This window comes from Bubalus bubalis, chromosome 2, assembly GCF_019923935.1.
Source record: "Bubalus bubalis isolate 160015118507 breed Murrah chromosome 2, NDDB_SH_1, whole genome shotgun sequence".
Lineage (NCBI taxonomy): Eukaryota > Metazoa > Chordata > Mammalia > Artiodactyla > Bovidae > Bubalus > Bubalus bubalis.
In genome coordinates, this window is record NC_059158.1 from 26,629,883 (window position 1) to 26,774,061 (window position 144,179).

General features: G+C 44.5%; 1 protein-coding gene and 1 long non-coding RNA gene across 3 annotated transcripts; both read left to right on the forward strand.

Annotated features, from left to right (window-relative positions):
• The first annotated feature begins 23,627 nt into the window (after positions 1-23,627).
• Positions 23,628-96,983, forward strand: ELOVL5 (ELOVL fatty acid elongase 5). 2 transcript variants are annotated; one of them, XM_006051111.3, is made up of 8 exons: positions 23,628-23,828; positions 65,770-65,835; positions 68,805-68,992; positions 88,459-88,536; positions 89,305-89,476; positions 91,300-91,424; positions 93,645-93,779; positions 95,107-96,983. In XM_006051111.3, exons 2-8 carry the CDS (start codon positions 65,778-65,780, stop codon positions 95,248-95,250), a joined length of 900 nt encoding a protein of 299 aa, XP_006051173.1. In that variant the 5' UTR covers positions 23,628-23,828; positions 65,770-65,777; the 3' UTR covers positions 95,251-96,983. The 2 variants fall into 2 exon arrangements, with proteins under 2 accessions (XP_006051173.1, XP_025124105.1); XM_025268320.2 differs by lacking the exons at positions 23,628-23,828; positions 65,770-65,835 and adding an exon at positions 70,203-70,317 and having other exon boundaries at positions 68,853-68,992.
• Positions 96,984-118,042: 21,059 nt separating this feature from the next.
• On the forward strand, positions 118,043-120,872 carry LOC102389182. Its single transcript, XR_326882.3, has 3 exons — positions 118,043-118,643; positions 119,077-119,235; positions 120,599-120,872. It is a non-coding gene; the product is annotated as an uncharacterized LOC102389182 (long non-coding RNA).
• Positions 120,873-144,179: the final 23,307 nt, after the last annotated feature.

The window sequence follows — 144,179 nt, forward strand, 5'->3', positions numbered from 1 at the left end:
TACCATTGAACCACCTAGGAATTTCATATATAGTCTACAGTATGTCCAAATATCCCAAATAATCTTTGCCAATCTTTTTCTTCACTGTTTTTAGGCATGTATTTTCACCTACACATCTCATGTCATTCCCTAGGAATAAATTCACTAAGATTTTGGTAGTATTTCATTATACTTGGGTGCACATTGAGTTAATACTTACTAGATGTCTCTGAATTTGATGATTTCAATAGATATTTTTGGTATTTAAGAAACAAACATTTTTTAATTAAAAAAAATATTTTCCTAGCCTATCCTATTCTAACCATTAGGTCTCACCCCCAAAGGACTATAGTCTTTTCCTTCTTCAGGTTTGGATGGCTCCTGTACCTCTCTTACAAAATATTGTATTTCACCTTTTATCATTGCTTGTATTTATTCTCTTCATCAGCGTGAAAGCTATTAAAGGCAAGATTTGTATGTATGTATATGTATTTTTATTCATCTTTGTATGATCTCTAACACGTAACAAGTGGTAGGACCTCTGGAAATACATGTTGAGCTGAATTGAATATAATTACTTGGCATAAATGATGAGTTGTGTTGTCCTAGATAACTGGTACAAAATATCCAAAATTGCATTCATTATGTTCTTCATATCTGTCAAAAGCCTGCTTATTGTCCTGAATATTTTTTTTTTCAGCTGTGCCAAGCAGCATGCAGGATCTTAGTCCCCCAACCAGGAATCAAACGTGTGTCCCCTGCATCAGGAGCACAGAGTCTTCACCACTGGACCACCAGGGAAGTCCCCGCCCTGAATTTTAGATAACGAATGCTACCAGACATTTCCCAGATGCGCATCACTTTCATGAGTTCTGTCCTTCTGCAGCCACGTCATTCTGGGAGAATGGACCCACTAGCTATGGGTCCATAATTTCATTACAAATTCTGTGTAAACACCCTCTGATTCATCTTCTTCCCATCTGGTGATTCCTTGTCACCACTGCCAAAGTAACTTCTTAATCCAGGTAGAATCTTATTTTTCCTCCTCAAAAACCTCAAAACACTCTCAGTTACCTAAAACTTAAATGGCCTCTCCCGAAACCCTCTGCTCTGATCTCAAACCAGGCCTAAATGTGCAGCTTTCAGCTCCACGAGCCTCATTCTGGCCACATGACTCCGTGACCTGCTGTCAAAATTTTGCACACTTTTTTTCACTCTCTGTTGCCTATTAGTTCCCTAAAATTCCAAAACTTCTTCTGAAGCTCAGATGTATGCAGATTCAAGTTTAACAGAAAGAGGTAGAAGGGCCATACAAACTTCTTTAGCTATTAGAGGTCACACATTTCTTTCACAGTAAGGGGACAGGACTGAAGCTACAAGCAGAGACACTTAACATCAGGCCTGGGGCATACTCCATAGGGGTGTCAAACTCCTAGAAAGCGAAAAGGTGCGGATGCATTTTGACTCTGGAAGGGCAGGCCTTTGTGTCCATTTCCTTCTCTGATCCCCAAACTCCGTGAGTGCCTTTGGTAAAGCAAAAATGGGTTCTCAACTCCCAAGGCAGTTGGCCCTCAAACAACATAGGTTTAAACTGCTTAAAGGCAGTTCAAACTGGGTCCACTTAAAGGCAGATTTTTTTCAATAGTTAATACCACAGTATTACTAATCTGAGGTTGATTGAATCCAAGGATGCAGAAGAAGCTGGGTTACAGAGGGCCCACTGTAAAGTTAGGTTTGGATTTTGGACTTTGGGGCATCAGTATGCCTGACTCCCTCCCTGTTCAAGGGTCAGCTGTATTTTGAATTCAGTAGGTTTGGTTCAATGCCTGGACATTTGCACTGAGCACCAATGGCTTAGGCAATGGCTGTGGTGCAGTCATTTAACAGACATTTTATAAAAAGATAATGTAGCAATGGAAAAACATTACTGTTAACTAGAAGGTTAAGAAAAAGTAGAGCCAGGGAAATCCCTGGCGGTCTAGTTGTTAGGCCTCAGAGCTTCTACTGCAGGGGGCACAAGTTCACTCCTTAGTCAGGGAACTAGGATCCGACATGCCATGTGGTAAGGCCAAAAAAACAAAAACAAAAGGTGGAACCCAAATTGCACAACTGTGTAAAAGATGCATGTTCAAATTAAAAAGAAAGATTCATTTAGTTCAGTCGCTCAGTTGTGTCTGACTCTCTGCAAGTCCCTGGACTGCAGCATGTCAGGCTTCCCTGTCCATCGCCAACTCCCAGAGCTTACTCAAACTCATATCCATTGAGGTAGTGATGCCATCCAACCATCTCATCCTCTGTCAGCCCCTTCTCCTCCTGCCTTCAATCTTTCCCAGCATCAGGGTCTTTTTCTAGTGACTCAGTTCTTCACATCAGGTGGCCAAAGTATTGGAGTTTCCGCTTTAGCATCAGTCCTTCCAATGAATATTCAGGACTGATTTCCTTTAGGATAGACTGATTGGATCTCCTTGCAGTCCAAGGGACTCTCAAGAGTCTTCTCCAACACCACAGTTCAAAAGCATCAATTCTTCGGCGCTCAGCTTTCTTTATAATCCAACTCTCACATCCATACATGACTACTGGAAAAACCATAGCTTTGTCTAGACAGACTTTTGTTGGCAAAGTAATATCTCTGCTTTTTAATATGCTGTCTAGGTTGGTCATGACTTTTCTTCCAAGGAGAAAGCACCTTTTACTTTCATGACTACAGTCACCATCTTCAGTTATTTTGGACCCCAAGAAAATAAAGTCTGTCACTGTTTCTATTGTTTCCCCATCTATTTGCCATAAAGTGATTGGACTGGAGGCTATGATCTTAGTTTTCTGAATGTTGAATTTTAAGCCAATTTTTTCACTATCCTCTTTCACTTTCATCAAGAGGCTCTTTAGTTCTTCTTTGCTTTCTGCCATAAGGGTGGTGTCATCTGCATATCTGAGGTTATTGATATTTCTCCCAGCAGTCTTGATTCCAGCTTATGCTTCATCCAGCCCAGAATGTCACATGATGTACTCTGCATATAAGTTGAATAAGCAGGGTGACAAAAAAGGTACAATATCAATATAAAAGGACAGTTTGATTTGTTAATCTATAATATTGAGAGCGAATCATTGTCTTCCTTTTATATTGAGGGCTATAATGTTGCTTAGCTGATTTTTTAGATGTTTTTAATAATTTTATTTATTCATTTATCCATTTTTTGGCTGTGTCTTCATTGCTGTGTGGACTACTCTTCATTGTGGTGCCCAGGTTTAATTGCTTCAAAGCTTGTGGGATCTTCCCAGATCAGGGATCAAACCCGTGTCTCCTGCTTTGGCCAGTGGATTCTTTTTTTTTTTTTTTTGGCCAGTGGATTCTTTACCAATAAGCCACCAGGGAAGCCCTGCTTAGCTGATTTTAAAATCTGTATTCATTAAAACAGATGTGGATTTGGGAATTTATGAACACTTTAGGAAATAGAAACAGCCACAAACAATGGTTTCTGCCCTTCCTATTAAAGTTCTAATTAACATTGTTATGTAAATATTCACCTGATTTTAGGAAGATGGCTTCTTATCAAGAGACAAAGACACAAGAAACAATACAAAACTATAACCATTAATTTTGCTCATAAAAATCAATAACTACAGTAACTACTACCACAAGTTTAGAACCCAGAAATGTCCACACCAGGACAGTTTAGTGTGAAGACACTGTAATCACATTACATATAATATCATTAGAGCTTTCCCAGAGCCACTTAAAAAGCTAAGGAACCTTGACATTTATATGACGTAGTTATTACTAGAATAAAAGGTTTAGATTATTCCATAGTCCCTTAGCATCTCTTGTTGAAATGCATTATCTGGCATTACAGATAAGAAGAAATGAGTCAAGAAACTTGCTAATTTATATAATAGTGATTTTTCATAGTCTCCTGTTTGGCGCCGTATCTGTAAAGTTAATCTCAGACAATAGAGGCATTTAATAGGAATGCTTCTTCCCCATGCCTCTTCCTTTCCCTGTAATGCTCACATTTTCCATTGAAGTGGGAGGTGATGGATGCTAGAATCATTATCAAGTTAAATTAAACCAATTGTTACTTAAGAGATTCCAGCCAAAGTTGATGCTTCTCTATTTTCAGATAACTACCTCTAATTCCCACATGGTCAAGAGCAAACGTAGACATGAAAGTGAAAGTGTTAGTCGCTCAGTGTGTTTGACTCTTTCTGATCCCATGGACTGCAGCCCACCAGGCTCCTCTGTCCTTGGAATCCTCTGTCCAGGCAAGAATACTGGAGTGGGTAGCCATTCCCTTCTCCAGGAGATCTTCCCAACCCAGGGATTGAAACCCCGTCTCCTGAATTGCAGGCAGATTCTTTACCATCTGAGTCACCAGCCATGGCATGTCTTAAATAATGGGCAGAAATAGCTTTCTTTTCAGAACTGACAAACAGGAATAACTCACATTAGTAACTCAGACTTGTGATATCTAAAAACATAATGCAAAGTCCTAGCCATGATCTGGCCATTACAATAGAAGTTAAGGGTAAAGTCCTGTCAAAGACACAATTTTCATTGAGATTAGGATGTGGGAATTTGGGTAGTATTAAAAATATACTCCTTAACCACCCCCTCCATACCAGCAACAAAACAATGCTATAGACGTTGGTCCAGGTACTGAATTTTGATAATTACTAAAATAGTCAGACAAGGATATAATCTTAGACCTTACAGAGATCTTCAAAAAGAACTAAGCTACACTAATCTAAAAACAGCAATAGTGGTGGATTCATGTTAATGTATGGCAAAACCAATACAATATTGTAAAGTAATTAGCCTCTAATTAAAATAAATAAATTTATATTAAAAAATAAAAACAGCAATAAATATAAATTGAGAGGATAAAAACTTATTTGGTACAGTTTAGCATATACTATACGAGAAGGCAATGGCACCCCACTCCAGTACTCTTGCCTGGAAAATCCCATGGATGGAGGAGCCTGGTGGGGCGCAGTTCATGGGGTCGCTAAGAGTTGGACAAGACTCAGTGACTTCACTTTCACTTTTCACTTTCCTGCATTGGAGAAGGCAATGGCAACCCACTCCAGTGTTCTTGCCTGGAGAATCCCAGGGACGGGGGAGCCTGGTGGGCTGCCGTCTGCGGGGTCGCACAGAGTCGGACACGACTGAAGCAACTTAGCAGCAGCAGCAGCAGCAGCATATACTATGCATCTGATTTCATTTGCACAGAGAATATCCCTGCTTTTTTTTTTTTGTAGAGTATTGAATTCATATTCTAGATGTAGAGATTTTTCCTCTGTGAACTTGGGTTTTCCCCCCTATATTCCCAGGGTTAGAGTCAGTTTCAGCCCAACTCAGATAAAATTTTACTTCTGTAGATGCCTACATCATTCTGCACAGGCTAGACTTGGTGTCCAGCCCCAGTGATGTCCATCCTTAATCTGAGGCAAGCTCAAAGAGTTGGACTGTTTCCTAAACTGTGTGGAGGGCTGTAAGGATGTGCGGGTTGTTGTTGTTCAGTTGCTCAGTCCTGTCCGACTGTCTGTCTGCGACCCCATGGACTACAGAACGCCAGGCTTCCCTGTTCTTTACCATCTCCCAAAGCTTGCTCAAACTCATGTCCAATGAGTCAGTGATGCCATCCAACCATCACATCCTCTGTCATCCCCTTCTCCTCCTGCCTTCAATCTTTCCCAGCATCAGGGTCTTTTCCAATGAGTTGGCTCTTCGAATCAGGTGGCAAAGTATTGGAGCTTCACCTTCAGCATCAGTCCTTCCAGTGAATATCAGGACTGATTTCCTTCAGGATGGACTGGTTGGATCTCCTTGCAGTCCAAGGGACTTTCGGGAGCCCTATCCAACACCACAGTTCAAAAGCACGTGCTGGGGTCAGGCTTAAATCCCTGAGAACCCACGAGATAAGCCCTGCATCAGTTCTGGGTCTTGGCTCTCACACTTCTTCCGAGTGTCAGACAATGCCCAACAGTGGAATTTGTCTTAACTGGTGTCTCTCCATCTTCTCCCATACCGTTTGTCCTCAGGCCTAGTGCACATTCTGTGTTTGGGTGCTTACTTTCCTGGCTTCTGGGTGGTTGAAAACCTCACAAATAGGACAATGTTGGACACATGAAGACAGTCATTCTCCAAGAACATTCTTAAACTTCAAACAGTGCAATGTTTTGAAAAGTGGGTTTATTTTCTCTTTTTATTTTGACCATGCCGCTCAGAAAGCTTGATGTTAATTCACCAACCAGGGATCGAATCTGTGACTCCTGCAGTGGAATCATGTAGGCTGAACCACTGGACCACCAGAGAAGTTTGGAAAAGTGGGTTTCTATAGTTGAAGTATCAAGGAGTCATAACAAGTGAACCTTCTCACAGCTTTGTATAAAAGATCAAACATGTGGCACTGGTATAAATAGCCCCAAAGCTTAAGCTTCTCTTCAGAAGCCAGAACAGATAGAAAGCATTGCTATGATCACAGTGAAAAAGAAGCTCATGCTTGTGATTAACATTAATTGTGCCTCACCTATACCTCTCACCTCACTTGAGCCTCTTGCCTCAGACTAGAAAGCTCTTTCACCCTAGGTACTCATTTGATCCCATAACAATTAAGGAACATTACACTGGGCTTACTGTCAACTTATCCTGTTACAGTAAAGGAAATACTATCTGTAGAAGGTTCTCACTGCAGCCACAGAGGACGCCCCACCTAGATTAAATCTTACTGTGCATGCTCTCCTTCGACCCAGGCTTTTCCTCATATGCCTTTTTATACATAGCATATTCCACAAAATTCTAAATTCTTGGGTTCATCACTATCTGCTACCCTCCTGCCCTCCTTGTAAAACAGACTTCCTGGTGTCATGGACATTAGTGAAACCCTCATCGCAGAAATTTACTCATCCTCCCCCAGGGTTCCCAATTGTTTCACCTACTGCCATCTAATAGAACATAAGGAGAAAGCCACTTACATAATTTTAAATTTTCTAGAAGTCATATTCTGTGCGTGTGTGTGTTTTCAAATTTAATTGTAATTGGCAGATAATTGTTTTGGAAGCCACATTTTTTCAAAGGAAAAAGTAAAATCAATTTTTCAAACTGCATTGTGGTAAAGTATACATAAAATTCACATTTTGACCACTTTTAAATGTACAGTTCAGTGGCATTAAAGTACACAATGTTGTGCAACCATCATCGCTATCCATTTCCAGAACATTTTCATCATCCCAAACAGAAATTCTGTACTCATTAAATACTAACTCCCATCTCCCTCTTCCCTAGACCCCTATAATCTCTATTCTACTTTATGTCTCTATAAATTTGACTACTTATGTGAGTGAAATCATATAATATTTTTCCCTTTGTGGCTGGCTTGTTTCACTTAGCATGTTTTCAAGGTTCATCTTTGTAGTACACGTGTCAGAACGTTATGCCTCTTTGAAGCTGAACAATACTTCATTACATACATCATATTTTGGTTATTGAGTCATCTGTTGATGGAAATTTGGGTGTGACCATCTTTTGGTTATTATGAATAATGCTGCTAGGAACATTGATATACAAGTATCTGTCTGGGTCCCATTTTAAATTCTTTAGGCATATTCTAGATTTAGTGAAACCAATTTTTAAAATATATTTTACTTAACCTACTATATCCAAAATGTTACAATTTCAACATGTAATCAATAGGAAAAAAGGAGATACTTTACAGTATTTTTGTGTGTGGGGGTTTTCAAAATCCAGGGTATTTATCGTACTTCTCAATTCAGAAGACAAAATTTTCAACAAAAAATTGATCTCTGTTTAGATTTCATAAAATTTATAGCTGAAAAAGTAAGATTCACATACCCACATTGTTCTAAATATACTTTGTGTGTGTGTTAAGTCGCTTCAGTTGTATCCAACTCTTTGCAACTCTATGGGCTGTAGCCCGCCAGGCTCCTCTGTCTAAGGGATTCTCCAGTGGGTAGCCATGCCCTCCTCCAGGGGATCTTCTGGACCCAGGGATCAAACATGCATCACTTTACACCTCCTGCATTGGCAGGCAGGTTCTTCACCACTAGCGCCACCTGGGAAGCCCAAAATATAGTTAAGAACATGTAAATTAATTAAAATGAAACAGAATTTAAAATTCAGTTCCTCAGTCACATTTCAAGTGCTCAATACCCACATGTGGCCAGTGGCTCCCATAATGAACAGTTGCAGGTCTAATCAACTGAGTAGAAACGCCTCTCTTTGGCCCCACTCAGTCTGCTCCATCCAACCTTACTCAGCCTTCTTCCCACTATTTCCCAACAACTGATCCTGATCGTTAACTCAAGAAATATTTATTGAGCACTGACAATGGGCCAAGCATTGTGCTAACCACTGGATATAATGGGAAACAAATCCATGTCTGCACAGAGTCCCAAAACAGGTGAGGCCAGCAGGCATCAAAAACAAGCTATAGTAATAAGCTTTACGGGGGGTGGGGGGGTAGGTATGATGACAGGACAAGCAGATGCTAAGAGAGTCACATGAAAAACAATATCTTAAAAGTTTTGATAAGTACCTGGAGAAAACAAAACAAAACAAAAGATCTGATAGGAGTTATAATAGTGGGCTTTATGTAGAAGAGAAACTTCTCAGAGGAAGAAATGCGAAGCTGAGAAGGAAGGATGGATGAGTTGGGAATAGGGAAGAAAAGAGGGCAAGGTAGTAAGATGACAGGCAGGGGGTCAGTATGTGTGAAAGGCCTGGGGTGGAGAGAAAGTTTCAGCTCCAAGAAACAGAGATGAGAACGGTGCAAGTATAGACTCTGTGGCCCTGAATGGGGAGGTAAGCTCAACCCAGTGAAGACAATGGGGCCGATGGGCAGGTAAGCAGGACCCAGCTTGTACAGATCTTTATATCAAAGTAAGGATTTGAGATTTTGTACCAAATGCAATAGGAAAGCTGTTTAAAAAAAAAAAAGTGTCTAAGAATTGGGCTGCATATAAGTTAAATTGTTGGACTGGCATTTCTTTCTATTTTTTAAAGATTTTTTGGGATACGGACCATTATTAAAGTCTTTATTGAATTTGTTACAATACTGCTTCTGTTTTATACTTTGATCTTTTGGGTGTGAGGCATGTAGAATCTTAGATCCTAGCTCCCTGATTCCCCTGCATTGGAAAGTGCACCACTGGACCACCAGGGAAGTCCCTGGCATTTCTTCCTAAAGCTCACCCTGACTGGTGAAGAAAAGTCCTGACTCTTTAGCTTGGAGCCTAAAGAACCCTTCTCTCCTTTTTCAACCTTTTGACCTACGCTGCTTGGTCAAAGCTGAACTGTAATTCTTGCCTCATATTCATCTATTGTCACTGTATGTACTTCCTGTGTTTACTGTTATTCATATGCTCAGCTCATTAACGCACCCCACTCTAACTGCAATCTTTTTCAGTTGGCAAGAAAAGTTTCTCACCCATTTTCTGTGTCTCCATAGCCTGGAATGTGAAGCAGTCAGCACCCCACCCTCCTCCTGACAATCTGACAATCTGTTAAACTGGATTGAGGTCAAAATCGAATCATAGTTTGCTACTTTCTCCAAAAAGCATTCTGTGACCTAATTAACTCTTTGATCCAATTTTTCTGTACTCTGATTGCCACAAAGACTGAAGTTCCTGAGCCAGGTCTGGGCAGCCCTCCCGTATCCAGCCTGGCAATACTTAATTACGAAAAGGGATTTTGTTTCAAGTCAGGCTAGGATCATAAAAGGCATCAGCTCACATGTGACCTAGTATTTCAGAGCTTCAACGAACTCTCCTTCTACCTTTCAAAGTTCTGACACAGAAACTGTACTTCACAGAGTTTGCAAGCAATGAAAACCCAACTCTAAGAAGCGCTGGCACTGGGCTAGATGTGCCAACCTTAGCTAAGGATGCCAAAAGCATTAGATTCCTTTCTACCCTCCATTTATTATGGATTCCATCATCTGGGGGTGAAGAAGAGTGGAAAAGGGCCAGACTTTGTGACATACAAACTGACTTTAGCCAGATTAATATCTGAGCCTGTTTTGATGTCTAAATAGGTGATAATATCTATCACAACAGACTGGTTAGGGGCATTAGGTGAGAAGTGAAAATATCTAGTGGCATTTGTGGTCAAACTGCTTTCTGTGCCTTAAGGTTTTGGGTGAGAGGGAGGAGAGAGGGGGAGGGAGGAGAGAGTGACCTTTGCCACCAACAGAAAAGCCACTAGGTTTCTTCTTAATCCTTCACCTAATGGTGAATAAGACATTACGGTAGATAGTTCAGAAGAAAAACAAAAGCCCATTTATGAAACATACTAGGAGAGATATTGTCAACATCATCAGTTTTTGAAGATACAAAAATAAATGTAACTTTACCTGAACAGAAGCCGCCTTTTGTTTTACCCCCACTTTCAGCAGCCTGGACAAGCATTAGCAAAGTCTACAATGCAGGCTAATTCCTGGGTTATAAAAGATGACTGTGAAAGATGCCTAAGAACTTCAGGCTTCTCCTCCACCCCTTCCCTAGCATCACTTGGGATGAGCTGCCCAAAGGCACGTTTTATTGTTCATTCATCGCCCGTTTTCTTCCGCTCCACCCAATTCCACTCAATGGCCCGTCTCAGGACTGGGAGCATCCTCTGTGCTAGTCTGGATGTTCCTCAGGGTTCTCTGGGTCCAAGGGGCATGGGACCCCCTGCAGTCAGGACTGAAGTAGGAAACAAATGGGACCCTGGGTCGGACAGCTGGTATTTAGTCAAGTGGAGTAAAACAAATTTTGTTCTCACCCAGATACTCCAAGAACAAAGAGAGTGGCAGCAGCCGAGCTCTGCTGAAGTAAAGAGATAAGATTACCACTCCTGAGGTCAAGGAAAACTTCCTTATGCATACATCCACAGGAAAGCTCCTTGGGGATCAAAATGGGAGAGGACACCACCCCATAATAATGGTGGACATACCTTCATAGGCTTCTGTAGTGGGATCCATCTTAGCAAAAAGATTCACACTCATGTTGGCAAGTGTCCTAGGACTGGTCATGTGTGAAAAAGAAATAAGATAATTGGTCAAAGATAAACTAAGACCCAGAAGGATTATACTATATAAGGAATTTAAACCACCATTTTATGCTGCTGCTGCTTAGTCACTTGAGTCGTGTCCGACTGTGTGACCCCATAGGTGGCAGCCCACCAGGCTCTCCCGTCCCTGGGATTCTCCAGGCAAGAACACTGGAGTGGGTTGCCATTTCCTTCTCCAATGCATGAAAGTGAAAAGTGAAAGTGAAGTCGCTCAGTCCTGTCCAACTCCTAGCGACCCCATGGACTGCAGCCTACCAGGCTCCTCCGTCCATGGGATCTTCCAGGCAAGAGTACTGGAGTGGGGTGCCATTGCCTTCTCCGACCTCTTTATGGGACTACCCTAAAGATCCACTAGTTAAGACTCTGAACTCCCACTGCACGGGGCATGTGTTCCATCCTTGGACAGGGACTAAGATCTTGCAAACCATGTGTCTCAGTAAAAAAAAAAAAAAAAATTTCCAATGTCTAACTGGGAAAATGAAATCCTTAAAAAAAAAAAAAAGAAAAAAGAAAATCATCTCTTTACTATGCTCCTCCTCACCAAAAAGGATGCCCATTCCCTTTTTCTCGGAGTATGTATTTCTGTCTTGCTTCTGACTTAAATAAATAAACTGCTTGACTGTGTGCTCTCCCATATGTTGCGCTGTGTCCCTAATAATAAGCTTTGTACCTGTGTCTACAGTGTTTGCCTCTTTGAAACATTTTTTGCTTTCTGGGGGGTGGGGGGACGAGGAGGCCAGGAGAGAGCCAGAGCCACTGTTTCTAGCCTCCAGCCCTGGCGGTCCAGAGGCTAGGATTCCTGGCTTTCATCCAGAATATCCATGTTCAACTCCTAAGAAGGGATCTAGGGTTTCTCTTGAGGGGCTGACTGCTGCGAGATCAGGACCACTTTCCATTCTTCCTCCGAGGCCCCAACTACCCTCAGAACCCAAGACCCCGCCTTCCAAGCAGCGCAGCTCTCCGCCTCCTCACCCCCACCCAAGTCCCCGCAGGGTCACCGAGGGGCAGAGGCTGGTCACTGCCCGGGAATGACCCCGGCCTGCACGAGCGCCGGCGGGGAGAGGACGAGAGCGCGCGCTGGGCGCGGCCCCGCCCCATCGCCAGATGTGGCGCCATGGGGGCGCGGTGATTGGCGGGCACGGCCGCTGGATGAATGGGGTGACCGTGGCGGCGGAGCTGGGCGGGGGATGCGGAGGCCGCCGGGCGGGAGCGGCACCGCCCTGCGCCGCTGCGGGCAGTTAACGGTCCCCACGCCCTGCGAGTGGAGGAGGGGTCCGGGACGGGCTCTGGTCCCCGGACCCGGAGAGGGTGTGGGGGCCCGGAAGTGATGGAGGATCGGGAGGGGGTGCGGTCCAGACTAGGGGGCGGGATATTGGAGTAGCGGAGGAAAAGCCGCGCCCGTCCCCTTTGACTGGCGACACAGCGCCTGTCCACCCCCGAGGATCCCTCCTGGAGGCTCGGAGCACGTTGTGTAAAGATGGCTCGGACGGAGCTCTTCGGAGGAAGAGCTACGTTAGGAATCCATGTCCGGACACGCAGCGTTTTTCCATCCCTCCACCAGTACCCTGTTTTGACTTCACATTTTTCACTGGGTCATCCAGTAAGTGTCTAATGAGCACATACTTTATGCCCGGCACACCCCAGTGAACAAGGCGGACTTGTTTCTGCATCCCTAAGTTTAAAGGCTAATTGGGAAGGTAGGGATAAAATTAGTAAGCAAAACAATCGCAGGTTGTGTGAAGTGCTGTGAACTGAGTGTAAACTAGTGGCCGAGGGAACAGCGACTCCTGAGGCGGGACTGATTTTAGCCGGGGTAATAGGAGAGATCTATCTGAAAAAGGGACTTATAAGTTGAGACGGGAAAAGGGGAGATGGGCAGTCTCTTAACTACAGCCTTTGCAAAGGCTCTGCTGCCTCAAGACCCTTTTCTCATTCTCTCCAATATCTGAATTTCTGTGGCACCTTTTTATGCACTTCTTAAGGTACATCACCTTTTATTTTTAACCAAGTATTGTAGTTTTATTATCTCAATTTTTGGCACACACCATTTCCCCTAAAAACAATCAGTAAATATCAACTTAGTATCCACTGACTTTCAGATACCCTGATAAATGCCCCAGTTAATTTAAAAAGTAAACAGGCTATTCATGAATGTACCTTGAATATTCATTTTGTTCTTTCCTACTTGTGCTATACATTCATTATAGCACCCCCTAATCCCTAGTCTATGGGAATTTTTCCTGATTTATTTAACCACAACCCAACTTTCCAGGCTTTCAGCTTTCAGAGCTTAGTTACTTCTTAATTGGCTGATCCAGTAAACTAAATGGGTACACTCATTAGTGAATGAAAGTACAATGCATTATTCTTACCATATAATGTTTGTGTTTGTTTTTGTGTTTTAATAGTAACCTGTAATGCCTCAATTCAAAGTTTTTGTTGCTCAGTGGCTAAGTCGTGTCTGACTCTGCAACCCCATGAACTGCACTACACCAGGCTTCCCTATCCTTCACTGTCTCCCAGAATTTGCTCAAACTCATGTCCACTGAGTCGGTGATGCCATCCAAGCATCTCCTCCTCTGTCGATCCCTTCTCCTCTTGTCCTCAGTCTTTCCCAGCATCAAGGTCTTTCCCAGTGAATTGACTCTTCGCATCTGGTGGCCAAAGTATTGGAGTTTCAGCTTCAGCATCAGTCCTTCTAGTGGATATTCAGGATTGATTCCTTTAGGATTGACTGGTTTGATATCCTTGCTGTCCAAGGGACTCTTAAGAGTCTTCTCCAGCATCACAATTTGAATGCACCAATTCTTTGGCACTCAGCTTTCTTTATGTTCCAGCTCTCACATCTGTGCATGACTGCTGGAAAAACCATAGCTTTGACTATACGGACCTTTGCCAGCAAGATGATGTCTCTGCTTTTTAATACGCTGTCTAGGTTTCTCATAGTTTTTCTTCCAAGGAGCAAGTGTCTTTTAATTTCATGGCTGCAGTCCCCATCTGCAGTGATTTTGGAGCTCAAGAAAATAAAACCTGTCAATATTTCCACATTTTCCCCAACTATTTGCCATGAAGTGATGGGACTGGATGCCATGATCTTAGTTTTTTTAATGTTGAGTTTTAAGCCAGCTTTTTCACTCTCCTGTTTCACTTTCATCAATAGATTCCTTTGTTTCTCTTTGCTTTCTGTCATATCTTTCGTCTGCATATCTGAGGTTGTTGCTATTTCTCCCAGCAATCATGATTCCATCTTGTGAGTCATCCAGCCCAGCATGTCACATGATGTACTCTGCATATAAGTTAAATAAGCAGGGTGACAATATACAGCCTTGACATATTCCTTTCCCATTTGAACCAGTCCCTTGTTCCATGTCTGGTTCTAACTGTTGCTTCTTGATCTTGTATGGTGGTCTAGTATTCCCATCCCATAAGAATTTTCCATGGTTTGTTGTGATCCACACAGTCAAAGGCTTTAGCGGAGTCAATGAGGCAGAAGTAGTTGGGGTTTTTTGGGAATTCCCTTGCTTTTTCTATGATCCAACAGATGTTGGCAATTTGATCTCTGGTTCCTCTGCCTTTTGTAAATCCAACTAGTACATCTAGAAGTTCTCCGTTCAGGTACTGTTGAACCCTAACTTGATGGATTTTGAACATTATCTTGCTAGCATGTGAAATGAGTGCAATTGCACTGTAGTTTGAACATTCCTTGGCATTACATTTCTTTGGTATTGGAATAAAAATTAATTCAAAGTAATAAATAAAAACTGGAGGCACTTGACTAACCCCCTGACTTGAAAAAATGTTTACTGATGTCAGAATGAAAATGAGGGTCTATTTCCAGCAAGCCCTCGTTCAATGCAGTAGCAGTTTAATTTGGTTCCAGGATGACCTGTCTTGATCGCTACCTCCTCTTTTTCAAATGTGGCAGCCTCTCCCCATATGTGTAAAATTGTTTTGTGTGATAACAGAAAACCATAATGGGAAAGGCAAGCTCTTGCAGCTGGAATATTGACCTAGTTATTAAAATACTAGGCATACCTAGACTGTTCTGACAAGTAAAGTAAATAGATTTTATTTCAATTCTTCTGTCTCTGATTTCTGTTTTTAAAAGTAAACTACTGATGTTATCTTCACGTGTACGTGCTCGGTTGCTTCAGTCATGTCTGACTCTTTTGCAAGCCCATGGACTGTAGCCCGCCAGACTTCTCTCTCCATGGGGATTCTCCAGGCATGAATACTGGAGTGGGTTGCCATGCCCTCCTCCAGGGGATCTTCCCTACCTGCGTCTCATGTCTGCTGCATTGGCAGGCAGATTCTTTAAAACTAGCACCACCATAGGATGCATACCTATTGCTTTGTAACAATTATCTCAAAACAGTGGCTTGAAACAACAGTTTTAGGGTGTTTTTTTTTTCTTTTTTCTTTTCTGTCAAGCCACTTGGCTTGAGGGATCTTAGTTCCCCAACCAGGGATTGAACCCAGACCAGAGCAGTGAGGAAAAGAGGTAAAGGGGGTGACAGAGGATGCAATTGCTGGATAGCATCACCGATTCAATGGATATGAGTTTGAGCGAACTCTTGACAATAGAGAAGGACAGGGAAGCCTGGCGTACTGCAGTTCATGGGGTCACAAAGAGTTGGACATGACTTAGCAACTGAATAAAAACAACAATATGGCAGTGAAAGCGCCAAGTCCCAACCACTGGACTTCCAGTGGTCTCACATTTTTAACTCAAAGCTTCTATATATGAGAAATCAGTGTGTTGCTTACTTAGGTGGGTTCTGTGCTCCAGGGCTTTTCACAGACTATACCCAAGATGCCCACAATCAGGATAAAAGATGCCCTCAGGGCCTGTAATCATCTCAAGGCTTCAGCGGGTAAGGATCCACTTTCAAGCTCACCCAAGTGGTTGGTGTCAGGATTTGAGTTCCTAGTTGTCTATTGGCTAGAGGCGACCCTTAGTTTCTTGTTATGTGAGCATTTCCAGCATGGTACTTGTTTCAACAAAGCCTGCAAGTCAAGAAGCTATATTTATTTATTTGGTTGTGCTGGATCAAAGTTGCGGCCCACAGGAGCTTCAATCTTCCTTGCAGCATATGGAATCATTTGGTTTTGGCATGCAAGGTCTTAGTTGTGGCATGTGGGATTTAGTTCCCTGACCGGGGATCAAACCCTGGCCCCCTGCACCTGGGAGCTTGGAGTCTTAGCCACAAGACAGCTGTGGAAATCCCAGAAGTCACTTTTTTCCTATCTAATCTTGGAAATGTCATTCCATCATTTTTGCCATGTTCTTTCTGCTAAGAGCAAGTTACTAGATCTAGTCCATAGACATGAATAGCAGGTGCCAGAGATTACTGGAGGCACTTTCAGAAGCTACCTACTACATTATGACAGAATATTAAACTGCTGAAATAAACTTGGGCCTCCCAAAGTCTCTCATGCATATCCTGAAACAGCCTACTATGTTTTATTTGATGTCTTTATCATGAAGAAAGTAAACAGTCTTTGGAAATCTTGTTCAGTAAACATTGAATATCTACTATGTATCTGGCATAGCATAATGCTAGAGGAACAAAGATAAATGACACATCTTCTGGCCTTAAGGAAGAGAAGTATAAGCAAATGATTACAATATTAACATTATAAGTGATAAAACAAAGGCCTGTACAGAATGTTCTGATTACAGGGAGAGCAGGAAAGAAACATTTTGTCCTAGGTCACATCAGAAAGTAAAAAGGGTGCAGGAAGGTGCAGAGAAAAATTAAAAGATTAGATACAGATTAAGACTATGTAGAAATTAATCTTACTGATCAGCAAAATACACAAATAACAAAATATTATTGCACTTCTAATTTTCTAGACTTTAAATAACTTTAAGTCTATAGGGTATCAATCTGACAATAGAATGTATTCATTCTACTGAAATACATCTGATGCAAGTCAATGGATCTTTTAAACATTCAGATCAGAAGACAATACTACAAAACCATTAAACCTGAAAGAGAATTGACTGAGTAAATCTGACATTAAGGAATATATGAAATTTTTTTAAAAAAATATGCTTCAACACCAGATGCCAAGCAATCGTTTGCAGACATAACCGCACAGCAACATATACTTAAGATGCCACATTCACTCTCAAGAAAATTCGAGATTGTGAAATGAAATGGCATTGCCAGTTTTTGACATGTAAGAACACATCTAGCTCTGCGGGTACACAAAGGAATAAATTTTATGACATGTTATGCATAAAACTAATACATTGCATAACCTAGAACAATTAAACCAATTATGGCTAATGTTTGGGAAACTTGTTTTATAAATGTCAGAATTAGACCAAAGCATATACTGTACTATATCACCAGCACCCAAGCCATCTAGAACACTTCTAGAACCCGCTGCTCAAGTAGGACATAGTCCACACAAACATGCTCTTAACAACAAAACCACATCACTGCTCTTTGCCAGTTGCACATGGTTTTTAGCTAGAAGTGTGGTTATCATCTGCTTTTGTCTACTTTCTAGAATTCTTTAGCTCTTTCATATGTTGTAGAATGAAATGTATCAATTAAGAAATTTCTCTTTCGATAACCAGAAAAGTAAAAGACACATTGAGAAGCTTTCCTGATACAAGATCGTGTCTTTAGCATAGCTCAGCTTGTAAAGAGGTTGAGGACTGAGACCTGAATTCAATCTTAATTCTGCACTAACTGACTTTGTAGTCTTGGGTATGTCACTTAACTCTTCTGTGGTCCAATTTTCTCATCTCATTATGGTGCTGAAAGGGTAAAAGGAGAGTGTGAATGGAAAAGATTTTAGAAATTTATGAGTAGTAAAAAGAAAAAGAACTGGTACCAAATTTGACTCATCATCTAAATGATTATCATAACAGTCTCTATTTCAAGAGAAAGTACTTGATATTCAAGATAACTGATACATTTATAGAAGAATCAGTCAATCAGTCAGTTCAGTCACTCAGTCATATCTGACTCTGTGACCCCATGGACTGCAGCATGCCAGACTTCCCTGTCCATCACCAACTCCCAGAGCTTGCTCAAACTCATGTCCATTGAGTCAGTGATGCCATCTAAGCATCTCATCCTCTGCTGTCTCCTTCTTCTCCTGGCTTCAATCTTTCCTAGCATCAGGCTCTTTTCCAATGAGTCAGTTCTTCGCATCAGGTGGACAAAGTATTAGAGCTTCAGCTTCAGCATCAGTCCTTCCAATGAATATTCAGGACTAATTACCTTTAGGATTGACTGGTTTGATCTCCTTGCAGTCCAGGGGACTCTCAAGAATCTCCAACACCACAGTTAAGACATCCCAAATTCATACCAATTTAAGACAATGGTATGCCTTTTTCATCATAACCTGAGTTATAGTCTTTTATCCTCTTTTAAAAGGTTAGGTATTCTCATAGAATGTGTTAACTTTTCAGATTTTTTAAAATTTTATTTATTTGCTTATTTCTGGCTGCACTGGGTTTTCATTGGTGAGTGCATGCTTTCTCTAGTTGTGAAGAGCCCCAGGGGCTACTCTCTAGTTGTGGTGCTCAGGCTTCTCATTATGGTGGCTTTTCTTACTGTGGAGCACTGGCTGTTGACATGTGGGCCTCAGTAGCTGCGGCTCACGGGCTCTAGAGCACAGGCTCAATAGTTGGGGTGCATGCACAGGCTTAGTTGCTCCACGGCATGTGGGACCTTCCAGGACCAGAGATTGAACCCATGTCCTCTGCATTGGCAAGCAGATTCTTATCCACTGGACCACCAGGGAAATCCCTAACTTTTTAACTTTTAACATTTCATAAAGGTGGCAGGAAAAAAACATCATAATGGGGAACAGAAAAATAATACCCATCAATAGTCATTTTAAAAATTATTGTACTTGGTATTTTTTTTTCTCTTAGACTTCATTTTTGGCCAAGTGGTAACCTAGTACAAACATATCTTACTGATCTGCGTTTCAGTTTTCTATTCATTTGTTTCTCAATTTATTCACTGAATAAGTGTAAGTATTGCTTGAGGTCCTACCAGGTGCCAAGCAGTGTTCCAAGTGCTGAGGTTTCAAGCAGTGGTGAAGAGAACAGTCTGTGCTCTCAGTACGTTAATGGGGAGATGAGGATAAATAAATATTAAAAGTGAACCTATGCTATGTCTGATAATAAGTGCTAGGGAGAAAAAAAAAAGCAGAGTAAAAGCTTCCAGAACGGGGGAGGCAAAGAGGGAGATGTTACAAATTTAGAGAGTGATCAAGGAGAACTCTCTAAAAAGAGGACGTTTAAAGACATCAGAGTGAAGCCAGGGTGCAAGCCTCGGAGATTTCTGGGTTAGATTATTCTGAGCAGGATTTTGCTGATGCATGGAGATAAGATGTGAAAGAGAGAGAGGAGTTAAACATAACTCTAAGGTGTTTGTTTTGAAAACACCCCAGGGGGAGCAAGTCTGGGGAAAAATCAAGAGCTCATTTTTTTATTATTCTCTGTTTGAGATAACTTTTAGACAGACACCAAGAGAAGGAGTCACTAATAGGCAGTTAAGAATATAAGTCTGGAATTCAGGGGAAAGGTCCAGGCTGGAGAAAATACATTTGAGAGTTAGTAGCAGCAAAGCCATTAAAGGGGGAGTGAGTGATAACATCACCTGGGAAGTAAAGATAGAGATGAGGACACAGATCCTTTCTTTCATCATGCAGTTGCTCCTAGATAGAGTACTAAATACTCTAAAATGAAGCGGAGGAGACAAGACCAGAGAATCCAGAAATAGTTCAAATTGTTTACATTCGGCAGATATATATGAGCATCTGCTATTTGCCAGAGGTTCTGCTAGTTGTTGGGTAGCAACATGGTAGCCAGGCATGGGCAGTGCCTTCCAGTAGCTCACATCCATCAAGATGACAGGAATAGAGATAAATCTGGGTACATGTTGACCAGCAATAAAGAGGACTGGCAGCAAAGTAACAATGGAAGCACGGAACTAATTCCAAGGTCTGAGAAGGAAAGGAAACTGCCTTTTAATCTCTCTCTCCAGCAAAGACAAAGCAGGCCAATGGGAATCCCACAAACAAGATAACAGAAAACACAAATTAGAAAAGAAGAAAAAAGTAGGATCACAGGGAGGAAAAACAAAAGGCAGAGATTGAATAGCGTCAACCTTAGCTATAAACTAGTTTATGAAAGTGAAAGTATTAGTCACTCAGTCACGTCTGACTCTTTGGGACGCCATGGACTGTACCTGCCAAGTTCCTCTGTTTATGAAATTCTCCAGGCAAGAATACTGGAGTGGGTTTCCATGTCCTCCTTCAGGGGATCTTCCCAACCCAGGAATCGAACCCAGGTCTCCTGCATTACAGGCAGATTCTTTACCATCTGAGCTACCGGTTAACTAGCTTAGTGGCCTATATTTTAACCAGAATTCAAATGTCTAGAGGCAAACAGGGGCTTATATTTTATTACAAAGGACAGGTTTCACTGAGTTGTGCAAATACCCTCTCAGCATATATAGTATTTCATCTTTAAATCAAACAACACTCCTTGGAATTGTATGCTGATGAAACTGTCAATCATATTTCTTAATTCAACTTCAGATGTTATAACAATAGAAAAAAATTTCCAATATTTCTCAATACTGAAGCAACCTTCTGATACAAATGGAAGTGTATGGTTGGAAGAGGTCTGGGATCACTGAAGGAAAAATGTTGCCAGAATTTAAAAAATAGAGAAAAGCAGGAGGAGGAAGAGGAGAAGGAGTAAAATAGTCAACTATTACATGAAGGTAATTCAACAATCCCTTTTCGGGGGACTCCATGGATGCTTTATGGAACCAAGCAAGAGTTACAGGGCTTTGTATGGCACCTACTTAGGTTCATTTTTGACAGGTTGGTTGTCAGGTTTGGAATGACTTCACCAAAGGGTGTAGCACCCAACTTGGCCAGGAAGTTGATTCTGACACTCACTAACATACTTTTCTTGAACCCTAGCATGGAGTCCTAGCCATTCTTTTGATTTTGGGGAAAAAAAATATAGCCACAGTTAAGTTGGAGAGCCATTTCTTGCAACTTTATCCATGAATGTGATGGTGCAACCAGATAGAGTAACTCATACTGAGGTCATGGTAGCCAGTTTACACTGCACGGCATAAGATGAGTTAGGTGAGGGCAGAAGTTCCTCCCTGAATTATAAATGTATTGGGAGCCCTAAGTCTCTGGATGGGAAGAGAATGAGAACACGACCTTACTAGCTTAAGTTTGAGAGGAGTCAACAGTCTTGGGACATATCTGTCTGACAGAGTTTTGGAGTTCAGGAGCAGGAAATGGAAGTACCAGTGTGATGATGGTGAGGCAGGGATAAGAGCTCACATACTTACTAAAAACATATTTACTAAGCTCTTATTATATATCAGGACTGTAGTAATATCTGAGAATAAATAATGATCAAAATTCAACACATAGGAAACTCCCTTCCAATAGACTTTACAGTCTAAAGTAGGGGTCTTGAAAGTGGAGGAACAAGCACCCCACAGACTGAACAAGATGTGACAATCAGGAAGCTACACTGCAGAGTGAAAAATGCCCTAATGGAAACCAAGATACACAGATAGTAACTAAGGCACGTCTGTCAAAAGCATGTGAAAAGACATCCTTTGGGAGATAGGAATAAAATAATAAACTTTATATTTACTTTTGTCTTAAAATGAGAAAAAAATATTTAATATTTAATGTATGACAATGGTTATATAAGTCCATGTGCATGCGTGCTAAGTCTCTCCAGCCGTGTCTGACTCGGTGTGACCCTATGAACTGTAAGCACGTCAGGCTCCTCTGTCCATGGGATTCTCCAGGCAAGAATACTGGAGTGGGTTGATATGCCCTCCTCCAAGGGAATCTTTCCAACCCACAGATCAAACTCAGGCCTCTATGTCTCCTGCATTGGCAGGTGGATTCTTTACCACTAGCACCACCTGGGAAGCCCATGTAAGTCCATAATTAAAAATAAATACAGATTTGGTGGCTCAGATAGTAAAGTATCTGTCTGCAATACAGGAGTCCTGGGTTCGATTCCTAGGTCAGGAAGATCCCCTAGAGAAGGAAATGGCAACCCACTCCAGTATTCTTGCCTGGAGAATTCCATGGACAGAGGAGCTGGGCAGGCTACAGTTCATGAGGTCTCAAAGAGTTGGACACTGAACGACTAATCAACAACAGATATTTTGATAGTATGGGTTTAAAACATTTTATTGATAGGTAAACACAATAAAAACAATTCTGTGTGGTATAAAACTTGAGATTTTTGGAATAGCAAGTTACATTTGAAAATTTTAAAACCTGGAAAGATAGATTTGGATAGGGTGACAGAGAGTTGAACCAGCTCTGGCTTTGAACTTCCAGCAGAAGAATGAAGAGTAAGAGAGACATCTTTGCTGAACTCTTCTATGCCTCTGACAGATGCTTTTTCACATGCCCCTTGACAGAAAGTGATTCATCAATTTATGTATCTTGGCTTCTGTCAAAGCAGTTTACCGTTCTGCACAGTAGCTGTTTCCTGACTGTATCATTTTACTTGGGGAGGGAATTCTTGCAGTTTTTTACACCAAGCATAATATTGCAAACTGCAGTGTTTGTGGAGTAGGATGGCAATCAGATATTAAAAAATCTTAGTTATTTGTGTATGTTTACATTATCTAATTTGTGTATAGTTTGAACATCTTAATTCTTAAAGCAAAGGGCAATGGCTCAGTGCCTGGAACACACCTGGCACATGATAAAAAGTATGTAAAATAAATTTGCCTACATTAAATAGTTGGCTATGTCGGATCCATGGGCTTTGGGTAACAGAAATACAATTAGAGTGCACTGGGAGAAAGGTTTAATTTCTGAGACCTGACATGAAGAAAGCATAGGATACTAGGATGATGAAGGCCTTAAATTATCCAAGTATCAATGAAAAACAGCAAGGATCTACTCATGCCCCGAACACAAAGCACTTTGTCTTATGTGCTTGTATTTGTCTAGTTGAAAAGATGTCACTTACTCCCTCACCTTATTTCCTACAAAAAGTCTTGAGGAGAAATGGAGTTGGCAGTGATCACTAAGGGAAAATGAGAATCCCTAAGAAAAATCACGGTAAATCTACCAACAGGGAGTTAAGCTGCAACACCAGTTTCCAGCGCTTTTTGTTGTTGTTGTTGCTGCCCTATTTCGTTAGCTCTAGTACGTCCGTAGGCATTTAACCCTTTCATCTAAAACCAAGAACTGGCTCCCTTCCAGAACCCGCGAGGAGACAGCACCACAGTGAGCGTCTGCCGTCCAAACGCAGCCACACAACCCTGCCAGGCCTGGCACTGAGAGAAACAGAGTTCAGGGCATCGGGAACTTCACCGGTGCTATTGCGCAGGCTCTGCGTTCCACGCAGGCTTATTAGGAAGAAAGCGGATAAAATTGTCCAGAGACACGTGAACCAGAGGGGACCAACCCGGACCACTGCTCTTCACTGCATCGGATTCTGGAATTCACAATCACGAAAGTTCTATTGTTTCACGATTGGCTCCCGGGCCGCATGACATCATAGCGCTAGATTCGGCCTCCGGACGGCGATTGGCTGGCCGCGCCATTGTGACGTCACGGTCAGCCCACGTTCTGATTGTAGATACCCGGCGCCTTCCTCTTCTTATCGCGGCTGCTCCTGCTGGCCGGTACCTCCCTCCAGCCTCCTCCTTGCTCGGCTGGTCCCCGGGCTCCGCCGCCACCTCCGCCTAGCCGCTTCTCCTAGCCGCTGCTGCGCTCGGCCTAAGAGGTAAGCGGGCGGCTCCGGAAAACTTCGGCTGGCCGCCGCTCGGCCATGACACCCGCGCCGGCGCGCGGCCGGGACCCAGGGATGCGACCCCGCTGTTGGGTTCTGAACCCGGAGCGCACGAGCGACTGCCGGCCCGGCCCGCGCTGCGCCCGCGTGGCGAAGGAGCCCACCGGACCCGGGTCTCAGGGCGCGACGGCAGGCGCCCCGGCCGTTTCTGCGAGATGCTGTCTCACCTGTTTAGCGGTGGAAGCCGCCGGTAGACGGTGTGCCCACTGACTGGCGCGGCGGGAACGCACCCGGCTCGCCTACGGGAGGCAGGGCGGGTGGGCTCTGAGCTCGAGTTCACCCGCCCGGGTTAGATGAAGGCGCGGCCGGAGATCCAGGGAAGAGCCCCGAGAGCGATCGCGCTTCCTCGGAGAACAAAACCCGCGTGAGCCGGGAGAACCACGGCGGGGCCGGGAGGTCGCAGCGCGGGTCGGTCCCCTCGGGCCTTTCGTTTTTTCTCTTGCCCTCCCGCCTCTGCCTCCGCCCAGGAGGCGAACCCGCTAGCCTGGGAACACTTCGGTTTTTATTAAAACCAGATAACTGTAGCCAGCGGTCCTCGGAGAGGATGAGGCCGGTGGGGAAGCGCGGGGGCGGGGACTCGGGAACCACCTGGGCTACTCTTGAGGGAATCCGGGCGCGAGGGCGGTGGGGTCGCGGGCTGGAGCGGCTCGCAGCCGGGTCGTGTCTGCTGCGAGTAGCAAGGAAAAGTCCTCTTTTACAGTTTAAACGCAGATAAGACTCGCCCCTCCCCCCCCACCCTACCCCAGCGTTCGCAAGCCCGCCTCGGGGTGGAGGGAGTCGTGCCTGGAGCAAGACTTGTTCTTCAGAACTGTGTCTTGCCATCAACCGTTCCGTGCCCTTGCACCTTTAGGGTGATGGTTTCCCCTGCTCACGACTGTAGTTGAGCTCAGCTCTTGGCTTCTTGATTGCAAATGTGGATAATGCACTTGGCCCACTTTGGGGTGGGGGTGGGGAGTCCCGAATGGAAGAATCCAGTGCATGACCTACGAACTGGGCTGCGGAACCTAGGGTTGCGACGGGAGAGTGGTGAGGAACCTTAATTCTTTAATAGCGGGACCGGTGGCAGGAAGTGCTTTCTTTATAGGGTGGCACGGAAGAGCTCGTGTTGCTTGTTAGGTTTTGTAACTTGTTTCCCTAACCACTCAGTAGATAACCTGTTGGGTGCACTTGTTTTGCTTGCACCTCTCAGCCAACAACACTTGGAGCAGAATCTAGAGATACGGACACAACCGGTTTGGCGTTCGGTGGCTGTGGATGAACAGTTTAACTTTGCATCCGCGGTGAGGGGACAAGCGCATCACTGTTTCAGTCCTCTTGGATGCTGCCTGGGATTCTCCAGGGAGAGCTCAGTACTTGGAAGAGAAATGTCATTCGTGTCCCTTTTGCATTCTTACCCTAGATTATAACTTCTCATCGACAGGAAGTTTTTCTGGACAGATTCTCTTTTTCGCATTTCTTTTTTGTTTCTAACTGAAGACAAAAGGAGAAATGTTATTGATGGTTACTGATGGCTAGTTTTACAGAATATAGAACAGAACTTAGCTGAAAGTGAAAGTAGAAAGTGTATTAAAATTTGACGGTCAGATTTTTTTTTCAAGAAAAATACATTGCTTCAGACTCTGTCCTCAGCTTCTTGACTCAGTTTTGAAATCATTTCTGTTCAGGGTTTCATGTTCCAGAATTGCTAGGGATTCCATGAGATGATACAGCTGAAAGTGCCCAGCATGGGGGCTTGCCAAATAGTGGTTTGATAAATGTTTCTTCTTCACTTATTTTTCTTCTTGGGGAAGGGAAGTGAGGTTTAGGGGATGTGGCCAGAAATAAAGCTGGAGAATCTCAAATAACTGGGAAAATATTTAAAATTAGGTTTTCACAGACACTAATTCCAGTATTCCAGCAAAGCTGCTTTTGAAAATGAGGTGAGTTATCTCTTTCCCTGGGATCTACTGAGCTTTTTCTTTGGGGGGAGGGGTGTCAGAATTCTTAATTTGGGGGTATTTGCAAGGATCTCTTTGCCACTACCTCCTCGTTTTCTCTCAGCATAACTGTTGATTGTCCTCCTGTTTGTAGAAGTGAGTATCAGTCCTTGGGTGTCTTATTTCCAACTTGAATTACAGAAATCACGGCAAAGCTGTTTACCATCTTTTAGGGTGACTTTGATGCGTAAGTAGATAGTAGAGAGTATGAATGATGGTTTTACTTTTTACTCAGCCCCTTACTCGGCCACATCCTGTCCCTCTCCCCTAAGAAAATTTCTAATTATTTTTAAGCCCTCCTCTGTGCCTAACAACTCTTCTGTTCCTGATGGGAACAGTTACTGTTTCCATTAGTTACCCAGTGGGTTTGTCTTTGCATACATTCAGTTTCAGGTATTACTGATGTGGGCACCTTCCTATTAATAGTTGCTTTCCATAGATAATTCTTACATCCTCCCTGTGGGAAGTGATATCCCCTACCTCTTTTATAAAGAATTGAGAACTGAGGCCTAGAGGTGCCAGGTGACTTGTCCAAATCGTGTAGATCTGTCTCCTGCAACTTACCTGCCCCGTCCTCTGTCCTTGTGCTGCTCGGATTTGTTCAGTGGGCTCTGCCCTTTATGTAACTCTGTTACTCTGTAACTTAAAAATCTAACCTCATGAATAAAGGTCCATCTTCAGCCATCCAAGATTAACAGTTCGCCATCTTTCACATCTGTAAAGTCTATTCCTTCCTTTTAGCCCACATTTGATTCACTCTTTCTATTAGTTTATTGGCTTGTCAGCTACTGAGTGTGTGCTGTGTGTGTGTCTTGGGGTTGTATACAAAGCTGAACAACACAGTTTCTGAAGTAGCTTATACTTTAATCCTTTTACACCTGTACTTAATCTGCACCTTATACTAGAAGAGGATCAGAAGCAGATTTCTGAGAGGGGGCTTGTCTCACTGTATCTGGGAAAGCTTTATGGCAGAGCTTGCCAGGTCATCAGCGCCTCACATTGCCCAGTTGGTTAGGATGCTTTTTGTGCAAGAGACAGAGAACCCAGTGCCAGATGGACTTAAATGACCACCTGACCTGAAAAGTCCCAAAGGCAGAACTTATGTTCTGTTTCTCTGAAGTCTTCCCAGATGTTTGTTAGGTCCATAGGCTGATCTTGCAAGATGACTGCCAGTTCCAGTCTAGACCCCCTATTACCATATTCACATATGGGAACTGCCACCACCTTCCAGAGAGGGTCCTTGGCCTTGATTTAGGCCTTGGTTACTTGAAGTAATAACTAGAAGAGTGGAAATCTGATATCCTGGGACCTATCCCAAACTGAGGAAGTGCATTTAAGTTTCACCACACCTACCAGGCTGCTAAACTACACCTTCAGGGTAAGTCTCTGTGGATATTGGGGTGTGCCAGTATTGGCTATAAGGGCCACCAAAGATGTCAGGCCCCATCAAAGACAGGATTGAATTAAATGAAATGAAACAGAACGGAATCCACATTTGAATTTCACCTGACCCATCCTAGAGGAATCTTACAGGTGCACAGAGAATGGGCATTCTAGGAGAGAAAGTTTAGAGAGCAGACAAGTGCATCATTGGGCATTAAAGCAAGTAGCCCAGATGCATGAAGCTGACAGGCAGAAGTGGGAAGAAAGGTTAGTAAGACAAGTTGTTGATAATAAGGGCTAACTTTTATTAAACTATTACTACGTGTCAGACTCTGCACTGAGCCCTTAACATGGATTTTTCTCAAGTACTATTAGTTGGTACTCTAAGCATTCCCACTTTACAAGTGAGGAAATGGAGGCTCAGAAGTTTAGAAGCTTGCCCAAGGTCACAAAGCATTCTAGCCTGGGTGGTCTTTTCCTAGCCTATTGTCTTTCCTGAGATGTTGTCACAAGACCACTGAGGCTTTTGGACTGGAAGGAGTGTATCCTGAATGTTGTGCTCCAAGGACATGAGTGTTGTCAGAGTGCGTGGGATGGATTGGTGAGGATGGACATGGGGGATATGAGGGTGGACTGGGAGGCTGTTGGAGCAGGCCAGGCAGTGGTGAGGCCTCACCTGGAGCCACGGCCACGAGCACACACTGGAGCGAGCTAATCATTTGAGAATGTCTCTAGGAGAAGATTTACGCAACTTGACGACCAGCCGGATTGAGGGCCAGCAAGAGGAGGGGTGCTCTCGGGCGTGGGGGTTAGAAGAACTGCAGTGTCATAGAGGGAGGGAGAGGAGGCTTTGTTCTCCATTGGAAACATCTCAAGGGCCCATGATCCAAGCAGACAGGCCCTTTCTCCCCCTCTGGTCCCCATTCCTCTTTGCAGCCAGTGTTTGTCTGCCACATTAGAAAGACGTGTTTCCACCACATCTCATCCATTTTCAGGCAGTTTTTCACGTTTTAACATACCTGGGTAGTGATGCAGCTTGTAATCAGTGGCATGGTAAAATCACACGAGCCCTCTTTCCTGTTTTAATATTACTGAAATCAGGGTGCTTGTGGATGAGAAAAGGAAAGTCGCAGTACTGGTGAGCTCATGGAGTCAGTTGCTGGCAGAGTAAGAACCAAGGCCTCTGGGTCCTCTCATCCACTGAATTACCTAAACTCACATAAAATAAACATTGCCTCGTAATACGGGATTATAGAAAAGCACATGCATATTCCTTTGTTTATTGAAACGGAAGTAATCTGAGAGGTTTGGAAGGTACAGTGGTTTGGGTAGGGTGCCTTGTCCTTGTATGGAACCCGGCCGCCCTGGTTTGTTACCCTAAACCTGCCTTCAACCTTAAATCAACTCTGGGCGTTGGTCCTTTAAAACTAAACAAGTTATACCAAGGTGAATTTCAGGATCCTTTCAGAACGAAAATTTTTTATTTTCGCTTTTGCAGAGAGCAAATCCTTTGCTTCTGTTTGATCAGGGATAGAGAATCAAAGTTGAAATCCTTTAGGTCTTTGAAAGGTAGATGTCAGAAATCAGGGATAGAAATTACAGTTTTCTCTTTAAGAAGTTAAACGTAACCGCTGGAGTTACTCTGGCCTAGCAGAGTTAGTTGTTCAGAAAGGTAGACCCTCCTCATATTGGGGTTTGTGTCACAGAAGCGCCTTCCCACCCTACCCTGATTTCAACGCATAAACGTTAGCATAACCAAGCCGCTTGGTTCCTTCTGGCATGTTTCCTCCATGAGGATACTTTTATTTGACTCAAATACATTTGCTTTTAAAATTGTGTGGCCCCTGGATTGAAAATAGTCATACTTGCTGAGTTTTTAGGAAGACTGAATCCTGTCCTCCCTGCCCGCTCCCCTTCTGGTCCCATTTGAGCGCAGTGATGTGTGATAACCTCAGTGTTCCTTGTTTCTTGTTAGACTTCAGTACCTTTTGTTTGATGTCTTCTTGCTGACTGGGGTTTAGAGAATAGTTTTTCACTTAAGATTTCTAGTGCTGGGATTCTCATGCTTTCTCTGATTAGAATAACCATTTTCTTGAAACAACTGCAGCTTCAAATGACAATCCTGATACTAATTCACGCCCTCTTGTGAGCACATGCTGGTTACAGGTTCCATCTCTATGTTACGGTTCTTCCCCCGTTGTCAACACTTTCACCCTGTCAGAGCTAACCTCTGATACGTGCATACTGCTGCTGCTGCTAAGTCGCTTCAGTCCTATCCGACTCTGTGCGACCCCATAGATGGCAGCCCATCAGGCTTTCCGTCCCTGGGATTCTCCAGGCAAGAACACTGGAGTGGGTTGCCATTGCCTTCTCCAATGCAGGAAAGTGAAAAGTGAAAGTGAAGTCGCTCAGTCGTATCTGACTCCTAGCAACCCCATGGACTGCAGTCTACCAGGCCCCTCTGTCCATGGGATTTTCCAGGCAAGAGTACTGGAGTAGGTTGCCATTGCCTTCTCCGGCGTGCATACTAAACAGACCTAATTAGAGCCACACTGCAGAGTTGGCCACTCTGGTCCTTATCTTATCTGAGTTATCCTGAACCCTGAAGTACCTGTTCTTTTTGTCTTGGCACGGCACAAGCTCCTACAAAGTAATTGTTGTCAATTTCTCCTTCCCCAAAGAATAGTTCTCATGACACTGAATTCAATAATTATTCATTTGCTTCTCTGGTAAGTTTCGCCATGTGCTGATGTCCCTTGGGGGTAGTGTTTAGGGTACCTCTGCTTCAGGCTTTGGCAGAAAAAGTACATTACCTGAATATTTATAGGAGCTGTTGACACTTGTATCTACCCTGTTTTTGAGCTGATATGTACCTCTGTGAAAGTTTGAGTTTACCTCTTACAAAACTTCCAAATGTTTACTATGAATCTAAAGTGCATTTATTAAAAGTATCTACTGCTGCTGCTAAGTCGCTTCAGTCATGTTCGACTCTGTGCAACCCCATAGATGGCAGCTCCAGGCAGAACACTGGAGTGGGTTGCCATTTCCTTCTCCAATGCATGAAAGTGAAAAGTGAAAGTGAAGTCGCTCAGTCATGTCCGACTCTTAGCGACCCCATGGACTGCAGCCTACCAGGCTCCTCCGTCCATGGGATCTTCCAGGCAAGAGTACTGGAGTGGGTTGCCATTGCCTTCTCCGAAAAGTATCTACTACACGCTTTTAAAAGTTAGCAAACCAGTAGGAAGGGGACTGGAGAAGAGGCCTTTCAGGTTAGCAGCTGCAGGGAACCAGGGGTCCAGCTCTGCCCTGAGAGCTGGACAGGCATTGGTGGGCCAATCACTCCACCTCTTTGAGACTTCTGTGCCTAGTTTGGGGTGGAGGGGCTGTTGAGACTATCAGTATTACACCTAAAAATTAAGTAGGGGACTGACTGAATTTGAAGAGCATCATTAAAAAAAAATCTCTCTATTGACTAGAATGTTCACTGAAGCATCATTTATAATAGAAGATTGAGTCAGCTGAGTAATGTTCTTCAGAAGAATAAATGATGCTGCAGTTGGGCAGTGTAATACTTCGGGACTTATGAAGAGGATGAGGCCGATCCGTGGGTGCTAAATATACTACATGTTAGGTACTTTTCTAAGGTGCTTCACCACCAAGGCTCCCCCATGAAATCGGTACCCCCAGTTTTACAGATGAGGAAACTAAGGCACAGAAAGGTTAGGTGACTTGTTCAAGGCTTCCCAGCTAGCAGGTGGCAGAGGCAGGGTCCACATCCAGACTGGTCGAAGGCGTCCAGCATCAGTTTCCTTGTCTGGCCCCAGGCCCACCTGGGTTTGATCTACAAGGTATGTAAAACCTGAGGGCTGTGGGCTGGGAGGGAAGGGCACCGTCATCCTCTAGGGAGCCTCCAGATTGTCTGCTTCCCCTTGGGTAGAGATGTACATCATGTGTGTTTTGAAACATCTAGGTCATTCTGACACAGGCCTGATTAAAGGCTGCTTGTTCAGGTTGTTGAGACTAACACCTTCCCCACCCCTTTAGTTCTCTTGGGATTCTTTCTCTTTTAGGACTTCTTAGTTTTCTTTCTGAGTGTGGGTCACTAGGCCTGACAATATTATGATGCCTCTAAGTACCATAATCCCTAAAATACGAGGATCACAAAATTCAGAGTGGTTTATATGTTAGCATGGAATGTAACTAGGTGGTGAAATCACCGTTGGCTGTAGAGGAGATGATAGATAATTATTGGGTTGTGTTTGCTTTCAAATATGCCACATTGTAGGCTTTTTTTCTTTTTTAAATACATTTTAACTCTGCCTGTTATTCTTGTCACCCCCCTCGCACCCCACACCCAAACAGTTATAAAATGTGGGGGTTTAGATTGAATTTTTTTTTATATAAAAAAGAAATGTGTTTTCCTGTCATATCCATATTTATGTTACACTGTTTGAATTAAAATCTAAGACCTTTTCTCTAGAGGGGGTGCATAACTTATCTTTGTTAATTAAGTTCCTCCATTCTCTCTTCATTTCAGCTGAGGCTGTAACACTGCCTTTGTATATTTTGTATGAATTATCTTGGAGATCATGATAATTTATTTTGAATATTCAAGTAATCACGTCAGTTAAGAGGCTGCAGTCAGATTTAGAATTACAAGCAGCTGCTCACAGCAGCTGATGTTGCTTAAAAGCCTCTTAAATGTCTGTCTCCCGGCCACTTGCGATTGCAGTCTGATTTGTATATTAGAAATGGGGTTGCAGTAGAGCTCAGTCTTGAAGCCGGGCTTCAAGGGACCAGTTAGAGACTTGCAGAGAATCGCCTGTCCTCATCAGTGCAGCCGTTGATTGTCTGCAAGTCTGCTTCATCCAAGAAGGTGGTTGCCTTAAAACAGGTCAGAGCTTCTCCAAATAGCCCCTTAAGTACAGTGTTTCAGGACTTCATGTCCCAGAGAATGCTTTATGTACTGTGCTTGTTATGGCAGCTCCTTTCTGTTTGCTTCGCAAGACATAGTAGGTTTGAAAGAGGCTCAGGAACCCACTCCAGTGTTCTTGCCTGGAGAATCCCAGGGACGGCAGGGCCTGGTGGGCTGCCGTCTATGGGGTCGCACAGAGTCGGACACGACTGAAGCGACTTAGCAGCAGCAGCAGCAGGGACCCCAGAGGAAGGTGGCTCTGAATGCAGAGTGATGGTGGGTGCCCTACATCGGGCCCTGGTACGGAGCTCCATGCTTGAGTTTACCATCGTTTTGCAAATGGGACTGGCATGTTATAAAGGACTTCCAAAATTCAAAATGTAGATGAATCATTGCAAAGTACTGTTGGAAACCCAATCTAAGTGGGTGATTGCCTTGCCCACGGATTCACGTATCCACCTGCCCACCTGCTGTCCATCTCAGACATTTGTTTCTAATCCACTTCTGTCTTGTGAGCTCCAGATTCAACAGAAGCTCCAACCTCTCATCAGCGGATTCACTTGGTCGCCCTCCAAACCTGTCTCCTGTCTGCCAGCATGACCTGGCGCATCCCCGTCACCAGTTTGCCCAGGCCATCAGTGCCAGGGTCCTTCCCCCGTCAACCACATCCTTCCTCCTTCCCTCCATCCATCAGTCACCAATTGTTGTCCATTCGGGCTCTGCTGTGTCGGCTGCTGCCCTCCTTTCACAGCACGCCAGCCCTTGCAGGGTGCCTGGTTTCCCCCGGCTCCTTCCTGCGGAGATCTTCTGACACGTCAGTGGGATCCACGCACTCCATATGAAAAGCTTTGTTTACTTTCACTTAGGGCCATTCTTGATCCCGCTTGACTTCCTGCCTACACCTCTCACTCTGAACACCCCACATCTCCCCACCCGTGCCCTGTCAGCTCCATCTCTGCTCTGCACCGTCTGTGTCCAGATGCTTCTTCGATTGCTCCCCACTGACAAAAACACACGAAAGCAAACCCAACTAAACAGAAAAGGCCCTGTTTCTTCTAAGTCAGACTCACACACCCTGGAACCTCTGGTGCTATTTACTCAATTAGCTGTTCCTACCCCTTCCGGCTCTTGTAACCTTGGTTATACCCAGCTGACCTCTGTGTGCATCAGCCTCCTTCTCATCAGGGGAGGACAACTAGTGCTTTCCTCCCCTCTCTGCTCCAGGTCTGGCGTGTTCCCTGTGTATCCTTGGTACCTGTGTGCTCTCTGGCATGTGGTAGGTATCTGGCAATTATTTGCATGTATGTTTATCTCTCTGTACCTTTTGGGTATAATCAGTTGTGTAATCTGTGCTTATGGCTTTGTGAAGGTGAGTATGCCTCAATAGCCTGAGAAGCTTGAGAGTTTGTAACACTGCACAGATGAGCCCCCGCGGGGAAGCCAGCTCTAGGAGATAGCAGCCTTAAGGGGCTGGATTCCCTGCTTAGGGTTGCTGTCCCCCCACCCAGGCTGAGGGAGTAGAGCAATTTGCGAAACGTGCCCCCCGCCGTCTGCCAGGAGCAGAGGATGCTGTTTCAGTGTGCTGTGTTAAACGGCCTTGCTTATTTGCATGTTACCTTGTAGAGCTTTTAGGTGGAATAAGCCAGGGATTTATTGTGGCACTGTGCCCAAGGAAGGAAGGGAATGCACGCTGGTGTCTAAGTACTCATCTATTTCCTGGTCAAATAATGGTCGAAACTGACACTCTCTTTTTAACCTAATTTTGCTTGGCCTCAACAGTGAGCCATGGAGAAGGAAATGGCAATCCACTCCAGTATTCTTGCCTGGAGAATCCCGTGGACAGAAGAGCCTGATGGGATGCCGTCTATGGGGTCACACAGAGTGGGGCACGACTGAAGTGACTTAGCAGCAGCAGCAGCAACACTGAGCCAAGGTTAAGGCAGCCCGTGTAGGTTGGATGGAGCCTGTCTGCTTCAGTTGCCACGTGGTCATTGATTCACTGACCATACCCACTTACTCCCCATTGTGTTCTCTGCTGCCCTCTGCTCCAGTGCGTGGATCCTGCAGGGACATATGACAGTACACCTACTGACAGATTGTAACCCAGCGCGAGAGGTGAGGTGTGAATTTGATGCAGTAGATCGCTGTTGGTGCTGTGGGTAGGGCTGTGTGTTGCCATTAGGTTTGAGTGCAGGTGACAAAGATCCCAAAATAATCATGGTGCCACTAATGGCATCTCAAAACAAGGTGTTACTTGTATTTTGCACAAAAGGGCTGGGGAAAGGGTACGGGGTGACCAGCTGCAGGCTCCTAGCTCACTGTGTGTCGGGCTTGGAGGCAGCAGGATAGAGGAGGAGACAGAGTAGAAGGGGCCGAGGATTCAGTTCTGTTTTCTCTTAAGGCACGTTCCCAGAAACCAACCCCCGACAGTGTCGCTTATGTCTCCCTTAGCCAGGACTTTAAACATACAGCCACACGAATCTGCAGACAGACTGAGAAATCTCATCTTGATTCTGAGTGGCTGTGGGCAGCTCAGAGTCCTGCTGCTGTACCCGGAATCCTGGTGACCGCCCCCCGGCCTGTACTAGGGTGGATGAGAGTGACTGTGCTGCCCACGTGGACGTTGGAGTCTGTGGAAGAGACTGACAGGGAACAGATACTGATACCATAGTGATGAGCACCGAGAGCGCAGTGTGGAGTGCTGTGGGCAGACAGGAAGGGACCCCCTAAATTAGACCCAGGGGTCCGGGGAAGGGTGCCTGGAGACTGAGCAGACATCTGCCTGCTGGAGAGAGGAAGCAGGCGTTCAGGCAGAGGCTGTGAGGGAGGAGGCAGGTAGCACATGAGGGACTGATTGTAAGGAGAAGCAAAGGAGGAACTGAGGCCGCATTGAGGGATCTGAGCGTTGTCCTAAGAGCCTTTAACTGGTTTGGAGAGGAGTAATCTAGAAAGATGCTTTTTGGGAAGTGGGAAGCAACGCCAAGACCAGAGGCAGGGACCCTCCATCAGAAGGGAGTGGAATAGTTCAGCTGACATGATGTTGACCTTGATTAGATAGTGGCTTTCGGGATCGAGGATTTCCTAGAACTGGGCGCAGATTTAGAAATAGTTTGGGCTGCTCTTCACCTGACAGCTGATGAAAGCAAGGCGGAGAGGTCAGATGGCGGGGCCGGGCTGCACAGTCAGCTGATGGTAGCGCTGGGTCACCCCTCTGCCTGAACTCTTTGTGTCCCTGCCGAATGGCCAGCTGGGGCCACAGAGCTTTGTTGGGCGTCGGAGAGGGCAGGTGGAGTGTGAGCTGGAGCGTGGAGAGTGTCTGCTGGGGCGAACATGGTGCAGGCACTGGGAGTGGCACTGGAGTGGGTGTGGAGCAGAAGTGGGTGAGCTGGGTGCTCCCAGTTCTGCAGGTTGAGATCAGTGCTAGGGGACTTCAGGGAGGTCGGGTACGGTAAGTTGCTCAGGAGTGTTTCGAAATCAAGGAAGGCTTCCCTGTAAGATTAAGTGGTTTAGGCTTAACTCTTTAAGCACTGGGAGCCAATTAACATTTGGTATTGAAGGACTGACTTGAGCTTGACGGCAGCCTGTGTTTAATGTTGTCCATGCCCAGGGCCTCGTATAAGGTGCTTGTGGTCAGCAGAATAAAGTCCCTCAAAGATATGTCCCAGTTTCCCATCACTTGTGACTATATGGAGAATTAAGGCTACAGATAGAATTAAGGCTGCCAGTCAGCTGAAGTAGAGTGTCCTAGGTTATCCAGGTGGGCTCAGTGTAACCAACCCCCAAGGGTCCTTAAGGGGCTTCCCTCGTGGCTCAGCTGGTAAAGAATCCACCTGCAAGGCAGGAGACCTGGGTTTGATCCCTGGGTTGAAAAGATCCCCTGGAGAAGGGAAAGGTTACCCACTCTGGTATTCTGGCCTAGAGAATTCCATGGACTGTATAGTCCATGGGGTCGCAAAGAGTAGGACATGACTGAGCGACTTTCACTTTCACTTCTCAAGGGTCCTTAATGTGGAAGAGGCACGTGGGAAAGAATGAGAAGGGTGGGGTGTGAGGAGACTGGGCCCAGTGTTGCTGGCCTTCAAGACGGAGGAGGTAACTGTTAATGGACCGACAGAAGGCAGCCTGTAGAAGCTGGGAAAGGCCAGGAGAAGGATCCTCCCATAAAGCCTCCAAAAGCAGCCATGCGCATGCCTGGATTGTAGTCTAGCAAGACCCGTTTTGGACTTCTGACTTATAAGATACACCTGTGTTATTAAAAGCACTTCTAGGGCTTCCTTGGTGCCTCAGACGGTAAAGAATCTGCCTGCAGTGTGGGAGACCCAGGTTTGATCCTTGGGTCATGAAGATCCCCTGGAGAAAGGAATGGCAACCTGCTGCAGTATTCTTGCCTGGAAGAATTCCATGGACAGAGGAGCCTGGTGGGCTGCAGTCCATGGTGTCACACAATTGGACGTGACTGAGCGACTAATACAACAATAAGCCACTAAGTTGTGGTCGTTGGTTACCTGTCACAGCGGTCAGTAAGTGTGTGCTGAGTGAATGAGTTGTGCTTTAAGAGATCAGTGTGAAAGCTGGATGGATTGGATGCGGGGAGGTTCTGGAGGCCAAGGAGTTCATAGGAGATGGTTCTGGCAAAGAGGTGATAGGACAGGACAGGGTGGGGGTAGGGTGACTGGAGTCACAGGGCTGGCCTGGGATCCGTGCAGCAGGGAGCGTGCTTTCAGGACTGGGTTCCTGGAAAGTGACTGGGCAAGAGCAGAATCACCTGGATGGAGTCAGGAGGCAGGGAGGCTTGGCTTGTTGGGACTGAGGTGCAGATGCACCATGTATATGTCGGTGGCACGAGCACATGGAAACAGCGCTTGAGTGTGGAGTTGGGGATACAGGACTGGGTGTCATTGGTCATGACTTATCTGTTCCCTTTCTTTAAATTTTTTTATGGTGAAGAAACTCAGCAGCTCTTTTGAAGGATTTAATAGGTCACATTCCTTAACGTTAAGAAGTTTTTCCTAGTGTTTTTTGCCTACATTTTTTTTTCTCCCACTTGAATTCTATGAACCTTTAAAAATTTTTAGTAGATAAAAATAAGTTAATACTAAATTATTGTTTTAAAAAACTAGAAATAACATAATCTTACCACCCTTGCATAGTTCACCTTGTGTCGCATGTCACTTTCCCAGAAGCCTCTGTGGCTCCTGTTGGTCTGTCACCCAGCCAGTCACTAGTGGTCACATGGTTACTACCCCCGCCCCCATACACATACCCCGGGTCCTGACCCTATCAGATCTCACCTACTGAGCTGGGGAGGATGGAGCCTAAACAAAACTTGGCTTGTCCTAGCAAAAGGAAAATGGATGGTACTTGCTAGAACATTTCCACATCTTTTCCTTTTTTAATATCAATTTGCCAATGAACTATATATACACTTGTTTCAGACTTGGTTACGTCCTGAAGGTCCTTGATTTCTGAATTCCTTTGTTCTTTATAATGAACTTGGTTGTAGTGATTGAAGTTACAGGTGTATTGACGTTAGAGGTGTCTTCCTGTAGCACCACACTCATTGCCTTCCTACCTGTCAGTTGCTGCCGTCTTCCCTCTCTGATCACTGACCTTCTACTTGGTGGCAGTTGCACCATGTAATTTGCATTTACAAGTTTTCAGTGAAGATTGTGCGAAATTTAACTTTGAAAAAAGTTTAAAGCCTATAAGATGAATTGACCAATAATGGTGGCGCTAGTGGCAAAGAATCCGCCTGCCAGTGCAGGAGACATAAGAGACACAGGTTTGATCCCTGGCTCCGATCCCTGGGTCGGGAAGATGCCCTGGAGAAGGGCATGGCAACCTACTCCAGTATTCTTGCCTGGAGAATCCCATGGACAGAGGAACCTGGCGGGCTACAGTTCACGGGGTCACAGAGAGTCAGACACGACTGAAGTGAGTTACCATGCACAATGTCCATATACCACATGTGAAGAAAGTCAGTTTAATTTCAAGGAGTTCCATTTCATCCTCCAGAAAAGGAAATAAGATTATTTCCTTCTTGTTCTTAGAATGAAGATCCCGTTCATTCTAAGTTAACCAACTAAACTTTCTCTTCTTTCTTCCCTTTGCCCGTTGATTTGGTTAAATAAGACCCATGGGTGCTATCCCGTGCATTGTCTTTCACATCAGTTGGTACCCCTGTAAGACAGAGTCCCCACAGTATCCGGGAAGTGTAACCAAGTACAGCAGAGTTAAGCCGTGTTGATCAGGAGGTGGGAGAGGAGGTGGGAGAGGACGTGTTGGTCCCAACCCCAGTGCCCCTTCTTGACATTTCAGCTACTGTCCCCTCAAAACAGTCATGATGTTTCTTTTCTCTTGAAATCAAATTGTTGCCCTTAATGAGATGGTCAGCTTGGCGTGCAGTCATTTTCTCTGATGTATTCCAATCTCAGAAAGCAAACAGAAAAAACGTTTTATAGAGAAACCTGCAAATAGCTGTTCTGTGGCCATGACCTGAGGTGAATGCCCTGAGCTCTAGTCTGAAAGCCCTGGGTTTCTTCACAGACAGATGGGAGGGCGTGATGCACCTTTATAGCAACTGGGTGTTCAGTGGCACATGGATTTCGTTCTCTTGTTAGGACTGCTCTCTGTTAAAGGAATAAGCAATGGCAGTCATGCTTGGAGCTCTGAAATGTCACTCTCAGAGTCTTATTTTGGAGAGAAGGGCACGTCCTGTAAATTTCTCCCTCTTACTCATATTCATTCTATCTGTCTCTGCTGACCTGCTTTTCTCCATTCAGTGGGGACCTTGCTTTCCTGTTGGTGATTACATTCCCCAGGTGATGTCAGGGGCGTACCTGCCACTGACACACCATTTAGAGGAAGAAGAAAGTGAACCACACACAGGGAAGACAGGCTCCCTTGAGTAGGCTGGGAAACTTCCTGCATGAAGCTCCTTGAGCCCATTAGCATCATGAATCAGACAACTGAAGACCCGGTGGCAACGGACAACTGAGGCGATAGGCAAATGGAAAGTGTGGTTTTTTAAAAGGTGTTTTGTTGTGGCAGAAAAATGCTGATTCTGAGCTCTCTCTTTCTTGCATATATATATGATACATATGTAAGTACGTAAGCACTTTAGCATCTGTATACTGGCTGATGAGTTAATACATTCTATTTGCAGTACTACCTAATATGACTTTTCACCACAGGATGCTTAGGTCTTATTTATTACTTAAAATTTTAGGTTTGGGTGAATGAGTTTCCATGAAGAGTATCTTCTTTTGAAAGGAAAGTTAGTATTGTGCTAAAGAAACATTTAGTGTTTTTCACCCATATGATAATGTGAAAATCAGCCCAGCCTGCTATATACAGTCTGATTTACTGGGAAATTGGTAAGAACTTACTTCACAGAGTGCTTTAAATTATATATATTGTATGTTTTATTCATTATTGCTAGCTGGTGCTTTTTGAGGTATATTTAGGAATTTTGCTTTTAAGTTGAGAAGCCAAATTTTAATGCCAGTTTAGAGATGAAACTTTACAGAGGAGGAGAAATTCTGTATGCGGTTTTTAATACAGCAGCTCTCAGACTTTTTGTTCTTAGGACTTGCACTTTTTAAAGTTGAGAAACTCAGAGAGCTTTTGTTTATATGGGTTTTACCTGTTGACATTCATCCTATTAGACATTGATTTTAAAATCACTTTGAATCTCTGAAGGTCACCTTCATATGTGAACTTCATCGAGTATACTGTTTTTGGTCAATTGAAGGTCTGTAAGTACCATCCTTAGGTAGGGTAATATTTCAAAGTAAATTTATATCCTCTGACAATGCTGGTTGCTTGCATAGATGCCATACTGGAGGACTGTCAGTTTTTAAAATAAAAATCCAGAGCAGAAAGGAGTAACTTAAGGTCTTAGTGTGGTGTAAATACCTTTTTAGATGTTCACTTTCTTTATTTTTTAAATCTCATTCTCTTTCCCATCTATACATTATTGTATTTGGACCTTCAGATTGTCTGTCTTTTGGAATAGTTTTAAAAATAGCTAGTTTCTTTTCTGTTCATGTCTGTTTGATAGATACTTCTTAACTTTTTCTTTTTTTTTTTAACACTATTGATTTTGACAACGATTTTGCTTACCCTCTGAGCCATTAGGGAAGCCAAGCATCACATCCCCACATCTCCACCTTGTTCTTTTTAACCATTTAACCTTTATCGTTTTCTTGTGTTACCAGAAGGTCCTTCTGGCCTTTTTGTATGTCTGATCATGCAGCGTTCCGCTTTGGGGAACTGTCGACATGCATCCGCCTGCCCTGTCCTTTACCCTGGGGACTTCTTTGAGGCTGTTTATACCCTCGGTTTCTGCAATGTCTTGATTCAGGTGCCACTGCACAGTGAGCTGCTCGCTTCCACGCACTCAGGTGTTTCTACGGGGTACGCTTTGCATTTTCTGGTATAGGAGTCACCAGTCACAGGTAGTAACTACAGCACTTGGAATATGACTAATGCAACAGAGGTTTTCCACTTACTTTTAATTTACCTTTAAATAGCCCTGTGTGGCTTCCGTCTCTCCAGAGGGTACAACTCCCAGGGAATCTGAGAGCTTCCTTTTCACTGACTCATGCCTGCCTCCATCTTGATCTCAAGAGTTTCTTGCAAGTTGGCCCATTCATTTTTATAGGAGTTTTGTGTATATCTTACCTGTCACTTTTAGAAGTGTTTTGTTGCTTTTTATGAAATCTTGAGACGGTTCTAGGTGATGTTCAAGGGTAGAATAGAGTTAAGAGAAGGATTTTAGGTTGGGGAGACTTGAACAGGCTTATCAGCTACTAAAAAATTGAAGATAAAGGGGGAAACAGAGTTGAGCAGTCAGTTCTTAAAGAAGGCAGGCAAGTAGGAGATGCTGAGCCTCCTTTTATGGATTGGGAGGGAAAGAGTAGCTTTTTTTTTTTTTAAATATTTGAATTTTTTTTTGGAAGCAAAAGTCATATAATAGGACGTTAACTTTTTTGAAAAAATGTTTTGACCTTACAGCATGGCATGCGGGATCTTAGTCCCAGTTCCCAATCAGGGATCAAGCCTGCATTGTGCCCCCTGCAGTGGAAGCGAACAGTCTTAACTACTGGACAGCCAGGAAAGCCCCTGAAATTAACCATTTTAAAGTGGACAATTCAGTGGCATGTAGTTCACCCAGACTGTGGAACCCCAGCCACCTCTGTCTAATCCCAAATCATTTTCACCCCCCAGAGGAGACCCTGTGCCCATCAGCCATTCCCAGCCCTGCCCTTCCCCACCCCCAGCCTTTGGGCAACACTGATCTTTCTTTAGACCCTGATACTGGGACAGATTGAAGGCAGGAGGAGAAGGGGGCGACAGAGGATGAGTTGGTTGGATGGCATCACTGACTCGATGGACATGAGTTTGAGCTGCTGTAAGGACAGGGAAGCCTGGTGTATTACAGTCCATGGGGTTGCAAAGAGTTGGACACAGTTGTGCAACTGAACAACAAAGTCTGCATATTTCATATAAAGCAAATCATACAATATGTAGCCTTTTATGTCTGTTTTCTTTCACTTGGCATAATGTTTGGAGTTTCATCCACCTGTAGCAGGTAACAAGCACCTTGACATTTGAAGGAGAGAGAGAGTTTCAGGGAATTCATACTGACAAGCCTGAATCTCAGCAGAACATGTCAGTTCAGCTAGTTAGATTGTCCAGGATTAAGGCTCCACAGGGGCAGATGTGGCGGCAAGAGTATCTGTGCGACGGTTGACTGAAGACACACCTCAGGAGGCAGCGCTGGGATGGAGGGGGCAGGCATCGAAGTTCTGGATCTGGTGATGGTAATCGCCACCAGCGAATTGGCTGCCAGGGGGGTAAAGGGGGAAGAGTGGGTGGGGAGGAACCTCCCTGAAGAGGGGCAGGAGTGTCCTGTTTCTAACTGGGATAAATTTGGGGCCCTGAGTCAGAGCCCATCTGTAGCAAGGGACCGTCTTTAGCATACAGACGAGGGGCACCGTCCCACCTGCTTCGTGAACCAGTGGACAGACCGTGCTTCCGAGCCAGTGAGGTGGAAGCCATGTCGTCCTGCCGAGCTGGGTGACAAAGCAGTTCTGCTGGCTTGGGGGCTTCTCACACACCCAGAAGCAGGGGATTGGAAAGTAGACCCAGCCTTTTTTGCTGCTGCCCTTTGATGAAGGTCTTAAAGCTGAGTCAGCTGCCCTGGTTGGTGCTGGGAGCAGTGATGGAGACCGCGGTGTTGCCAGCGAGGCCACGCAGGACCAGGCTGTCTTTGCCCAATGACATAAAGGTCAGAGGACTTTCAAATCTTCCCATCTTGTCCCCAGTCTGCTCTCCAGCCCAGCAACCATGCACCACTCATCCATCCCACCTGTGATGGGCCCAGCACCAAGCTGTGTCCATGTGAACCTTGCCCTCAGGGCTGATAGTATCTGGGCTGTGATTCGAGTGTAAACAGAGGAACTTCACCAAGCCTGGGGCTTTGGGGGAGAGGAGTCAGGGGGGATTTCTCTGAGTGAGGACCTTTATGCAGAGGTGAGGGTAGGGGGACGAGGGGCAGGAGGCAGAGGGAACTTTCTCTGCACAGGGCTTGCCTGCAGAAAGGAGAAGGTGGTGGGATGTGGGTGTGGTTGGGCCGTGGGCTGGGCAGGCCAGGGAGGACAGGCTTGGGCTGGAAGCCGGGGTGAGCCAGTGATGCAGGGGCCCTAAGCAAATGAGGGGTTGTGGGTTGTCTGCAGAGAACAAGGCGCACAGTCGCTGAGAGGCTTCAGGCAGTAGTGGGCCTGTGGGTTTTGGTGGCTCTGGTGCACTGCGGAGATGGGGGGCAGGGGGTGGCGGGAACAGGGTGGATAGCTGAGACTAGCCATCTGGGAGAGCCAGTGGAAGAACACGGCCTGGGGTGGTGGTGCAGCTGGGAGAGGTGGGTGTGTGTGAGGCGCAGGGGGAAGCATCAGCACACGCGGAGATGGTGGTGTTGCCCAGGTGCACGGCCGCTCACCCCCTGTATCCTTCCACGCCTCCTTGCATGCTGTGCTTCAGCTTGAAACAGCCATCCACATTCGGCCTCCTAGGTCTTGGACTTGTTAGCCCTTAGTAACCTGGCCCCTTGCCACCTGTATGAAGTCTGCCCTGATTCTGCCGAGAATCAATTCCTTTAACATTTACAGAGCGTTCACATGTTTCAGTATGCTTTAAATCATTGCTGTCAGCTTTCAGGTGAAGGCAGAATCATAGCCCATGTGACTGCTTCATCCTTCTCAGGCCGTGGCAGCCCTCCTTTCCCTTCTGCTCTTGGATCGTGTCTTTCCTTTGGCATGAAGTGAGGTGAAGCATTAGTCACTCAGTTGTGTCTGACTCTTTGCGACCCCGTGGTCTGTCCATGGAATTTTCCAGGCAAGAATACTAGAGTGGGTTGCCATATCCCTTCTCCGGGGGATCTTCCTGACTCAGGGATCAAACCTGGCTCTCCTGCATTGCAGGCAGATTACCATCTGAGCTACCAGGGAAGCCCTTTTCCCAAATCCCTTGGCCTAACCACTCCCACTGCTCTTTTAAGGATGGGTCCCAGCTCCACTCCTCTGGGGAGGTCTCCCTGGATGCCCCAGCCCAGATCGCTCCCTCCTCCCCTCTGTGCTCGTCCCTTTGGTGCTGCTTCTCTTTTACCAGGTTCCTTGTGGTCTTAATTTTCTACATATATGTGATTCCAGATAGACTGGACAGTTGTGGGTTCCTCCCAGTCCACTCCATCAAGAAGAGTGTATGTAAATGGTTGGGATGCTTGTGCAATCCACAGGGGGCTCCTATCCTCAATTCCTGTGATAGATGTGGGCACTGGAATAGATAAGGTTTGACACTTGGATGTAAGTATCATGTGCCTGGTTTGTGACTCAGTAATGGCTATCTTAATCTAGAATTTGTTCTGAAGAGTAATACCCGAATGATTCTTCAGTGCTGTAGTTTTTCTCCATGCATGGTTTTGTTCTTGGACAGGACCCTAAACCCCTGAGAGGTTGGTCAGGAGTAGAGTGTGACACACATGGCATCCTGAAGGACCAGCTGGGCACCAACCTTCCTGACAGAAGTCAACCCCCCGCTGGGATCTTTCCCTTGGAAACTGGGCCTGGGGGCAGAACAGTCAGGAGACCTGGCAACCTTTAGCATAGTGCCTTTCTGCCTTTTTCAAGGGAGTGGGGTTGTTAGTGTCCAAAACATAGTCCTTGGCCTCAGGTTAATCTGTACTCCCAGCCTTTGAGGGAGAGTGCTTATTTATGCAATATCCCACGGGCCATCTCTGCTGTTTGCACATCTCTGAAAGTTCTTCTGTGTCACACCTCAAGCTATTTCTACAGTTTCTTGATCCTCTTTGTAGGTGGAAACATGCTGATCTGATAATAGAGCATTCCTCAACTTTTTCTCTTGGTCTAAGACGAGATCATTATCCCAAACTCATTGCTGTAGATGTCTTTTTTTTTATATCTTCTACCTGTATATCCTTGTTCTAATAGACTGGATAGTTGTGGATTCTAAAAAAAATGTATATTTTTAATTGCATCAGTTGATGTAATATCTAGAGATAGATCCATAACTGATTATATGTGCCGTTGTTGTTGTTTGTTGTTCTCCAGTCACTAAGTCAGGCTTCCCTTGTAGCTCAGTCAGTATAGAATATGCCTGCAATGCAGGAGACCTGGGTTCAATTCCTGGGTCAGGAAGATCACCTGGAGAAGGAAATGGAAACTCACTCCAGTATTCTTGTCTGGAAAATCCCATGGACACAGGAGCCTGGCAGGTTACAGTCTGTGGGGTCCCAAGAGTCAGACATGACTGAGCGACTAAGCACACACAGTCACTAAGTTTCTGTCCAATTCTTTGCAACCCCATGAACTGCAGCGCGCCAGGCTTCCCTGTCCTTCACTATCTCCCGGAGTTTGCTCAAATTCATGTCCATTGAGTCGGTGATGCCATCCAGCCATCTCATCCACTGTCGTCCCCTTCTCCTCCTGCCCTCAACCTTTCACAGCATCAGGGTCTTTTCCATTGAGTCAACTCTTCACATCAGGTGGCCAAAGTATTGGAGCTTCAGCATCAGTGCTTCCAATGAATATTCGGACTGATGTCCTTTAGGATGGACTGGTTGGATCTCCTTGCAGTTCAAGGGACTCTCAAGAGTCTTCTCCAACACCACAGTTCAAAAGCATCAATTCTTCGTTGCTCAGCCTTCTTTATGGTCCAGCTCACATATGTACATGACTACTGGAAAAATAGTTTAAAGAAATTTGAGGATTTATTACTCATCTTGGCTCTAGAAACTGACCAGGGCTGCACATGGTAGACACATTTCTCATTCCATATTATGTTATCCCTCAGGGCACTCAAACCAGAAGTTTCCATGTGAGGTTTTTTCAGTCATAGCCTCACTGAAATTACTTTATCACCTTTATTTGCTTTTCTATCATTCCTAAGCAGGCTTGCTACATGAGATTTGATAGGGCCGCACTGGTGCTGTGTTCAGGACACCAAACTTCTTTCTGGTTCATTTGAATGGGGAAGGAAAACAAAATCAGGTGTGTCGTACCCATGGGCCCAGTGACATTCTGCTTTGCACACCTCTGTCTTGGTGGTTAGGATGCCTTGGGCGTAAGTCATTCCTTACAAAACCTTAGTTTGTTGCTTAGAACCCAGCAGTGTGTTATACATATTTGCAGGTGGCTTTTGGATGCACTTTTGTATTTTCCTTGCAAAGTTAAACTTAGTCTGATTTTAGTTTGAGAAGTAGTTAAGAGCTTAGTATGTATCCTCTGAAGCAAGGACAGGCTCTGTCATCATGTATAGAACCTTCCAGTGTGTGAGCCCCCGTTTCCTCCTCTGTAAAATGGGCAAAAGACCCTTTACAAGGTTACAAAGATTTGAAATAAGTGGTGCATGTCAGGGTGCCTGGAGTGACACTTAAACACACTGAGTGTTCAGTGTTAGTTACTATTCTCATGATCATCATTGTGTTTTTTATTTTTAATGATCTTACCACCCTGATGGCGCGGATTCTCTTAAGGAAGAGTATTACGATTTTTGTAACAAAATCCTCTTAACTCATTAGTGAGGCATTACAGTCTGTGACGATCCAAGGTTTGTTTGATCCTGGAACAAATCAGGCCAGAGTTAATGCTGTTTCATCCTATTAGACCTGGGGTGGCTTATCCCAATGCCCGCCTGACATTTTGTGGGTCGAAGTTTTCTTTCACTGGGGCTTCCTTCTCCCCAAGGGTGGCCCACTTATCGTCAGGAGGATTTTTATGATGCAAGTAGCAGTTGGTTGATTCTCAGTTGAAGCTTTGGTTTCAACTTTTATGTTCTGGGTGTGGGTGAGCGGAAGGACTCCTTGGGGCTTCTCATTTGTATCCTGTGAAATGCATGGGGACATTCTCTGTGAGCAAGTCAAGCTGTTTTTCTAACTGCTGACTCAGTGCCTCCACATGGGGTTTGAAAAAAAAAAAAGCTGTATTATGATGCTTTTTACTGACAGTAATACTAATGACATAAACGGAATTGGCTGGCTTGGCTACTAATGAGCAGACAGTGGCCTGTCCTCTCCAGAATGTTATGTACACAGTTAAAACCACCTGGAAGCATCATCTTACTTAAAAGTTCTTAAACACAGAAAACATTTGGCTTTTTAAAAGCTAGTTTTGTGAGCCTCTGTTACTGGGTTTACTGGTGTTCTGTGGGGCTCCTTTGTGACTGGGTTTGTAGATTCTGTTTTTTAAGAAACAGCCCATGTCCCTGGGCAAAATAGATACTTAAACACTTGATGTGTACTTTGTTAAATGCAAGATCACTATTGTGTGTGTAAGATGCATGCTTCCCTGGTTTAAAAATTATTAGCTAGACTGAATTCCTGGCCTTAAGGGGGGATCTTTGTGGAATGCAGACAGTCCCATTTACTAATAACCTGTGTGAGTCGCTCAGTCATGTGCAACTCTTAGCAACCCCATGGATTGCAGCCGACGAAATTTCCAGGCAAGAATACTGGAGTGGGTTGCCATTTCCTTCTCCAGGGAATCTTCCTGGCCCAGGGATCGAAGCTGGGTCCCTTGCACTGCAGGCAGATTCTTTACCAGCTGAGCTACCAGGGAAGCCCAGAAAAACTTAAGTGACCAATTAAATACCAGCTTACATTCACAAATCAATCTTTCAGAAAATAGGTGATACATAGAATTTATTATTCATTTTTCTTTTACAACCATTAGCCAGAAATGACTACATACATATATTCGATGTTTATTCAGCTATTGGGCTTTCTGTATGATTTATATTTTTAATAACATAGAACATGTTGTATCAGACTAAAAAAAACACCTCTTTTTCCTTCATAACATTACCCCGTCCTGGCCAGGATGCAGTTTTATAGACTACTCACAAATTCCCTGCAGGTGGGAACATTAATAGGTGAAAGTGTTTTGGAAAGAAATTTTGCAAGATATATTATATGAAGACTCTTTGACATAATTGGCCAACTTCTGGGAATCTCATTCAAGAAAATAATACACAATTAAAGTTTTATGTGCAAAGATGTTCATCACAATGTTATTTAAGAATGCTAAAGATTTGGAAACAGACTAAATGATTAATAATGGAATAATGAAAGCATTTATATAAATATTACTCCAAAGCTCAGATTAGATTTATGAAGAAAGTAATTGCTGCAGTGTTGAAATGCAAGATTATACAGATATATGCTTTGTTAAAGCCCAGAAAAAAGTGAAATATATTTATATTTCATTTCTATATTTATTATATAGTGTTAGTTCAGTCGCTCAGTCATGTCAGACTCTTTGTGACCCCATGGATCACAGCACGTCAGGCTTCCCTGTCCATCACCAACTCCCAGAGCTTACTCAAACTCACATCCATCAAGTCAGTGATGCCATCCAACCATCTCATCCTCTGTCATCCCCTTCTCATCCCTCCTTCAGTCTTGCCCAGCATCAGGGTCTTTTGAAATCAGTCAGTTCTTCGCATCAGGAGGCCAAAGTATTGGAGTTTCAGCTTCAGCATCAATCCTTCCAATGAATATTTTCTGATTTCCTTTAGGATCGACTGGTTTGATCCCCTTGTAGTCCAAGGGACTCTCAAGAGTCTTCTCCATCACCATAGCTCTGTGCCAAATGCTATACACTAACCATTTCATCCAATTAGGTATTATTTGTACTTCCATTTGAAGGGGATACTTCAGGTGAGGTGATTGAGGCTTTCAGAGGTTGACTTGCCCAAGGTCACTCTGTTTGTAAATGGCTGAAAGAGGGATGTAGATTTTGCCACACTCTCAGAGGCTTTTTGTTTCTACTTTAAAATGAACCCCTTCCCCCCCAAAAAAAAGCACTCTTCGATTTTTTCAAGTTTCTGCAATAAGCATCCCTTTTTTATTTTTACTGTAACATAGGAACTAGAGTGATGGTTAAAAGAGCAGCCTCTGGAGTCAGTCTGCCTGCCATGGACGTGACCTTGGATAAAGGACTTAACTGCCCTCTGCCTCAGTGTACTCCCCTGTGAGAAGGGGATGTGGAAAGGGCTGGTGGGGGTCAAGTGAGGCCATCCTTGTACAATTGTAGCAGAAGGACTGCACATAGTAAGGACTGTTAGTTGCCATTAGTGTCATCATGCTGCTCTTCAGAGAAAAGGACTTGAAAATAAGAAAAATCGTTTGAAAAGGTGGGCTGGGCTGTCCTAAGTGGCTTTCAGATTCTTCTGGAGAGATGGGATGGGGGAGTAACTTTGGAAAACTTTTTCCTAGCAGTCATTAGCACACCATTTAGTGGAGCGAAATAGCAATTTGCTAAATAATTAAATCTCCCTGAAGTGTGTAATTCAGGCTAGAGCATAGCTGGCTTAGTGTTTTCTTAGCAAGAGCACAAATCCCTAAACACATGTGTGGCTTAGGTCCTAGCTTATTTAACCTTGAACTTCTTATACTTAACATGATAGACTCAGTGCCCAGTTCATCTTGCAGATTTTTCTTACAAGAGAACATGTCATTAGAGAGAACGTTCACTAGTTTGCACTCGGTAACTCTCAGTGCACGGCCTGCCTCCTGACTCAGCAGGCACGATAGGACTGTGATGAATAAAATTAGTAGCTGGCAGCACATTTCTAAGATCCTCAGAACTTTCCCTATTTCCCTTCCTCCTCCCCTATGACTCTGCTCCCTGACTCATTGACTATCCTGCCTGTCGGGTGCAGAGTCAGAACCCGTGGGTTCCTCCTCTCCCTCACCTCGCCTTCCTGCCATCTCTCCTGTGGCCCCTGCCTGATAACTTCCCCTGCCATGGCCTCACAGCACCTCCATCTCTTGCATGGACTTTGTGGCAGTCTTCTGACAGCCTTGATAATCACCCTCTTTCCAGCCTTCCACCCGCCCCCAGTTTAAAAGCAAACACTAGCGCTCTTACCTGCTTCTCCAACATAGGTTTTCACTTTCCTCTCTCCTCCTCCCATCCCATTTCCCACTGGCAAGCCTCACACATGCCCCTGCGACCCACTGGTCCCTGTGTAGAATCTGCACATCCTATGTCAGGGCATCGCCTTCAGCTTGTTGGTTACCTCTCCTCTCTCCCGTGAGACTCTGACTTCTCTGGAGGCGGCTGTACTGTCCTATGGTCCGTGTCCCAGTGCTTCCCACAATGCCGTGAATGTATGTTTGATGATCATAAAAACAGCTGCCACGTGTGTCTTGACAGCTTGGAGTTGAATTGAGGTGCCCATGCATTGCCCCCATATGGCTCATATAATCTCACAAGAATCCTGTGGGATGAAGGCATTATTACACATGTTTATGGATCAAGAAACTTAAGTCTGTACAGCCTACCGAAGATCATACTATAGTGTGAAAGTGTCAGAACCCGGAAGGTAGTAACTCACATGGCACACATATTACACGAGATTATTTTCTTGTAGGGCTAGTTGGCACTTCATTATGAGCTCAGCATTAGTTTAGGGCTCATCTGGAGACCTGTCAGCCATTTACAGCTAGGGTTCCTAATTTGGGAATTGAGGGTTCCTAGGATGTGGGAGACTCTGTCAGTTTTGCCCAAACTCTCTGTCATCTGGGGATAGAGAGGAGGTCACCTTTTTCTTTTTTTTTTTTAACTTTTGCTTTAATCATATTTTTACAATTGGGGTGGAATCCCCAAAAGGTCTAGAGCTACAAATATCACAATTTCTATGGAAAATAGAATACAGAAAATAGAATTTTCCAGATGACTAGTTTATAAATTAACATCTGGAACACAGGGCTTCCCAGTGTGGCACAGTGGTAAAGAATCCGCCTGCCTATTCAGAGGACATAAAAAAGACAGACTGAGCCCTGGATTGGGAAGATCCCCTGGAGAAGGAAATGGCAACCCACTTCAGTTTTCTTGCCTGGAAAGTTCCATGAACAGTGGAGCCTGGCAGGCTACAGTTCATGGGGTCTCAGAGAGTTGGACACGAGTGAGGATGCACGCAAGAACATCAGCTCTCTGGAACGCAGCCCTTTTGTAAAGTAGAGATTATGTGTTTTGGTAACTTGAGGGAGTGAATGAATGAAAATGATTCACTTTAGAGGCTAGGTTTTTTAAAAGTAGCAATTTTCTTTAGACTCTGTAAACAGTCATTCCCTTTATCTCTTAAAACCACCTCTTTGTTATTATAGACGGAATGTTTGTGTGCCTCCGTTCCACCCTCGCCCTCCCTTCCATGGTTCATATGTTGAAACCGTAACTCTCAGTGTGATGATATTTGGAGGTGAGGCCTTTGGGAAAGGTTTCAGTGAACTTTGACCTTGGTCTTGCCAGCCCCTCAAACTGTGAGAATTAAAGGTCTGTTGTTCAAACCACCTGTCGATAGTATTTTTGTTACAGCAGTCTGAGCTGATCAAGACACACTCCCTTCCCTTCTCCAACCTGAGGGTATATATTAAATTCTTCATGTATATGAAGATCATCATTGGGGAAAGCCATAATACATTTTCAACATGTCACTGCTTCTGTAGTCCTATTAATTTTCTTCAAGTGCATTTATTTGGTTCTTTCTAGGAACATGTGTTAATTTTCCCAGATCAAAGTAGGATATCATGTATTCTTTTATATCTGTCCCTTCCCCCCCCAGTTAAATGTCTTGTCTTGGAACATTTGTGTTTTTAAATGAGCTAAGAATGTTGAGTTCCAGCTAGACAGTAGCTCGATTTCTGATCAATGGACCACATTGCCTATCTCTGCCTTTACCATGATTCCTTAAACACATTTGATGCCCATGAAAGGCCTGTTGCTAAATAGTAATGTGTGCCATTTTACCGCCTAAATTCTTTTCTTGAAATTCCCTGATTGAGCTCTCCTGGAAAGATGTCTTGCAAATTCTATACATAAATAGGTTTTTCTCCTCCTTAACTATGTCCTTCATTTTCACTTTCAGACCTGTTAGTGCCTCTCTTTCCATATTCTGGCTGTAAGTGGGCACCTAATTGACTTGATGCTAATTCAATCACTGGCTTCTGAATCTTCATTTTGTTACAGCAAAAGGGCTTTTATGACAGCTTGGAGTTGAGTGCTGTTACTTGGGGAGAATTGAAATAAAGGGAAAATCTCGTTCTTGGCCAGTCAGAATATTCAGTTACACTCATGTGACTTGCTGAAATACTTGGAGTTCCACTAAAATGGAATCACCTTAGGGCCTCATTCTCTGTATTTCACCTTTAATGGTCGTCAAGGGGGTTTAAACACAGTGGCACAGTCATTGAAAGTAACACTTGGTGAAAAGGAGAAAAGCTTTGCTTGGAAGTGATCTAATCTTGCTGGAGAATTTCCAGAGAGGGTTACAGAAGTCCCCACAGCCCTTGCTGGCCAGTGTCTGTGCTCTGGGCAGCTGTGGGTGTAGAAGCCTCCTTCCCATCCAGGGGCACCAGGGCCCCCTGCAGGACAGGACTTGCCACCTACACCGCACACACCCAGGAAACTGGGATCCCAGAACCGTAGGACTCCTCCGCTTGATAAAAGTGCTTCTTCACCGCTTTGTGCTTTTCGTTGGATTGACAAGAAAATGGCCCCAGAGGTAGAAGAAAGCAGTTTTTATTTTTCATAATGGAATAAGCTTTTCTTGATATTTTAATAAAAAAATATCTAGAATGTGACAACTCGAAACTATATTGATACCTAAAGTTTTTTATGTTCTGTGTAGGAGAATAGAAAATGGCACAGAAATAACGGAGGACATGAAGTTCTTATTTAAACCAGACAAGCATAATAGATTTACAGATGTATCCCAGTTATCTGTGCCTGCTCATCCATGGTTCTGTTAGATGGGATGGGGCATTCAGAATTCTGACTCTGGAACCCTTCAGGATCACAGAATGCCCCCGAATCATCAAAGCTTTGATTTTATTTGGGAAGATTTTATTTGGCATGCTTAATGATTTTCTTACTCTCTGAAAACAAGCCTGTGTGAGAGGTATAGTCCCTTGAAGTTGGTCAAAACATTAGACTGGGGACTTCCCTGGCAGTCCGGTAGTTAAGACTCCATGCTTCCACGGCAGGGGGCATAGGTTCAATCCCTGGTCAGGGAACTAAGATCTCATACGCCTAGAGGCACTGCCAAAAAAAAATTAAAACATTAAACTGCTCAAATAGTACTCCCATCACCTGCATAGTCTGGGTAAATCATATTGGAAAGCTAAATTAGACAGATATGAAAATTAAAATAGTGGGAACTCCAACATTTAGGTGAAAGGTTAAGTTTTCATGAATGAGGTCATAGTTCACACTGTTCCCTCCTGGCAGAAACTCTTTTAGGATGCCAGAAGGTCGCAGCTCTGTGTCAGTGGGAGGTGCGAGGGAGGTGTTTGAATTTTTTAAAACGGTAGGTTGCTTACTGTTGTTTATTGGGTGGTGGTGGTTGTTTTTGCTCACTTTTGTGGATCTTTTAAAAAAATGTAATTTGTTATTTTGGGGTAATTTCAGGTTGATAAGCAGTTGTAAGAAATAACACAGAGATTCTACTTCCCAAGTACCCTTTACTTAATTCCTCCTCCCTGGTAGCATGGTGCAGAACTGTAGTTTGGTACCACAACCCGTTCCTGACATTGTTAGAGAAAAGTAGAATGTTTTCATCCGCACATGTTGCCCTTTTATAGCCACATCCGCTTCTTTCCTGCCTTCACTCCATCTCTAACCCCGGGCAACCACTTATCTCTTTTCCATCTCTGTAATTTTGTCATTTCAAAATGTTATATAAGGGGGTTGGCTTTTTTCCACTCACATTAACTCTCTGGGGATTCATCTGGATTGTTACATGTATCAGAAATGTGTTCTTTTTGTTGCTGAGAAGTATTCAGTGATGTGGATGTACCCAGGGTTTGTTTAATTACCTTTTGAGGACCACCTTGGGTGTTTCTGATTTGGTGCTGTTACAGATAAAGCTGCTCTGAGCATTCATGTACAGGCTTTTGTGGGAACATCAGTCTTTTCTCTGGGATAAATGCCCGGGAGCTTCATTTTAATAACAACATACTGTTTAATTGTGTGCCTGTCCCATAATTTAGCAAATTTCTTTTAGATGGATATTTAAAAGTCCCCCCCCCCCATTTTTCTGCTGCTAATATCACTGATGACAATTGTATAAGTAAATCCTAATGCCCTTCTGCTTTTATTTTATTAGCATAAGGATTTCTACAAGTGAGCTTGAGAATGCAGAATTTTAAGACTTTTTTTTTTTTTAAGTATTTCTGGGTTTTTTAATGTTTTTTTAATTTTAAGCGCATCTAATTCCAGAGCATAGTCATTACCTCAAAAACCGCATACACATGGCAATTATTTCCCATCCTCCCCTCCCCCAGGCCCTGGCAACCACTAATGTACTTTGTGTCTGTATGGATTTGCGTATTCTGGACATTGCCTACAAAACGGAATCATATAACATGTGACCTTTTGTGTCCGACTTGTGTAATTTAGCATAATGTTTTCAAGATTCATCTTTGTTGCAGCATGTATCAGTACTTCATTCCTTTTTACGGCTGAAAAACATACAGAACTGCCTTTTATTTATTCATCAGTTGGTAGAAATTGGGGTTTCACCTTTTTGGGGAGGCTATGATAAATATCGCTGCTGTGAATATTTGTGTGCAGGTTTTTATGTGAACATCTGTCTTCATTTCTTCTGCGCTTATACCTAAGAGTAGAATTACTGGGTCCTATGGTAGCCATGTGTTTCACTTTTTTAGGGCCTACCAAGCTGTTAATGGCACCCCACTCCAGTACTCTTGCTGGAAAATCCATGGACAGAGGAGCCTGGTAGGCTGCAGTCCATGGGGTCGCTAAGAGTCGGACACGACTGAGCGACTTCACTTTCACCCTTCTCTTTCATGCATTGGAGAAGGAAATGGCAACCCACTCCACTGTTCTTGCCTAGAGAATCCCAGGGACGGCGGAACCTGGTGGGCTGCCGTCTATGGTGTCGCACAGAGCCGGACACGACTGAAGCAACTTAGCATAGCATAGCATAAGCTATTTTCCACAGCACATGTATGATTTGACAGTCCCAAATGATGTATGAGTGTTCCAGTTTCTCCATGTCCTCACCGACAATTGTGTTTATGATTACAGCATTCTGGTGGGTGTTACGTGGATCTTTTTAAAAGTGAAAGGGCCAGAGCTATTGGGATGGTACTACCTTGCTGATAGGTGGCCTCCTGACCCTACCACATAGGGAGATCCCTTGGGCACTGCTAATACAGGACTTCCCAGTGGTGTCAGCAGGCTGTCTCTGGGCTTGTGTAGAGGAAGAGGAGACTGTGGCCCTGCCTACACCTCATGCCAGAGCACCTGACTTGGGTGCATATCTGCAAGGGCCCAGGAGTCTGGATGAGGCAAGCAGTTGCCTACTTATCCTCTGTGGACCCAATTGCAGAAACTCAGGCTGAAAATTTTCCTTGCTGGATTTTATCATAACAGCAATTGTTTTACTTTTTTACAGGAAAAAAGTCTTTCTTGGATCCTGTGAGATTAAAGGCTAGAAAGGCTTGTGGTTTTCTTTTTCACTGGTGACATTTCAAAATTCATTGCAGATCACAAGCTGTCAAAATGATAGCTTTTAAGAAGTACTTAAAAAAAAAAATCATCTGTGTGGTGGTTTGCAGAGAGCACAAGATTCATGCATAGTAGAGTAACTGACTCTTATCTTAATGTGCCTTTTTTTCCCCCTCCTGACTCCCAGGAAACCAAGTTCCAATAAACCAGGACACTTGGCCGCTTTAAGTCATATAAACCTGCAGATAACTAAATGGATCTGTTTGTTGTTTGGCCAGGTTACTCAAAGTCTCTGACCTTTAATTTCCTCATGTAGAAAATGGGGATAAATCTCCACTGAGTCTTTGTAATCTGGGTGTGTAATAGATAATAAATGTTAGATCCCTTGTCTGTCAAGCTTCAGACTAGCAATGAAAGTTTTATATACTCTTTTCATAACCAAATTCTATGCTTTAGAGTATACAAGCCTTTTCATTTCCTTCCCAATTCTAGTTAAATCAAGGTGTGTGTGTGTGTTTTAGGGCCATGTTTCTAATTGGTGCCTCGGTTGAGTGTGGTAACCAGAAGGAAAATCAGCGCGGGAAAGGGGAGTTGGCTTTGAAACACCCCCTCTAACCCCCACTGACCTGTCAGTTTACTCTATTGCTAAGTAACAGGTTACTGCAGAATTCAGCAGCTTCAAACAGCAGACATTTATTATCCCACACAGTCTCTGAGGGTCAGGAGGCCCAGAGAGGCTGACTGGGTGCTTCTGGCTCAGGCTCTGTGATGAGTTGGCTGTGGCGCCGCAGTCACCGGCAGGCCCAGGCCAGAGGGTCCACTTCCTTACTCATGGGGCAGTCATTGGCAGAGGCCTGGGTTATTTTGTGCATGCCCCCCCACCGAGTAGAATGGCTCACAACAGGGCAGCTGGTGCCCCCCGGAGCAGCTAGTCATCCGAGAAGCACACTGACCACGATGCCAGTCCCAGTGGCTCTTATAACCTCATCCCAGAAGTGACACGCCATCCCTTTTGCTGTGTTCCGCTGGTCACACCCACGGCCCCGGACCAGTGCAGGAGAGGATCGCTGGGGACCATTTTAGGGGCTGCCTTCGGCAGATGCCAAGTTCATGTGAAGACACCTCAGTCCTCTAATCCAGGAAATGAAACCAATCAGAAGTGTCTGAGTATAGGACTGACAATAACGGAGCCTGAGCCCACTACTCGGCCAGGGTCCAGATTCTTCCCATTGTCCATCTTGCATCCTTCCAGGCAGTATGTCTAGTTGGCTGTGGGCAGGTATGTGCCGTGAGTTCTGGCATTAGCAGCCACTCGGTGGCACCTCTCTATTACCGAAATCAGTGTGACCAGGCATGTGGTTACTGAATCCATCCTGTGCCAAGAACAGCTGCTGGGGGTCACAGGCAGCAAGGCAGATGCTCCCTGGCTGAGCCTTGCAGACCTAGCCACCATTGACACCTGTCAGCCTGGGAAGTGCTGGTTAAGGGCTTCCCTGGAGGCTCAGTGGTAAAGAATCCGCCTGCCAGTTCAGGAGAGTTGGGTTCAGTCCCTGGATCAGGACGATCCCCTGGAGGACGAAATGACAACCCACTCCAGTGTTCTTGCCTGGGAAATCCCATGGACAGAGGAGCCTGATGGGCTACAGTCCATGGGGTCTCAGAGAGTCGGAGATGACTTAGCCACTGAACAACCACAACCACCAGCTACTACTGGGGAGTATTCTTTATAACAGCATTCCACAGTGGACAAGGATTTTACACTACGTAATACGTGCTGACTATATGGTATATATACTGTGTGATACTGTGTTTTAAAAATATAACTGGTCTCTAACTTAATGGGCTTAGAGATGACCTCCCCACCCCATCCCCTGCTTCTGCTGGTAGAGCTAGAACAAACAGGGAGTTGTAACTTAAGTTGTAGGAATCAAAAGCATTTTGTCCTTGACTACTGTCCTAGTCTAGACTGTCATTGTAATACATAATATAGATACTGTCTGCCGCAGATTTCATTAGTGTCCAAAAGCCCAGTTTATATACACAGAAGTGGTTCCCAAAGAAGGTTACTCATCAAAATTACCTAAGGAACTTAAAAAAAAAAAAAATTTCTCAGTCCCTTGACTACTAAATCATTTTCTAGAAGTGGGTCCTCTAAAAATTTGTTTTTTAAAGCTTCTAGGTGATTCTGAGATGTGGGTTTATTCATTCATGTTTTCAGCCAGGAATTAGCAGTCTGTCAGGCATAGCTTCTCATTTGAAGATACAAATGAGAAGGCCAGAGGTTCTGCCCTTGAAGAGCTTGGAGTTTAATGGGGATTGTGAACAAATGAGCACATAATTACAGCATGACTGACAGTCACAGCACTTTAAATGTAAGCCTGTAATTTTATCACTGATTAAGATAGTGAAAGTAACGATGGGCATTTGAAAATGAGACCAAGGTGAATTGCCACCATTTTCGCACTGACTTCCCAAAATGGTCTTGTATCTTAGTCGCTCAGTTGTGTCCGACTCTTTGCAACCCCATGGACTAGCCCTTACTGGAGTGGGTTGCTATTCCCTTCTCCAGGGGATCTTCCCAGCCTAGGAATCAAACCCAGGTCTCTTGCATTGGAAGGCAGATTCTTTATCGTCTGAGCCACCAGAAATTTCTAGGGTCTCTTATCCAAGCACTTTGTTTCAGGAAGGCAGAGGGATGTCCATCTCTGCCGTTTTCCTAGCAAGCATACACTGCTTGGCACACAGTAGGTGTGTGTTAAATATTTGTTAACTTAGTGAGTCAGCTGCCTTTCCAGTGACTGGTGGCATGAAGGGCAGTCATTCTCAGTGTCACTGGGAACATGGAAATAAAACCAGTCACCAGACAGCCTGATCCTGACACTTGACCTTTTGCCTTGTCTCCACGCAGCCTTGTGCAGATTGATGAGTTACTGTTATCTAAGCTCTTTGGGGGAGCAGAGCTCTCCATCCATCCGCAGCAGTCCAGTCTGTATCCACTGGCAAGGGGTTTTCTGTGTCTAGATTTGCTTTGTCTTCTTCTAATTGACAATGTGCTTCAACCCAAGCCAAATGTCACCTGTCTTATTCTCCTGATTTCAAATGAAAATTAAGTCATCCAAGAGTGATTTTCTACAGTGAACCCTTCTCCAGATGCTTGTGGGGTAAGTGGGTTGGTGTGTGGGGTCTCTAGTAGGAGAAGAACTTTGATGATATGTTGTATTCTTTAGTTGTGAATAAGAATACCCCTGGAAGCTACCAGAGGCTAAGGGGGAGTCATTTGACATCTAACCTGGGCCTTGGAAAGAGCATAAAGTCAGAATGGAGAGGAAGGACCACAGATGATTCATTTAAGAACAGAGCCCCTGGGTGATCCTCCACCACTTTAAAAGAATGAAATGTCCTTCTCCGGCAATGGTTAGAATAGTCCTTTTCGGTTAACTGGGGGACAGTCAAGGAGCTGGAGACAATGGAAGGGGCTTCCCTTTTAACCTAATTTTTTTTTAATTAAAAAAAAAAAGTTTTTATAGTTATTTACTTATCTGATTTAAATGGGTCTTAGTTGCCGCAGTCGGGATTTTTCTTTGCGGCGTACAGGCTTTTCTAGCTGCCCCACGGCATGTGGGATTTTAGTTCCCTGACCAGAACTCGAACCCGTGGCCCTGGCATTGGAAGGCAGAATACTTGAGTGTGGCATCACTTAGCTTCCCCTCGATTGTCTGTTGCACCAGAACGAGGGCCTCAGCCTTCAACCCCAGTGCTGACCTGCAGCCGGAATTGGCAGTGCCCCAGCTTTGCAGTGACTTGTCTGAAGCCCAGACAGAGCCATGTCCTTTCTCAGTGCACAGCCAGAGAAAACGACTCCATCAGAACATTAACAGGAGTTGGACATGCCCTTAGAACGAGGGTAATGAAGTATGAGAAGCCTGTGGGGGAAGGAGAAAAGGCACAGATTCCTGAGTTGTCAGAGTGAGGAGGCCACTGTCAATGTGGCAGATAATTTCTTCCAAGCCAAGATGTAATCTGGAGTTAACATCTATTTAAGTGCCGGCTTTCTGAAGGGATTCTCTCATCAACTTGCTTTCCTGTCTGGAAGTACTTGGAAGTTTTTCCCCCTGAGGGTCTTTAGGATCGTTTTATATTTGAACATTTCTGAGCAGGTGGGGTTGGCTTCCTCCTCTCACTCCTGAGCTGATTTTCTCCAGCTGAGAAAAACCTTTGTCAATTCAAGAAACAGTGTTGTGACGACCAAATTAAAGCACCATTTAATGTTTTGTGTTGTTGGCAGCGACCTGAACAGGATTCCCCTGCCTGCTTAACAGGAATGGACCGTTAAGGGGGTGAATGGGTCAGAGAACAGAAAGTTGAGGGAGACCTCCTCCTGACCCCTGGGAGCTGGAAGCTTGGCTTAGCTGACTCATTTTTAGCCGGACCGTGAGATTCTAAATGAGTAAACAAGTAGAACAGGGCATGATGATTAAGTTAGCAGTAGTTAAGTGTCTGCCATAAACACATTTTTAAACCGGGAGCAGTGTGACTTGACTGATTTTTACAGGAAAGGGGGCTTTCAAAGCAGACTAGCTGCTCCCTGCTACCACTGCCTTGGCAGCAAGAGAAACCAAGGCTTGACCCTGAAAATAAATCTTAACTGCTAAGCTTTAGAGTCACCAAGAAGCCTAGTTGTGGGTTTATGAAAATTAACCTCCTTTACTATAGTAATTTTTAAAAATCTTGGTTATCTTTTAAAGCAGATTTGCCTTAAGATCCTGGTACTTTTCATGTGCTCAGCAGCTTTCTCCTGCTCCAGGTGTAAATGGCCAACATGATTAGCATTTGCACTCTAACTGAGACTCATAACTGCATCTCAAGAACTGTGATGGGAGCAGCTCTCTTTAACCCCAGCCACCTTCCCCTGTGGCCACCCTCTCCGCCTTGTCTGCTCACAGCTTATTGTCCCTCTCCAGGACCAAGTGGAAAGCGAGAGCGGGGACTAGTTTGCTGGGAAACTTGTTGTATCTTATTTCAAGCCTCCAGCAAATTCTGTGTGATTCTGGATCATAGTGAAAAAAGAATGCTTCTTCAGCCTCACGCAGGTGACTCACCTGGCACTTCTCCTGGCAGAGCTGACTCCTGGACAAATGGATCGTCCACAGGAGCCTGGCTGTCTTAGGGGGTTCGGATTTTGGCCTTTTGTACTCTACTGTCTATTTCTGGGTTTTTTATATTCTGAGCTCTGGCAGTTTCAACACTTCTCTTGAAGTTAAGCCTGAGGCTAACCTCAATCCTGAAATACTTAGTAGGTGTGCCAGGAACTTGCCCGGGGTCACAGGATTAATCCTTGATTTAGGTGAGTCAGTTCATTTCAGTCCCTCAGTCTGACTCTTTGTGACCCCATGAATTGCAGCACGCCAGGCCTCCCTGTCCATCACCAACTCCCGGAGTTCACCCAGACTCAACATCCATCAAGTCAGTGATGCCATCCAGCCATCTCATCCTCTGTCGTCCCCTTCTCCTCCTGCCTCCAATCCCTCCCAGCATCAGAGTCTTTTCCAATGAGTCAACTCTTCGCATGAGGTGGCCAAAGTACTGGAGTTTCAGCTTTAGCATCATTCCTTCCAAAGAAATCCCAGGGCTGATCTCCTTCAGAAAGAACTGGTTGGATCTCCTTTCAGTCCAAGGGACTCTCAAGAGTCTTCTCCAACACCACAGTTCAAAAGCATCAATTCTTTGGCGCTCAGCTTTCTTCACAGTGCAACTCTCACATCCATACATGACCACAGGAAAAACCATAGCCTTGACTAGACGGACCTTTGTTGGCAAAGTAATGTCTCTGCTTTTGAATATGCTATCTAGGTTGGTCATAACTTTCCTTCCAAGGAGTAAGCGTCTTTTAATTTCATGGCTGCAGTCACCATCTGCAGTGATTTTGGAGCCCCCCAAAATAAAGTCTGACACTGTTTCCACTGTTTCCCCATCTATTTCCCATGAAGTGATGGGACCGGATGCCATGATCTTTGTTTTCTGAATGTTGAGCTTTAAGCCAACTTTTTCACTCTCCACTTTCACTTTCATCAAGAGGTGTTTTAGTTCCTCTTCACTGTCTGCCATAAGGGTGGTGTCATCTGCATATCTGAGGTTATTGATATTTCTCCCAGCAATCTTGATTCCAGCTTGTGTTTCCTCCAGTCCAGCGTTAAGTTAAATAAGCAGGGTGACAATATACAGCCTTGACGTACTCCTTTTCCTATTTGGAACCAGTCTATTGTTGCATGTCCAGTTCTAACTGTTGCTTCCTGACCTGCATACACATTTCTCAAGAGGCAGATCAGGTGGTCTGGTATTCCCATCTCTTGAAGAATTTTCCACAGTTTATTGTGATCCACAGAGTCAAAAGCTTTGGCATAGTCAATAAAGCAGAAATAGATGTTTTTCTGGAACTCTCTTGCTTTTTCCATGATCCAGCAGATGTTGGCAATTTGATCTCTGGTTCCTCTGCCTTTTCTAAAACCAGCTTGAACATCAGCAAGTTCATGGTTCACGTATTGCCGAAGCCTGGCTTGGAGAATTTTGAGCATTACTTTACTAGCGTGTGAGATGAGTGCAATTGTGCGGTAGTTTGAGCATTCTTTGGCATTGCCTTTCTTTGGGATTGGAATGAAAACTGACCTTTTCCAGTCCTGTGGACACTGCTGAGTTTTCCAAATGTGCTGGCATATTGAGTGCAGCACTTTCACAGCATCATCTTTCAGGATTTGAAAGAGCTCAACTGGAATTCCATCACCTCTACTAGCTTTGTTCGTAGTGATGCTTTCTAAGGCCCACTTGACTTCACATTCCAGGATGTCTGGCTCTAGGTCAGTGATCACACCATCGTGATTATCTGGGTCGTGAAGATCTTTTTTGTACAGTTCTTCTGTGTGTTCTTGCCACCTCTTAATATCTTCTGTTAGGTCCATACCATTTCTGTCCTTTATTGAGCCCATCTTTGCATGAAATGTTCCCTTGGTATCTCTATTTTGTTGAAGAGATCTCTAGTCTTTCCCATTCTGTTGTTTTCCTCTATTTCTTTGCATTGATCGCTGAAGAAGGCTTTCTTATTATCTCTTCTTACTATTCTTTGGAACTCTGCATTCAGATGTTTATATCTTTCCTTTTCTCCTTTGATTTAGGTGAAGGTACATTGAACTGTGTTGCATCCTGTTGTTAATACAGAGTAATTCCTAGCCTAGCCCTAGTTAGTAATTTATTTTCTTAGTACAGTTCAGTTCAGTTGAGTTGCTCAGTCGTGTCTGACTCCTTGTGACCCCATGAATCGCAGCACGCCAGGCCTCCCTGTCCATCACCATCTCCCGGAGTTCACTCAAACTCACATCCATCGAATTGGTGATGCCATCCAGCCATCTCATCCTCTGTCGTCCCCAAAGACACAATTGTAATACAGCCACGTGGTTACCAGAAAGACTCTAGAATTTGATAGTGGGAAGTAATGTTCAACAGACAGTGTCTTTTTGGAAAATGTGCGTAAAAGAGGGATTCTTCAAAATCTGTTCTAATGTACCTGCCTCTGTTTTTGACCCTTAGCATGTTTTCCTTATCATCATTTTGTGTGTGTGGCCCTTGACCTGATGAAGAACTTTTGGATACTGTCGTGGTTAGATTTTTTTTTTTTTTTCTTTAATGGATCCGACCCCTCCCCGCATGACCTGTGGTTCTGGAAGCCCCCATAGGTTGAGTGGGTGCTGGAGACTCCTGGTTAAAGAGCGTAGGGAGGTGATGCTTGGCTTGGTGTCAGCATGGTCAGCCTCCTGGGAGGACTGACATCCCCTTTTCCCGTCTCAGTGTGGGGAACCAGTCACATCAAAGAATGGCTTATTCTTTGCTGAGCTCAGGACCAGAGCTCCTCTAGCATGGGCCCAGTGCCTGGGCTTGGTCCCTGCCAGTACAATTGTCCAGAGCAGCTGTGTGCCTGCATGGCCCAGCTCGCCTGGAGCCGCCAGTAGGATGACTCTGGTGGTGAAGTGACGTTCCCGGGCCACGGGTGGCTCAGAAGATGGGAATCTGCCATGGGCGGTCAGGCCGCAGACCTGGCCGTGCACTTGGACGTTGTGCAAAGTGGGTCATGCCGTTCCCGTGATCCCCGATCACCAGGCAGAGTGTCAAGGGCTTGGCAGGGCCCCGTGCCTCTCCTGTTCTTTTAGAACAGTACAAAAGAGTACAGCTCAGCCCACAGGCCGCTCAGCGAGTGCCCAGTTCACCCAGCGGGGCGGGCCGCCCAGCGGGAGGAGTTCACTCGCTGGGACCTTTTGTCCTGTTCTGCAGTGGCTGGGCAGCTGGGGAGCTAGCTGTGAAGGGGATGTGGGGACAGGCTGTGAGCACAGCTAAGGTGCCGCCTCTCCTTCCAGCCTGTAGCCACATGCTCCCCACGCCTTGGGGTTGATTTCTGTGAACCCTGGTGGGCGGGGAGGGGGGGTACAGATGTCTCCGGGCCACTGCCCCCAGCTGGCCCTTGAACTGGAGTGCCCTTTCTCTTTGCTCTGTGGTTACCTTCTGCGAGTGGCAACTTCATTTTCCAAAGAAAATTTTTGCTCCACGATCCCATCCCCTTTACCATGCTTTATTTTTCATGCCAACATTTACTTTACGCGTGTGTGTTCCTGCCCCAGCTGGAATTTTTGCCCCCAAGGGGCAATTATTTCCCACATGTTGCGGGCAGGAACAGGGAGGGACTGCTGTGGTGGCCCAGCAGGAGAGAATCCTCCTGCCAGCACAGGAGATGCAAGTTCAGTCTTGGGGTCGGGAAGATCCCTGGAGAAGGAAATGGCAACCCACTCCAGTATTCTTGCCTGGAGAATTCCATGGACAGAAGAGCCTGGAGGGCCACAGTCTGTGGGGTTGCAAGCAAGTTAGACACAACTGAGCGACTAAACAGCAACAACAGCAGGTAGGAGGTTAAATAACTCCTATGGTCCAAGGTCATATTACTAGTAAGTGGAGAAAATGGGTTTCAAACCCAGATTGTCTGAGAAAGAGCCCACATGGAACCACTTAACCCCCGCCAGCCTGTTGTGCTTCTCTGGTTGGGTAACTGCTGAGGGGCAAAGGTGGTGTGTCTAATTGTTGGCATTTGGGTGTGTGGGGAGCTGGTGGCTTCTTGGCTGAAAGGAGTCTGCCAGGTGACCTCCTGAGTCATCCCCAGGGAAGGATAGATGTTGGGACAGAACCCTAGTAGCTGTGGCTTTCAAGATGTCATTGATGGCTACGCCTGTGCCTCCCACAACCAGGCTGGGTTAACTCAGTTGTAACTACTAGAATCCATTAGGTAATTTCAAACTACTTTAGGGTAGTTATCCATGAAATTAGACAAAGGATAAGACGTAGGCTTCAGCGTGGCCAGCTAAGGGAGAGACGTTGCATTAAACTGCTAGTTGATGAAACCAATTTTTCCTTTGCCCTTGGAAGGAAAAATACTTGTGGTTATTTCTATAATAGTAACGACCAAGACAGTTAAAAATGTGCCTCCTGACTTTCGTATAGAACATATAGTAAATAAATGCACAGATGAAAAGATGCTTCACTAGCTTGTAAATGTAAATTTCAAATGGGGGGAAAGTAGGGAGTTGTAAAATCTTGGAAGATGGAGGTGGGTCTCTAACCACTGTTATGAGACAATCTCCAAGATGTCATAATACATACAGTACTCAGTGTACGTGTTTTCCCAACTTTTTTCTTTTGTGCTTACCTCAGTAAGAATGTAGTTTACATCACACTCATAAATAATGGTACAGTAACACTGAAGATTCATGGCAGTATTTATTCATTCTACCTAAGGACAGAGCACTCTGATTATGATGATTAGTTTGTTCTTTTTAATGCAAAGTTGACTTGATCATGTATCAATATTAATGGGTTGCGACCAACAGTTACAGAAACTCATTCAGCATGTGTTATCTTTTGTGCTTAGAGGAGAGAAACCTCCAGAAGTATACCCAAGAAATGGTACCAGTAAGCTCCTTCTGACAGTGGGTCTGAGGGATTGTGTTGGACCAGAATGATGAGATTTTTCTTACTGCTTCTTTTCATTTTAAATGTTTGAATTTTTTGCTGTGGACGTGAAGTATGTTAGGACAGTAATTAATAAAAACACCCAGCAGAGGAACCATTTTCTCCCCATGGCAGTCCTGTTTGCCCTGATGGACTTTCCCCCTTCTGCCTGCTTTCTATCCAGTTCTGTCCTTCTCCCCTCTGAGATTTCAGCTTCACAGAGAGAATTTTTATGGAGCTGAGAAAAGAAGCACAGAAAACTGGCGCTTCACTTATTTATAAAGTGAATTCACGGGATTGTGTCTTTCCTTTTGCTTTTCAAATGAGAACTTAGCACGTAAGTTACTTTTGTGAGTTTAAAAAAGAAGTTGTTTGAACATGAGGAACTTAACCTTGTCCAGAGTGTCTTCTCTGAAAAGAATTTGTTCTTGTTTTATGAAAAAAAAAAAAAAAAAAAAAACTACAGAAAGCATTTTGAGTAGAGATTAATCAATGTCTCTTTTTCTTAATAGGTTTTAAAATGGAGCACTTTGATGCATCGCTTAGCACCTATTTCCGGGCATGGCTTGGCCCCCGAGGTAAGGTGGTTTTGAGTCTTGCTCTCCCATCCTTCCTCCCACTCCTTGTTACAGGCAACTTGTGAATATTGCATGAAGACAGTCTAGAAACCATGCTCATTTTCCAGTGATTAGATACCAGGGGCTTGGAGTCCTGAAGTCATGAACAGGTGCAAGGTCCCCTGACTGCCGGGGCAGAGACACAGGTGCGGGAACCTCTGCTGACTTCAGTGGAGATCGGACTGTGTTGCAAGCTTACAGCCTGAGCGTGCCACAGATTTCACCACTGTTGGTGGCACGGGTTGCTCAGTTCTTGTCAGTCTCCAGCTGAATCCGATTTTCAAAATACACTGCTGCAATAGGGGTTTAAAACCCTTCCGGTTTTACAGTTTTAAGGGCTTTCTAAAGCCCTTTTTTGTGATGTGTCACATCACTGGATAAGTATACGTGCCTGAGCTCACTTCTTACCCTCATCTTTCATTGTCCTTCAGGACAAGTAAGTCAGCTCCAAATAGTACACCTTCTTCTAATGTCATCTCTAACATGTCACCTGTAAAGAGGGAACTTGGGAGGTTCACAGAACAATTCATAGGAAAACTCCCAGAGGCTTTTAAACAGATAGAATCTCCATTTGACTCATGGTTTTTAAAATACAAAGAAAACAATAAAAGGAACTTCATCTGTTAGTAAGGCAGGGATGCAGTAAGGCTTATGCCATCTGTGATAATAGTGAGGAAGTAGAGAAAGTCTACCCAGGTAACCTCTCTGGAGGGCAGTTGTGTTTTCTGTTGAAATTAAAATGCATGTGCCCTTTGACTCAGCAGAGATGTGTATAAGGAGGCTGCTTAGTGGTACTGCTTGTCAAAACTTGTTCCATGGGGAACAAGCTAAATTACTGTGTGGCCCCTGGAAAAGAACAAGCCAGATCCATCTGTCTGTGCTCATGTTGGGATGATGCCTTCTTTCAGTGTTGTAGGATCAAAACTCTAATTTTAAATGGCTGAAACAGTAATAAAAATTATTAGCTTTCATTGGAAGGACTGAAGCTCCAATACTTGGACCACCTGATGCGGAGTCAACTCATTGGAAAAGACCCTGATGCTGAGAATGATTGAGGGCAGGAGGAGAAGGGGATGACAAGATGAGATGGTTGGATGACATCACTGACTCAGTGGACATGAGTTTGACCTGTGTAAGAACAGGGAAGCCTGGCACACTGCGGTCCATGGGGTCGCAGAGAGTCAGACACAGCTTAGCAACCGAACAACAGCAATAGGAACATTGTGAGATCTGAGTTCTTCTAGGGGCCCTGTGATGTTGCCCAAGGACCCTGTTCTTGTCATTTCCTACCTTGCCTCCTCAGTGTGTCGGCAGCTGTGTGCTCAGGTCAGGGCCCCCCAGCTTTTGTGGTTGCAGATTGGCTGCTGAAGCTCCAGGCTGCACCGCCAGAGGAGGAGAAAAAAGTCTGATCTTTTGCATGGTTTTAAGAACCAGAAAACTCTTCCCCAGAGCACTTTACAAACTGTCGTCTCCTCAGAGCTCAGTGGCCGCAGTTGCTCCACATGCTCTTATCTGAACCAGTCCCCTGGGGGTGGGTTAGGGCTTCATGATTGACTAGCTCCCTAAGGATTTACCACCTGGGGTTAGGGCCAGCCACCTAGGAAATACTTGGATACTTGGTGACATAGGAAAATGAAGATCTGTTAGAAATTTTAATTTAATTAAAATAAATTTGCAAGATGCAAAACAGCTTTAAATAAAAGGAAATGGGAGGTTTTCATAGGGGCATTCATTATGTTTGTGTTGTTATGCACACATCAGTTCAGTTCAGTTGCTCAGTCGTGTCCTACTCTTTGTGACCCCATGAATTGCAGCATGCCAGGCCTCCCTGTCCATCACCAACACATAAACATACATAAAGGTCTGATGTTAGTTGCTAAGTAGGAACTTGTGTTCTCAGAATTGACTCAGGCCCACAGCTGAGAACAAAAGGTGTTAAGAATCCTCTTGTTACTAATAAGTTTGCTGGGGCAGCCACTTCCCTAAAGGGCTTCTCAGAAGCACAGATCAGTGAAACCACCATCACCACCACCCTAGCATCAGTGGGCAGAGGGTGGATGGAGTCTCCTTCTGAAGCCAAGAAAAAGAGACACTGGGAGAATTTAGGGTGTCTGCAAGAAAGGAGACTGACAGTGTTTCCCCAAGTGGACATATGTTCTACTTAAGCTGTGCTTGTCCTGCAAGGTCAAGGGAGAGAGCCCTGGAGAGAGAGTAGCAAGATGGCTGAGCCAGGAGGTCAAAGAAGGGGCTGGTCCACTGTCCTTTTCCTCCTCCTTCCTGCCGAGGGGAGGGGAGGGAAGGGGAGGCAGGAGGTCCTTCCTGCATCAGTAATGTCCTTGAATCAATAATGTAGGTCTTCTCTCTCACGCTTCTGCTCTTCTCTTATCTGGTCGTTTGCTGCTTCACTCTCACTTTTTAAAAAGTTATCACCCCTGCTGCTGTTGACTATGGCACTCCGCAGATGAGGCCTGTTGAATCAAAGACAATCTCTGAGCTGGCCGAGTGGCACATTTTTGAGTCTGCACATGCCAGACAGACTGGCTGACACTGGGCTGACATGGAGAGCTTCGGAGCTCAAAGATTGCCACTTCTAGGGTTTCCTTGACCCATGCATAATTCAGCAAGCCTGGTTAATCAATCCAGTTAGTGAAAAATTGAGCTTTCTCCTTGTTTTCTTTAAGATTCTTAAGAACAGATTTTATAAAAGTCATTTAGCAAAGCCCCTGGTAATATGCACATTACTGTTTAGAACATGAATGAGAGCCTCACCTTGAGCCTATGCATTGAAGACTCACAGTTCCTCTTTAAGTTGCTTTTTTGGCTTGGGAACATTGTGGTTAGAGAAAATTTTTTCATGTTCAAAGCACATTGTGATTATTTTTATATCTACTTTATTATCACTGAATGTTTTTTCTTTTACAATTTTCCAGATACTCGAGTAGAAGGATGGTTTCTTCTGGACAATTACGTCCCCACCTTGGTCTGCTCCATCCTGTACTTGCTAATTGTGTGGCTGGGACCAAAATATATGAAGACTAGGCAACCGTTCTCCTGCCGGGGGATTTTAGTGGTGTACAACCTCGGACTCACTCTGCTGTCTCTCTACATGTTCTGTGAGGTAAGTCAGAGGCTGACATGCTTCCTCTTGCTTCAGGGTACTTGTGTCACTGTCCTGAATCCCAGGCCTAAGTGGAGAAGGCCAGTGGTGGGGTGGGGGAGGGGAGGACAGGTACAGGAATGCATTTTAAGGATGTTCTAAAATCGATTTTTCAAAACACTGGAGTTATTTGTACAAATGTGCCTTCTGGAATATCTAAAATAGAAGCCTTTGCTATTCTTTTGTTATGTATGTTTTGTGTTACGCTCAGAATTAAACATTTTCAGAAACGTGCTCATGCAAGCAAAGTACAGAGTAGAAATTGAACAAAACGCAAAAAAACAGATCTGTGAGCATCTTATTAGGAAGCGTTTAATAAATGCCTGATTCTTCCTGGGAGGCGGTGGGGGGAGGAAGTGGGCAGAGTCTGCGTCTGGTGTGTTTGTGGTCAGCCAGCCTCTCTCCACCTTGATCTGATCACTGTCAACAGCTTGGAGATTGGACAAGTTATTTTTATAAAAAGCTGAGAAGAGTAGATAGTGAGGTTGGTGTTTAGGGTTTGAATGGTCTATATAAGTTCAGGCCAGATTGTTTCTTCTATAAAACAAACATGTTGAAAACCAAATTTGATGATCTGAAAGGCTCAAGTAAGAGTGAACGATAACATCAGATCAGCACTTAAGCCTCCTGTTTTGACAGTACAGTTGGGCTTTAAAGTAGAAGGAGAGGAAAGCTCTCTCTGGGATAAGCACGATTTATATGCGTTTTAGGAGTAGAACTACACTGTTCAGGTTTACAGCACAAGACGACTCCTAAATCTCTGGGGCGGAGAATGACGCCATACAGAAAACAAACACTTTCAAGTACTCCTGCTTAGATTTTTAACCTTTCATTGTGACTTTAATTCTCCAAGGAGAGGAAAAGGAGAGAAACTAATATGAATCTTACAGTGATTTCCCCACCAGCCTCGAGCTGTGATGGAGGTCTGTCTGACTGTGTGGGTATGTGCAGGGGGTCTGTGATGCAGGAGCTGGTGGGAAGCACTGTGTCCGATGGTCAGAGACACTGCCGCAGAGGGAGGCCTGGGTCAGGTTCCCCCACGTAAATTTCATAAAGCGAGGTAAAGGTTTTATGATTAAGAATTTAGAGATGCTATTCTCATTGCTTTTATGCCAACAGTGTGTGAAATGCTTACAACTCCTTTTTTTGCTTCTTTTCTGTCCTGTTCTAGAGCGAAAGCAGTTTAATTAGCCTCCGAGATGGAGATTGCAGGCCTGGAGGCAGGGGCAGTGACAGGCCCGGGCCCAGCCCTGTGCTCTTCTCTGTGTTCCAGGGACAAAGCCGCAGTGAGCTGTCGGGGGTCTCAGAGTGAACCGCATACTTTCCCACACTTGATAGATAAGAGAGCCATGTCCTTATGAAGGCTCTTATAGAGTTAATTATTGCACATAGCAATACTCTAGAGAAAAAGTATTTAAGACTATTAAATCTTATAGAACTTAAGTTATCTGCCGAATATATTTCTCAAGCCCTAGAGATATAATCACAACTTCACAATTTAACCTCTCAAACAGCTAATTCACTGGTAAAGAGGGGAAGAAAGTGCTGGGTAAATTGCTGCCAAGTGCATGTGACTGAATTTGGGGGATCTGTTAATAAGCGCGTTGTAATAGGAAGTACCAATTTTTCCTCCAAGGCAGCTTGGTGGGAACATTAGAAAACGTTGAGCAGTATCTAAGCCCTGAATATAGAGATGTAGGAAATATACAAAGGAGGTTAAATATGTTTAACTCACAACTTAGAATACATAGAGAAGTAATGGATACGGAGACAATAATCCTTAAATCAAGTTTATAAAAATAGAGCCAGAGCAGATATTCTCGAGTTGAAAATTAACCCTAGTATCCACATTAGATGATATTTACTTTGGATTTTGTCTGACTTTTTTTTTTTTTCCTGTACTTAGATAAACCCTTCAGGAATATCCTGATAACATATCTTTTGTCAACTTTTAAATTTCATTGTAGCTACTGGTTTTTCCCTTTTTTCTTTTCTTAGCACTTATAGTCCAGTGAATACTAAAACACAGGACAATTATGGGGTTTTATAACTGAACAAATTAAAGGGATCCTGGAGCCCAGCTGGGCCCCTCACTTCAGGGAAATATGCCAAGAGTTAGATCCATTGCCTGTGGTCGCACCATTGGTGTGGTCATGACCATTAGTCTTTATTTATTCTCCTGCTTATCTGTGTATTTGGGTCTGTAAAGAATTTTAAAAATAAATATGTAACCATTGATATTTTTGTTTGTTTAATCCTGTGGTATGAATTCATACCTGTTTGGCAAAGTTCTGGGTTTTTTTTTAATATAAATTTATTTATTTTAATTGGAGGCTAATTACTTGACAGTATTGTATTGGTTTTGCCATACAGTGACATGAATCCGCCACTGGTGTACATGTGTTCCCCATCCTGAACCCCACTCCTGCCTCCCTCCCCATAAGTTCTGGGTTAATATAAATAAAATTAACTGTTGCAAGTAGACAAGAGAAATCTTATTTGAAAGAGGGAGATGAAAATGAAAGGGGAGTCACTGAAGCTTTAAAATGACCTGAAGAAGGAAAATAACCAAATGACTATCTTAAAACTGTGAAATTCAGTTTAAGGTATCGCTTATGCATTTGGTGGAAAGAAAATCAAAAGGAGAGACATGGCTTAACTTTTTTTAATAATTAAATTTATTTATTTTTAATTGAAGGATAATTGTGTTTGTTTCTGCCAAGCATCAACATGAATCAGCCATAGGTATACCTATGGCTTTACTTCTAATTACCTCAGGAACTTGATGTTTATTTCCGGGGAAAAGGTCACAGATCTCTGAATTAGAAGTATTGTATGTTTGAACAACAGTATGTTTTAGATTGGGATTAGGTGTTGTCTGAGATCACAGTGAGTGGTAAAGGCTTGAAAATAAAGTGTCAAGTTATAAAAGAGAAACAACTAATTTTGTATTACTTACTCAGCTTTGTAAAACTGTGTGCTCACAGTAGACATAAAAATCTTGCAAGCCTTTCTACCCACCCTGCCCCCAAGGGGCAGGGCATGTTTCATCTGAATGGAAGCCCCACTGTGTTTTCAGATCATCCATATGTCTTTCCCTTCCCTCATCCCCAAGATCAGAGAATCCCCACCCACCAATGCCAGGTTGTGACTTTTCCCTCCTTATTCAGGGCTGCACTGGACTGGGTTTCCCCTGTTGTTCTCAGCCAGTAGAATAACTCCTTAGTTGACATCTCAAACACTCAGGTGGTTGCTCTGTCCTGACCTGGGACTTTTCTGGTGTGTCTGCCGTGCTCTCCTGGCCTCTGGGCTCTTGTCACCAAAGCAAGGAGGATCTAATTGCTTGGTGTGTCACAGTCCAGAGGGGAGCATCCGGTGCAGAAATCGTAGGACTCAGCCCTAGCAGCGGGAAGCAGAGTCAGCATGTAGACCTTGAACTTGAATGAAGAGAACTGCTGGCTGCCTTCCTGTACCCCATCTACTCAAACCCCCAAAACGAGGTTCTTCCTTTCTTTGGGTCTCTGCCCCCTAGAAACTCCCGATTTCTTCAGACCCAAACCCGCCTCAGTTTGACAGTCCCTGTCTCATTTCTAAGGACCTGTCTCAAGGTCAGTTCCTCTGTGTCCTCTTGAGGGCTTGGCTCTGAAGCAGTGATCCCAGCCTCTCCTGCCTCCTCATGGTCCCACGGAGCCTGATGCCTTCTCCCCCATCACGGCGTCCTGGGGATGTGCCCTCCAGCCTGTCCCTCACAGGCACCTCACTGGCTGTGGTTACAGTGTTCCTTCCACATCTTTTTTGTCCTGTTGTTAGCATGGCTCCAGCATTGAAACAGAAAAAAGCGAATGTTGCAACCATGTTTTATCAATACTTTAACAAAGATAAATCACAGACTAAAAACACGATTGTTTTTTGAGTGTTAGTTTGTTTATTCCCTTGCAGTGAGAACTGTGTGTTGGTAAAGTAGTGTGAGAAAATCCAGTAACATGCAGCAAAGATTCAGAACATTTAAATGTAATTTTAGAAAATGATTGGTTGCCAACTGGATCAGTGATCTGAATTGGCATAGATTCAGAACTTATTCTTTTTTCTTTCCTTTTTCAATTTTTACTTAGAATTGTAAGTTTGAAACTACTTCAGAATATGGAAAATAAAATCACAAATATTTCTCTAGGTACATGACAAAAAGGCATCACAGGTATAGCCCCTTCACAGATGTAACGTTCTTCTGAAGTGCATGTTTCTTTCCTGGCTATGTTTCTATACATTTTCCACATATGTATGTATATATGTGACAACTTATAGTCTATTTGGAGAGTTGTTTTTTTTTTTAACTTACATGAGTGGTGTATGGCTTATATATACTCTTTTTCAAGTAGCTTTTTTCAGTCAGCATTATGTTTTGAGAAGATACTTCGAATCTTAGGGATTTCATTCATTAGTTTTAACTCCTCTTTGTTACTTAACTGTTGGATCAGTCATTTGATCCATTTTTCTTTGGGTGGACATGTACGTTGTTTCCAATTTAACAGTGTGGAGATCCTTGAAGAATTATCTCCCAACACTATCTTTCTCTGTCACAGAAACTTCATTCTTGTTTTGCATTTTGTATTTTTTTGATATAGTACATAAGCACAGTTTCGTTATTTTCCTATTTATTCTCCTAGGCTGTGGTTCTCATGTGTTTTACTAGCTAGAAATAAATGTATATGTTGGCATTTGAGATAAAGGGCTTTTGCAGTTAAGAAGGAATTAAAAAGCACTTTTTTTCTCTCTGATCAGAAACCTCCCCCCAAAACAAAAAACAATGCTGCATTGAATGTTCTTGGATGTGTCCCCTTTGCCAATGTGAGTGAGTGAGTGATTTTTGCCAGGCATACAGTTAGGAGTTAATGATTGAATCTTGACACTTTTAATGGGGAAATTTTAATCCATTTTCACTTAGTATGCTCATTATTATTTTAGAATGATTTCTATCACCTTTTGTGTGTAAGTTTTCTTTGCTTTTTTGCTTTCTTTCCTGCTTTCTGTTGAACTTTTTTTTCATTTTGCTGATTTGAAAGTTACTTATTATTTAGTAGCTACTTGTAAGTTTTCAACATGCACCTTTGACTTAATAAATTCTAAAGTGAATTGCTGTTTCTACTCCTAAACATTGCAAGGATCATAGATGATTTGGGCTTTGAGCCCCCATCATCCATGATATTGCTGTCAGGGTTTCATTCTGCCTCTTTCTGAGACCCTAAACAGTCATCATTACAGTCTGTGCTGACTGATTTTTTTTTTTTTTTTTTTTTTTGTACACTATTCATCTGTGAAACCCATTCTTTGCTTTGAGCTTCAGTTTTCTTCTGAAGTAGTTCCTTTTCAGTGAAAGCTAAACTCTTAGTCCCTGAGTATCATCTGTGTGTGTGTATGCTTGAACATAATTTAGCAGGGCATAGAATTCTAAATTAGCAGTTATTTTCCCCCAGCACGTTGCAGATTTATTCCAGAGAAGTCTGCCGCAGTCCCATTTTTGTTTGTTTTGTAGGTAACCTTTTTCTTTAAAGATGTTTCTAAACTTGTGTTTAAGAATAAAAACAAAATGTACCTAAATAGTAGTTCACTCTTGTCTCAGGATTGTATGCATCCAAGTCATGGATTCATGTATTTCTTAATTTTGGAAAGTCCTTAGGCTTTGTCTTCTCCATACTTCCTCCTCCTCCATCAGTTCCGTCTGGAACTCCTGTTAGATGTGTGGTGGACATTCTCACACCTGCATACTCTCTCTTGAGTTTTTTGCACCTTTTTTCTCTTCTGCATTCCTCTAATTCACTTGTACTCTCAGTTGTGTCTAATCTGCTATTTCATCCATTTCTAGCTTCAGTTACTATGCATCAAAAATTCACTGCTTGTTCTTTTTCCCACTCCATAACCTGGAAACTTCTTTTTTTCATCCGTGGTTGGAGATGACTGGGTCTCAAACTTAACCATTTGCTGTACTGCTTTTTAAAATAGTCTTTAAAAAGTGTTTTTTCAGCTGTATCTGTGAGGTCATGACTGGGATAATTGTTATATCTATGTTGACCTTCTTTTTAAAAACAAAAACTGGACGGTTTGTTGGGTGTCCTGTGTAAGCATCTGAAGCTGGTATCGGTAGGGTCATCTCAGGTAAATGTGGCGGCTGCGACCGGCGCACTAAGCGCAGGCGAAGCGCGGCCGAGAGGAGGTACCCCATGCCTGAAGGGCTGCGGCCAAGAGGAGCTACCCCACGTCCGAGGTCAGGGGCAGCGGCCGACAGTGCCAGGCTGCGACGGCGCAGGAAAGGCCGAGAGGAGCTACCCCGCATCCGAGGTCAGGGGCTGCGACGAGAGGAGTTAACCCACGAACGAGGTCAGGGGCTGCGGCAGGGAGGAGCTACCCCGCGAACGAGGTCAGGGGCGGCGGCCGAGAGGAGCTACCCCACGCCCCGACGCCCAAGGCCAGGGGCGGCCCGGAGAAGCTACCCCACGCCCCCACGCCCGAGGCCAGGGGCGGCGGCCGGGAAGACCAACCCCACACCCCAGGCTAGGGGCGGCGGCAGGGACAACGAACCCCATGTCCAAGGAGCCGTGGCTGTGCGGGCGCAGGAGGGCCTAGAGGAGCTATCCCACGTTTAAGATCAGGAAGGGCGGCGGTGAGGAGATGCCCCTCCTCCAGGGTAAGGAGCAGCGGCTGTGCTTTGCTGGAGCAGCCGTGAAGAGATAGCCCACGTCCAAGGTAAGAGAAACCCAAGTAAGACGGTAGATGTTGCAAGAGGGCATCAGAGGGCAGACACACTGAAACCATACTCACAGAAAACTAGTCAATCTAATCACACTAGGACCACAGCCTTGTCTAACTCAGTGAAATTAAGCCATGCCCGTGGGGCAACCCAAGATGGGCAGGTCATGGTGGAGACATCTGACAGAATGTGGTCCACTGGAGAAGGGAATGGCAAACCACTTCCATATTCTTGCCTTGAGAACCCCATGAACAGTATGAAAAGGCAAAATGAGAGGATACTGAAAGAGGAACTCCCCAGGTCAGTAGGTGCCCAGTTTGCTACTGGAGATCAGTGGAGAAATAACTCCAGAAAGAATGAAGGGATGGAGCCAAAGCAAAAACAGTACTCAGCTGTGGATGTGACTGGTGATAGAAGCAAGGTCCAATGCTGTAAAGAGCAATATTGCATAGGAACCTGGAATGTCAGGTCCATGAATCAAGGCAAATTGGAAGTGGTCAAATAAGAGATGGCAAGAGTGAATGTCGACATTCTAGGAATCAGCGAACTGAAATGGACTGGAATGGGTGAATTTAATTCAGATGACCATTATATCTACTACTGCAGGCAGGAATCCCTCAGAAAAATGGATTAGCCGTCATGGTCAACAAAAGAGTCCGAAATGCAGTACTTCGATGCAATCTCAAAAACGACAGAAAACAAACAAAAAAAAAACGACAGATCTCTGTTTGTTTCCAAGACAAACCATTCAATATCACAGTAATCCAAGTCTATGCCCCAAACAGTAACGCTGAAGAAGCTGAACGGTTCTATGAAGACCTACAAGACCTTTTAGAACTAACACCCAAAAAGATGTCCTTTTCATTTTAGGGGACTGGAATGCAAAAGTAGGAAGTCAAGAAACACCTGGAGTAACAGGCAAATTTGGCCTTGGAATACAGAATGAAGCAGGGCAAAGACTAATAGAGTTTTGCCAAGAAAAGGCACTGGTCATAACAAACACCCTCTTCCAACAACACAAGAGAAGACTCTATACATGGACATCACCAGATGGTCAACAGCGAAATCAGATTGATTATATTCTTTGCAGCCAAAGATGGAGAAGCTGTATACAGTCAGCAAAAACAAGACCAGGAGCTGACTGTGGCTGAGACCATGATCTCCTTATTGCCAAATTCAGACTTAAATTGAAGAAAGTAGGGAAAACCACTACATCATTCAGGTATGACCTAAATCAAATCCCTTATGATTATACAGTGGAAGTGAGAAATAGATTTAAGGGCCTAGATCTGATAGATAGAATGCCTGATGAACTATGGAATGAGGTTCTTGACATTGTATAGGAGACAGGGATCAAGACCATCCCCATGGAAAAGAAATGCAAAAAAGCAAAATGGCTGTCTGGGGAGGCCTTACAAATAGCTGTGAAAAGAAGAGAAGCGAAAAGCAAAGGAGAAAAGGAAAGATATAAGCCTCTGAATGCAGAGTTCCAAAGAATAGCAAGGAGAGATAAGAAAGCCTTCTTCAGCGATCAATGCAAAGAAATAGAGGAAAACAACAGAATGGGAAAGACTAGAGATCTCTTCCAGAAAATTAGAGATACCAAGGGAACATTTCATGCAAAGATGGGCTCGATAAAGGACAGAAATGGTATGCACCTAACAGAAGCAGAAGATATTAAGAAGAGATGGCAAGAATACACAGAAGAACTGTACAAAAAAGATCTTCACGACCCAGATAATCACGATGGTGTGATCACTGACCTAGAGCCAGACATCCTGGAATGTGAAGTCAAGTGGGCCTTAGAAAGCATCACTACAAACAAAGCTAGTAGAGGTGATGGAATTCCAGTTGAGCTCTTTCAAATCCTGAAAGATGATGCTGTGAAAGTGCTGCACTCGATATGCCAGCACATTTGGAAAACTCAGCAGTGGCCACAGGACTGGAAAAGGTCAGTTTGCATTCCAATCCCAAAGAAAGGCAATGCCAAAGAATGCTCAAACTATTGCACAATTGCACTCATCTCACACGCTAGTAAAGTAATGCTCAAAATTCTCCAAGCCAGGCTTCAGCAATACATGAACCGTGAACTTGCTGATGTTCAAGGTGGTTTTAGAAAAGGCAGAGGAAGCAGAGATCAAATTGCCAACATCCTCTGGATCATGGAAAAAGCAAGAGAGTTCCAGAAAAACATCTATTTCTGCTTTATTGACTATGCCAAAGCCTTCGACTGTGTGGATCACAATAAACTGTGGAAAATTCTTCAAGAGATGGGAATACCAGACCACCTGATCTGCCTCTTGAGAAATGTGTATGCAGGTCAGGAAACAACAGTTAGAACTGGACATGGAACAATAGACTGGTTCCAAATAGGAAAAGGAGTACGTTAAAGCTGTATATTGTCACCCTGCTTATTTAACTTATATGCAGAGTACATCATGAAAAACGCTGGGCTGGAAGAAGCACAAGCTGGAATCAAGATTGCTGGGAGAAATATCAATAACCTCAGATATGCAGATGACACCACCCTTATGGCAGAAAGTAAAGAGGAACTAAAAAGCCTCTTGATGAAAGGGAAAGTGGAGAGTGAAAAAGTTGGCTTAAAGCTCAACGTTCAGAAAACGAAGATCATGGCATCTGGTCCCACCACTTCATGGGAAATAGATGGGGAAACAGTGGAAACAGTGTCAGACTTTATTTTTGGGGGCTCCAAAATCACTGCAGATGGTGACTGCAGCCATGAAATTAAAAGACACTTACTCCTTGGAAGGAAAGTTATGACCATGCTAGATAGCATATTCAAAAGCAGAGACATTACTTTGCCAACAAAGGTCCGTCTAGTCAAGGCTATGGTTTTTCCTGTGGTCATGTATGGATGTGAGAGTTGCACTGTGAAGAAGGCTGAGCGCGAAAGAATTGATGCTTTTGAACTGTGGTGTTGGAGAAGACTCTTGAGAGTCCCTTGGAGTGCAAGGAGATCCAACCAGTCCATTCTGAAGGAGATCAGCCCTGGGAGTTCTTTGGAAGGAATGATGCTAAAGCTGAGACTCCACTACTTTGGCCACCTCATGCGAAGAGTTGACTCAATCGAAAAGACTCTGATGCTGGGAGGGATTAGGGGCAGGAGGAGAAGGGGACGACAGAGGATGAGATGGCTGGATGGCATCACTGACTCGATGGACGTGAGTCTGGGTGAACTCCGGGAGTTGGTGATGGACAGGGAGGCCTGGCGTGCTGCGATTCATGGGGTCATAAAGAGTCGGACACGACTGAGTGACTGAACTAAAGAGAGATTTATTTTAAAGGACTTGAATATAAGCTCACTTCCTCTTTTCTGAGTTCTTTCTCAGGGAGGCAGCACCTTATATCAGGGCTTCCCTGGTGGCTCAGACGGTAAAGAATGTGCCTGCAATGTGGGAGACGTAGGTTCGATCCTTGAATTGGAAAGATCCCCTGGAGAAGGGAATGGCTACTCGCTCCAGTATTCTTGACTGGTGAATTCCATGGACAGAGGAGCCTGGTGGGCTGTAGTCCATGGGGTCGCAGAGTCAGACACAACTGAGCAGTTAACACGACACTCGCCTCACAGGCCTCAGTGGTGCTGCAGCCCTTTGCTGGTCCCTGTAGCATCCATGCACTGTGCTAACAGCGGGGGTGATGGTTGTACTTAGTCCGGTTGGCTGCACTGCGAGGACAGAAGTCACTTTTTCATTTGAATCTTCTCATCAGAACGTCCGGGACTTCTTTATAGGGAAGATGAAAGACATGGAGCGTTTGGTGGGGCGGGTGTTTTGTGTCCAGCCTCTCTGTAATTGTGAAGTTTTGTGTCCAGCCTCTCTGTAATTGTGTTTTGTGTCCAGCCTCTCTGTAATTGTGGAGTCAGTGCTATCGACGCGCCTCCCCAGGCACCTGCAGCGCTGCCTCCCCGCCTCTGGCTTGGAAGGTCCTCAATAGAGTGCAGAGCAGTTGCTCTGGACACACTATATTCTAAATAGCCTTGTTTTTCTTTCCCTTCAGGCTTTCCTAATAATAGATAGGTTATTGTGGGAAAAACCAGATTTGGAAAAACACTTGAAAGACCCGGCAAGTAATTATTGCGTTTTATTAAAAAATGATTTTGTTTACAAAAATATTTTGAAAAAGACATTAAGTACTCTTCTGCTTTTGCCTATTGAACAGAGGTGTAGAGAGGCTGAAATGTTGGTGAGGTTAATACTTACAAGAAAGGCCTGACTGTTGCCTCAGACACTTCTTACTCACAGTTCCCTGACACCTGAAATTCCTCACTCAGAAAGAAACCTCTCTCGAGGGGAAGCATTGCCTCAGTTACTTGCCCATCCGTTCACCTGGCACTGCCCTAGAGAACGCCTGCAGTGGGCACTCAGAGAGAAGGATGCAGCCCAGACAGCCTCTGCCTGAGCTGCATACCCAGGGGACGGGGAGGGAAGGCGTTTCAGTAGAGACGAAGCTTTGACGTTGGTCCAGAACCAGGCTAGACTCTTCTTAACTGACCTGCAGACCTTGTTAACCCAGCCTTGCAGCTGCTGTTAACAAGCTGGTGGTGGGTTGTTCAGTCATCAGTTGGGTTGTCCAGCTCTCTGCAACCCCATGGACTGTAGCCTGGCAGGCTCCTCTGTCCATGGGATTTCCATGAATCCTGGAGTGGGTTGTCATTTCCTTCTCCAGGGTTACCATTTCCTTCTCCAAAGGATCTTCCTGACCCAGGGATTGAACCCTTATCTCCTGCATTGCAGGCAGATTCTTTACTGCTGACCCACCAGGGAAGCCCGGTATAACAAGGTACCAGTCTATAAATGCTCAGCTAAAGCAGACTCAGTTTGCAAAGCAGGAGTCAGTAGGTAAGCTGGAAATCTCTCTCTAAATTACACAGAGGATGCTCTCCTGGGGCTTCTGTATACAGCAAGACAGACCTAGTCACGAGCCTTCAAGTATTTGGGCAAGAAGAGCAGGCACTTGTCTGGAATCACAGCAAAGACATATACAGTACCTGCCTGTGCCTGGTACTGGTCCCACTCACTCAGTGTTCGTCACATGGTTACTGACTCCATCCTGCAGAGACAAAGTCCTGGTTGGACCTGGGATTCGAGTCTGAGATTCAGGCCATTGTGCATCACCTTCTCAGAACACTATCTCAGCTTGGGTTTTCTCTCCCTGCCACCAGCAGCCCCATAAAATACAAAATGAGTGTTCTTTCTGGGACGTGTGGAAGCAGCCTACCGGAAACCACCGCTCAGGAGACTGAACAGTGAGAGAAACAAACTGCAGCGTAAGAGAACAAGGCCCGAGGCTGGGGAAGAATGCCAGACATACCTGTGTCAGGCTGCTCTGAGGACAAGCTGTTTGTTTCTGCTTTGTTCTGAAGCCTCCTCTAGTGCACAGAGCCTGTCCTTATGACGTAACCAAGAATATTGCAGTCAGCTGTAACCCAGGGGTGTCCCTGGTCCTAAGTGGAAAAAAGCACATTTGGAGGTCACGGGTATGAAATTATCTTAATGGGCATCCTTCTGCTCTGGACAGGAGAGATGTGAAATTCAAACCCACATGCTTTGACTTGACCCTGTTCCATAATAGCACTGCTAAGATCGATCAGCTAAACCCTAGAGAAAAGGTACTTTTCATTTGGGAGTATTCATGGTTCATTTTATTTTTTTAATTTTTTTAGACTTTTTGTATTGGGGTATAGGGCTGCGATTCATGCGGTCACAAAGAGTCGGACACGACTGAGCGACTGATCTGATCTGATAGCTGATTAACAATGTTGCAATAGTTTCAGGTGAACAGTGAAGGGGCTCAGCCATCCATATACATGCATCCATTCTTCCCCAAACTCCCCTTCCATCTAGGCTGCCACATAACATTGAGCAGAGTTCCATGTGCTATACAGGAGGTCTTTGTGGTTATCCATTTTAAATATAGCAGTGTGTACATGTCCATCCCAAACTCCCTGACTATCTCTTCCCCCCCGCCATCCTTCCCTCCTCCGGCAACCATAAGTTCATTCTTTAAGTCTGTGAGTCTCTTTCTGCATTCTAAGTTGATTTGTATCATTTCATTTTAGATTCCACATGTAAGGGATGTCATATGATATTTCTCCGTCTGTCTGACTGACTTTACTCAGTATGACAGTCTCTAGGTCTTCAGTTCAGTTCAGTTCAGTCGCTCAGTCGTGTCCGACTCTTTGAGACCCCATGAATCGCAGCACGCCAGGCCTCCCGGTCCATCACCACCTCCCGGAGTTCACTCAGACTCATATCCATTGAGTTGGTGATGCCATCCAGCCATCTCATCCTCTGTCGTCCCCTTCTCCTCCTGCCTCCAATCCCTCCCAGCATCAGAGTCTTTTCCAGTGAGTCAACTCTTCGCATGAGGTGGCCAAAGTACTGGAGTTTCAGCTTTAGCATCATTCCTTCCAAAGAAATCCCAGGGCTGATCTCCTTCACAATGGACTGGTTGGATCTCCTTGCAGTCCTAGGGACTCTCAAGAGTCTTCTGCAACACCACAGTTCAAAAGCATCAATTCTTCGGCACTCAGCTTTCTTCACAGTCCAACTCTCACATCCATACATGACCACTGGAAAAACCATAGCCTTGACTAGACGGACCTTTGTTGGCAAAGTAATGTCTCTGCTTTTGAATATGCTATCTAGGTTGGTCATAACTTTCCTTCCAGGAGTAAGCGTCTTTTAATTTCGTGGCTGCAATCACCATCTGCAGTGATATTTGGAGCCCAAAAAAATAAAGTCTGACACTGTTTCCACTGTTCCCCCATCTATTTCCCATGAAGTGATGAGACCGGATGCCATGATATTAGTTTTCTGAATGTTGAGCTTTAAGCCAACTTTTTCACTCTCCTCTTTCACTTTCATCAAGAGGCTTTTTAGTTCCTCTTCACTTTCTGCCATAAGGGTGGTGTCATCTACATATCTGAGGTTATTGATATTTCTCCCAGCAATCTTGATTCTAGCTTGTGCTTCTTCCAGCCCAGCGTTTCTCATGATGTACTCTGCATAGAAGTTAAATAAGCAGGGTGATAATACACGGCTTGACGTACTCCTTTTCCTATTTGGAACCAGTCTGTTGTTCCATGTCCAGTTCTAACTGTTGCTTCCTGACCTGCATAGGTTTCTCTAGGTCTTATGGTTCATTTTAAACCAAACATCTGCTGAAGGTAAAGATCCAATGAAAGGTCTGCTTTTCCATAAAATTCTTCATGGTTAGAGTATCTCCGTTGTGTTCTTATTAAGGACTCAGAACAGACAAAGAAGATCAGAGGAGCTTGGAAGTGTTGTTGGAGATTACATTTGAACCCAGAGTCAGATTTTCTCGGGTGCTAGTCCCACCAGTGCCATTGAGAAGCTGGACTTTGGACCACACATGTCTCTACTCATGTTTCCTTAGTAAAAACATGAACTTGATCCAGGTCTAAAAAAGTACACACTTGTACACACCCACAGGGACAGTCAAATCTGTGATGACATCAGCCTCACACACTGTTGGTGGTGTTGCTCATTTTAGCAAAGTCCCTCGGGTCCTAGGATGGTTGAATTTCACCATGGTTAGTGTCTGTTCTCGTTACCTTTCATTCCATTTCTGCTTAAATGGATATAACCATACAGCTCATCAAACTGTCATCACTAAAACCATTAGCCCCTTTTCAAAAGGGATCATCGTGTTGCTCTGAGATCTTGGGATGTCCGGTGAGTGACTGATAAGGGCCACACAGGAGGACATTTTTCTTCTTAGTGTTTCAGGTGACTTTGTTTTATTGAGATGCTGTGGTAGCGTTTCAGTAAGTGCCATGGAAGTGGTTATTGTACTACAGGGTATGTGCCCTATTTGTGGTTAAATTGTGGTATTAGATGAGAAAAGTCATCTCTCACCCAGAAAATCAACTTGAAATGCTTCTCTCCATGAACTGCGTCATCCAGACCCAGCAGTGACGTTCCCCTCAGTTTTTTTCTTTGAAAAGATGCATGCAACCCCCTTTGCTTATTGAATTTGTCTCATAAGGAGAGAAGAAAGCTTCTAGCTGGGCTTTAATTATAGCTCTGCACGTGCTCCTGGCCTAACTCAAGTTTGCTTTACTCCAGAGAAGGGGAGCAATGCTTTGCCGTGGTGCTGTGTATGTCTTGGTTACTTGGGAAAAGCCAGATGTAGGGTACCTGGTGCTGCCTTGGTCGCTCTTGGAATGGCTGGCGGGATCAAGGGCTGGGGAGGGTGGTGGCCAGCTGCTCGCTATGGCCTGCTTTTCCACTGGAGCACGGTCCTGCCCTCTCGAGGTGGTGCTCAGAAGTCAAGGTTGAGCCTTCCTGCCCTCACTTCCAGTACCTCGCCACTCGCCCCGCCCCCTGGGTCCTCCCCCAGGCTGCAGCGTGCTGAACGTTCAGGGACAGACCAGAACTGCTCTTGGGAGGAAGCCAGGCCTGTCGAGAGCATTGTCTCTGAAGCATTCCTCACAGGCTGGAGGGGAGGCCAGGCCTTGGCTCTGAGAGCCTCTGGGCTGTTACTCAGACACACTGTTTTCTTCTGATGGGAACAGAGAAACCAAGGTCCTGATATCGGCCACTTTTACAAAAGCTGGCAGAGAGGCTTAAATAAATCAACTTGAACTCCTGTGCTCGATCCTCATGTGTTAAATTATCCTGCCCCCTGCTCCCCACCTCCTTTTTTTATCCTATCTCTTTTGAAGCCAAGGATATTCAAGAATTAAAACTTAACATGTCCCCAGTAGGACATTTGATGAGGACTGATTTTCATCTTGTGAACAGAAGACTTTTTTCCTGCAACTAAAACAGCAGGTCTAGATTTAAGGGACAAGAAGCAGCACCTTGAACTCTGTGGTTAGTTGAGCAGATATTTGTTCAGCATCTCTTGTGTATGAGTCCTCCCTCTGTTGGATTTTGTGGATGAGGGAGCTGCAGCCAGTGCCGCCAAGAACTTAAGACAGCAGAGCTTAAGACAGAGCCAGTGACAGGGCTTAAAGATCATGTGAGCAGATAGGTGTAAGTCATGGTAGGGTAGGCCCAGAGGCAGGAGACCAGGCTTGACCTGGAGTGCCCAAGGGAGCAGTCATGAAGAAAATAGAATTTTAGCTGACCTTTGAAGGATAGAGAAAATTTTGAGAGCATTGCAGTTGAAAAGGATAAAGTAATGGTTGTTTCCAGCAGTTACTGTGCTTACCTTTTCTACCAGGCTGGGTGAGATAAGCCTTCCATACTTCATCTCATTAACTTCCCATGGCAACCTCAACAGGAGACAGTCTTTATCCTATTTGAGGAGTGAGGAAACTGAGACCTAAAGAGCTGCTGTCTGTTTTTGTAAATAAAGTTTTATTGGTTTCCTGTTTTATGGTATTTAAGTGCACCCCTCCTCCTCCCCCTCCCCCTCCCCCACCCCCGCCATTGGTGATATGAAAGAACTACAAGTTTCTTTTTTTTTTAAGTCTACCTTTATTTTTGGGGCTTCCCAGGTGCTGCAGTGAAAGAATCTGCCAATTCAGGAGACTCAAGTTTGATCCGTGGGTCAGGAAGATCCCCTGGAGGAGGAAATGGCAACCCACTCCAGTATTCTTGCCTGGAGAATTCTTGGACAGAGGAACCTAGCAGGCTACAGACCTTGGGGTTGCAAAGAGTCGGACACTACTGAGCACAAGCACTAACTAACCTTTAATATTGTTGTTTTTAAAATTTCTTTGGCTGGGAGAGCTCTTCATTGTGGCTTGGGGGCTTAGTTGCCCCACAGCATGCGGGATCTTAATTCCTGGACCAGGGATTGAACCACGTCCCCAGCTTTAGAATGAGGAGTCTTAACCACTAGACCACCAGGGAAGTCCTTCAAGTTTCTATTTTTAAGAGAAGGCTTCTGTGAACAAAGACTTTACATTCTCTTCTGGTGTATTTGAAAACATTTGCCCCTTCTTACTGTCAAGGGGAAAAAGTACGCATACTTAGAGCAGATGCCCAGAAGTGGTGTTGAGTTTGCTTTGAACTTTCTACGCTACTCGCTGCACCTGTGATCAGAAACATCAATTCAGGAAACAGCCCACTGGGCTTAAGGTGCGGAGTGGGGAGGGGGGCAGTGTGCACTTTATAGAAGAAGAAACAGATTTTGCCCTTGGAGAATGTATCCCACCTGGGAGAGGATCACACCTGTAATCTGGGCTTCTTTGTCTCCATCCTTTAATCCAGTAGAGTTCCAAAAAGTTCTTTTTCCGTACCCTCCAGCTGCAGAAGATAATTTATCAGTTTCCTCATAGGATAGAAGGAAGGGCAGCAAAGAACACTGAGTTGAGATGACACCTTTCTCCCCTCAGGTTTCCACCCTAGCACAAGTGCTACACACACACACACACACACACACACACACTCTCTCTCTCTCTCTCTCTCTCTCTCTCTCTCTCTCTCTCTCTCTGTCTCTACTTTAGACTCAGGCTTTATTTCTTGATTGCTGGGACTTCTAGTAGATCTGTATGCAGTATGCTTAACTGGCATGACTTTAGAAAGGGAAAGACCAGAAAGATAATACACCTTCCAATAAATTCTCTGTGGGTCTGGTTTTTTGAAGATAGTAGAGTATAGTTTACATGTGACCTGTTTTCAAAAAATATTAATGTAGTACTGTAAAAAATTAAAACAGAACCTTTGGAAATAATTTAATCCAGCCTCCTCCTCTTAGAGTAAAACATGATCAAGGGCTAGGGGAATTTAGGTGACTTGCTAAATTCTGCTCCCTACTCCTGGATTATTTTCATTGTAAAATGATGTGCTCTGAATCATTGTGCTTGTCTTTGGCCACATAACTCGTGCTTTTTTCAGGTGCAGAAGATGACAATGCAAAGCAAAAATAACAGAAGAGAAGTTAGTAGAAGGAAAGTCAGATTGAAGCAGGGTGTTGAGTGTGAGTGCAGTGGCTACACCCACTGCTGGCTGCTATCTCTGAGGTCAGACTGGATGGAAGTTGACCTGTTTGTCCTCAGACCCTTGCGATCAGCTGGCGTTCCCTGCATGCAGCCCCCACCCCTAGTCATGCTCTGTGGGAGAACCTTGAGGTTCTCTTGTGTGTCAGTTACATCTTTCTCACAGCACTGCTGGGCGAACTGTTTCTTACTGGAATCAGATAGCATGAAACCAGAGGCTCCCACTCCTAGTTGCACATCCCAGTTGCCTGAGTGTGTTGTGAAAGGCCCCACAGTGGCCTGGAGGAGGCCAGCCATTCGTCATTTTTAAAAGTTCCCCCGGTGAGCCTGTCATACAGCTGGGATGAGAACCCTGTTTAAAGCCAGTGGTTCTGAAACATGAGTTGCCTCGAAAATTACCTAAACAGCCTGTTCTTACACCATGGAATTTCACACCCAGCAATGTCTGATTTGGTGGGTCTAGGGTTGGGCCCGAGATTCTGTATTTCTAGCAAATTCCTGGGTGCTCCTGGGAGAGGCTGCTGTTGGGTGGGAACCACACGTTATAAACCACAGTGTTAGATTCTCTGGGGTTTTGGTTCTGACAGTCCAGCTGGGGCCCTGGCATTTGCATGTCACTTGAGTTCCCTTGTGGTGCTCGTGCATCTGGACTGGGGAACATGCCAAGAACCACACACTGAGGCCCAGGGGCCGGTTCCTCGTTTGGGATCCACGGATGAGCTCAGGCATGAGGTAGACCACCTCTGATTTCTCCTCCCCTGCCCCGTTGACCACCAGAGGGAGGGCCACCAGGAACACTTGAGGACGCCAAAGCTTCAGAAGGAGGTGGTGAGCTGCAGTCTACATGGAGAAAGAGGCCCATCTCATGGGTGTCTGGCTGGCTGGGACGCAGTGGGTAGACAGTGGACATGCACAGGGGCTCAGATCACACCTTCCCTCTGGAACAGGTCCTTAGGTTACCCCCCAGCAGGTGCTGACCTGGTGTGGCAGCTGAGGCCCCCACAGGGAGCTGGCGACCCTGCACTCTGCCCCCCACATCAGGGTCCTCTCTGTGGCACTGCAGTGCCCACCCTGCCACAGATGAATTCTGCATTGTGGGCACAGCTCAGTTCTCAGAGGTCTGAGCCATGGATCTGCAGGTGACACAGAAAACAGTGAAGAGGCTGAGGCTGGACTCAGTTGCCCCAAGCTGGCAGCAGTGGTCTCTAAGTGAGGGCTCTAGACCAGCCTCAGGTTCACCTGGGAACCTACGAGAAATAGGAATTCTTGGGCCCCACCCCAGACCTGCTGGATACCCATCCATCTGCCTTTCGATGTGTCCTTAACTTCATTCTGGGCCTACGCATTCAGGTTTGAGAAAGCCAGTGGTTTCCCCTGAGGCCGTGGCAGGGCAGGACCCTGATCGGATCAGAGCAGGAGCCCACACATGTTTGGATCCCTTGGGCCTCAGGATTGGGGAGGTACTTGTGACGGAGGGTTCTGAAGAAAGGCAGCATGGCCAAGCAGGGCCTGTAGGGGCGGCTGCAGTGGCCCTGGGCCCACCCTTCAGGAAATTGAGTCCCTAGGCTTTTGAACTCCCCCAGTTCACCCTCCCCTGTCATCATGGTTTTCTTGCCCAGAGCACCCTTGACTCCCCACAGCCCACAGTCTGCACGGATTCTCAAACTATGAAGTCTAATTGAATAGGGCGTTTCCTGGTTCTGATTTTGTTGGTGACTGGCTTTTTCTCTCTCTCCCTTTTTTCCCCAGTTAGTGACGGGAGTATGGGAAGGCCAGTACAACTTCTTCTGTCAGGGCACACGCAGTGGAGGAGAAGCGGACATGAAGGTACTGGCTCTTTGTTTTCTTAATAAAGAAATTGTACGAGAGACAAGATGGCCATCCAGGTAATCCCTGTGGACATTGTTTAAAAAGAATTTTAAAAGCGGTGTGTGCTCATGGTAAGGGAAATTAAGCAGCCTGGAAAGTATAGGAGGGGAACTAAAATCTCCCTGTCTGCAAAAGTGAGTCCTGTTAACAACTTCCAGGGAAGACAGCATGCATGTGCTTACCAGTATTTGCTCTCTGTTTACATAAACAGGTTCATCAGGTGATGTCTTTAATCATCACCTTTAGGTGTGATCTGTAGAGGCCAGCTTCCATACTGGAGTATTTTTGAGGGTTTTGTTTTAAATAAAAGGCTGCAGTCTACCCTCAGCCTGGCAGTCATTTCCTCAGAGCCCCCGTGAAGAGCCTCCTGTACGGCATTTCACTGGGCACAGCACAGCACTGGACATCCAGATTTCTTTCCCGCTCTGCCGTGTGTCCTGTCACCTGCTCCATGCCAGCCCCTGAAATCGGAGGTGCCTTTCTTGTGGTTTTCCTCCTCCAATGGCTCCAGAGGGAACAGGCAGCCTACAGGGATTTGTTAAAAAATTGTGAAGGGCATGAAGCCCTTGTAGAGCTTGCCCTGCCTTCACAACCCCCCACCCACCCCCCAGGCGTTCTGGTCAAAGGCCCTGCAGAAAGACTAGCTTTAGCGGGGCTAGTGGGGTGGTGAGGTCCCGGGGTGGGCGCACAACCCGGCGGGAGACGCTGACAGCCCCTTCGTCCTAGATCATCCGCGTCTTGTGGTGGTACTACTTCTCCAAGCTCATCGAGTTCATGGACACCTTCTTCTTCATCCTCCGCAAGAACAACCACCAGATCACTGTCCTGCACGTGTATCACCACGCCAGCATGCTCAACATCTGGTGGTTCGTGATGAACTGGGTCCCCTGCGGCCACTGTGAGTCTGAACGTCTTTGGGGACAGGTGTGAGCAGGGAGGCTGAGTTGAAACTAAGGCTCTGAGAGGAAAGGTGCTGCTTCTGCAGGTTTCTGGGTCAGGCCTTTGACCATGGTGTCCAGATTGCCTTTAATGACAGTCTGCGTGGCCTGTGCACTCAGCAAGCCAACAGATCCTTTCTCTGGTTTGGGGCACACCCTGTGCTGATGCGGCAGGATGAGGGAAAGACCAGATTCCCAGCCTGGGGCACTTCAACAAATCTGGGCAGAATTCTCTGTTCCAGGTTGTTTATCCTTGTTTCTATACACATTTGGAAGGTGTTTGACTGTCAGGGACAGACCAGGAAGATGGAATCGTGCCAAGGAGTGGGCTTCAGGGAACAAGCTTTCACTGCAGTACCTCAAGGCATCTGCACATCCTCTGACATAGTGACCCTCACGTTCCTGGAGCATGTTTAGCTGGGCAGCTTCTGGGACAAGCACCAACATTTGAAGTAAATTCTCTAAGAAGGATATGGAAAGCTTGTGGTCTGGAAGTATCCCATAGTTCCTTACGATGAGGTTGTCCCCGTCAGGTTCAGCCCAGGAGGGCTAATATGACCCGGTCAGAGTTCCTGATATCCATCACCAACAAACTTGATCCTCTCAGTCTACTCACGTGTTTTCCCCCAGGATAGCACCACCCTTGATTAACTTGGCCCACCAGGATGCACACAGTCAAAGGAATCTAGAACCAGCATAGGCTTTCTAAGTACAGCTCCTTCCACTTTGGGAGAACCCTGAGACAATAGAAGGGTTGGTAGAGCTCGCGCCCCCTGGCTGTAGGTTATCTGACTTAACTTTCTAATAGAAATGGTACCTGCCCACATTTTAAAGTGTGTTAGTCACCCAGTTTTATCCAACTCTTTGTAACCCCAAGGACTGTAGCCTGCCAGGTTCCTCTGTCCATGGAGTTTCCCAGGCAAGAATACTGGAGCAGGTAGCCATTCCCTTTCCCAGGGCGATCTTCCTGGCCCAGGGATTGAATCCTGGTCTCCTGCATTGCAGACAGATTCTTTTACTATCCGAGCTACCTGGAAAGCCCCAATGGAAGAAGGCTTTAAATGTCAGATCCCGCAGAATGACAAATGAGAAACAACCAGAAAATGGATATGACTCGTCCAAGGTCACACCCCCAGTTACTGTCATAGCCCAGCCTGACCACAGAGGGAGGGGAAAGCTGGTTGCTTTGCTTGGTTGCTGGCTATGGGGGCAGAGGACGGAGAGTCTGAGAAAAGACCGGGTGATTCTACTGGAAATGACAAATTGTGACGTAAATAATGGGTCTCTCATCTCTAAGGAACTGGGATCTAGACTCTGTCTTACTGATAAGAATATATGGCCTCTGCACCACAGCCCTCCTCCCCAGACCTCAGCAAATGTGTAGAGATGGCCAGCTTTGAGCTTCCCACCCTTTGCGGCTGTCTTTCCCCAAGGCTTCAATGCAGTATCGGAGGCACTTGGGCAGCATCCTCTGGAAGTGGGTGGCAGCCTGGCAGCAAAGCCTTTAGATGCCAGAGCGAGATGGGTGGTTCCTGACTCCTGGTTGGATCCCCACCTGGCTGCTGACCCTGGGCTTAAAGCCTCTTGATGGCTGCCTGCCCATGTGGAAATTGATTTCTGGTCACATGCCCGTGCAGTGCCAGCTTGCTGCTGCAGTGTTTGCCTATTCAAAAACTTTTTTTTTTTTTTTCATTTTTAAATTTAGAAAGAATCTTGGGTTTTGTTACCTGTCACATACAGAACACTGACGCATCCTCCTCGCCAATTCCCTCTGTTCCTACAGCTTACTTTGGCGCCACACTTAACAGCTTCATCCACGTCCTCATGTACTCATACTACGGCCTGTCGTCCATCCCGTCCATGCGGCCATACCTCTGGTGGAAGAAGTACATCACGCAGGGCCAGCTGGTGAGTAATGCAGCCTCTTTCTGCCAGGACTCACCGCCTGGGGGGCACTGAGCTCTTCCTGGGCTGCCCTTGCTGCCCTCCTGGCTTCAGTGTTGTTGACTAGCTCCTGAGAGGTGCCTTTCCCATCCTCCCTCTCTCTCGATCCAGATAAACACCTTGAAGTGAGCAGAGCGGGGAATTCCATCCATTTCAGTCAATGGAGACACCACGCCGGTGGGCAGGCAGCTAGTTGAAACGGGGAACAAAGACTAAACCTAATCCTCGGACTCCTAAGTCCAGCCCTTTCTTCTTAGTTTGTGCACAGAACATCCATGTGTGTCCGTGTTTTCTAATTATAATCCAAATCCAAGGTGCATCTGTGTACCTGTGTTTCCAGGAGTGCCAGGATTTGCTGGGAGGAGCGCGAGTCCAGGGTGTGCTAAGTCGCCTCAGTCATGTCTGACTCTTTGCCCCCCAGGGACTATAGTCCACCAGAAGAGCCCAGCGTGCTAGTAGGTTACTAGGCAGCAAGGATGCAGGTGCCAGGCCACCCCTCAGCCCTTGTGGTGGCGGGAATAGCACTGCAGTGCCCCGGGTGACAGCCCCCTTCCTGGGCCCACGTCCCAGCAGCTGTTTGCACTTGATGGTTATTTCCCACCGTCCTTGTTAAAGCTTTCCTTGGTTGTCAGTATACTATATAGCCTTTTCTTCTCCCTTTGTGATTTCTTTCATAAACTGATTACTAATACTATCACTACTGTTCAAATGCTGACATTCCTTGAGCTTACCACGTGCTCATGTCAAGCGAGCAGTTTTACAGGGATTGTTCCAGTAGCCTGATTTTATGTTGTTATCCCTACTTTATAGAGGAGGATGCGGAGGCGATAGGCTAGGGCTAGCTGACTTGTTGATATTCGATACTAAATTCTTAGCCCTGGTCTTGCTTAACACATTCTTTTCTAAGGAAACCAAGCTGATTCAGATCCCTCTGTGTCAGTTGTGATTCTTCAATGTTGCAAAATAACCATCTGGGGAAAAAAAATTTGAGAAGACCTTCTGAGCTGCTTCTGTGCTTGGTGTTTCATTAGCACCTCTTTGCCGGCTGCCGGACAATCCTTGTTATGTCCCCTCACCCACTTGTGAGGAAGGGTCACTGTTCATCTGCCTCCTCATTACACATGAGAAGTGATGCCAGGGTTGACTTGCTGCACGTAGTGTGGTTCTGCTGAAGCCACATGTAGAGCAGGCTGGAGAGCTGGTCTCCTGTTGGCCTCTGCCCTTTGAGGTGGAAGACTGCACCCAGTTTCCCTGTATTTATTCTATGCGCCACTTACAGTTGCTTCTCAGTCTAGAATACTTATCTTAAAAAAAGGAAACAACAACAGCAACAACAAAAAAAACAGTTCCCTACATAGAAACACTGAGAGGTGGCCCGAAATCCCATGGGCGGAGCCTCGTCCTCCACTCACTCCTTAAATGTCCCCGTCCAGCAGCTGTCCCTTATCTTAACCCCTTCTCGCCGTTTCCCTGCTTCTCAAGATGTACCCACCAGAAATAATCTATGGAATTAGCACTATATCCTAGGAAGAAAGTAAGTCTGTCTCCCAACCCTAGCCTTCACCAAATCAGAAGGTCCACGGATAAGGATGGGGAAAGGGTCCCATGGGATTGTATATCCTGCAGTGAGGTTCCTGGTCCCTCTAAACATACACTCCATGCCCACCCTTCCTTTATGAAGAATTAGCAAAAAGTATGGTTTCATCTCCTGTACTGTATTTCTGAAGTGTGTGTGTGTGTGTGTGTGTGTGTTGGGTTTTTTTAAAACGTTTTCTCTTTTTTCCTTTTTTCGTTTCTTCCAGCTTCAGTGAGAGCTAATTCACATATAATACTATATAAGTTTACATGTACAACATAAGGATTTTGATGTGTGTATGTTGTAAATCTACTCCTAGAACTTCCAAATATACAATGAAAGCATTGCTGGCTATTCCCCGAGCTTTAGAGAAGGTGACTGCAGCAGTTGGAAAGGGAGGAGTGTACACATAAGACAAACGCAGATGCGTAAGAGGTTTGGGATATGTTTAGCATATGCCTCATGATTTTGAAATGACCTCTGTACCTACAGAAAGGTTAGTAAGTGTTCATTCCCAGACTCGGGGGTGCAGGGTAGAGCGCCCATTTGGCAGACGCCTTGACCGTGGGCCCTGGCCACATATTCAGCTATGTCTCCTCCCCACCCAGCTTCAGTTTGTGCTGACCATCATCCAGACCAGCTGTGGGGTCATCTGGCCGTGCACCTTCCCTCTCGGTTGGTTGTATTTCCAGATTGGATACATGATTTCTCTGATCACCCTCTTCACAAACTTCTACATTCAGGTAAATCTCACTCTTCTGTGGTGATTGGGATTTGGGGTCTTTGCAGCCAAGGCCCTCATTCACTCCTTTATTGAGGAGCCCCTGCCTTGGCGGGAGCAGGGTGGAGGTGGGGTCACTGCCACTGTGGAAGGTGCTGAAGTCTGGCCAGACCTTGGAGTTCTGGGGCTTTGGCACAAGAGGTTCCAGGTCCCTGTGGGAAAGCAGAGCTGTCCCGTTCTGCTTCCCTGGGGCTGCTGCAGACATGGCGTAGATGAGTCTCAATCTCAGTCTCTCAGCCCCACTGCCCTAAACTCCAGGGCTAAATTAAATATCTGAAGAATTTTCCATTACAGTCCCCAGCTACAGTAGAAATCAGCCCTTTTTCCCAGTTTTCTTACACTTACTCCCCACACTGCTCAGGCTTGGGGGTGCAGATCGTTCCCAAGTGCATGATGTGGTATAGGTTTCAGCCCACAGAAGGGTTTGTTCAGGGCTGATGCTTTGGGGGAGCCTGACCTTGTGTGGTCACTGTTGACTCTCCTACTTCCCATTACCCCTGGGTCTCGTGTGTCCCTGCTCTGTGAGCTGGGCCTGGCTCCGGGCAGGCACAGGGGCTGGTCAGGAGCAAAATAAGAGGCCCTGAGCAGAAGCAGGAAAGCCAGATCACATGCAGCAGCACCAACCCCCCTCCATGCCAGGGCAGGGGTTGCCCAGCACATTTGGCCTCCCTGCGCCCCCTCCAGACGGACACCTTTTCCCAGACATATCTGGGGTGGCAGCTCTGGGTTGCATCTTCCTCCTGCCTGGCTGGTAGCTCATGCTGCACTTCAGGGCAATGACAGATACAAGGGAGGTTATTAAAGAAAAGATGGGGCCCAACAAAGCTGAAGTCACACCTGTTTTGACTGCCATTCATGGCAGAGTGCTTTTGTAAGTAAAGGGCCAAGACAGTTGCTAAAGCCATGAGACAGTTTTTGTTTTTTGTTTTTTTTTTTTTTTTATGAGACAGTTTTGAAGGCAGAGGATGTGAGAGACAGCAGGAGACAGCAGGGCAGAGCCGAGTGAAGTGTGAATTGTATTTTCAGTCTAATCGTCAAATAACATCCATACCTCTGCCCATGACTCAGTGAACATACCCAGGCTGAGCCTCAGAAAATGAAAGAATGATTGAAACCAGTGGCAAAAAAAAAAAAAACAAAACATTTTCCAGGTTGCTTGGGCACAGACATTGCTTCTCAATATGGTGGCACTGGTCCCCAGAGGCTCTCGCCCTGGCATTAGGGATGTGGCCAGGCCCCACCCCCACCCCCACCCCCGCCGTGGCTCCCATCTGCCCTTTGTGTTGCAGACCTACAACAAGAAGGGGGTCTCCCGGAGGAGAGAGCGCCAAAAGGACCACCAGAACGGCTCCGTGGCCGCTGTGAACGGCCACACCAGCGGCTTTTCTTCCCTGGAGAACAATGTGAAGCCGAGGAAGCAGCGGAAGGACTGAGGTCCAAGGGTTGGCAGCCTCTGAACCACATCGTCTGATTGTAAGCACATCTGAGTTGTGCCCGATGCTCGTTAACAGCTGCTGTAACTAGTCAGCCTACAATAGTGTGACTCACGTAGGACCTCTTCCATCAATTCCAAACCCCTAGAAAACGTAGACAGATTATCCAAGTAGGCATAAGATTTTTTAACATTTCTGGGCTCTCACCGACCCCTGCGCTAGACTGTGGAGGGCGTGTTATTGTAGTACACGACACTGCTGTTGCCTTATTAGTTATAACATGATAGGTGCTGAATTGTGATTCACAATTTAATAACACTGTAATCCAAACTCTTTTTTTTTTTAACTGTAGATCATGCATGTGATTGTAAATTTGTATAATGTTGTTACAGTAGAGAAACACACATGCCTTAAAATTGAAAAAGCAGGGCCCAAAGCTTATTAGTTCAATTAGGGTATGTTTCAAGTTTTTATTCATTTCTTATAGCTCTGTTCAGAAAAATCAACAACCATGATTTATGAAACTTAATGTGTGACACAGAACTTCAGGTGACTTGTCCGTGTGAAATCGGCACCTTCAGTTTTTGTAATGTTGGCTTTAAATCAGACAGGTTCAGATCTAGTGGAACAGTCAGTTTAACTTTTTAACAGATCTTATTTTTTTATTTTGAGTGCCACTATTAATAATGTAAAAAGGGAGGGAGGAGCTAAAGCAGTCTTGATGAAACTTAAATATATATTCTTTGTCTTCAAGATTTCAGGAAGTGTGTAGGATGAGTAGGCCGTTTTAAATGTCAGAAGTGTAAGTGTTTTTATACAGGAAACAAAGCCCATTTTGCTTTCCACTTAGAGAAGATATATACTTTTCAAGAGACATAACTGAATAGTTAACCATTTGACAGAGGCCCATAGATGAGCAGTGGGGGGACCAGTTGCCAGGGTCCAAATTCGGATTGATTTCTCTACTGCTATCTATCTGTTTTGACACAAACTTCCTTTGAAAATGTGCCTAGCTTACCGTAATGAATGGGGAAGGGTGGGGTGGCAAGGACCTTAGAAAAATTCAAGGTAAAATTAAGCAGATAGCTGCAGCATGAGAAAACTGGAGAACTGAGTAGAGATGGTTTGGTTAATGTGAATCTAATAGCACCTGTAAGGTTTTTTTTTCCCTGCTCCGACTCTAAAGATTTATTTAGAAACGCTTGTTTAAAAATAAGACTGCTTATCATAAAATCATGTCTCATACCCTAGAAGCAGGGGTCAAACAGATAGACTGTTTTGTGTGTGTGTCATTTTAAAGTGTTGGAATTTAGCCTCTGAATACCTTCTCCACAGGAGGAAAAATACATTCATTGAACCACTCGTGACACATCTGAGAAAGTCATTGACAATGTATAAATGAATGGTTTGATATTTATGTAAATATCAGTTTATCATGCTTTAATTTTGCACATTCATATTACAGGGAGCCAGTTGGGTTCTCTTAATTAGTCTTGTGGGTTTTCTGTTTGGAAGGAGTCACGGCATCTGTTTACATTTACCTTATCAAATCTAGAATGTGTATATTTGTAAATGTATGTCTTCCTAGGTACTAGTTTGAGAATGTCTTTACATATTTCAACACAGAAACTATAACATTCAATAGTGTGCTGTCAAAGTGTGCTTAAGCTCATCTGGATATACCCACAATGTTAAATAATGTCTAAAATTAATCATTAAAACGTTTTTGATTACCTGTGCTTGGTTTTACATTGTTAATATGCTGTTAATTCTGAAAGACTGGAGAAAAGTCTTCTTTTCTTCACCATCTAGAAAGTCACCCAAAAAAACTATGTAAATAATTCAGTTTGGAAGGTTATACTGTGGCTCAGCTCACATTAGGAGGGATCCCCACATTGTTATGCATGGTGGTGGCTGCATCCCAGTTCCTTCCTCTAAGCCTTCCCTGGTTTCCATACTAAAGACCCCAGCTCTGAGCCCACTCCTTTTTCTTCCCTCCCCTCCCCCTTCCTTTCCCCAAGCTGTTACAATTACTTTCCTAGATCTAGACCAGAAGTCTGCACATTTTTTCTGGAAAGAGCCAGCTACTACCCGTCTTAGGCTTTGCAGACCACACTGCTCAACCACTTTTTGTAGAGTTCAAAAGCAGCCTAATACACAGGTAATTACACAGTTAATATGTAAATGGTGGGCCCTAGCTATGTTCCAGTAGAACTTTATTTGCAAAACAGAAGACCTGTGGCTGTAGTTCTGTGACCCCCAGTTTAGAGTAACAGGGGCCCACCTCTGTCAGTTTCTTTGCCAAAGACCAGTTCACGTCCCAGGTCCTGCCCCACGCCACACACCCCCACCCCCCACACCTTCCCCAGTCTGACTTACTGAGTCCATCCATACCCATGGGAGTGAGGAAATGAACAGCCTATCGTCCCTTCCTCCACTTCATACCACACGGTTACTAGTGCAGGCCTGACCCTGGCTTTGAGTGTGTTCTGGTTTGTCAATATCACCTTCAAAATGTCATCAGAAACTGAATTTAGTATTGGGAATATCATTTGAAAAGTGCAGAGGATTGTTGGGGTTTGGTGGTAATGATTACTTACATCCTTGTCCTTCCCCTCTGAGTCCAGAACAAATTAAAAGGACATCAAAACCAGACTGATGGAAACCAGCATAGTTTATCTGTCACTGAGGAGGCTGGCTGGTGACACAAAGATAGCAATAGGGCTCTCCGAATACCCTGTTGACATACCACGGTCAGCTCCAGCTCACTGGTGGTTGTGGCTGCCCTAGTGTGTTGGTGTGGTGATGAACTGATGATTAAGAGGTTTTGAATATCAGCCCTGGAATTTACCCAGCTTTAGCTACAAGCTCCCTTTCTGTGTCAGGTTGTGCCCTGATGCCTACGATGCTCAATCATATCTCCAACTTTGGCAACCAGAAAGTCGCCCTCTTTCCTTGAGAGAAGTGAGTGAGTCAGAGGGCAGAGTAGGCCAGATGGTTTCCACCCTTTTCTCTCATCTGTATGGAAGTGGAAGGGCAAGTTCACACACCCGTATGGAAAAGGGAGGATTCCCAGTTACCCTTCTGAGCAGCCTTGCCATTTACAGGGAAGGCAGTGTAGCCTAACGTGGGAAGCACAGCTTGGAGGCCACACTGCCTGGCTGGAATCCTATCTGTATGACCTTTAGGCAAATTGCTTTAACTTGGCCTCAGTGTTCCATCTACCCAATTGGGATAAAGTCAGTACCTACCTTACAGACTCATTACAAGGGTTAAATAGATAAATAAAGTATACAAAGCTCTTGGAGCCACATCCAGCAAAGCATGAATTCTGTGTTATCTATTACCTTCAGTCCATACCACTGGTCTCTCTAAAGATCAGCTGTTGTTTTACTGTTAGTTCCTTGACTAGTTGCTCTAACAATCCTATCACAAAGGAGAGGAAGTTCTTGGGTAGGATACTTAGTTGAATCGAAAGAGTTGAAAAGTGGACTTCCCTGGTGGCTCAGTGGTAAAGAATCTGCCTTACAACGCAGGGAACATGGGTTCAATCCCTGGTGTAGGAAGATTCCAAGAGGTCTGCATGCCCACAAAGAAGATCTGATGCAGCCAAATAAAAACAATTTTTTTTTAATTTAAAAAAGTTGAAAAGAAACCAGCAATTGTTGGGAGTACGACTGTATTATTCCAAATTTTGTCCAAGTTTTACATTACACTACTATTTTGGAATTTCTGGAATCTGCTTTATTCCCTCTTGGGAAAACGGCAGGTTCATCGGTTTCTGGTCTGTCGCATCATTCCTGCAGAGCCCTGCTGGTAGTTCTGTGATCCGTCCACAGACGTGGGTATGTTTCACGTGAACTGATTTTAAACAGATGTCTCACACTCTTCCCTTATCAGTCCAGGATTTCAAATACTAATAGCTTCTCCTCTTCAGTATCAGTTTGGAGAATAGTGCCCTCCGTGGAGATGGCAGCAGAATAGTGCTTGCCTCGGTTTGCTCTCTGCTCTCACTAATTCTCATTCCAGGCGTAGATTTAAAACTCATCTGTGTTGACCTTGACATTTTTATGAGCTTCATTCTCTATCTTTCCCAACATATTTATGGCACTTACCCCAAGCGAGAAAGTTCCCAGGCTGACTTTTGCCATAGTTTGTGTGAGATGTTGCACCCAGCTTATGAAGACATCCTGGGCTCCGGGACAGAAGTTGTAGGAACAAGCAGAGTGGGACCCCGTGACTGGCGTGGTGACAGAGAGCCAATCGTGGTGGTCAGTGGGCATCCACTTTCTCAGATCATCCAAACTCTTCTGCCTAGTGCTCACCATCCCCTGTATCTCCCGTGAGTGTGTTTTGTGTTGACCATCTGGTTCGCTGGGAGAGCACCTAATGCAGAGGGCTGAGGGGTACTGGGCAAACAGGGATGTGTGAGAAATGCCAGTCCCCAGAGGAACCGTTTCTAGACTGGGATCAGACATACACACAGATGACTCCCGCACAGGATGGTTTGTGGTGGGAGCATGACGTTGACAGGAACCATAAGAGACCCGGGAGAGAGAATCCTTCTAGCAAGGTGACTAAGAAGAGCGCGTTCAATCTGAGTCTTCAGAGATGACCTGGATTCCAGTAGATGGTGGCTGAAGGTTGCTAGGGAGACAGCATTCCAAGTTCAGGAAACAAGTACGGAGAGACACAACACATTTCACAGAACTATTGGATGTGTGGGAGAAACAGCTTATTTTTAAAATAAGAGGTAAAGTGGGAGGAGAGTGTAATTTGGGTGTTCCCATTGATAAATGTGGAGAATGTTGCTCAGAGTTCCCAGGGTTCTTTCTCTGGAATTACGCCTTCCTTCCTTCCTAGTAATTAGCCTTAAAAGAACCATTGGTAGCCATGCCTCTTGTCCAGATGCCCGCCTCCTCTTCTCCCTTTCCAGCAGAGCTAAGGAGGAACAAGAGGGTGATTACAACAAGAATTGGCACTCATGTCATAAAATGAAGGGAGTCATGCATGGGACTTCCCCGGTGGTCCAGTGGCTAAGACTCTGAGCTCTCAATGCAGGGGGCCCAGGTTCAATCCCTGGTCAGGGAGCTAGGTCCCACATGCCACAACTTAAAAAAAAAAAAAAAATATATATATATATATACACACACACACATATACATACAAGTAAGATCCAGTGCAGCCAAATAAATAAATATTAAAAAAAAAAAAAACCTGAGGGGAATCATAAGAGGGAGCAGACTCAAAGAGGACTCAGACCTTCTGAAGAATTCCTCCAAACCAAAGACAGGGCTTTAGAGTCTGAAAACTTAGGTCATGGGCCTGATGTTTGGAGAATATATTTGAGAAAGAACTTAGAGTATGTTTTAAATATATCTCAGTACAGAAAAGAATAGATGGGCAGTGGTTTAAATGTGGCCCTTTATGAAAGGAGGTCAAGGATTCAAGTACCTGCCAAGTGTCCACACTGACCCAAGATCAAAGTGCATGTGTCTTGTGTCCCAAGACCTGCAGTGGGATCAGTGATGAGGTTTCTGAAGATGGAAAGGCAGAAGAGGCAAGTACAAAGTTCAGATTAAAAAGAAAAAGACACACCGATGGAATAAAAGCACCAGAAAGGGAGTACGGTTGTAGATGCAGCAGTTTCTCTTCCCATCTGAGCTGAGCAGCCCTGATGCTTCAGACCGCTGAAGGCACACAGCTCGGTTCAGGAGTTCTAGAAGGGAGTCAGGTGGGGAGCACCGCTGTGGTCTGCATGTCTGTGTCCCTGTAAAGTTCCTGTGTTGAAACCTAAGGTGGTGGGATTGGGAGGGGATGAGGTCATGAGGGTGGACCCCTGTGATTGGGATGAGCGCCTTTTATAAAGGAGAGAGGCCCCAGAGAGCTTGAGCATCCCTTCTGCCAGGCTGCACCTTGGTCTCAGCCTTTCCAACCTACAGAACTGCCAGCAAGAAACGTTTGCTGTCCTAACCCTGCCAGTCTGTGGTGGTGTCTCAGCAGCACCAGCCAGCTGAGACTTGCGCCCTGTACCTTGCGTCCACTGAGCATGAGACACACGTGCTTTCCTCCTCATGTCAGGTAGCGGTGTCTGTCATCCCCACTTTACAAATGAGGAAGCTCAGACCCAGAGAGCATCCGTGACCTGCCCAGGGAAGCATGATATCAGAGCTCTAATGGACCCACCTGTTCCAAGCTGATGCTCTCACCCTGCAAGGAGCTGCCCAGAAGGCAGCCCCTCAGACCAGCTCCTAAACCACAGGATTACAGCCGCGTTACTCCCATGCTGGCTGCTTCCCTTCCAACCAGGCTGATCATTTAGCTCCACGCTACGTTGGTGTGACTTTAAATTATTCAGAACCTACACATTGTCTAGTGAGAGGTTTCAGTTAATGGATTAGAGATTCTGGGAGAATTGTACAAAGATCCCCAAATATCAGACTATCTGATTTGCGCTTATTATGTATATTTCTTCCTTCTGTGATGCCATTGAGTAAAGAAAACTGCCAAGTCCTAAAAGATAATACCAAATCATACCTATAAATTTTAATAAAAATTTTTGTCAGATAAAAAATCACATTTTGCATTATTACTATTTTTTAAAGAACTGACAATAGCATATATTTACTTAGATATCAATACAGCACTTATTTCATCATCATTACCATAAAACTTTTGAGTCCGTTTCTCAGACACTGAAGACCGTTCCAAATCGCTTTGGTCACTGGTAATAAGTAAATGCCTTCTCAGAAATATGCCCTTCCCCCCACCCTTACTGACGATCCAGCTCTGCTCCGGGCATTTTGCCAGTTGCTGGGGAAACAGCAATGAAAAGATAACCTCATTTTGGAGGAAAGACGAAAACAAGCAAACCAAATAATTACATAGTATCGTGACTGTTCTGAAGGACACAAGCGGGGTACTGACACTGAGACTATCTCGGGTGCTATTATACTTGAGATGGTGTTGAGGCATATGGAAGGATATTGGGGTGTCTGCCTATGTGTTTAAATTGGTGGTTCTTATTTTCCTGAGTTGAATAAGATATCACTGGAAGCTTCCCGCATTTTCTGAGAAGCCATCTGGAAGGTCTTGATAGAGCTGTCTGTCCTCCACCTGAACTGTGGCCCTTGGCGGAGGGTGAGTGAGCCCCATGCTGGACTCTGACACTTCTTTGAGCACCCGGGGTTCGTGCTGCTCTCCACGTGACTGGCAGGCTTCCACACCGATACCTTATCATTTCAGCCCTGCCCCATACAGTGAGCTCTTGGAAGATTTTTTTAAGTGACAAAGATCCAAATTTAAGTGATAATCCAACTGAATTGGTAGTACCAATGTCATCTGAGGACAAATGGGGCAGTGGCTGGTTTTCATGCCTGGCCGTGGCCCACCCTGCCTGGCAGCTGCCAGCATCCTGTAATGAGAAAAATAAAACAAATCTCCATTTCAGAAAATCTCAGATGGTGTGTGGGAGTGCGGGTACGTGTATGGGTGGTAGAGGCTATGTTATAATTTCACTCCTTTCTGGCAGATGCAGTATGGATTCTGAACAGCCCATTTGATTGTAAGACACTTGAAGGCAAGAATTGTCTCTTGTGTCTAATCCCTAGTGTGTGCCTAGCATAGCACCAGACACAACAAACGTTCAGTGTTTTGATGAATGAACGGAGGAATCAGAAAAGACTAGACAACATGATGTACAGTAAGAAAAACAGGCTTTCAAGCCAATGTGATCTGAGTTTACATTACATCATGTGTCATGGACTGAATATGTGACCCCCAAAAATGCATATGTTGAAACCCTAGTCCCCCTACCCCACATGATGGTTTTAGGAGATGGGCTTTGGGAGGCGATTAAGATAAGATGAAGTCCTGAGGGTGGAATCCCCATTTATGGGATTAGTGCCCTTCTAAGAGTCACAGGAGAGCTTGCTTCTCTGCTTTCCATCATATGGGGATGCTAGGAGAAGTTGGCAGTCTGCAGCCCCAAAGAGGGTCTCACCAGAACCCGACCATGCTGGCCCCTGATCTCAGACTTCCAGCTTCCAGAACTGTGAGAAATACTTGTTTACCAGGAAGGAAAAGAGGTGGGGGAGGGTAAATTAGGAGGTTGGAATTAGCAGATGCACATTACTATCTATAAAACAGATAAGAAGGACTTTCTGTATAGCACAGGAAACTATATTTAATACCTCGTAATAACCTATAATGGAAAAGAATAGAGACACATATATGTTTAACTGGATCACTTTGCAGTACACTAGAAAGTAACAACATTGTAAATCAACTATACAGGTCAATTAAAAAAAAGTCACTAAATGCTCCCAGCATGTTGGGACTCAAGGTGGTCACCACTGGGTTCAGGGGCCCCAGAGTGTACAGTGAATGGCATTTGGAATACAGCATGGTAGAGCTGACCAAGGTCCCCTCAGGGTCACCAGCTTCCCCCTGCCTCAGGGCCACCTCCAAACAATTGCTCGCCAACAATAAAAATCTAGATCTTTCCCGTGGCCTGTAGGATCTCCCTGACCTGCCAAACTCCCTCAGGCCTCCCGCCACACTCTTGCTCAGAGCTTCAGCCTGAGCAGGGAACCTCACCGGTTCCCTCTCAGAGCCCTTACCGTCTTGAGGCCTCGTCCTTGCTTCTTCATCCCCAGATAAGCTATTTCTGTGACTTGATCTTGCCACCTTAAATGCCACTTGCCTAAATTTGGAGGCCTTCTCTAAGTAGTAGTTGTTGAGTTGCTCAGTCGTATCTGACTCTTTTCGGCCTCAAGGACTGTAGCCCACCGGGCTTCTCTGTCCATGGGATTTCCCAGGCAAGAATACTGGAGTAGGTAGCCATCTCTTCTCCAGAAAATCTTTCCAACCCAGGGATCAAACCCAGGTCTCCTGCATTGGCAGGCAGATTCTTTACCACTAAGCCACCAGGGAAGTCCCCTTCCCTAAGTAGCAGATCTAAAATACCTCCCCCAGACCCTCCTCACACGCGCCTATCTCAACTTGGCTTTATTTTCCCTTGTAAGAGTTTCATTGTTATGTATTTATTTGTCTCCCACCTAGAAGACTGAGGGCTTTTTTTCTTGCCTGGCACATAGGAGAGTCTCAGATGTTTGAATAAATGACTTTGTGAATGAATGGACAGGAGATGATAAGCGTGGAAGTCTCTCACACGTCTCTGAGTGGGGTGGGGGGCTGCAGTCATCTTGTCCTTCACAAGAAGGACACCGTCCTGGAAGAGAATGTAAAAGAAGAACGTCTATGTTTATGTATATGTGTAACTTAACCACTATGCTATATACCTGAAACTAACATGACATTGTAAATCAACTGTATTTCAATAAAAAATTTTAAAAAGGCACTAACACATATGTATGGAATCTAGAAAGATGGCACTGATGAATTTATTTGCAGGGCAGCAAGGAGAAACAGACATAGAGAACCAACCTATGGACATGGGGGGAGGGGAGGAGGGAGAGGATGAGATGTTTGGAGAAAGCAACGTGGAAACTTACAATACCATATGTAAAACATAGCCAATGGGAATTGCTGTATGACTCAGGGAACTCAAACGGGGCTCTCTGACAACCTAGAGGGGTGGAATGGGGAGGGAGACGAGAGGGAGGTTTGGGGGAGAGGGGACATGGGTGTACCTATGGCTGATTCTTGTTGATGTTTGACAGAAAACTACAAAATCCTGTAAAACAATTATCCTTCAATTAAAAATAAAATTTTAAAATAAAAGTAAATAAATGGGGAGGTAAACAAATGCAAAAAAAAGAAAAAGTTCAGGAAAAAAAAGACATTGTGGTTATCAATAAGCTATCTATGTCATCTCAGCAAAGTGGGCCCAAATGTATTTCCGAATCAAACATGGTAAACAGTCAAATCCCACCACTGTTAAGAATAAATGAGCTGTCTGTTGTCTTAAGAACTTAATGTATAAATTCTGCTGCTCTGTGCTGTTCAGATTTAGAAGTGAAGACAAAAATCATTGTGAAGGTGAAGGACGGTGCTGGAAACTATTTTTAGAAGCCTGCAACCCAAGAGATTCTATTTTTTTTTTTTTTTTTTAATTTTAAAAGGTGCTCAGTTAGGCCTTATTTGATTTTATGACCTCTCTTCATCTGTTTCTTGAATTATAACTTGGAAATAATGATCAACCCAGTTGTTCTCCTTGTATTAGAACTCACCAACTAATAGTACCCGATGAGAAGAAGATGTTAGCCTGGTCCAGCGAGGGAATGAGAGGAAACCCCGAGGTCACCTGTTGTTAATTACCCCTGGGCTTCCCGCCACTTGCGAGAGTGGTTCTGGCAGGGCAGCAGGCTGCACCCACAGGAAAACCAACCATACAGTGATTTGCCAAAGAGTTTTGTGCACCTGACTTCAGATACCGTGACAAGGATCCCTCAAGGACGTGCTGCTCTTAGAAATAACTTTTCAAGCACTGAGTTGAGACACAGAAAACATTCATCAACAGCCGGCAAGACCAGGAGGGCTGTGATGAGAGTCATCCCCACAAGGCAGGGACCAGGGGGAGCAGGGGATGACAGCTGAAAGCAATGGCAGCTCCAGAGGAGTCTGACAGGATGAATAATGTGAAGGCCACGTTAGAGGAGCAGAACTGAGAGCACATCAGAAGGAGGGGCCCTTTACAGAGGAGACACTTGAAACCAGAGGCCTCACTTCTCTCCCTTGCCAACTGACAAAAATCAAGCTAATGCCTAATACCTGTCTATCTGCCCCCATTTTAAATTTTTTGCAAACCAACACTCAAGACAAATCACTGGGTGAAAACATCACTAGATTTTAGATTTTATCACTAGATAAAATCAAGGATGTCCATTGTGGAAGTTTTTAAAAAAAAAAAAAGTAACAATCTAAAAATCCCTCCAATGGGTTAAATGAATTAGGTACGTCATTCATAGGATAGTATGCAGTGGATCAAACGTGCTCTGAAAAAAACTGAATCGTGAGAAAAATGGTCATGGAAATGATAAATGAAAAAGCAAATTATTAATCAGTTTATACCACATTTTTTTCAGTTTCTTTAAAGAAGGTTCTAGGTGCCTGAAAAAAAGATGGGATATCAAAATGTCAACAGCAATTATACTGTTATCATTGTTATAACAATTATATAACAATTACACCTGAATGGGAAATTGCAGGTGATTTTTATCTTCCCCTTGGTGTTTTTCTAAAATTTCCAGAGTTTCTGCAATAAACATTATTTGTAAAATGAGAAAGTCATTAAATTTTTTTTGACAGAATCAGTCTATCACCCAGAGATTCAAATTATCTAACTAAAATGAGTGCTTTGCAACAAAAAAAAAGGATGGGGAGGGGGGAGAAATCCTCTTTCCCCTTGAGGATTCTTCTTTTGATGTTTAAATTGTGATTTTATAGAAAAACATTTTGATTTTAGAGGCAGCAAGAAACTATGTGATCTTGCATGAGTCATTAGGTCATTTCCAGGTGAACTGACAGTCCCTACTGAGTTAGAAAGACACAGGTCTTTCAAGGTCCAGGTTCCTGCTGGGGCCCTGAAAACCTGGGACAGGACGGTCCTTTGCAGTTTCCCCACGTATAAACAGCATGCTTGCTTTTCTGTTCACCTCACAAGACTGTTTTTGAGTCTCAACTCCTCACATTACATGGAAAGTAAGACAGGGCTGTTCTCCCAGAAATGCAGTCAGGACTTCTTTCGACATAGGGAATCTCTCACTGGAATGCCAGAGGGGAGGCTGGTTCAGGGAGATAAATCCCCGCAGAGATAAGCGGTAAGTCACCCGGTGAGTCACAGAGGCCAACAGCAGAGGAGGCAGGACCCACCAAGGTCTGCAACAGGAATGTACGTTCAGCCTCTTCCCAAACAGTGTGGGCCTCACAGTAAATATTTTGGCTGCTGCAGCATCTGGCAGTATCAGTTCTCAGCCAGCCTGGTTCTGAACATCTCTTCTGAGAGATTCTTGGCCATCTCAACAAATAAGGAGTGAATTGCTTTGTAGTTCTACTCAGCCAACACTGAGCTTCAGGGTCGCAGGTTGGCAAACTGGTCAAGCCACCATCACTTGACACCAGCACCGTCAAATTTCTTGCCTTTATTCTTTCCCCATCTCCCCTTGACCTGTATGCTTTCCCCGTCTGCCCTGCTTTCCTGCCCACATTCCTGCCTACCTTCCCTCCTCCCCCCAGCCCTGGCTGCCCCCAGGCAGGTCCCTTGCCTCTTACCTAACTTATCTCTGAAGTTGCACAGAGACCCATCCCTTTTGCTTGAAGTCTTCCCAATGCACATGTTCTCCAGAAGAAAACCAGCTGTTCATTCTGCTTGAGGGTGGCAATAATACACAGAAGAACTATACAAAAAAGTCTTAGTGATCTGGATAATCATAATGGTATGATCACTCACCTAGAGCCAAATATCCTGGAGGGTGAAGTCAAGTGGGCCTTAGGAAACATTTCAATGAACAAAGCTAGTAGAGGTGATGGAATTCCAAGTGAGTTATTTCAAATCATAAAAGATGATACTGTTAAGGTGCTGCACTCTATGACAGCAAATTTGGAAAACTCAGCAGTGGCCACAGGACTGGAAAAGGTTAGTTTTCATTCCAATCCCAAAGGAAATCAATGCCAAAGAATGTTCAAACTACCATACAACTGTGTTCATTTCACATTCTAACAAGATAATGCTGAAAATCCTTCAAGCTAGGTTTCAACAATACATGAACCAAAAACTTAACAGATGTACAAGTTGGATTTAGAAAAGGCAGAGGAATCAGAGATCAAATGGCCAACATCAGTTGGATCATGGAAAAAGCAAGGAAATCCCCCCCCAAAAAAACTACTTCTGCTTCATTGTTTACACTAAATCCTTTGACTGTGTGGATCACAATAAACTGTGGAAATTTCTTAGAGATGCGAATACCAGACCACCTTACCTGCCTCTTCAGAAACCTGTATGCAGGTCAGGAAGCAACAGTTAGAATCTTACATGGAACAATTGACTAGTGCAAAATTGGGAAAGGAGTATGTCAAAGCTGTATATTGACACCCTGCTTACTTAATTTATATGCAGGGTAAATCATGCAAAATGGCTGGATGAATCACAAGCTGGAATCAAGATTACTGGGAGAAATTTCAGTAACCTCAGATACGTTGATGATACCACTCATGGCAGAAAATGAAGAGAAACTAAAGAGCTTCTTTATGAGGGTGAAAGAGGAGAGTGAAAAAGCTGGCTTAAAGTTCAACATTCAAAAACTAAGATTATGGCATCTACTCCCATCATTTCATGGCAAATAGATGGGGAAAAAGTGGAAACAGTGGCAGATGTTATTTTCTTGGGCTCCAAAATTACTGGAGATGGTGACTGCAGCCATAAAATTTAAAGACACTTGTTTCTTGGAAGAAAGGCTATTACAAACCTAGACAGTGTATTTAAAAGCAGAGACACCACTTTGCCAACAAAGTCAAAGCTATGGTTTTTCCAGTAGTCATGTATGCATGTGAGATTTGGACCATAAAAGATGGCTGAAGAATTGATGTTTTTGAATTGTGGCGGTGGAGAAGACTCTTGAGAGTCCCTTGGACTGCAAGAAAATCAAACCAGTCAATCCTAAAGGAAATCAACCCTGAATATTCATTGCAAGGACTGATGCTGAAGCTGAAACTCCAATACATTGGCCACCTGATTTGAAGAACCAGATCATTGGAATAGACCCTGATGCTGGGAAGGATTTAGGGCAAGAGGAGAAGGGGGCAACAGAGGATAAGATGGTTGGATGGCATCACTGACTCCATGGACATGAGTTTGAGCAAACTCCAGGAGATAGCGAAGGACAGGGAAGCCTGGCCTGCTGCAGTTCATGGGGTCACAGTCAGACTTGACTTAGCAACTGAACAAAAACATCCTGCTTGATGCAAGTGAATTTATCAGATGCTTTCCTGGAAGCAGGCTTCGGTTTAGAGAAAGAAAAGAGGACGGAAGGTCCTGGGCTGGTGATTGTGTACAAGAGCCTCAAATAGGTAAAAAAAAAAAAAAAAATTGGTTCAGAAAGGTGGGATCAAGGGTAAGCTTTCATTTTAAGAAACCAGAGCCCTCTGTCTGCTCTAACGCATCTCATCTCCTGGTCAGCTTAAAGACTGTGGGCAGCCCCGGCTCTGTCCTTCCCTTTCACCCTCAGCCCCTCAAATGCATCAAGAAGACATTTTTGGTGAGCACAGAAGAGGTTAGGCGAGCATTTCTTTATGGCTCTGAGTATCTGGGTACAGAAATAACCCAGGGTCAGTCTCTGGGCCTGGCTCTGGACTGGGGTCCCCTCTGCCCCATGCAGGGCCCTAACTGGACACCACAGGAATCCCGAAGGATGGAGCCTTGCATAGGTTGCGACCAAGGCTCACGTTCCCGTAATCAAGCAGTCCTTGCGCCTGTGGGGCCTCCTGATCAACTGCAGTTTCCTCTGTGCACAGCTTAGAGTCTCTGCCTCATATTTGGGTCCGAGCACCAGGAGGGGCACATGACTTGCTTTAAAATTAACCTCAAAACTCATTGTACAACAGCTCTTATTGTCACTTTTAAACGGAAGGCTTCCTGCGAGGATAAGCACAGCGTTTGTGATGAAGTCTGTCTGGAGGTGTCATCTGGGAGAAAACTCTTTTGGTTCACCGGGACTCAATGTTTCCACCTGTAAAATGGGGTAGCTTTGTGTGAAAGAAAATAAATAAAAGGCAACAAAATAAAAACGGCCACTTCATCCAGATCCCCTTCCCCCAAGCACCACCACCACATATACACACTCATACATACACACTCAAGACACATACACACACATATTTATACATACATACATATATATACACATACACTCACCTATACACACTCATACACACTCACGGTTATTGGGGTCATCAGCTGATAGAGGGAAAAACCCTATTTAATTCCCAAAAGATAGGGCAAAAGCAGGAAAGGAAAGAAATACTTTCTAAATCATGCCATCAGCAGTGTCCAGTGTTGACGTTCTGATAGCATAGCGAGCTCAAAGAATATATTTTAAGTCTTAAGAAAATAAACTTCTCTAACTGTGTCTCCTGGGACATAGAGATAGTCTTCGCATGAATTCAAAATCAGCAAAAAGAAACTAACAAGAAACCATCCTGATGGCTATCCTTCTCCAAGGACAGCTAGTTCCTCCAGATCTCTGATTCATCTTGGCAACATCTGCGAATAAACCCCAATGACCTAGAAGTTTAAGAGGTACAAAGAGCTATGTGTGTGCCTGAAATGTTTGTTTATAACAGGAAACGGTGTTCCCATGATTTAGCATAATAGTTGGCTGTAATTTACAACCCACTTTGAGGTAGCGACAAAGAGCTTCGGGAGAGGGTTAGGGTTTGGGGAGAGGGTGCTAGAAGAATTGGGCCTCTTTTGAAGTAAGGAGTCGGGGTGGGGGGGGGGGGGGTGGAGAATATGTGACACTCAACCAGAAGCCACCAGATGAGGGCCTTTTCTCCAGGACAGCTGGATGAACCAGGCAAGGAGGCTTCCCTGAATGCTTAAAGGACGACCTAGGAGTCAGTCAGAACTGGGTCCAAACCTAGCTTATAAGCCATGCAGCCTTTGGCAAGCTACTTTGCCTATTTGAACCTCACTTTCCTCATCTGTAAAATGGGGATAATAAAAGCACATATCTTATGAGGCTTAGATGAGATAATGCTGGTTTAAAAAAATATCTCTTTAGCAGAGTGCCTGGCACATAACAGGCCAAAGAAATGCTCAACATGATTAGTAATTATTGTAATGAGCCCTGATGTCCTGGGGCTGTCATGACAAATTACTACAAATGTGGCGACTTGAAACAATAGAAAGCATCGTCTCCCAGTGCTGGGGCCAGAAGTCTGGAGTCAGGTATGGGCAGGGCAGTGTTGCCTCTGATGTCTCCAGGGGAGAATTCTTTCTGCTCAACCAGCTGCTGATGGCTGCCAGCTTTCCTTGGCTTGTGGTTGCATCACTCTAGCCTCTGGCCTCCCCACCACCTCCCTCTGTCTCCTCTGTTTGTCTTATAAGGACCTTTGTCCTCTCTTACCCCAGGCCCTACAAGTGTTGGCAGCTGGCCTGATGTGCTTCTGAGTCTCCATCTATAACAGGGGGAAGCCTCTGCACTTACTGAGAGTTTTCTTGATTTAGAATGTCTTTCTCTGGACCTTTGTCAGAATGATACCTCACTCATCCAAGGAGAGGATTAGCACTCCTGGTTTTCCAGGCTCATCGAAAGAAATTCACAGAAGGCACACAGCAGACCATGGGTAGCTTTGGGGAACAGCATCTCTTAAACTCGGACCATCGGAACTTGAAACTCAGGAGCACCCTCAGTGGTCTGCCCTCACTCATAAAAGTGCACCGCATTATACAGAGTGTAGTAAGTCAGAAAGAAAAACACCAATACAGTATATTAACGCATATATATGGAATTTAGAAAGATGTTAACGACAACCCTATATGCGAGACAACAAAAGAGACATAAAGAACAGACTTTTGGACTCTGTGGGAGAAGGCGGGGGTGGGATGATTTCAGAGAATAGCATTGAAACATGTATATTACCATATGTGAAATAGATGACCAGTCCAAGTTTGATGCATGAAACGGCAATAAAGCCTGTGCACTGGGACAACCCTGAGGGATGGGATAGGGAGGGAGGTGAGAGGGAGGATCGGGATGCGGGACACATGTACACCTGTGGCTGATTCATGTCAATGTATGGTAAAAACCACCACCATATTGTAAAATAATTAGTCTTCAATTAAAACAATTAATTTTTTTAAAGTGCACCACTTTCACTCACCTCTGCAGCCTCCTCATCACCTAGGTCCTAAAGTTATAAATGGACAGGCTCATATACAGCCTCTTCTAGCTCTTTCCTTATTTCTAAACTACCTTTCACTCATTCCTACAGAATCATTGCCTTAGTTTCTGACCATGTGTTGTTTGAAATTCTAATTCTGCTGGTATACAGTTGAAAATTTCTCCTAGTTGGAGGCTCCCCAGTGTCGCATCTGAGTCCCAAGGTTTTCACGTGTGAAGGTCAGTCTCCTGGGACATGTGGGATGCAGAGTGGAAGGTGGAGCTTGGCTTCCCCACGATGGGGCAGCTGTTGGCTGGGCCCCCCGCTGAGAGGGATCAGGGCTGCAGATCATATACCAGCTGGTCTCCTAGCCCTGCTCCTGACCAGCCCAGAGGGACACTCTTTTCTAATTCACCCACCAAGGATGCATTCTTTTTGATCTTGACAAACTCATCTGTGTCGGCTTGAGGCAGCCCATCTGGAGGCTTCCATCTAGAGCCTCCACTGTCCTTCTCTCTCCTCTACAAACCTTGGGTCAGAAGGGGCTGGCATTTAGCCTAGATGAAGTAAAATAAGATAATAGCTCCCAAGCTGTTTATACTGCAAACAAGCCTGTCACCTGCCCAGGTGAGTTGCCTTTTGAAGCCTGTGCTTCCATAACAAATGAACAACAGCCAGAGTGCCACCCCTGAACAAATGATCCTGAGCTCTCCTGACCTGGAGGCCAACTTAGAGACCAATATGCATACCAGCTGGACGCTCCTGGAGGCTCCTACCAGCCCACGAGCTCCAGCCAGAGGTCCTGGGAAAGGCTCCCTCGCAGAGTGTACTGGCAGCCTAAGTTCTCTAAATGCGTGTTTTTTTAAAAATCTTCTATTCGGGGTAGAGTTGATTTCCAATGTTGTGTTAGTTTCAGGTGTACAGCAAAGTGAATAAGTTATGCATATATAGATATCCACTTTTTAGATTATTTTCCCATATAGGCCTTTACAGGGTATTGAGTAGAGTTCCCTGGGCTATACAGTAGGTCCTTATTAGGTAGCTACTTTTATATATAGTAATGTATATATGTCAATCCCAATCTTCCAATTTATTACTCCCCACTTACCCTCTGGTAACCATAAGTTTATTTTCTATATCTGTAAATCTATTTCTGTTTAGTAGATAAGTTCATTTGTACCCTTTCTTTAAGATTCTACAAGTAAGTAATGTCATATGATATTTGTCTTTCTCTGTCTGGCTTACTTCAGTTAGTATGATAATCTCTAGGTCCATTCATGTTGCTACAAATGGCTTATTTTATTCTTTTTTAACCGCTGAGTAATATTTCACTGTAGGCTTCCCTGGTGGCTCAGGGGTAAAGAATCTGCCTGCTAATGCAGGGAATGTGGGTTTGATCCTTGGGTTGGGAAGATCCCCTGGAGGAGGACAAGGCCATCCACTCCAGTATTCTTGCCTGAAAAATTACAAGGACAGAGGAACCTGGTGGGTCGCAGTCCATGGGGTCACAGAGAGTGGGACATGACTGAGTGACTAAACAACAGCAACAATATTTCATTGTACATATGCAGGCTCTTGGGCTTCACCTACTGGCTTACCACTTCTTCTCCCTTTCCCAGGCTACGCCAGTGGTTCTCCACTAGGGCATTTTTGCCCCCCCTGAGGGACATTTGGCAATGCCTGGGGACATTTTTGGCTATGACAACCCGAGGAAAGGGTGCTGCTAGCGTCAGATGGGTAGAATGCAAGGATGCAGCCAACCTTCCTACAGCACAGTCCCAAATGCCAACAGTGCCAAGGCTGAGCTAGCCTCCTTGTACACCCTGCACTCGGATCCCTCTGTTGGAGTTCAGTTCTTCCCATTTTACTGATCCTTGATGGACCGACATGTCAGCCACCCTTGGTCATAAGCCCACTCTCAACCTGGAAGTAAATGTCATGTACCTTTCCATTCCACAGCCTGAAGCCACTAAACACAGTCAAGACTGCCCTCATCTCCCTGGCTTCCTAAAAATTCTTTCAAATGCTGTCTGTGGCTCTTTGATGGCTTCAGACCCTCCTCAGTGACCTTCTACCCCTAAAAGCCAAGCAAGGCTCTGCAAGACTAACTAATGCTATTAATAATACAGGCTTGCTTTGTAAATGGTGTTAGTTTTAGATATTTAGTTCCGTTTTGTGAAAGGGTGATTCACAACAGAGGCAAAGTAATCTTACACTAAACCTCCCCTCTGCTCAATGCTTCTAACACTGTTAACTAGCATTGTCCTATTTTTAATAATGTTGTAACTTATCTTCTTTCTTGGATTTTTGTTTTTCACATCAACTCTCCCTACCTCTTTTTACCCCACAAATTAAGCCTAATTTCAATTTTTTTGTGTGACCTCCTTTAGTTTCTCAACCCATACACTTCTTTAAACAATAGATTTCATCCATGTGGTAGGCCGAATAATGCCCACCCCCAACTCCCAAAAATGTCCACACACTCATCCCTGGAACTTGTAATGCATTACCCTACATGGCAAAGGGGACTCAGCAGATGTGGTTAAGTTAGGGACCTTAAGAGGGGGAGTAATCCTGGAGTGTCTAGCTGGGCCCAACCTAGACACATGTAGTAATCACACAGTTCTTTAAAAGGGGAGACCCTCTCCCAGTTGTGGTCAGAGAGGAAGATGTGACAGAGAGCGTAGTCACTGAGATGCAGTGTTGCTGGTTTTGAAAATGGAGGAAGGGGACCACAAGCCAAGGAATGTGTGGGCAGCCTTTAGAAACTGGAAAATGCACAAAGTGAATTCTCTTCCAGGGCCTCCAGAAAGGGGCACGATCTTGCTGACAACTTTGCTGAGTCCTGTAAGACCCATGTCAGAGCTATGACCTCCAGGACTAGAAGATAATTAAGTTTGTTATTATTTTTTAATTTATTTGGCTGAGCTAGGCATGTGGGATCTAGTTCCCTGACCAGGGATAAAACCTAGGCCCACTGCACTGGGAGTGGCAGAGTCTTAGCCCCTGGACCACAAGGGAAGTTCCTTGCTGTTGTTTTTAAGCCACGAAGTTTCTGGCGATTTTTAGGCAGCCATGGGAAACATTTGCCATCCTTCACACTCAGTAAGGTATTTTTTCTCTTAAAACTATTCTTGATTTTTAAAAGACTTTTCTGGCTTAAGCCTTTTTCTTTCTTAAGCTTCCATCTCCCATTAGCAAAGATTTATCTAGACATCCCTCCCTAATGTTTCTAAGAGCTGTGAAGTTGCAGATTTTTAGTTTGTTGGGATGCAGCCTAGTGACAGCCTACACTTCACACTCTGCACATAAGAGCGGGAACTTCAGTGAGGGCAAGCCCTTGTCAAGTTCACGCAGTTTCCAGACCAACACCACATCCCACGTCCTGACTCACCAACTGCTCATACTTTCATTTCCTTCCCCTTTGAAAAAATAAGACTATTCCACTGGCTGGAGAAGAGCGTACTTGCTTCTTCTGCATCAGTTCAATTCAGTTCAGTTCAGTCGCTCAGTCGTGTCCGACTCTGCGACCCCATGAATCGCAGCTCGCCAGGCCTCCCTGTCCATCACCAGCTCCTGGAGTTCACCCAAACCCATGTCCATCAAGTCGGTGATACCATCCAACCATCTCATCCTCTGTCGTCCCCTTCTCCTCCTGCCCTCAATCTTTCCCAGCATCAGGGTCTTTTCCAATGAGTCAGCTCTTCACATCAGGTGGCCAAAAAGTATTGGAGTTTCAGCTTCAGCATCAGTCCTTCCAGTGAACACCCAGAACTGATCTCCTTTAGGATGGACTGGCTGGATCTCCTTGCAGTCCAAGGGACTCTCAAGAGTCTTCTCCAACACCACAGTTCAAAAGCATCAATTCTTCGGCAATCAGCATTCTTTATAGTCCAACTCTCACATCCATACATGACTACTGGAAAAACCATAGCCTTGAACTAGATGGACCTTTGTTGGCAAAGTAACGTCTCTGCTTTTGAATATGCTATCTAGGTTGGTCATAACTTTCCTTCCAAGGAGTAAGAGTCTTTTAATTTCATGGCTGCAGTCAACATCTGCAGTGATTTGGGAGCCCAAAAATATAAAGTCTGACACTGTTTCCACTGTTTCCCTATCTATTTCCCATGAAGTGATGGGACCAGATGCCATGATATTAGTTTTCTGAATGTTGAGCTTTAAGCCAACTTTTTCACTCTCCTCTTTCACTTTCATCAAGAGGCTTTTTAGTTCCTCTTCACTTTCTTCTGCATAGGGGGGCTCTAAAAATAAACCTACAATTGATACTGTATAGATCATGGTTTCCTGGCAAAAGACCCATGGAAATTAGTTCAGGGAGATACTCCAGGAAAATTGTTTAAAGCTTCTGCTGTCAAATAGCTTGGGAAGCCCAGCATGTTTAGCCTTGTCTTGGAAAATCAATATATGCATAAGCATAATAAAACTTCACAAAGTGTTGTAAAAGAAACCAGTTCTAACCCTTTCATATCTAACCAGTTTACCCTTTCATATCACTCCTGTTTACCTGCAATGAGAAATTCTCATGTAGGGATACCCCCCTTTGGCCCTTCAGCTTTTGCATAGTTGGTTTAACTCAGTATGTGGAACTGGCCTGAATACACAGTGTGGGATCCTTTGGGAGTCAAGCAAGTGAATGCTGAAACAGACTGCTGATTACCGTTTTTTCCTCATTTTATTGGGTCAACAAGTATTGAACTAAAACTATTTGATTTCTCAAGCTCCTTTGAAGTTAAGTGTGACCATAGACACAGTTCCAGCCAATGAGATGGGAACAGAGTCTATAGAGAGACTGCCAGAAAATCTCCCCCATGCATATCCTCTTTATCTTTCATCTTCTTCCTGCCTAGAGTATAGAGGCAATACCTGGAGTTCCAGCAGCCATCTTGTGACCATGAGGTCAATAGCTATTTACCAAGGGTGGCAGAGAAGAAAGTTAGCAAGAGCCTGAGCCCCTGATCATGTGGAATCATCTCACCAGCTTTGGACAGCTTCTGGCCTACTGGAGAATGTGAGAAAACAAGAAACTGTTACCAGGTTAAACTTCTGTGGTCAAGTTTCTGTTCCATGTAGTCAAATGTCTTTCTAACTGAAACCAGGTTTCAATATTTATCTCTGAGTCTCATAGAATTTTGCTCTGTGAGTGGTGTGTTGGCTTTCTTTATGAAAGGCAATTAATTACTGGGGAGAGTATAAGAAGCTTACAAAGCAGTCCAGCACCAGCGTCAAGTCACCCAAGTCAGTCGTTCTCAAAGTGCGCCCCAGATGGGCTGCATCAGCCCCACTTGGCCTCTTACTAACAATGCACATTCTTAGGCCCCACCCCAGACCTATTGAGTCAGAGACTCTGGGGACAGGGCCCAGCAATCTATGTTTAGCAAGCCCTCTTGATGATTCCCTGGTGATTCAGCCAGTAAAGAATCCACCTGAAATGCAGGAGACCCAGATTTGATCCCTGGGTTGAGAAGATCCCCTGGAGAAGGAAATGGCAACCCACTTCAGTAGTCTTGCCTGGGAAATCCCAGGGACACAGGAGCCTGGCAGCCTATGGTCCACGGGGTCACAAGAGTCAGACATGACTGAGTGACTAAACCACCACCACTTGGTGATTCCCAGGTGTGCTGATCTTGAGAGTCCCTGACAAGTTAAATATGATAACTTCAGTGACTTCAGACCCAAGGCAGGAAACACTCTGAACAAAAGAATTGAGTCTGAACAGTAAGAGCCATGCCAACAATTAACAAAGCTCTCTGGGAAGAGGTGTCTTGTTGTGCCCCGACAACTCAAACTGAGATAGAAGCAAAGAGAATAACAAGAGAAAGCACCACCACTTGATAGTGAGGTTGATCGTGGTTCGTGCCAAGGCTCCACGGGGCCCAGCTGCAATTTGGATGGGAAACCTTCACCTTACTTTCCTCAGTTGGTCAGAGTTTGTTCTCTTGCCTCCAACTATGGTCACAGGGCAACCAGATCAGAGGGCAGATAGGATTCACATTGTTGTTGTTGTTTCGTCACTCAGTCGTGTCTGACTCTCTGCGACTCCGTGGACTGCAGCATGCCGGCCTTCTCTGTCTTTCACCATCAACCTCGGCAATTTAAAATTTGCATACGTATATGAAAGCAGGAGTGGGATGAGGGTGTGATTAGAAACGATCAGTGTGTCTGGAAATGTTGCCAAGATGCTTCAGGGTCTAAGATGAGATCACTCTAAACTTGAAATCTCTAAACCCAGTCTGTGCCTGCTTTCCCCCTTCAGTTAAATAACCAACAATACTGATCACTCTCAGTTTCCCAAAGACGCATACTCTTGTTTAATGAGAATCCCAGGAGGCTGATCTTTGTCATGGACGTTTGTTGACAGGAAGGAAGTTGACAGTACAGGAAATTTCCTGTACTGTGGGACTTTCAGGACACAGAAGCAGTTGAGAGTTACTCAGAGCAGCAGCGGGCTAAGTCACTTCAGTCACATCTGACTCACTACGACCCCATGGACTGTAGCCCGCCAGGCTTCTCTGTCCATGGGGATTCTCCAGGTAAGAATATAGGTGTCATGCTCTCCTCCGAGGGATCTTCCTGACCCAGGGATGGAAGCTGCATGTCTTATGTCTCCCGATTGGCAGGAGGGTTCTTTATCATTAGCACCACCTGGGAAGCCCAGAGCAGCAGGGGTGGTGCAGAGAATTCAGCTCTGATAGCAACGCTCAGGGTGCAGTGGAGGTGATGTCAATCCCAGTTGCCCAGCCAAACATATCCTGAGGCTTCAATTTTGCTTGATACTGCTTGTTCCCAGACCTCTCTTGATTTCTGCACATTTTATGAGCCTCAGTATGTAAGCCTCCTTTCTACTATGTGAGTTGCCCCAAATTCACCCAATAAATTCCCCCTTTTGCCTAAGTAAGGCAGAGTCATCTTCTAACACTTACAACCAAGAAGTGTGACTAATACAATTATTACCATCTTTTTCAGCTGAAGAAACTGAGACCCGGAGGTTAACCTACTTCTGAAACATGTGGTGACTAACCAGCCTCCAGGACGGTCCAGATGATCCTCGCCTCTTGGGTGTTCACACCTTTGTGTAGTCTTCTCTCACCCTGAATCAGGACTGGTCTGTAGGGCATGTCACAGGTAAGCCTGCTTACCTTGGCTGCCTGTTCCTTCTTGTGGAAACTGCAATAAAACTCCTGTCCATGTGTCTTGTGGTCTCACAAGAGGAGGAAATCTAAACCAGAGCTGTCCATCCAAGCCACTTGCAAATTTGCCAAAGATAATATGTGGTTGGTGTTTTTAAGTCATTAAGTTTTGAAATAATTTGTTCCTCAGTAACAACTTATAGGAAGTGAGAGTGGAAACCAAGTCCTCATGACTCTAAAGCTGGGGCTTTCCTCCTTGCTTCTCCTGGGGGCAGGCATGAACTACAGTAAGATACTTTTGGTCTCTGATTCACACCATAAGATAAAAGTTTTTACCTCGCATAGCAAGAATTTAAGAGGTAGTGGGGTTCCGAGGTTGATTAAGCAACTCAGCTACATCACCAAGGACCCAGATGACTCGTATAAATATCTATAGAGCCACTCCGCCCATCAGCTCAGCTTTCTCATCTTCAAAAGATGCCATGGCATCCATGGCATTGCATGCAGACATGACAACATGTGTTTCCCAGAAGTCTCTCAACCGACCACCCCCATTGGTTAGAGCTGCAGTACTTGTCCATGCCTGAACCAGTCACCAGTGAGGACAGAAGGAGACAGAGGCAGTGATTGGCTCTCAAGGGTTTCCGCTTGAGGCTGAGAGACCTTTGGAGACCTTCACTAAGCCCTCTGGGGTCTGGGCCACCCTTGAACAAAATCAGAGTTCTGGCAACAGGGAAGATGTTGCAGAAATGTTGGAGTGGTGAATGACTTGGGTACATTATCTTCTATATGAGCCACCTTGGAGCCAGCTGCACAGAGTCTTAGTTGCTGCACGGAGGATCTTTAGTTACAGCATGGGGGATCTAATTCCCTGGGAGTCTGGAGTTTTAGCCACTAGACCACCAGTGAAGTCCCTAATAACAGTTATTACACCCCTGGAAAAATTTTCTATGCTGAATACTATGCCATATCTATAACCTCATTTTCTGAAACACAGAATTGTTGGCTAAAATGTTCTAACAGTCTTTCATGTCTGTTTGGAAATAAGAACTATACTTGCTATTGAGACCTTGATTTTTAATGTTGTCTAATTAGACTTTCAAATGCCACCCTTAAAGCATTTTATCTGGTGTTTACCGAAACAGGTCAAAAGTCCAGCTAATAATATTGTCATCCACTTAAGTTGCTCTCCAATAAATTACACAGAAAGTTATTGAGAGTAATACTTTTCCAAGTGACAGGCAAAATTAGGGACTTCAAGTCTCCAGTTCAAGAGTTCATTGGACTCATTACTTCAAAGAGAGTATAAATAAGCTTCCTGGGATGATCTTTCTAAAATAACTCTTCTCTCTTAACAGCTGACTTGCACAACTGACTTTGTTCTCAGATCCACATGACTGGGTGTGAAGGACTTAATGGTGTTGGGAGAATATTCCAAGTTTTGTCTTCTTTGACGATTTTCACTCTTGATTTCTTGTTTTGTTTGAAGAAGTCAAAGGGAAGCTTCACATGCCAGCTGAGTGGGTCTCTTTTTCATCATTTTCTACAACTTTCCTTTACAAGATTCATTATGACTCTGGAAATGTGGTAACATCTGTCATAAGGGACTCTAATAAAAACAAAATCTGGTAAGATGGCTCTAGGGGACTCTGTGCGTGTGTGTGTATGTGTGTGTGTGTGTGTGTGTGTATTGAGGGTGGGCAGAGTCGGGAAGAAGATAAATTTTGGAGTTGCAATTGGAACAAAAGGAGATTTAGTGTACACATATAATTAATGTGCATCTTCATCATTTTAGGTATTATTATCCCAAGTAAAATAATTTAAAGCATTCAATTCACAGGTTAAATAAATGATTCACAGATTAAACAAAGGCAGTCTGTCAGTAACTATCATTACTTCCCCTACTAATTTTCAGGTTGCCAAATGACTATCAGGAAAAAATTTTTAATCAAGCAAATGATGTAAGATTTATTTGGCCTCAGCTCACTCCAGTACTCTTGCCTGGAAAATCCCAGGGACCGGGGAGCCTGGTGGGCTGCCGCCTATGGGGTCGCCTCATAGGTTGCAGTCCCTGGGGTCGCTTCGAGTCAGACACGACTGATCGGCTTCGCTTTCAATTTTCACTTTTCACTTTCATGCATTGGAGAAGGAAATGGCAATCTACTCCAGTGTTCTTGCCTGGAGAATCCCAGGGACCGGGGAGCCTGGTGGGCTGCCGCCTATGGGGTCGCACAGAGTCGGACACAACTGAAGCAACTCAGCAGCAGCAGTAGCATCTAGGCACATAAGTGAATGACCAAAGGTGGGCTACAAACAAGATGAGCAACAAACCGTGATTAAACAATTCATTCATTGGGACTTTCCTGGTGGTCCAGTGGTTAGGACTGTTGGCTCCCAGTGCAGGCGGCTGGGTTCCACCCTTGGTCAGCGGACTAGATCTCATATCCTGCAACTAAGATCTAGAGCAGCCAAATAAACAAATATTTTAAAAAAATTCACTCATCAAATGTACAGCAGACATTTGCTTGAGACAGGAGTTTTCGCTACTATAAAAGAAACTGTAAGCAGGGAAAGGCAGACTCTTGATTCCGTCTAACACTGTAGTAGAGCATGTATGGGAACATACTGGTGAGGTACCAATCCTGATGTGAGCAAAAAGATAGTCCAGGAAGAATCTCAGGAGGAGGTGCCATTGAGCTAAAGGTGGACGGATGGGTCAGTGTTAGGCAGACATGAAGGTAAAGGGAGAAGGAAAAATAAAAGCCTGGAGGCATGAGGGGGAGGGCACAGGTTCCAGGACCTCAGAGTCAGTATCACAGAGGCATGGCGGGCAGTGGGGTGGGGGGAGATGATGGATGTGGGGGTCCAGGGGTTGGCTCCTGCAGAGCTGCATGTGCCTCACCAGACCAGACTGAATGCTGAGAGCAGTGAGAACTTTTGAAGACATCACTTCAAGCAGATAAGATTTATTTATTTTAGATTTGTTTATATATTTATTTTGGGTTTACTGGCAGAGTAGGGAGGTTGGTGTTTGCCTGTGTGGTTCAACTTGGTAAATACAAATACAGTACAAGGTACCCAAGATGGAAAGTGCCAAACACACTGTTGGAACATTCTGTTCTTTCACATAGCACATGAGGACCAGTGTATTTGCCTTGAATATTTCCTTCTTCTCTAACATGTGAGCAGAGTCACTGTTTTGTGAGACAGGGCAAATGGAAGAGATGCCAAACTTCAATGACATTCTTTTTAAATTTCATTTCATTTTATTTTTGAGATTTCAAGTTCTGCTTTTTTACTTTTTTAGTTGCAGTATAATGTACATTATTAGTTTCAGGTGTGCACCATAGTAATTTGACACCTATACGCATGATGCATTGATCACCAGGCTAGGTTTAGTAACCATCTAGCACCATACAAAGTTATTGCAGTGCTACTGACTGTGTTCCTCACAGTCTGTTACATCCCCGTGACTTATTTGTTTTACAAATGAAAGTGTACCTCTTCATCCTATTTTGCTCCTGTCCCCACCCACTTCCCCTCTGGCAGCCACTAGTTTGTTCTCTGTATCTGAGTCTGTTTTGTCATGGCTTTGTGTTTTGTTTTTCAGATTCCACATATGAAATCATATAATATTTATTTTTCTCTGTTCAGTGACCTCTATTTGTCTCAAATACGGTTTCACCACTGATGCTTCATCCTAGCATTTCACACTGGTTGCCTCAAACTTTTTTCATCAAAGTCTTAACAATCATCCTGTCAATGTGACCTTAAAAATAAACTGTACAAAAGGTGCCTTTTGGGGACAATATGTTCATGGGGAAAAAAACCTCTGTCTCCCTTCTACCCACCCATCTGTGCTTCTGCCTAAAGTCATTTGTATTTCAGAGCTTAACACTGTGTTCTTTAGATCTTAGGTGCCAATTATCACTTGCATGAGCCATACTAAAGAAATTGAGAAATCCCTCTTTTGACTTGACTCCTTGGAACTTTGGAAAGGATGAATAGTAAGATTTCCTGTCAGATTCAGGCTTTATTTAAACTCTGCTTTAGTGCATACAAGGGCAAATTCTGTTTATTTAAAATTTTAATCATTACATATCAAGAACCACCACAACGGGACTCAGTTATGGGACTCAGCAAAATCACCAAATGTATCCATTTTTCGTTGCATTCAACCTCAAACATCTTTTAGATTTTGCATTCAACCTCAAACATCATTTTTGGTTTTCTTACTGGTCACCACAGCCTTTAAAAAAAAAAAAAGAAACAATACGTTGTATCCAGTAAGTTGATATTAGGAACTGTTCAGTACTCACATAGAGTGTGCTTTCATGTCGTAGGTATGAACATTCCCCAAATGCAACTATTTGTGTGTAGTCTTCTCTTAAGAAAATTTATCTGAAAGATGATCTTTTTTGATTTTGAATTCCATGAAAGAAAATCCTAGTTCCCATTCTGAGATTTTTTTTTTTTTTTTTAAGATTAGTAAAGGGAATTTCCTGGCAGTACAGTGATTAGGGATATACAGTCTCACTGCCAAGGGCCCAGGTTTGATCCCTTGTCTGGGAACTAGGATCCTGTGGGCCTTGTGGTGAGGCAAAGAAAAAAAAAAAAGATTAGTAAAGGACAATTTAACAAAAACAAACTACAGAATGAAATTCGATTTTTTAAAGTATTTTGTAGATTTATAATTTAATATTGACTTCACCTGCCTCTGCATTTTCACGACTGGACTTTAAATATAATCAAAGGTTTATCTCACAAGGTTCTCCCAAACAAGCCACTGTTCTGCAAACCTAATGGAGATGATTTTAGTAAGAGGAGTGGAGGTGGGGGCAGAAGATGGAGAGCTAGGGGGTATGAGGCAGACTGAAAAAGATGAAAAAAAAAGTCTGATTTCTGTTTGGGTTGAAAGTACATTTTTGCTTCTTGCTTCCCCAGAAACAATTAGAAGAGTCACTAGGAGTTAATCACTCAGGGTACAGATGAAAGCAAGAAGGAATTCTAAAAATAATGCCTTCTTCAAAACCGAAGCTGTTGGCAAGAAGCAGGATGGGAGGGAGAGCTTATTAGCTTAACTCCTCTGCCCTCTGCAGCTCAGGCTCCCAGTTGAAATCAGGCACTTTCTAAGATGGGAGTTCACTCTGCAAAGGTCAGAAGAACTGAGGACACCGAAGAACAGCCATCAGGTGAGCTTGGTGGCACAAAAAACGAAGTGGCAAATCCACACTTGTGTCGGAGGCCCCTCTAACCCCTCAGCCTCGTGTGATCCACAGAGGTAACTGAAAAGCAGGCAGCCGGCCAGAACCACTGTAGAGGCACAGAGCCGCTACAGACAGCCATCCTCCTGGGCCGCGTTCTGTCATCCTGCCCGCTGTCATCCTCCAGTATCAGTTGCTCTGGGAGGAGCAGCGGAGGGTTGCCAAGGCATTCATTTGTCTATCCGTGTCCATTCTATTTTCTGTGCCCTTTATGCAAAAGAAGCCCTGCTACAGCCCCACTTCCTCCTAAAAACTTGACACCTAGCCCCACCCTGTGCCTTTCTACAAACCCTGAGAACTGTTTTACTCCACATGGCGACCCCGTGACACGTGCTACATGGTAGATCCCTTCCTTCTTTCTTCTCCTCCTTCCTCCGTCTTCTTGCCCTCAAATCGTCTCGGCCCTGTGCTGGATGCTAGAGGTACAAGGAAGACCGGGACGTTCCCTGCCCTTGAGTCCTTCTTAATTCAGTGAAGGAGACAGAAACCGGGGTCCGAAAACTTTGACTAATGAAGCAGCATGTCACAAGAGTTCCAGCTCATATGAAAAGGAGAACTTACCTCTTCAGACTCATAATGAAGGCCTCCGAGCTCAACGCCACGTACAAAACATGCTGTGTACACAAGGATGAGTTCCATCAACAAACAGATTGATCATTTCAGAAAAGGCCATTGTGCCCAAACAGCAGCATTTCAAGTGCTGCCCTTTCTTTCTCCCACTTGCTAAAGGAAGGCCTTATCTGAAAGAATATGTTTGCCCACGACTAGAGAGGCTGTCTGAAGGATGTAGGCCTTTCTTAGCAAAAGATTTGCAGTACAGGTAAGAAGGCCCTTTCCTCGTCACAGGGGTCACTCCCAGCGCTGTCACAAAGGAGCTCCTGAGGCAGATAGAGAGGCAAGGCCTGGCCAGCCAGGGCTGCCTTCTGGAGGGCCCAGGGCCCTGCAAGTCCACGGCTGGTGGCCCAGCAGAAGTAGACATCAGGCCTTCTGGGAAATTCTTCCCTTGGTAGACAACAGATGTCCCGCTGCAGCTAGGGTTTTAGAGGGTGGTTACAAAGCAACTGGGCTTCCCTGGTGGCTCAGTCGGTAAAGAATCTGCGGGCAGTGCAGGAGACCCAGATTCGATCCCTGGGTTGGGAAGATCTCCTGGAGAAGGAAATGGCAACCCACTCCAGTACTCTTGCCTGGGAAATCCCAGAGGAACCTGGCATGCTGCAGTCCATGGGGTCGCAAGAGTTGGACATGACTTAGCAACTAAACCCGCCACATGGCAGCACCCAGAATTCAAGTTGTCAGGCTGGACACCAGAGACCAGGAGACGTACCGGAAGGGATGAGAAGCTTACAAGTTTACAGACAGCCTGGTCACACAAAATCAGAGAAAGCATTAGGGACCTTTATTTATTTCCTTATGAACAACTCTCAAATCTTTCTGCTTTCAGATGTTGCAAATTCAGCCCACCAACTTTGGACCCATAGGTCTCAGCAAAAAACAAGTCTCCACCGCTTGAGTAACTACTACTTCACTTCTTGTCTTTAAACCCTACCCTACTGTGAACTGCCAGGCCCGTTCCTCTTTCCCCACGGATCTGAAAATGGGTCTGTATTTATTTACTTAGACCGTGTCCCACTGCACATGGGATCTTAGTTCCCCAACCAGGGATTTAACTCGTGCCCTCTTCACTGGAAGTGTGGAGTCTTAACCACTGAATCGCCAGGGATGTCCCCTGAAAATGGTTCTGTAAACACAATTTGAAAACCACTGACGTGGTACAATATTGGAAAACTTGTTGATGTGCTAAAGCTGAAGCATCCATTCTATTTCAAAGGACACCTCCCTCCTCGATGTTTTGGTTAGCTGCAGCTGTGTAACGAACTACCCAAAACATAGTGGTTCAAAGCAACAGGGATTTTATTTGCTCCCAGCACCGTCACTTACTAGCAGTGTCAATGTGAATGATTCTACGAAGCAGGAATTCAGGAAGCTCAGTGCAGTACTTCCAAACTACAAAGGCAGGAACGGCAGATCTCTTAGGTCCAGCCTCAGAAGTTACACAGCCTCATGTCTGCTGTATTTCTGCCTGTCAAAACTAGTTACAGAACCAGCCCAGATTCAAAGGGAGGGTAGATAACTCTGCTCTCTGTGTGGGAGAAGGGCACAGAATTAGCAGCCACCTTTAACCTACCACAGTGAGGGCAGCCTTTCCAGACTTCCAGCTGAAGCCTCAGAGTCTGTTATGGGTCGCTCCTTGCCCCTTGAATTTCTGTTCCATGACATTCATCATAAGTTAGCTATGTGATGAGCTGGCTCCCTCATCAGGACCCTTATGGCCAATGAGGGCAGGAATCTGTTAGACTAACCACCATATACTCACTGCCTGGCACAGAACTGAAGAACTGAAGGCTTTTGGAAAATGTTCAGTGAATAGGATAAGCCATGATAAGGAAAATAGAAAATGCACACTTAGGGACAGTTAGAACAACACAATGTAGCTCATGTGATACAGTTCTGTCGGAAGAAACAAGATAAGATAGTGCTCTGGGTCTTTGAAAGCCATCTTTTGGGGTACCAAATTTCTCATTAATTACCTAGAAATCTCATGCTTCCTATCTCTTCCACTACGGAGGAAAAATCTGACATATTCCATCTAAGTATACCTATATATTGAATATTCTGGAATATCTATATATATTTTTAAAAAATTTTAATTGTGGAAAATTACACAAACAGAAAATTTACCATCTTAACCATTTTTAAGTACCTATTTTGATAGTGCTAATATCTTCACATTGTTGTGCAATCATCTCCACCATCCATCTCCAGAACTTTTTTCATCTGGCAAAACTGAAACTTTACACCCATAAAACAACAACTCTCTGTTTCCCCATCTCACCAGCCCCCATTTCATTTCCTGTCTCCTTATCTCTACTCTATAGATACTTCATATAATATATTTTTTTATATCTGGCTTATTTCACTGAGTATAATGTCTTTAAGTTTCATCCATTTTATGGTATGTGTTAGAATTTCCTCTTTTTTAAAGACTGAATGATTTTCATAACCATCTACATTTTAACCTTTTTTTTCTTGTAATTGTGAAATTAACAATACCTATCCTAAGAGGGTGTAAAAGAACGGCAGTGCTTCAAAACACTAAACTTATCTGCCCATGCACATCAGGTAGATTTATTCTTTTTTTTTTGAAGTACAGTTGGTTTACAATATTGCTAGCTTTTGGTGTACAGCAAAGTGATTCCGTTACATGTATGTATTCTTTTTTCAGATTCTTTTCCTTTATAGATTATTACAAAATGTTAAGTATAGTTCCAATACATTTTAATTATTCCTCATCTTCTCCGGAAGATGTCACTGGTCCTTGAAAATGGAAGGTCACATCTGGCCATTAGACAATTAGGTGCTAGTTGTTCAGTTGCTCAGTCGTGTCCCACTCTTTGTGACCCCACGAACTGCAGCACGCCAGGCTTCCCTGTCTTTCACCATCTCCCGGAGCTTGCTCAAACTCATGTCCATTGAATCGGTGATGCCATCCAACCATCTGGTCCTCTGTTATCCCCTGATAGATTTCCCTTCAAATAGTTCCTACTCAGTTACCCTGACAAAGGGTCACTCAGACCCTGGACTGAGCATAGCCAGAGAATGGTGCCTCTGACATCCTCCTGTTAGCCTTCCAATCTCTTTTCCTCTTGTTATTTAACACAACCTCCCTATATCATGCTCTCCCCCTCCTCCTGTCTTTTAATACTAACCTGTTCCAGGAATCTCTCTCCTGGGCAGTCACCTTGGAATTTAGTAATCCCTTTCTCACCCTGCAGACTCACCTGCCACGTCTCATGTATTCTAGTTACCCTTCCCAGTAAACACCCAAGTGTGAATAGGATTGAAAATGATATTTGTGAGTGGAATATTTATAGCTGTTTCCCTCCCCCCTTTCTCTGTTTCCCAAACTTTTTTTGAATTGGTTCCACATTTTATCGGCGAAGGCAATGACACCCCACTCCAGTACCCTTGCCTGGAAAATCCCATGGATGGAGGAGACCGGTAGGCTGCAGTCCATGGGGTCGCTAAGAGTCAGACATGACTTAACGACTTCACTTTCACTTTTTCACTTTCATGCATTGGAGAAGGAAATGGCAACCCACTCCAGTGTTCTTGCCTGGAGAATCCCAGGGAGGGGGAGCCTGGTGGGCTGACGTCTATGGGGTCACACAGAGTCGGACACGACTGAAGTGACTTAGCAGCACACATTTTATAATTTAAAATTAGTTTTTAAAAGTTAAGCCAAGTTTTTACTAGGTCAGTGATGCCATAATTCTACTCTCAGTTCAGTCTTTTATACCTAGCTTAAGGCAATGGCACCCCACTCCAGTACTCTTGCCTGGAAAATCCCATGGACGCAGGAGCCTGGTAGGCTGTAGTCCATGGGGTCACTGAGAGTCGGACACAACTGAGCGACTTCACTTTCACTTTTCACTTTCATGCATTGGAGAAGGAAATGGCAACCCACTCCAGTGTTCTTGCCTGGAGAATCCCAGGGACGGGGGAGCCTGGTAGGCTTCCATCTATGGGGTCGCACAGAGTCGGACACAACTGAAGAGACTTAGCAGCAGTAGCAGTTCCTGATTTTTGCCATTAGTGAGGACCACCTGTGCTATTTGCCTAATAACTTTAAAATGATTTAAAAATTTTTTTTATTGAAGTAGAATTGATTTACAATGTCATGTTAGTTTCTGGTATACAGCAAAATGATTATATATTTGTATGTATATATCTATATTCTTTTTCAGATTCTTTTTCATTATACATTATTACAACATATTGAATATAGTTCCTTGTGCTATACAATAGAACCTTGTTGTTTATCGGTTTTATATCTAGTAATGTGTATCCCTCTCCCATCTCCTATCCCCTTTGGTAACCATGTTTGTTTTTCTGTGTCTGTGAGTCTATTTCTGTTTTGTAAATAAGTTAATTTGTATTGTATTTTAAATTCGACATATAAGGTATATCATACGGTATTTGCTTTTCTCTGTCTAGCTTACTTCACTAAGTGCAATAATCTCTAAGTCCACCATGTTGCTGCAAATGGCGTTATTTCATTCTTTTTACAGTTGTATTGTATATTTATACCACATGTCTTTATCCATTCATCTTTTGATGGACATTTAGGTCGTTTTCGCATCTTGCTGCTAAGATGCTAAGTCACTTCAGTTGTGTCCGACTCTGTGCGACCCCATAGACGGCAGCCTACCAGGCTCCCCCGTCCCTGGGATTCTCCAGGCAAGAACACTGGAGTGGGTTGCCATTTCCTTCTCCAATGCATGAAAGTGAAAAGTGAAAGTGAAGTCGCTCAGTCGTGTCCGACTCTTAGCGACCCCATGGACTGCAGCCTACCAGGCTCCTCCATCCATGGGATTTTCCAGGCAAGAGTACTGGAGTGGGGTGCCATTGCCTTCTCCGGAGGGCAATGCATAGGAGATGGTTAATAAAAATATTGGAAGGAGCTGGTTTGTGAATGCCCACATGGAGCAAAGTTGCCATCAACCTGCTGTGTTGACTCCAGACTGTAATATGAGAAATAAGCTCCTGAATAAATTTTGGTTCTCTGTATAAGCAGCCTAGCTTTTGCCTGCATCTTAGCTATTGTAAATAGTGCTGCTATGAACACTGAGGTGCACGTATTTTTTGAGCTGGAGTTTTCTCTGCAATCCAGGAGTGGGATTGCAGGTCATATGGCAGCTTTATTTTTAGTTTTTTAAGGAACCCCATATTGTTTTCAATAGTTATTTGCCTAATGACTTCTATTAAACCTAATTATTTTTTACAGAGTTAAATAATTATATCCTAAAGGATAACTTTATGTGACATCTTAAAATAGAAAACGCATTTGGCACAAATATAAAGTAACCGGAAAAAAAAAATATGGCAGAAATAAAACAATATTCTCAAATCAACTTTAAACCTTGCAAGAGGGAAGCTGGGATCCTTTACTAAAAGGGTGATTAGCAAGTGTTAGGGATCTTCTCCTAGGAGCATTGAGTCATTGTGAATTAGTACAATGGACCTCATATCTCTTGAGGGTTCATTTGCACTTTAATGAAGTAATCTTGGAGACTACACCTTGGCTGGAGGGAAAGACTTTCAAAGTTGTATTTCAGTTGTAGGGACTGGTGGGGGTGGAAGAGGTATGTGAGCACCGTTAGGCTAGATGGACTTGTCCAGAAAGTAATACCTGCTGTGCGTGAGTGCTCAGTCACTCAGCTGTGTCTGACTCTTTGCAACCTCATGAACTGTAGCCCACCAGGCTCCTCTGTCCATAGGATTTTCCAGGCAAGAATACTGGAGTGGGGTGCCATTTCTTACTCCAGGGGATCTTTCCCGCCCAGAGATCAAACCCCAGTCTCCTGTGTCTCCTGCACTGGCAGGCAGATTCTTCACCACAATGCCACCCGGGAAGCCCTTGGTGGCACTGAACTCTCTGGCCTGTGCCCAGGCCCCACAGCAGGGATTAAGGTACAAAGATGATGAAGCATTCTACCAAGGCCTCACCATATCTCCTGTACTCACAGATATTCAAGCAGACAAAAACATAGTTTGTTGTTTGTGTTTTTTCCTGCTGGGAACATTAATCGCAGATAGGGCAGAAGGAAAGAAATGCAGAGCAACTGAGAGTAGCGGTGGTGGTGGTGTAGTCGCTAAGTCGTGTCCGACTCTTGCGACCCCATGGACTGTAGCCTGCCAAGCTCCTCTGTCCATGAGATTCTCCAGGCAAGAAGACTGGAGCGGGTTGCCATTTCTTTCTCCATGGAATCTTCCCTACTCAGGAATTGAACCCAGCTCCTGCATTGCAGGCAGATTCTTTACTGACTGAGCTACAGGGAAAGCCCTAACTGAGAGTAGAGTAGAGTGCCACAGAAATAGACTTTCTGCAAAATTGTCTTTGCAACTTTTTCCCTCTTCAGTTAAGTCTTCACTCATTGCTACAGTTGTCAAGTCAACTGCAAGTGAAGACCCAAAGGCTAGATAAATCCACAAATATTAGGCTGTAGTAGAAAGACCTCTAGAGCTGGAAGTAGGAAACCTGAAATCCAACTCTCTTCCAACACTTCTTGGCCCTATAATCACCAAGACCCACTTACCTATCGCTACCATTAAATCTTCAAATCTTTATTTGAATACATTTTATTTGAATAAATAATTTTATTTATTTATTTGAATAAATTAGGCTCTGAGGGTCCCTGTAAGATGAGAACAACATCTTATCTCCTCCCTGAAAGTCTGAGGACTAGACCAAATAACCCGTTGTACCCACAAGTTCGGGGGTCATAGAATCCCATGAAGTAGAGAAAATCAACTGTACACTTCTTGAGCATGAAGCAAATACAAGATATACCAGTGTCTGAGCAGCCAACAAAGACACATAGTTCTGTATAGATAGCCAACTATGCACAATAAGGATGATGAAGATGTGTAGTTTTTATTGAATATTCACTCCTCACAACAGCCCCCCATAAATTAGTTTTATTACTATCCCCACTTTAAAGGTGTAGAAACCAAGGCAGAGGGAATCCAAGTCAGTTGTCTGTAGCCTGTCATCCACATGCAGTAGAGATGCTTTTGAAGAGACACCGTCTCTCTGTCTCGGGAGCTGTGCTCTTAGCGCTCAAGTCACATCACTTAGGAAAATAGGAGGAAGAAGATACACAAACCACTGCCTTGCCCTCAGAGCCTTGCGGCCTAAAGGGAGCGGGCACAAATGCAAGCATGAAGCCAGGTAGAATGCAGAGGTAGATAGAGCTGTTATGACAAAGGGTTTCTTCTGGATGGGAACTGTGGGCAGGAGTGAAGAGCAGCTGGCCCAGGCTTCCACATCTGTGTGGGGACTCCCTGGGGAGGGTCACACAAGAGACCCTCACACAGACAGGGTCACACAAATAGAGCAGCACAACTTTCAAAGGGGACTTGACGGTCCCTTTCACGCCTGGCCTGCCACTTGCATTCTGACATTGATAGAACTTAGCATCACCAATAGGGACAGTAGGCAAGAGGCCCTGATGGGGTGGACCTGAAGCCCACTGCCTCTCCGAGGAAGAAGTCTTGCTTCTGTTAAATCCATTAAACAAGGAAGCCAGAGACCAGAGGTAGCTCTAATGCCATGATGACCTTCATAAGCAAAGCAAAATCTAAGCCTGTGACTGCCTCAAGGTTATGAAATTGAAACGCAATGATAACCAATTGCAAACTAGGCTTTAAGTTACAGCCAATCAATAATTTCCTTGCTCTGTTTCTGTCTTCTCTCTCTAAAAGTCTCTCCCAGCTCCCTTTGGTGAAGGACTCAAAGCCATTCCTGGTTTAACACTGCCCAATGTGGAATCAATTTTTGCTCAAACTCTTAAAAATTGTCATATGTCTCAATTTATTTTTTAACATGCCCAACCATCTAATGATGCCCTGAGAGCTAAGCTTACATGAAATGCAGGAAATAGAGGAGAAAGTTAAATGATGCTACATGGAAGCAAGATGACAAAGCCAGAATATGGAAACATTCTACAGAAAAACAGATGTGTTTTCTGTAAGTCAGTGGCACGCAGGTCAAAGGAGAGGGGACTAGTCTGGATGAAAACTCTAAAGAGCCATCACAACCTTGTGTAATATGGGCCCAAACTCTAAGAAACCAACTGTAAAAAGATATTTTTGATATAATCAAGGAAGTCTGACAAGGAGCAATAGAATGGATTTGTTGTTTTTCAGTCCTAAGTCACATCCGACTCTTTGTGACCCCATGAACTGCAGCACACCAGGCTTCCCTGTCCTTCACTATCTCCCGGAATTTGCTCAAATTCATGTCCATTGAGTCGATGATGCTATCTTACCACCTCATCCTCTGCTGCTCCCTTCTCCTTTTGCCCTCAATCTTTCCCAGCCTCAGAATCTTTTAAATGAGTTGACTCTTCATATCAGGTGGCCAAAATATTGGAGCTTCAGCTTCAGCATCAGTCTTTCCAATGAGAATTCAGGTTGATTTCCTTTAGGATTGACTGATTTGACCTCCTTGCAGTCTAAGGGACTCTCAAGTGTCTGCTTCAGTACCATAGTTCAAAAGCATAATACCAAGAAAAAGTTAGTTAGGAGTGAATTTGGAATTGTGAAATGCCATGTTTTAGAGATCTGTCCAGAGAAGGCAATGGCACCCCACTCCAGTACTCTTGCCTGGAAAATCCCATGGACAGAGGAGCCTGGTAAGCTGCAGTCCATGGGGTTGCTAAGAGTCGGACACGACTGAGCGACTTCACTTTCACTTTTCACTTTTCACTTTCATGCATTGGAGAAGGAAATGGCAACCCACTCCAGTGTTCTTGCCTGGAGAGTCCCAGTGACAGCGGAGCCTCGAGGGCTGCCGTCTATGGGATCGCACAGAGTTGGACACGACTAAAGCAACTTAGCAGCAGCAGCAGCAGAGATCTGTCATGCTTTTAGGGATTTGATATGATTTCTAGCATCTTCTTTTAAATATTTTAGCAAGAAAGAAAAAAAAGGGATAGATATAGAAGACACAGCACAATTTTGACACTACTGAATTTCAAGGAATGGGTATGGGTGGGGTTCCATTACTGAATTCTCTCTACTTTTGTTTATGTTTGAATATTCATAACAAACTAAGGAGTACAGAGAAAACTGTTTGCAGATATTGATAACAGCCTTACTCATAATGGCCCCAAACTGGAAACAAGCTAAATGTCCATCAATAGATGAATCAATAAACCAACAGCCATACAATGGAATACTACTCAGCAATGGAAAGGAAGAGACTGCTAACACACACAACGTGGATGAATCATGAAAGCTATTTGCTCTATGATTCCATTTATAGAACATTCTGAAAAGGACTAAAGGGACAGAAAGTGGATCAGTGGTTGACAAGGCCCAGGGTTGGAGGATGAGATTGACTACAAAGTGGCAAGGGGAACTGGGGGCAGGGGGCCAGTGGATATCCTGGTGGAAGTTATCTGTATCTTGGTGGTTATGTAAGTTTATTCTGTGTGCTGTGCTAAGTAGCTTCAGTTGTATCTGATTCTGTGCTACCCTATGGAACTGTAGCCTGCCAGGTCCATGGGCTTCTCCAGGCAAGAAAACTGGAATGGGTCACCATGCCCTCCTCCAGGAAATCTTCCTGACCCAGGGATCAAAGTTGCAACTCATAAGTCTCCTGCGTTGGCAGGCAGCTTCTTAACCACTAGCACCAGAGGAAGCCCATGTAATTGTATTCATTTGTCAAAATTCATGGACGTGTGCACTGAAAAAAGGGTGAATTTTACTCTTAAGTAAAAATTATATTTTAATTAATCTGACCTTAAAAAAAAACAAATAGAGTGAGACCAAGAGCTAAGGAGGAAAGGGAGGAAGGGCGGGAGGAAAAGAGCAGAGAGGGGTCCTCTGCAGGCTTGGAGTCTGGAGATGGAGCAAAACTCCTTGCATACAGGGACCTGTGCAAGGTCAGAGCCATCTTGAGACCACTGTCTCCCTGGGACTGTTGCCACAACCTTGGGGAGTAAAACAAAAGTATAAATCCTGCTTCTCTTTTCCCTTTGTGTTCACTGGGCCGTGATGCTTTTCCTCTGATGTGGCCCCTTCTCCTCGCCTTATTCACACTCTTTTAGGAAGACGGTCCCTGCACAGACTCAGTGCTGGCTGAGGAAAGCAGTGCTGAGACATTTGATCTCACCTTGATTAAACTAGAACAGCCTGTTCTGGGGCTGGAACAAGCAGTAACCCAGAGGTTTTTGTTAGAATCTGGCTGTATTGATCCAAGTAAATGAAAGAATAGATGAGTATTTTTACTGCCAGCCGTCTGGCTAAGAATGGATGGGGAAGCATTTAGGAAGAATTAAATAGAAAACAGTGATGTTTCCTTGCTAGCATCCTTTTCAGCTGGTGGGGAAATCATTTCAGATTTCCATTTTTGGCAAATATGTCCCATATGTCCCTGAGCTGGAGCCCCAGACCCTCCTCAGGACGCCTTCAGACAAGGAGAGTTGCCTAATCACAACCTCTTTGTGTGTCCTGTGCTCGGGAGTTTGTGTGTCTGACTCTTTTGTGACCCTGTGAACTGTAGCCCCCCAGGCTCCTCTGTCCACAGGATTCTCCAGGCAAGAATACTGGAGTAGGTTGTCATTTCCTTCTCCAGAGGCCCTTTCCCACCCAAGAATGGAGCCCAAGTCTCTAGTGTCACAGGCAGATTCTTTACCACTGAGCCATCTGGGAAGGCCCCTGTTTATTTCACCCTAAATTTTACAGTCCTAGGTCCTTTGCTGAGTTGTCATTTTCGTGAGATCAAAGTACATTTGCTTTAAGAGGTAAAAGCCACTATGAAGAAAATAAATAAGCTACAAGGATATATTGTACAGCATAGAGAATATAGCCAACATTTTATAACTATAAATGGAGTGTAATTTTTTTTTTTTTTTGGGTGCAGCTTGTGGGATCTTAGTTCCCCAACCAGGAATCGAACCTGGGCTCTTGGCAGTGAGAGCATGGAGCCCTAACCACTGGATTGCCAGGGAAGTATAACTTTTAAAACTTGTGAATCACAAAGTTGTACACTGGAAACCTATATAATATTGTAACTCCAATATACCTCAAGAAAAAATTAATAAAAATAAAATAAATTCTCCTGCTAAAAAAAGTATGTTTGTGAATGACTGAAAGTTGATTGATTAGCAAAAATAAACTATCTTATCATTTGTTGATGAAGTATTATCTCTTGTAATAAGAATTTTGGTGACCATCAAGAAATCAAGCTATTAGAATTTTAGAAAAACATTATTTTCTCATTTCATATCTCAAAATTTTATTTTTAAATTAAAAAAATGTTTACAATGTTGTGTTGGTTTCTGTTGCACATCACAAATCATCGTAATTATACATACATCCCCTCCCCCATTCCCGTCCCTCCAGTTCATCATAGAGTGCCAGACTGGGCACTCTGTGCTACACAGCAACTTCTAGTCTAAATTCTATTCTTAAAAAAATATATATTTATTTATTTATTTAGTTTGACTGTGGCATGTGGAATCTAGTTCCCTGATCAGGAATCAAACCTGGGCCCCCTGCATCAGGAGCTAGGAGTCTTAGCCACTGGGCCATATGGCAAGTCCCAAGTTTATTCTTCAACTATTAGAAGCATCTTCCACTCTGATAGTTGAAAAAATAAAAAATTAGAATGAGAAGTTTCTTTCCCACAGTTGTCCCCATTTTCCTAGCACCTCCTCCCCAAAAGAGTTTTTTTGGTAAATGGCAACCCACTCCAGTGCTCTTGCCTGGAGAATCCCAGGGACCGAGGAGCCTGGTAGGAGGCCGTCTATGGGATCGCACAGAGTCGGACACGACTGAAGCGACTTAGCAGCAGCAGCAGCAGGGACTTCAATGCATATGAGTGTGAATATTTACTTACTCCATTTCTAAAATCTAAACTTTCCATTAAAGTATATGTCTGAAGGAAAATGTACACAAATGATAAATGATCAGCTTAATATTTTTTCTCAAAGCAAACATACTCATGTCCTCCTAGAACAAGAAAGAAAATGTCCTCAAACTCTCATGGTCCATGAGGCTCTTACCATGAGCCTCTTAGTAAACAGATATTCAGGTCTTTTGCTCATTAAAAGGAAAAAAAAACCCCACAGGACATTTATTTTTTTTTACTGATTAGTGTTTCTTTACATTTCTGGCTATGAGTCCGTCATTAATTATGTGTACTGCAAATAACTTTTCCTCTCTGTGGCCTCCTTTTGATCCTTTTAATGGTGTCTTTGAATGTACAGAGGTCCTTAGTTTTAATATACTTCAATTTGTAATTATTTTTTTTAACCAAGCCTCACAGCCCGTGGGATCTTAGTTCCCCGACGGGCCTCCTGCAGTAGAAGCACCAAGTCCCAGTCACTGGACAGCCAGGGAATTCCCTACATTTTGTTATTTTATGGTTACCACTTGTTTCCTGTTTAAGGAATCTTTGCCTTCTGCAAACTCACGAAGATATTTATCTATGTTTCTTATTAGCTCAGTTGTTTTACGTTTTCAGATCTCCAGGCCATTGAATTGGTCTTTGTGTACATTGTAAGGTAGTGGTCTGGATTCATTTTTCTTTCCATTTGAATATCCTGTTAACTTAGCACCATGCTTTGAAAGGACTATATTTTCTCTACTATATACAGTAACACCTTCACTGTAAATTAGCCATTCATATGTGTGCTTCTGGGCCCTGTTCTGTTTTATTGGTCTATTTGCCTTTCATTGCACCAAAAGATCACACTGATTTAACTACTAGAGCTTCATAAGTCTTTTTTTCCTCCAGATATATTGAGGTAGTATTGACAAATAAAATGATAAGATATTAAAGTGGCACCAAGTAATGATTTGTTATATGTTGTGAAAATATTCCCCCATCAAGTTAGTTAGCACATCCATCACTTCTTATATGCATATTATTTATATACATAATAGTAAACATGTATAGTATAACTATAATAAACTCCATAAATGTGATTAGTTTTATGTTTACTCCTTCATGTATTCTTAAAAGATTCCTACATATTTAAATACATTTATGTTTCTTAAACGTGTGGATTATTTTAGGAACAAGTGGAATGATAATTACAAGCAAGTGTCTAGTCCTAACTTTTCCTTTGCATTATTTTGGGAAATTCTGCTTTGGTTTACAGAATTTTGCCTTCCTCATGGACTCTGAGAAATCATATACTTCATGAGTGCCTTTGTTATGCCTTGAACATGAGAGGAACAGGAACACAGGAGGCAGCCTTTGGAAAGCTGAGAACAACACTATTTATAGGAGGGAAAAAAGATTGAAGTCCTCAATTTCACTTTTCAAGCTAATAACCTGTGATCTGTGCAAATTACTTACACTTTTAAAGTACTGTCCTCCGGTTATTACAATAGAAACTGAGGCATATTAAAATTTTGAAGAGTTTATTTGAGCAGAAATGTGTTAGTTGCTCAGTTGTGTCCAACTCTTTGTGATCCCATGGACTGCAGCCCACCAGGCTCCTCTGTTCATGGGATTCTCCAGGCAAGAATACTGGATTGGGTTGCCATTTCTCTCTCCAGGGCATCTTCCTAATCCAGGGACCGAACCTAGGTCTCTTTTGTCTGCTGCAGGCCGATTGGCAGGCCGATTATTATTTTGAGGAAAAACTGATTCAAATCACGCGGCACCAAATTGGACTTGGTTAGGACAGTTTTGTTGACAGGAGCAGGGGAAAGACATACAGAGAAGGTGCAAAGCATAGAAGGAAATTGTGGGATTGGCTGTAATTTACAGCCCTACTGACTGTTAATGATGGTTTGCCTTTAGGCTTTGATTCTTAGACATTTCAAGCTTAGGTTTTGGTTTTCTTATTCAGTCCACTTCATTCCAAGGACCTCCACGTTTAATGAATGTTGTGGGTAAAATGGAGATAGCACATAACATTCAATCTTGTTGAAAAGTACGAAACGAAGGCGAAATATCTAGCACATTGACATTCAGTTCATTCATTCAACAAACATTCATTGAGAGGATTTTAGTTTCACTTGGAACTAAATAATTGAAGTGGACAAAACAAAGATGTCTTGCCTTGTGGCGTGAGCATTGTAGAAACTGCATAATAAGTGCATGATAGAATATGTTGTGGAGAAGGAAATGGGAACCCACTCCAATCTTCTTGCCTGGAGAATCCCACAAGCAGAGGAGCCTGGGGGACTACAGTTCATGGGGTGGCAAAGAGTCGGACACGACTGAGCCACTGAACCGCCACCACCGTAATATGTTGCAAGTTACAGGGCAAGATCATACACGAGTGCAAGGCTGAGGGACCGAGAGGCCAGGCGGGATGCACCGCAAAGGCGACGTTCAAGCAGATTTGAAGGTGGCAGAGGTTCCCATGCTGCTGTCTAAGGAAAAGCATTTGAGGCCGAGGGAACAGTCAGTGCAAAGGCCACAGGTGGGAGCAGCACAGTCTTGGCTCAGAAGCCACAAGCAGGCCATGTGTTGTGTTGAGCAGGTTAGCAGGAGATAACCAGAGAGGAGATCAGAGAGGTGGGGGTGGGGAGGCAAGATCAAGCACAGCTTTGTAGGCCATTAAGGGACACTGGCTTTTCTCTCTGAAGTATGTGTGCGTATGCTCAGTCATGTCCAACTCTCTGCAACCCCCTAGACTGTAGCCCACCCAGGCTTCTCTTCCATGGAATTTTCCAGGAAAGAATGATGGAGTGAGTTGGCCATCTCCTACTGCAGGGGAACTTCCCAAACCAGAGATTGAGCCCAGGTCTCTTTCATCTCTGGCATTAGCTGCAAATTCTTTACCACTGCACCATGTGGGGCTTTTCTTCTGAAGCATACTTGATATAATCTGTGCTATAGGTATACAATATGGTGATTCACAATTTTTAAAGGTTATACTCTATAGTTATACTATAGAGTATACTCTATACTTTTATAGTTATTATAAAAAATCTCTGGCTTTTGCTCTGAATGAAACACAGAGCCAACACAGGGGTCTCTTGTGACTTCCATTTAACAGGAATTTTCTAGCCACTGGGTGGAGATAATATCTGATAAGGGTGGAAGAGAGGAAAACTGTTAGGAGGGTATTGCCATAATCTAGGCAAGCTGATGAGACAGTGACACCTGTGAGAAATGGACAGAGATGCTAGATAAATTATAAATGGAAAGCCAACAGAAACTCCTGACCAAGTCTAGGTGGAAATAAGAGGGTGATCAAAATAATGGCAAAGATTTAGGCTGAAAGGAAAGATGGGGTGACAGTAACCAAGGGAGGGAAGGCAGGCAGGGGATGGCGAGGGACTGGATCTCACTCTGGACCGCTGCTAGGACTGGGATGTTGACTCTCTTAGATGCTCCCGTGGTGACGCCAGGTGGACAGTGGGTAACAAAGCATGGCTCACAGGGGAGAGAGGCCTGAGTAGGGGTATTTATTGGGAGTCATAAGCCTAAGCTGAGTGTGGTGTTGGAGAAGACTCTTGAGAGTCCCTTGGACAGCAAGAAGATCCAATCAGTTCATCCTAAACGAAATCAGTCCTGAATATTCATTGGAAGGACTGATGCTGAAGCTGAAATTCCAATACTTTGGCCACCTGATGCAAAGAACTGACTCACTTGAAAAGACCCTGATCCTGGGAAAGATTGAAGGCAGGAGGAGAAGGGGACAACAGAGGATGAGATGGTTGGATGGCATCACCAACTCAATGGACATGAGTTGAGTAAGCTCCAGGAGTTGGTGATGGACAGGGAAGCCTGGCGTGCTGCAGTCCATGGGGTCTCAAAAAATTGGACACGACTGAGTGATTGAACTGAACAGAACTAAATAAGCCTGAGAGATGAGCTTTAAGCTCTGAGACGGGAGAGGCAGGAACAGAGCGAGGAGGTCCTGGGGCTCAGTGATAAGACGGGAAAAGAGGAACCGAGGGAGGAGACTATGAGGAAGCATCCAAGAGGCAGGAGAAAAATCCTGAGGGTGTGGTGTCTTGGAAGCCAAGTGAAAGGAGACTTTGAGGCTGAGAATCATCCCCCATGTCACAGGCTGTGCAGCAACCAGGTAAGATGAGGCGGGGATGGGTCACTGGGTTAGCTGTTTGTGACTGATGGAAGCATTTTCAGTGGAGTGATGGCGATGGTTTAAGAGAGATCTGGGGAAGAATTGTGGCCTTAAAGTATAGATAATTTGGGCAGGATTTTGGCTGTGGATGAGAGCAGTTACTGATGGGAACAGAGGGAAGGACAGGAAGAGGTTTCTTTCTTTTTATTCTTTCTAGGATTGGAGAAATTACAAGTTTTTGGTGTGCAAATGGGAGCAATTTAGTAGACAGAAAAACTGATGGTGTCGAATTGGGTAGAAATAATAGGGCAAACATTTTGAGTACTGGAGAAGGGATGGGATTAAGTGGCTTTGAATTGGAGCACAGAAGGTGAGGGGTCAGAAAACTCTAGAAAGAACCAGATAGTAAATATTTCAGTATTTGTGGGTCCTATCGTCTCTATCTCAACTCTTCTGTTGTGGCTGTAAAGCCACTGTGGTTGGTACATAAATGAACCGTCATGGACTTGTTCCAATAAAAGTTTGTTTCAGCTCATCAAAATTTTAATTTCCTATATTCTTCATGTGTTGCAAATATATCCTTCTTTGGATTTCCCCCTCCTCCGTTCATTTAAAAAAAAAAATGGCAGGCTGTGCAGAAATGGGCAGTGGGCTGGATTTGGGCCACGGGCCGGAGTCTGCAGACCCCTAATCTATATAACTGGCAAGAGTAACCTAGATGGGTACAGAGAAAGTGGACATAAGTGATGAGGGGAATCTGAATTCTCTGGAGTGCTTCAATTTTCTCAGTGAAGTAGCACCTTGAGAATGAGGATGAGTGAGAAAATATAGATAATTTCAGGAGACAAGCAAAGGCATAAAATATGGACTGTGGATTGACCTGAAACATCTAAGTAGAACGCATCTCCCCACTGCATTGACCCCTCTTGAGCTTGGCAGTCTTGCATCTGAAGTCAGAGCTGTTCAAGGGGACTGAGTGTCTCTGCAGCCACGACACAGAATAGTCACAAAGTTGGGCTCAGCAAACTCTGATTCTGCTATTGAAGTGTCAGGCAGGAGGAGGCCAAGGTTGAGAGTTATTGCATAAGAGAGTGTTTGTAATGATTGTAGGAATAAGAGAGATTTATTTAACAATAATACAGGACACCCAATTTAATCTGAATTTCAAATAAAGAACAAATAATTTTTAGTGTAAGCCTTTCCAGTGATTAGGAGAGGGAGAGAGACTATAAAGCAGTCAAAGGAGCTTTGCAAACTGGGGCATCAATGGATTGAGGTCTCCTGTGGGAGTGGACGTTGGGGAGGGGTACCAGAGAGGGCCAGGCAGAGTCAAACAGCTGCCCTTGAGATCCCAGCAGGGGCAGCCACTGGTGACAAGGGTTAGGGTTCAACCACAGGAGGAGTGAGTGCCACTGGGTGGAGGAGGAGATCACGGGCGGTACGCCATTCAGGGAACTAGCGGCTCAGAGGGATTAAATGTAGTGAGAGTATCAGTGGTGTCAAGGATGACAGATAATTCACACTCATCATCTGTTCAGCACTGTGTGGGGACATGAAATAAAAATTAGTCAGGGTTCCAGTTCAGGGTGACCTAGAAAAGTAATTTAGAGCTATATCAGCGGTCCTTGAATGCGATGCTAAGAACTTAGGACCACTCATTTATTTTCTTATTTTTTAATTTTTAAAATATAGATTTGGCTGCACCAGGTCTTAACTGGGGGTATGTGAATTCTTAGCTGTGGCATGTAGGATCCAGTTCCCTGACCAGGGATCATACATGGCCCCCCTGCATTGAAACCTTAGAGTCTTAGCCACTGGAAAACCAAGGAAGACCCAGGACTGCTGGTTTAACATTGCCTCCCTTTCCATGTGAAGAAAAGTAGTGAATCAATGAAGTCAGTACACCTCACTCGATTTGACATACCTGAATGTGAAAGTGTTTTAAATACACGAAACACATGTTACGGTATGTAAACGAGGGCTGGGTACGCTGAAGCTTTTTTTTTTAAGCTTTTATAATCTTCTGATTATTTTTAAATGAAAACAATTTAGAAAACACTTAAAGGACTTTTTTTTTTTTTTTGGTCTGGAACAAGTGAGTAAAATTAGACTGAATAAAAAGAGAAAGATTGATCCCTTAAAATATGCTTTGGATGCTTGCATTGGCGCTGCAGGGTGGGCTTAAGGAGGAGTCTGGGAGGAGCCAGCGAGGAGGGTCCCGACCCGGGTGTAAGTTCTGACCTTCCAGAAGAGGGAAGAGGCACACAAGCATTTCCTGCGAAATCATGTCCCTCCATGGCCCACTTCAGCTTGCACTCCCCACTCCCCTTCTCCATCAACATCCAGGTTGTCACTAGGATCTGGAAACAAACAACTCCAAGGAGACACAGAGGGCCTTTCGAGTTTTCAAAGTACAGTCCACTGGGCAATGCTGGCTAAGCTGTGTGGCCACCTCAGAAGAAGTGAGCTCTTGATATCCAATCAGAAATTAAAAGTGCTTCGGTTCTTATGATTACGACAGAATAAGTTCAGGAAAACACGACAGAGTCAGTGGAGAAGCAGCAAACCCACAGCATCTACAGAAATCCTCCCTTGGGGCTGGAGGGGATGGCAGAGCAGGACAGGAGAGAGACTGGGTGCTAGTTAAAACTCTAAGCCACCTCTGGAGGCTAAATTCCCAGGGAGCAGCTGGGGAGCTCTGTGCACAGCCTGTCTCCAATTCCTAGAGCAGCTCCTGACAGAGGAGATGAATAAACACTGTGGAGTCAACAAAAGAGTACAGAACAATGAAGGAAAACCTGGAGAAGCTCCTCGGCTGCCTTTGGCCTTGGGCAAATTAATTTGCATCTCTGAGCCTCAGTTTCCTCCACCTCCACATCTTTTGCAAAGAAGAAATGAAATAGCACTGAACTTTTAGGAGTAGTGATTCTTGCTGTTACTGAAAGGGAAAGAGGTGAGGAATCATCTTCACCTGGTAGGAACATATTTTTAGAAATAACTTGAAAATTTTTAAGGGGACCAGCGCTTTAACTACATTTTTGGGAAAT

Excerpts from the sequence above, each read along its gene's own strand:
- ELOVL5 (XM_006051111.3), top strand. The coding sequence starts at position 65,778 with ATGGAGCACTTTGATGCATCGCTTAGCACCTATTTCCGGGCATGGCTT. Across the intron at positions 88,537-89,304 it reads GAGGAGAAGCGGACATGAAG|ATCATCCGCGTCTTGTGGTG; the intron begins GTACTGGCTCTT and ends CCTTCGTCCTAG. Across the intron at positions 89,477-91,299 it reads CTGGGTCCCCTGCGGCCACT|CTTACTTTGGCGCCACACTT; the intron begins GTGAGTCTGAAC and ends CTGTTCCTACAG.